Here is a 113,244-nt window from a genome sequence, read left to right as displayed (position 1 = left end):
TGCTACTTGCAGAGTAGGTGAGCAAGGAGAGGGCAACGAGGCCAGGTCCACACCCACCACTGATTCCCACCTCATCCTGGGTAGCCCTGGTCCCCCACCCGCCCCCACAACCAACCGGAAACTTTCCTCCTTTGTTGACTCAAATATGCAAAAATAAAACTCGTTTTGGCTTCTGAGAAGCTGTAGTGTACGCCATTAAGACCGCACACTCTGGGTTTTGCTTTTCTTTTTTTTCACGCAGAGAATTAAGTGCCTGGCCTGGGGTCAGCAAAAGGAGGTGGTGGCAGGGGTGGGGTTAGTATTCAGGGGCCCAGACCCAGCGTTTTTGAACACACACTCAGTGATCTCAGCTGTGTCATTTCTGAGGCAGCTTCCTCCACCTTAGAATGGAATTGAGAGACTCCTTCCTAGGAGTCTCTCAAAGATGCAGATTTAGTGACTTTAAGGCAGGCTCAAGCATCTCTTTTTCCCAGTCCTCTGCAATGCGAGGCGCTGTTCCAAGTACTTTACGTTAATAAACCACAACAATCACCCTGAATGGATACTATTCTCCCCATTTTACAAATGAGGAAGTTGAGGGACGGAAAGTTTAAATGATTTGCTTGAGTCACACTCCCAGAAAGAGGCAGAGGCAGGATTTGGACCTAGGCAGTCTGGCTCTATTCAGCTACATGCCTCCAGACTTCAGTGTGGAGGACCCAACCCATAGCATCTCCCTTTTACCCCTCCATGACCTTGCGTGTGTGTGTGTGTGTGTGTGTGTGTGTGTGTGTGTGTGTGTGTTTATACATGCAAAATGGGAAGGCAGATCGAGGTTACAAATTCTAGAGCAAACATTCCCAAACAGGATTTTGGTGGCTGTGCTCACCCTTCCCTCCTTCCACTTCTTGTCCTGGGTGGCTCTTCATCAAAGGAAAGTTGGAAGTAGCCTGGGTGGCTCAGTCGGTTGAGCATCTGACTTCAGATCAGATCATGATCTCATGGTTGGTGAGTTCGAGCCCCGCATTGGGCTCTGTGCTGATAGCTCGGAGCCTGGAGCCTGCTTCAGATTCTGTGTCTCCCTCTCTCTGCTCCTCCCCCACTCACACTCTGTATCTTTCTCTCAAAAATGAATAAACATTAAAAAAAGTTGGAAGTAATCTATATTAATCTAAGCATGGTTGTCTAGGAGGTTAGATTCTGGGCTCTTTGGTTTCCTTATCTGGGACATCTACTTCGGCTGTTGTGAGAATTGAATACGAGAATGTGAGTGAACCTCTTAGCAGACACCGCCATCATAGCAGATGTGTTTTAACTACCAGCTCCCTTTTGATTTAACTACCAGCTCCCCATTGATACAGGTTTATTCATCACTTATCCTCAGTATTTAGCATAATAGATGGTATATGGTAGGTGCTCAGTTAATGTTAGCTTATCAAGTGGATATATAAAAACTGTATAATTAAAAACAAAACAAATACACAAAATATCAATGTGTTAACAGATATATACAACTATTTATAAAAGTGAAACTGTTATATCTGCTTCAGAGTTTGTAGAGCAGAAGCGTAAAATCATGGGTGCCATCGAGATCATACTGCCTGAGGATAACTCCTGGCTGTGCTGTGTGGCCTTGGGTGATTTACTTAACTTCTCTGGGTCTCAGGCTCCTCCTCTATAAATGGAAAACACCTCCTCAAAAAGCCTCATCCTGGGTAACCCTGTAGAGCATCCCATGACACATAGTACTTGCTCAAAATTAAGGCTCCCCGATACATTTGAGCAATTCATATGAAGTAATTTGAATGAGACACTAGGCCATGGGAGACACTTCTCACCAGGATCACCTCAGAAGGCCTGGCCAGATAGCATCCTCCCATCACTTCCTCAGGCTGGTGCCTCGTGGCCCCTCGTGGGCTGTGTGTGCCTGCTCAAGGTCTGCCTGTGTGTGATCTGGAGTGAGCAGAGCTTCACGCTGGAGCGTGTCCTCCTCTGGACGTTCTCTCTGTAAACTAAACCCCACGTATCTCCCAATCTGGAGGGTCTGCCATCTAGAGATGAGGACATGCAACTTTTTAATAGCTGGGAAAGTTTACAAAGTGCCTTCCTGTACTTTGGTTTCCACTCCTGTTTCTAGGTAAGGAGTCTGGAGAGCAGAAAAGTTGAGTTCTGCTACCTTTCAGTAGTAGTGGAGTTACAGGGTTGCTTCATTTGTGAAAAGGGGAAACTGGGGGCTCACAATCCCAAACACCCAGATAAAAATCAGCTGTCGGTCACTTGGATGTCTCCTCAGCCACAGGAGTGTGTCTGAATAATTGGGAACCCGCAAGTGCTTATGGTGGAGATAGCCTGTGACCGTTTCCTGAAAAGTGCCTCCGACCTGGGAGAATCTATGATGCTACAGGATGTGATGACAGGGATTCTGGGCTCCTTGTGTCCAGAGAAGAAGGTGTTTAAAAACAAAAGAGCTAGATTCACAAATAGCACTGTACCAGGATGGTAGGGCCGCCAGAAAGCAGGCCTCTTTTAAGAACTGAATGTCCTCGGTTTGACGATTTGCAGAGCTAAGTTTAGAACACAGGGTGCTTCAGGTAGAAGCCTGTTATACTAAGCCTGAATCTTGTGACATCAGGATTGTTACGCTTTTCCAAAGCCTGTGTGTCACTCTGGGCTGTTTACTTGCCATTTGCTTTATGAGAACATAAATGGAACCAAGAAGATGAATACTGTCTTTTCCTCTTCAGGTGGATAAAATGTAAAATTCCCCTCTCCTCTCTTTGATACATGGTTTTTAAAATGTGCTGATAATTGGGGGGTTTCCTATTGGGCTTCTGGAGAAGAGTGCTCTACCACCTTTGACCAGGTGGGGGCTCTGCTCAGCCACATTACTGAGCCCAGCTTCGCAAATCCTCTGAGATAGGATTAATTTCAAGGGCTTCAGCCATGCTATGGGCATTATGCTGAAAGATCTGAATAAAGCCGACGCATAGTCATCTCTAGTGAGGATTCATTTGTGTTCTTTGAAAAATGTCAGGATTTATATTCAGTCCCCAGCCCTCACTGAAGTCTCAGGCCTAAGGAACACTTTTCCCTGAACTTAATGTTGTTTACTACTGAGGCCCTATAGGGTTCAGTCTTCAATAGAGTTGTTCCTAGGGAGAGCTGGACCAAGGTCTTTGGATAGGTACTTCCAGGCTGTTTATTTGCCAGAGTCCCTTTTATCTTAGTTGCTTGCCTAGCAGACTAGTAGAAAGCAGAAGCAAAAAACATTAGTCCTAAAAAATAATAATAGCCAAAACATTCATTGAGCACATCCTGTGCCGGGTACTACTGTTTTAAATACTTTATCAGGGGCACCTGGGTGGCTCAGTCGGTTAAGCATCTGACTTTGGTTCAGGTCATGATCTCATGGTTCGTGGGTTCGAGCCCTGCATTGGGCTCCACACTGACGGTGCAGAGCCTGCTTGGGATTCTCTTCCTCTTCCTCTCTCTCAAAATAAACAAACTTAAAAAACATAAATACTTAATAAAATGAACTCATTTGATTCTTACAAAGCCTTATGAGATAGTGCTATTATTCCTATTTTACATATAGGAAAACCTACCTCCTAAGAGAGTAGAGATCTGCTGGCACACCACCACCAAAGAACACAACTTGGATCTGAACTCAGGAGGTCAGAGACCAGCGTCCACACCCTGAACTCCCATGCTGTACTGCCTCACTGAGCCCATGTGTGCTGTATGTGTGTGTGTGTGTGTGTGTGTGTGTGTGTGTCACAGGACCCAAACATTAGACATCATTTTAAAAACAGGTAACTACTTAAATTTCTAAAAGGTGGTACTTACAATTTCTGCACACATTGAACAGTAGCTGAGCTGTTGAGATTTCTTGAAAACTGGTCTCAGAGCTCGTTGTTTGAAACATTTGTCACAGGAGCCAAATACGTTAACTAGAAAGGTCTGATCACACATTTTTTTTTTTTTTGCCCAAAATGAAGCTGAAAAAGAGAGAGAGAGAGAGAGAGAGAGAGAAAGGGACATATGTGCATGAGAAAAGCCAACAGAAACAGCTTTTAAAACCTCATCTTCCTTTTATCATGATGGTTGCTCAGACTTCTACATGTGGGATGAAGTATATGCAGTTAATGTATAACCTTTGATTTATTACAACATGCTGGGTCAACACCAACTCGTTTATTTAATCAGGAAGAAAGCATTAGACAATAGGTTTTCTGGGGTTACCATTTAACTGGCTCTTTTGGCAGCTTCAGACATGGATGCAATTAATCTTTGCAGCACAATATTAATCCTGTGGGGCTTTGCAGTGGAAAGCATTGTTGTAATGGATACTATAATTTAAAACTTAAAAAAATTCTGCCTTTAAGGTACACTTTTGGAATAAAGAGTCAGAAAATGGTAGAGCCTGATCTCAACCAATACTGTAAGGCTGAGTAAACGCAGTATTGGTTCTCTGCAAGGGACACATCCCACTTATTAAATATTTGACAGCCATAGACCCAGGGTCCCTGTCTGTCCATCAAGAGGTCAACAGACAGGCCCAGGCCACTGGAGGGAGAGCAAACTTACGGAAGCAAAACCATCTGGTGGCTAAGGGTGCTGGCTCTGGCTGACCAGATCCTGGCCCCACTACTTAGGCAAGTTACTTTGAGCTCTCTGGATCTTTGCTAATCAATCACATGGGGATCTTAACATGTATTGTCACAGGGTCATCAGGGGAATTAGAAGAGACAGTTCATGAAGCTTAGCTCAAGGCTGGAATACCGTGAATGCTCCATAGATGTTAAGTTGCCCTGTGAGTGCCTACAGTAGCAGCAAAAGCAGCATAGCAGTGGGAAGGGGGCGGGGGGGGGGGGGGCAGGGAGGCTAGAGATGTGGAAGAAGCAGAGGTGAGCTTAAGGCCACATTTCAGGCAGAACACAATGAAGGCCTTACTTGAAACAATGGTGTGAGATGTATGTGGACCACACTTAGGAAGAAGGAGCCAGACTTGGCGACATGTGGGGACAAGGAGGGGGAGATGTCTACAATGCCTCTTAGGTTTCTGTTGGGGAAGCTAGGTGTTGCAGTGCCACTGCTGGAGATGAGGACAAGAGGGTAAGAGGGGGAGGGAGCAGCCATCACGGTAGAGCCGATTTAATAGGTGTTCCAAAGAGTGGGACAGATCAGAAGGGAACCAGCTACTGACCACCATGGAGTGCTTGGCCCTGACTGCTCACAGCCACCCCAGGAAGGAAGCAGACATCTGTGTTACAGCTGAGGAAGTGCCGGGGGATTAAACATGTTCAAGGTCAGTGGTGGAGCCTGAATCTGTGTGCAGTGGGACTCCGCAACACTTACCATGGAACCGGCACAATCAGTCTGCTCTGCCTTTTCATAAAACACTCAAGGGCCTGCCCACTGGAGCCTGGCCTTTGGCGAGGACCCGGTAATGTTGCCCCCCACTGCCCACACCTGCCAGTCACTAGGTCATGCTGAGGACTCCAAGTAATAGCATTAGGAAGGTGAGCCATGGGTTTTTCAGCAAGGCAGCCACGTCATTCAAGTGGATTATTCCAGCATTTGTGCTTCCAGAAGTAGGTCAGAGAGAGAATGTACAACAGGGGAATCAACTAGGTTAGGAAACTGTTATCATGTTCTGGGAAAGAGGAAACAAGCTCTGGATGGAGTAGCAACTGTGGAAATGGAAGGAGAGAAGAAACCTGAGGGACCGAGTGGAGAAGGAATACAAGCATGGCTAGGCATTATGGGAAGGCAAGAGAAAGGGAAGGAGAAAAGAAATGCCAATATTCCAAATCTGGAAGGAGACACTGAATTTTAAACTTTATCAAATGATAAGAGCTGTACATGTTTATTAGAAATAATTGGAAACAGAAGGACATGAAGAGGGACAATCACCTGCATGCCCTATACTAACGAAGTAACTGCTGTTAACACTTTGTGTTTTCTTCTAGTGTCTTCATAAGCATATATTTATACTCTAAAAAAATTGGAACTGTATGCCAGTAATGTATAACTTTGAACTTTAGTTTTTTTGCTTCGTAGTGCTATTGCATATTCTTGGAAAACACCATTTTCTAATGGAGACCACCAGTTTTGAGACATACCAACCTTAAATCGCTTCACACAGCTAGCATTTTAGATCTGGTTATTAAGCAGGCAAGCAACAAACTAAATTAGAAATATTACAGTATTTAAAACTATAAATATTATACATGGGCATTGTAGTGTCAGGAAAAATCAAAAAGGTATAAGGAGGAAAATAATCATCTACAATCCCACTGCCCAGAGAGACTCCTGTCCACATTTTGGCATATACAAGAGTAGATTTTATAGTTTTAATATTTTTATACACTGGTGTTTTTCACTCAGCATCTATATCATGACTAAATTTATTCTCAGCACATTCTACCATACTTATGGTCAATAATCCTTTTTATGGTGAGGGAACTTTTCCCAGCTAGGACAAGTGTCTCAGTGAACATTTTGACAAGAAAAATATAAAAATGTCCCATTTTAACAAGCCTTGGGCACCTGGGTGGCTCAGTCGGTTGAATGTCCGACTTCGGCTCAGGTCATGATCTCGTAGTTCACGAGTTCAAGCCTCGCATTGGGCTCTGTGCTGACAGCTCAGAGCCTGGAGCCTGCTTCAGATTCTGTGTTTCCATCTCTATCTGCCCCTCCCCTGCTCATGCTCTGTCTCTTTCTCTCTCAAAAATAAATAAATAAATAAGTAAAAACATTAAAAAAATAAAGAAACAAAAAAACAAGAAAACAAGCCTTGACATGAAGTTGTTCTGCGGTTGTCCATAGAACTCAAACCTTCCCCTAATCCCACGCCAAGCACAAAAGGTCCTTCTAATCTTTCACCTAAATATATAATTTGAAAATTACTGAACAACCCATCACCCTATATTTATTTTTAAGAGTACAGGCCAAAGATAGAAAGAAGTGAAAGTCCCTATAACATGCTCTGCGTTTTTTCCCCCTTATTTAGATTTGGTGCATATTCTTCCAGACTCTTCTGACACCATAGGTAAAGCTTTGTGAGTTACACAAATAAGGCTGTTAGCTATTTGCCTTCTTCACCTCATTTATTGTCAGTACTTACAGATCTGTTTTGTGATAACAGCTTTGGTATTACTCTATACTATGTCCTGTCATAATTTATTAAACCAACCTCCTATTATTGCATATGTAGGGTATCTCCAGTTTTTACTTATAAAATAAAAGTAAAATGGGCAAAACAACTCCCCCTCCACCCCACCCCGCTTTGCTGGTGGAATGTAAACTGGTGCAGCTGCTGTGGAAAACAGTTTGGCAGTTCCTCTGAAAGCTGAACAGAGTTGTCACCATATGACCCAGCAAATCCACTCCCAGGTATATGCCCCTGAAAACTGAAAACACATGTTCACATAAAAGCTCATACATGAATGTTTGTAGTAGCATTTAAGCCCAAAGTGTCAACAACTCAAACCCATCAACAAATGGGTTTATTTGTTGATCAACAAACAAACAATATATGGTATACCCATATAGTAGAATGTTATTTGGCAATAAAAAAGAATGAAATCAGGGGCGCGTGGGTGGCTCAGTTGGTTGTGTGACCGACTTCAGCTCAGGTCATGATCTTACAGTTTGTGAGTTTGGGCCCCACATCGGGCTCTGTGCTGACTGCTCAGAGCCTGGAGGCTGCTTCAGATTCTGTGTCTCCCTCTCTCTCTGCTCTTGACTCTGCTCAGGCTCTGTCTCTGTCTCTCTCTTTCAAAAATAAACATTAAAAAATTAAATAAAAAGAATGAAATTCTGTTACAGGCTGCAACATGGATGAACCTTGAAAACATGCTAAGTAAAATAAGCCAGACACAAAAGGCCACTTACTGTGACTCCAATTATATGAAATGTCCAGGATAGGCAAATCCATACAGACGGGGAAGGTAGATTAAAGGTTACCAGTAAGTGGGAGGAGGGGAGAATTGGGAGTGACTGCTTAATGTGTAAGGGGTTTCTTGTCTGGGGTGATGGAAAGCCTCTGGAATTAGATAATGCACATCCTTTCATATATACTGAGAACCACTGAAATGGATGCTTCACAATGCTTTTTTGTGTGCGTTATCTCATTAAAAATTATTAAAAATTTTTTTAACGTTTATTCATTTTTGAGAGACAGAGGGAACAGAACCTGAGTGGGGGAAGGGCAGACAGAGAGGGAGACAGAATCCGAAGCAGGCTCCAGGCTCTGAACTGTCAGCACAGAGCCCGACGCAGGGCTCAAACTCACTGACCACAAGAACATGACCTGAACCAAAGTTGGACACTCAACAGACTGAGCCACCCAGGGGGCCCCAAGATTATTATTTTTAATACAAGACTTTGAATGGACCCTTCACAAATGCAGACATTCATATGGTCCATAAACATATAAGAGGCGCTCAATATCATTAGTCATCAAAGAAATGCAAATGAAAACCACACTGCTATACCAGTACTTACCCACTGGAATACCTAAAATTTAAAAGACTGACAATTCAAAGTGTGGCCAAGGGTGTGGAGAACTGGACCCTTTTCCTTGTTGGTGGGAGTATAAACTGGTACAACCTCTTTGGAAAACTGGTTGATAGGACCTACTAAAGCTATACATAATCTGTGAGCTGGCAATTCTACTCCTGGATATACACTCATCAGAAACAAATACTTATATCCTCAAAAAAATGAATAAGGATGTCATAGCAGCTTTATCCAGAATAGCCCCATGGAAAAACCCAAATGTTCATCGACAGACCGGATAAACTGTGATATGCAATAAAGAAGAAGAAAGCTCTGATGCACATGACAGTGTGGATATAGCTCACAGATGTGACTATATAACATTTGTATTAAAACCTTCCTATTCCATAAGCTGCGTTCTGAGGCTTATGTTCACATGCAAAGTGTTACTTGGATCCATTTTTAAAACAGATTATATGACTTTACAGATGCCTAACTTTTTCCCCCTGGATGCCAGCACGAAATATATTTTTAAAACAAAACACCTTCCTAGTATTTCAAAAGAAACACATGCAGGTTGTAGAACAATTAGAACAGGCAGATTAACCCCCCACCTTCCCTTACCTGTGCTCCTACCTCCCAGAAATCCCACCTAACACCTTGGTGTGTGCACATAGGAACACTTTCAGAGCGTGCGGGAGAGCCTGCATATATGTGAGTACATACATACCTTCCAGAGAGTCAACACTTGGAGCGACCAGCTGAGGAGTCAGTCAGACCTGCAGCTCCAAGGGGAAGGTGCCGAAGCAGAAGCCTCACCTCTAATCTCCTTATCTGGGTGTTGAGGCTCAGCAGCTTTGTCCCTTCCCACGGGCACGCACTGCCGATGGCATCCTTCTGCTCATCCGCACCAGATGCCCTCAGAACCTCCGCTGACCTGTGTCTCGGGCTCAGTTCTCTGCCCTCCGCAGGAGGCAGACGTGGCAGCTTTGCCCCTCACGAATCCATTCCCGCTCCACTGAGCAACCCTAACATTCCCCTGTGACTGTTACCAGCGCCTCCTGCCTTCTTAGTCCTCAGCCCACCAGCATGTCTTCATTTTGGCTATCCTTCCCACCTTCGGCTTTGTGGGACTGAGCAGGATGTGGGATGAGTGCCCCTCTCCCATCTCCATGCATAAAGTTTTCAGCCTCTGAAGGTCTACTTGTCTTGTTCCCAAACAAGATCTACTCCTGCTCAAGGCTGACCAGCCTCTCCCCTCTAATCCTGCTGCCTCTAATAGGACCTTGCTCCTGCAGCCCTGTCCCATCTCACCAGCATCAAGATGAGCAGTGGAATGAGTAAGGTGTGGACAAGCTCTCCAGGAGCTCACAGGGTAGCACAGGAGATGGGCAATGTTACTGGCTTCTATAGCCCAGGGCAAGTGCTGTAAAGCAGGCAAGAACCCTGACTTGTGGGAACCGAAAAGGAAGGGTGATGGGCTCCTGTGGCCTAGGGATGATGGGGAGAGGAAAAGGGGCATGGAGAAGGTCACAAGTGCACATCAGAAACCCACTCACGTCTCTGCCAAGTAGCCCCTCCTTCTCTCACTGTCTGGGAGCCCATGGAGGCACAGCCTGAGGCAGGACTTATGGCATATTTACTTCCCTCTAAAAACATTTTATATACTTTTTAAAAAAGTTATTTTGAGAGAGAGACAGAGAGAGAGAGAAACCCAAGCAGGCTCCACCTTGTCACCAAGTCCTACATGGGGCTCCAACCCACAAACTGTGAGATCATGACCTGAGCCTAAACCAAGAGTCGGACACTTAACTGACTGAGCCACCCGGGTATCCCAACTGTTTATACACATTTTATGAGAAATTATGAATCTATAAAGATCCCAGCATCTTTAAGTATACAACCCTTGAAGAAAAGCATAAACTTTGTGCACGTAAGACAAATGTAGTCTCCCAGCAATTAAAAAAAACCTGACCCAACTCATTTGGTAATTTATTTTATTGATTAAAATATGTAAAAGTTCTACTTTTTCATTTCTTCATATACAATGTATCTAAAAGAACTAAATCATTTATAATATGAAAAGGCATTGTTACATATTAATAGGGTGATGTTGCTTCATAATCATGTATTATCACTCCTAAGACATAGATCTGTGGGACAGAACCACAGCTCATGCCTGTGAGTCTGTCAGAGACAGGAGGGCTGGTTGGATTCTTAGAATGGGTCACACGCCACAGGCTAGCAGTGCAACATCACGTGCTCTGAAGGAAGGAATGAGAACGTCTGGGGGGACAAGGGATGGTCGGTTTTCATGAAACTTGGGAAATACTGGTTTCTCAACAGGAAGAACTGACATAATTCTTCAGTTTTTTTAATGGGAAAATTTAAAAACATTTGAATGCTGAAAAGAGAGAGAAAACCAATTAGGTTGCCTTTTAAACTTAGTTTTTAGAGAAGCTGTTGCACGAACGATATTGAACAATGAAAAACATATGGCCAATATGTTGGCAGATAAAACATAAAGAAATGTTCTTTCAGAAGAGGTGGTAAATGCCCTGGCAATTAATTTTAATAATATATTCGTTTTAGGTAGATATATACATAAAACACTTCACGTGATTCATTTCAGACTGAATACTTGCCTAAAAACTAGAGGGCTCTTAAATAATAAATATTTTTTCATGCAGGAGCATTTTTAGTGAAAGTCAGTGAACCCCACCCCACCCACCCTGGGCAGGAGGCATGGGGTGAGAGGAATTTCGACAGGGCATTGTGGCCAAATGGGATTATTTCCTGGAAGACTCAGCCCTGGAACCCACTCGCGGCTTCATAAATGTACCTGGGCTTCACATGAACATTAGTAAACTTAAGGGGCACTGTGTCCCCAGATCATACTCCCTTTGAGGGGAGCCCTGTCACAAAACAGATCTAGACAAGAGGCACCTGGAAGAAAACATGGGCCTTCGAGGAATTCCAGTAAAAGTTGGCTGTGATTCAGAAGGTAGGCATGGCCTTTCCAACCGCAGCTGGTGTGTGTTAACTCTTACAAAATCACAGTGGCAGCACCATCACGGGGAACAATAGAAGATGTGGCCCATCTTGGAGAATTCTTCTTTGCTTCTTTACATCACATTCCAAAGCATTTCCAGTTCCAATTAACAACCACATCCCTCATATTTGACCTTCATTTGGCTTCTGAGGGAAACATACATTTCCTCTCCTTTCTCCTGCTATAATCTATTGAGAAAACCTAGCTTAAAACTGCTGGGGATCTGGATCATTTCCAGAGCATGTGGAGAGGGGGTAAAAGGAAAGGTAACTTGAAAGAGATATTTTGTATCCAACATCAGCTGTGATGAATCCTCCCGGCTATTTAGGAGAGCCTGAAATAAGAACCAGAAGAAAAATGAATAAGGAAACCAGTGCATTCTGCTTTATGACTATTTAGAAGTCTAGAGTAAGGAAAACACAACTCCAGCTTCACTGAAAAGCTCCTTTCAAAATCATGTGAGAGAATACACAAGAGTATTTTAACAACACAATACCATGGTGACATGGTCTATGCAGGATTTCCAGTTGCTCTCATGAATATTTACTTAAGTGCTCTGTTTGACCTCAGAAGTTAATTTCCCACAGGATGGAATGACTGTAAATGGATCTGTTTTCTATTCTTATCCACTCTTGTGGTATAATTCTAAGCCCAAACATGAGTAGATCTCACAGATTAAGTCTTATAGCAGTTATCCTTCTTTTTAGTTCAGTAGTTTGTGAACTTTTTGTCTAAAGACCCCTTTATATTCTTTTTATTTTTAAGTTTACTTTTGGGGCATCTGGGTGGCTCAGTTGGTTAAGCGGCCAACTTTGGCTCAGGTCATGATCTCGCAGTTCATGGGTTTGAGCCCTGCATCGGGCTCTGTGCTGACAGCTCAGAGCCTGGAGCCTGCTTCGGATTCTGTATCTCCCTCTCTTTCTGCCCCTCCCCGCCCTGCTCTCACTCTCTCAAAATTAAATAAACATTAAACATTTTTAAAAAAAATAAAGTGTACTTTTATTATTATTATTAAGTAGCCTACATGGCCAGCATGGAGCCCAATATGGGGCTTGAACTCATGACCCTGAGATCAAGACATGAACTGAGATCAAGAGTCGAACACTTAACTGACTGTGCCACCCAGGTGCCCCAAGACCCCTTATACCCTTTAAAGATTATTGAGGGCCCTAAAGAGCTTTGTGTATGTAGGTATAGCTATTGATATTTACCATATTAGTAATTAAAATACTTCAACATATTAAATCATTAAAATAACAAGAACAAACCCAATGCATGTAAACATGTATTGAAAAATAACTATTTTTGAAAACAAAAAAATTTAGTAGGAAGCAGTATTGTTTTATATTTTTGTAAATCTTTTTAATGCCTGACATAATATGACAGGTGGAAACTTGTATCCACTTCTACCTTAAATCCATAGTGACATGTTGTTTTGGTTGAAGTCTATAAGGAAAAGTGTGCCTCACACATACATATTTAGAAAAAAGAAGACTTTGCAGACTCACTGAAAGGGTCTCCAGAATGCCCAGGATCCTTGAACTAAACTCTGAGAACTGATGTGCTAGTTGATTGGGGAAGAAACTTTAAGGATTTAAATAAGAAAAAAATGGGTATACAAGACTCTGTTTCCATTCAGGCTCTGCTCTCTTGCACAGACTGATAAGAAGACTGATAATAAACAAGACATCCTGAAGGAACATAGCAGCTGAGTGGTGATTTTGGTGTCTTCATTCCCTTCCCACTGAGGCTAAAATGGGTTCTGAAAATGGGGGTATTTGACAGAGAAAATTCCTGCTGCTTTTGCTAAGTGCCTTTCATTTGCATGTTTGGTAAATGTGCTTTAATCTTAGATTTCTATAACCGTAATTCAATATCAATTTCTTTTTTTTTTTTAATTTTAGAGAAAGAAAGAGTGCAAGTGGGGGAGAGGGGCGTAGGGAGAGAGAGAGGGATAATCTTAAGCAGACCCCACTCAGCGCAGAGTCCAAAGCGGGGCTCCATCCCATGACCAGAGCCGAAATCAAGAGTCAGATGCCCAACCGACTGAGCCACCCAGGCACTCCTCAATATCAATTTCTTATACTGAAAATTAAAAGGCACATCCCTTGGAGAAACGGGAACCCTCTTACACTGTTGGTGGGAATGCAAACTGGTTGCAGCCACTCTGGAAGACAGTGTGGAGGTTCCTCAAAAAATTAAAAATAGATCTACCCTATGACCCAGCAATAGCACTGCTAGGAATTTACCCAAGGGATACAGGAGTGCTGATGCATAGGGGCACTTGTACCCCAATGTTCATAGCAGCACTTTCAACAATAGCCAAATTATGGAAAGGGCCTAAATGTCCATCAACTGATGAATGGATAAAGAAATTGTGAAAAGAGCGGTTAGAGTGGGAGAGAGCCAAAGCATAAGAGACTGTTAAAAACTGAGAACAAACTGAGGGCTGATGGGGGGTGGGAGGGAGGGGAGGGTGGTGATGGGTATTGAGGGCTCATCTTTTGGGATGAGCACTGGGTGTTGTATGGAAACCAATTTGACAATAAATTTTATATATTAAAAAAAAAGAAAAAAAAACCAAAAAAAAAAAAAAAAGAAATTGTGGTTTATATACACAATGGAATACTACGTGGCAATGAGAAAGAATGAAATACGGCCTTTTGCAGCAATGTGGATGGAACTGGAGAGTGTTATGCTGAGTGAAATAAGTCATACAGAGAAAGACAGATACCATATGTTTTCACTCTTATGTGGATCCTGAGAAACTTAACAGAAGACCATGGGGGAGGGGAAGGAAAGAAAAAGTTAGGGAGGGAGCCAAACCATAAGAGACTCTTAAAAACTGAGAATAAACTGAGGGTTGATGCGGGGTGGGAGGGATAGAAGGGTGGGTGATGGGTATTGAGGAGGGCACCTGTTGGGATGAGCACTGGGTGTTGTATGGAAACCAATTTGACAATAAATTTCATATTAAAAAAATAAAAAAATAAAAATATGAACCAAAAAAAAAAAAAAAGAAGATGTGGTCTATATATACAATGGGATACCACACGGCAATGAGAAAGAATGAAATCTGACCATTTGTAGCAACGTGGATGGAACTGGAGAGTATTGTGCTAAGTGAAATAAGTCAGGCAGAGAAAGACAGATACCATATGTTTTCACTCTTATGTGGATCCTGAGAAACTCAATAGAAGACCAGTGGGGAGGGGAAGGGGGAAAAAAAAGTTACAGAGAGGGAAGGAGGCAAACCATAAGAGACTTCTTAAATACTGAGAACAAACTGAGGGTTGATGGGGGGTGGGGAAAGTGGGTGATGGGCATTAAGGAGGGCACCTGTTGGGGCGAGCACTGGGTGTTGTAGGGAAACCAATTTGACAATCAATTATAGTTAATATAAAAAATAAAGAAATAAAAAATAAAAGGCACATGCTTAAGGATCATACCTGTACTTTGCGAACGAAGGATGGAGTTACTCTTTTCTCGAAGTCATCTATAGGTGTGTATGAATTAAGGATCTTTATGATCTGCGAACAGCACATAAGATGGTGTTAGACCATGAAAAAGGACAAGTCTGTCCATGAAATAATGATTCAATGGTTTGGGAACTGTTGGGAACCACACATAGTTCTTTAACATTGTAATTTGGCTTTAGGAACCATGTGCTCCAGCCTCCTTCCTTACTGCCCCCCGCTCTCCATACATACACATCTGTGTTTTGTGGGCAGGGAATGCACTTTTGTGTTTTAAAGTTCTAAGTTAATATTAAATAAATGCTTTTTAGATAAGATGGTGGTCCATGGAAGATACATCTCCTCAAAGAGCACACAGAGCCTCAGATACACCCTATCACTGGCTAAGCCAGAAAGGGGGACACCAGTGACATGATTTGGTAGTGAAGATCAGGGACACACTCTGTAAATGTGGTCACCTGCACAGCAGACAGTGAGGTACAGCGTTCATAGATCTCCTTGGCATCGCTGTCTGTGGTCTTCTTGACCTGAAGCAACCAGGCTGCCTGAGAGAGAGGCTCCAAAGTTTCCTTAGCCAAGCTGTTCTGCAAATTCTTATCTTTAAGCCATTCTTCTAAGTAACTGATGTTGCACCTGGAGTAAAAGCCAGAGAAACAGACAAGAGTGGGTGATCCATTGAGAACACTTCAGAGTAGGGTGCTGAATCCCCCAGTGTGTACTGAGAGGGTCCCCAAGTTCACTGACAGCCTTAGGACCACAGTCCAGCAGTTTCTTCATTTGTAACATGAGGGGGTTGGACCAGATGATCAGCTCTCATGACCCATGGTTCTAAGGATCTTGATGATCTGGGGTGAGGGGCCATACCAGTTATAAACTTTGGGGAAAATCTGAGCAAAAAGCAGCAACTGTAATAATTTATAAAGTAATCTATTAAAATACCCTTAATAATGGATTTGAAAATCTACTAAAGGAAAAAACCATAGTGATATTTGAAGACTTACATTGGTATAAAAAACTCATTTCTTTTCCTAAGTTGGCAGAAAATTTTCAATTGGTAGAAGGCTTTAATTCAGTTCACTGGGGTTTTTATTCTTGTTTCAATGAGTAATTATCATAAGTTTATGAATTAAGAGGCATGGGTTTTAGTCCCACCAATCTACTGTGTGAACTTGGAAAGTTACTCAACCTCTCTGGGTAAATGAGAATGTTGAGAACCCTCATATACTGTTGGTAGGAATGTAAAATGGCATAGCTGCTAAGAAAAATAGTTTGGCAGTTCCTCAAAATGTTAAACATAGAACTGCCATATGACCCAGCAACTCTACTTCTAATACTCAAGAGAACTGAAAGCATGTCCATATAAAACACTGTGCACAAATGTTCACTGCAGCATTATTTATAATAGCCAAAAAATGAAAACAACCCAAATGTCCACCAACTGATGGATACACAAATTGTGGTACGTCCATACAATGGAATAGTATTCAGCAATAAAAAGGAATGAGGTAGTGATACATGTGGTCACATGGATGAGTGGTGAAAACTTTATGCTAAGTGCAAGAAGCCAGTTACAAAAGACATCACATTTGGGGCACATGGGTGGCTCACTTGGTTAAGCATCTGACTCTTGGTTTCGGCTAAGGTCATGATTTCACAGTCTGTGAGTTCAAGCCCCATGTCAGGCTCTGTGTTGACAGTGAAAAGCCTGCTTGATATTCTCTATCTCCCCCCGCCCCTCTCTCTCTCTGCTCATCCCTCACTTGCACTGTCTCTGTATCTCTCAAAATAAATAAATACCCTTAAAAATATCTAAAAGAAAAGATATCACATTTTATGATTCCATTTACAAAAGTGTCCAGGACAGGCAAACCTATAGGGAAAGAAAATATATTTGTGGCTGCCTAGGCTGAGGGAGGGGGGACTGGGGAGGTGGGATGTGGTAGGGGATAAGAGTGGCTGCTAATAGGTATAAGGTTTCTTTATAGAGTGATGGAAATATTTTAAAATCACATTATGGTGATGTTTGCACAACTCTGTAAATATACCAAAAACCATTGAACTATATGGGTATGGTTTACAGAACAGATGAACTTCACAGCGTGTAAATTATCTGTCAATGAAGCTGTTTTAAAAAATTGACTGGGGACACCTGGCTGGCTCAGTTGGAGGAATATGTGACTCTTGATCTCAAGACCATGGGTTCATGCCCCACATTTGGTGGGGAGATTACTTAAATAAATAAACTTTAAAAAATTGAGTTTTGAACTAGGTGATCTCTAAGGTCATTTCTAGCTCTGACCTTTTAAATTAGCAACTCCCTATGTGGGTCTTTGATTATAACACTGGGACAACAATGCTGAATTGAAGTATTCCATAGGGATGTACTGAGTATGAGATACCATCTCTTACAATGGTTTCCCTCTTTTTTGCACTGTCAATTTTGTCCCACTAGTTTGAGTCCTTATTACAATACATTCCTATTGGGCCTCTCATCTTGTCCCTTCTAATCCATTCTATTTGGTCCTGCTACAGTACTTCCTTAATCTGGATGTTGAGCATGTTAATTCTCTCACTTAAAAATCAGTGGTGGAGGGGCACCTGGGTGGTTCAGAGGGTTAAGTGTCCGACTTTGGCTCAGGTCATGATCTCACTGTTTGTGAGTTCAAGCCCTGTGTTGGGCTCTGGGCTGACAGCTCAGAGCTGAAACCTGCTTCGGATTCTGTGTCTCCCTTTCTCCCTGCCACTCCTCTTCTCCCTCTCTCTTTCTCTCAAAAATAAATAAACATTAAAAAATTAAAAAAAAAACAGTGGTGGAATATGATACAGTAATTCCACTACTGGGTATTTACCCAAAGAAAATAAAAACACTAATTCAAAAAGATATATGCACCCCTATGTTTATTATAGCATTATTTAAAATAGTCAAGATATGGAAGCAACCCAGGTGTATATCTGGTCCATAGATGAATGGATAAAGAAGGTGTGGTATATATGTACAATCAAATATTATTCGGTCATAAAAAATAATGAGATCTTGCCATTTGCAACAACATGGATGAACCTAGAGCTTATAATGCTAAGTGAAATAAGTCAAAGAAATACAAATACCATATGATTTCACTCACATGTGGAGTTTAAGAAACAAAACAAAGGAAAAAAGAAGCAAAGAAAAAAAACCTCAGATTCTTAAATACAGAGAAGAAACTGGTGGTTATCAGAGGGGAGGTGGGTGGGAGGATGGGCGAAACAGATGAAAGAAATTAATAGACTTATCCTGATGAGTACTGAGTAATGTATAGAGTTGTTGAATCATTATATTGTATACCTGAAACTAATATAACACTCTATGTTAATTATACCTCAATTAAAAAAAAAAGTGGGAGTGGGGGAGGGAATCAGTGGTGGAGTTCTGGTTCTTGGTAAGAGCACACTCCATTTTGCCCCTCCCAATGAATGCAACTATAAAAGCTTGATGGAATGTCTTGAAGCAGCTATTTGATGACTCTGAAAGGTAAATAGTACCAGATGGATCGGGGAAGAAGACCAGTATTTGAGGTATTGCCAAATGGATAATCAGTTTACCAGTTTATTCCATCTGCTATTCATTAGCTTGACCTCAAAGAAGCCTGAAGCTCAGCAGTGGGTACTGATGACAACAAAGAGCTCCAGAAGGAGCCCTCTAGGTCTGGCTTGAGGGGCTGAAAAGAGGTGTGTTAAAGCTCCTGAGAGGGTGGAAATCCTCTCCTTTTACCTTCTTCTTTCACGTTTAAGCCCCAATTTCATTGTGGTAGCAATGGTGGCAATGGAGTCCAGGAAGAAGCTAAAATTCTCAGGGAGAAAAATCTTCTCCAAATGGAGCAACTGTGGTTCATGAGAAGGGGGTGAACCTCCATTGTTCTATTCTGCCACCACTGAGCCTCAGATGAAGACGTTTGCAGGAAGTACACCACACAGTGAGGTAAGTAAAACCCCAGTTTTCTGTCTGGAGGACCAAAGAGGGATTTCCAGCAATCTGGAAAGTATCAGGGGTGATTTGGAGGAGGAGGAACTTGGGAAAGCAATCCCTTGAAATTGTTTATGAACTCCTTGGTACACTCCTCTGGGCTCATGCATGGATCTGATCCTCAACAGCACACATAGTTTGAAGACTAACCATGAGACAGAGCACCATGCAAGTTTCAGACTGACCACTGTGTGTCACACATGAGACAGAACCAAACAGCATTACAAAGGCTTTGAAAACTGACGTGGGAAACACGAGCCACCAAGGATGGTCAGAACTTGCAAGTGAACTCAAATGGTGTGATTATCTGATAAAAATACCAACATTCTCCATAACAATGAAAGATTCAAAATCTCATAGTGTAATATTAAAAGTGTCCAGAATACAATTCAAAATTACTTGACATATGAAAAACCAGGAAAACCTCAATTTGCATCAAATAAGACAATCAGCAGGTGTCAACTCTGAGATGATGCACACTTGGAATTATCTCACAAAGACTTTAAAGAAGCTATCGCAAAAATGCTCCAAAAAGTGAAGATGAACTATCTGGAAATAACTGGAAAGACAGAAAGTCTCAGAAAAGAAATAGAATGATATAAAAAAAAAAACCAAATGAAAATTTTAAAAGTGAAAAATCCAGTAACAAAAATAATTCTCTTAATAGGCTCAATAGCAAAATAGACATGGCAGAGGAAAGAATCTGTGAACTTGAAGGGGTCAATAGAGATTAGTTAATCTAAAGAATATAAAGGGAAAAAAACTGAAAAAATAAACAGAACCTTATGGACTCATGGGATAATAATGAAAGGTTTAACATTTGTGTTATTGAAGTTCCAGAGGAAAGGAGAAATTAAGATGCAGACAAAATATTTGAAGAAATGGCTTAAAATGTCTCACATTTAGTGAGATATACAAGCCTACAGATTCAAAAAGCTCAGGGAATCTCAAAGAGATTCTTGGGAACCCCAAGAAATCCACACCTAGACACATCCTAAGTCTTTAAGTCCTAAGACACATACTTTAGGAAAGAAGGTGAAATGAAGGCATTTTCACGTGAAAGAAAACTAAGTATTGCCAGTGAACCTGCTGTACAAGGACCTACTGACAGAATTTCTTCAGACAGAAAGGAAATGATATTAACATGACATTTGGGGGAAAAAATAAGACTTGAAACATTAGGAATGAAGGAGTAACAGAAATGGTAAATATGTGAGTAAATATAATAGGCAATTCTTCTATTGAGTTCCTTAAAATATTTTAGATGGTTTAAAATAAAAATTATAACATTATCCAGAACAGTTTTTGATTATGTATATATAATACATAAAACAACTATAGCATAAAGTGGAAAGGGGAAAGGAGACTATGTGATGGTTAGCTTCCTACATTCCACTTGACATGGTTAAGATAATGATTCTCAATAGACTGAAGAAGTTAAGTATACATACTGTAATCCCTAGAACACCCACTAAAAAACACAAAAAACATAAAAACACACACAAAAAAAACACTAAAAAACACAGTAGATAAATTTAAAATGGGTATTAAGGGGCGCCTGGGTGGCTCAGTCAATTAAGCGTCCAACTTCGGCTCAGGTCATGATCTCACAGCTTGTGAGTTCAAGCCCCGCTTTGGGCTCTGTGCTAACAGCTCGGAGCCTAGAGCCTGCTTCAATTCTGTGTCTCCCTCTCCCTCTGCCCCTACCCTGCTTGTGCTCTCCGCCTCTCATAAATGAATAAATGTTAAAAATATTTAAAAAAATAAAAGGAGTATCAAAAATATTCAAAGAACCCAAGAGAAGGCAGAGAAAGGAAGTCAGAGAAATAAAAACCAAAGGAACAAATAGAAAATAATAAAATGGTAGACTTAAATCTAAAAATATTAATAATTACATTAAATTGAAATGGTCTAAACACTCCAATTAAGAAGCACAGATTGTCAGACTTGCTTTAAAAAATCCAAAACTAAACCAAACAAGATCCAAATGTACACTGCCTATAAGAAAGTCACTTTAGGGGCACCTGGGTGGCTCAGTTGGTTGAGCGTCTGACTCTTGATTTCAGCTCAGGTCATGATCTCAGGGTCATGGGATCAGGCCCTGGGTCGGGCTCTGTGCTGAACGTGGAGCCTGCTTAGGATTCTCTCTCTCTCTCTCTCTCTCTCTCTCTCTCTCTCTCTCTCTCTGTCTCTCTCTCTGTCTCTCTTTCTCTCCCTCCCTCTGCCCCATTCCCCACTTTCATGTGTGCGCACACACACACACACACACACACTCTCTCTCTCTCTCTCTCTCTCAAATGAAAAAAGAAGTAAGTCATTTCAAATATGACACAGGTAGGCTAAAAGTAAAAGGATGAAAAAAGATACACTATGAGAACACTAATCAAAAGAAAAAGTAGGCTTTCAGACAAAGTAGATTTCAGAGCAGAGAAGATTACCATTAGAGGGCTAAAGAAGGACCCTACATAATGTTAGGATGGTCAACTCACTAAGAAGACATTAAATACATGAAGCAAAAACTGACAAACTGAAGGAACATACAGATTCATAATTACAGATGGAGACTTCAACACTCCTCTCAGTAATCAACAGAAATAATACACAGAAAATCGGCAAGGATATAGAACTGAAAAACACCATCAACAAACTGGGTCTAATTGACATTTGTAGGACGTTCCACCCAAACACAGTAGAATATACATTCTTTTCAACTGTATGTGGAACATTACAAAAACAGATCATTTTCTAGGCATAAAAGCAAATCTTCACAAATTTAAAAAGAATTGAAATCATACAAAGTTTTTTTAATGTAAAAATATTTAAAAGTTTTTATTTAACAAATAAACCTGAGCAATTCTCAAAGTGGGATGGTTAGTGACTCTGGTGTCTTAATCTATGATATATTTCAATCTGTGTGCACCTTGAGATTATTTTTTTATTATGATAAAAGACATATAATTTACCACCTTAACTTTAAAATTTTTTTAATGTTTATTTATTTTTGAGAGAGAGAGAGAGAGAGAGAGAGAGAGAGAGAGAGAGAGATAACAAGCAGAGGAGAGGCAGTGAGAGAGAAGGAGACAGAATCCCAAGCAAGCGCCACGGTGTCAGCACAGAGCCCAATGTGGGACTCGAACTCATGAACCATGAGATCATGATCTGAGCTGAAACCAAGAGGCAGATGCTTAACCAACTGAGCCACCCAGGCACCCCACCATCTTAACCATTTTTAAAAACCAAAAAAATTTTGTTAATGTTTATTTATTTTTGAGACAGATACAGAGCATGAATGGGAGAGGGTCAGAGAGAGGGAGACATAGAATCTGAAGCAGGCTCCAGGCTTTGGGCTGTCAGCACAGAGCCTGTGCTGAAAGCAGGGCTCAAACTCAGGGACTGTGAGATCATGACCTGAGCCGAAGTCGGATGCCTAACCAACTGAGCCACCCAGGCGCCCAGCATCTTAACCATTTTTAAGTGTAGAGTATAGTAGTGTCAATGGTGTGCAACAACAGATCCCTAGAACTCTTTCATCTTTCAGACCTGAAACTCTTTATCCACTGAACAACACCTCCCCTTTTCCTGCTCTCCTCAGCCTCTGGCAGCCACCATTCTCCCTTCTGTTTACAAGAGTGTGCCTGACAGAATATGTTCTTTAATCATATGGAATCAAACTAAGTGTTAGGAATAGACAAGTAGCAAGAAAGTCTCTGAACAGTTGAAAAAGAAGCAACATACTTCTAAATAATCCACAGGGCAAAGAGTAAGACTCCAGGGAAATCAGAAACTATTTTTCAACTCAGCAAAGGTGGAAATACAACATTTCCAAATTTGTGGGATAAAGTTGGCACTTGGAGAGAAATTCATAGCATTAAATGCTTATGTTAGAAAAGAGAGGTCTCAAAGTCAATAACCAGTGCTTCTCCCCTAAGAAACTAGAAAAAAAAAAAGAGCAAAATAAATCCAAAGTAAGAATGAAATAATAAAGACAGTAATAGAAATCAATTAATTTTTTTAAAATAGAGAAAAATCAATAGAAGTAAAAACTGGTTACTTGAAAAGATCAGTAAAATTGATAAACCTCTAGCAAAACGGATCACGAGAAAAAGATAAGACACAGATCACCAATATAGGAATCGAAGGGGGCAGATACCACTACAAATTCTACAGAAACTAAAATAATAAGAAAATACTGTCAATAGTCTATGCACATAAACTCAACAACTTTGAGTGGACCAATTCCTTTAAAAAACTCACCAAAGACGAAATATATAATCTGAATATTCCAATAACTATTAACAGAATTGAATTCATAGTTTATCTAAAAAAGGTTTTTATTGTTTTTATTTATGTTTGAAGGAGAGAGAAACAGAGCATGAGCGGGGGGAGGGGGGCGCAGAGAGAGAGGGAGGCACAGAATCTGAAGCAGGTTCCAGGCTCTGAGCTGTCAGCACAAAGCCTGACATGGGGCTCGAATCCATGAGCCATGAGATCATGATCTGAGCCAAAGCCGGACGCTTAACTGACTGAGCCACCCAGGCGCCCCATGAATTCATAGTTTAAAGCCTTCTGGAAAAAAAAAAAAACACACAAAAAAACAACTTATGGTGGCTGCCACTGCTGAGGGACTAAAGCATGCACTGCTCACCCCGGAAAATGGCATTCTACTTATCTCTGTAACCAATCCAACACTCCATTCAAAGGGAGCTATTAATACCTACCATCAGTTATCCTTTACTGAGGCCTGTGTTCATTCTTCTAAGTCTTGGTCTGCTGAAATTCTGCCTGTCCTTTCAGGCCCCAATCAATGCTTTTCATGTTCTTTGCAAATTCCCTCAGTACAGCAAGAAATGTATGTGCTTGGGCCACGTTATTCTGGTTCCTAACAGAACTGTCTCCACATGCTGTATGTTGGCTTTTATCAAAGATCACTGGGCAAAGCAGCCACGATGAAATTTGCTGTAAAAATGCTATTGTGGAGATTGTGAGATAAAGTTCCACATGAAATAGTATTTTTATATTTCATGACTAGGAACAAAAAAATAGGTACTAGGAAAATCTTTAAATCTTCCCTGAGCACATCAGCCTCACCATGCTCAACGAGACCAAAGAGCCGATGACAACATTTGCTTTTTGTCCTGCCAGCCAGAAAGCCCCCATGGGCTAGAAACAGTGTTCTAGCTACTCTGTCCACAGTTTACTATTTTTTTTCCTTTGGGTCTTGATTTTTTACCTGAATTCATGTATTCTTATTGTGTTGCTTGTGTTTTCATTGTAAAGCCACCTCACATCCTTATGGGCCTTGCTATGGCAGTGGCTTAATAAATACCTGAATGAATGAATCCCTGTCAAATGCATGTGCTATTCAGAGCAACCTGCTCTAAAGGAATTATTTCCTGGATGTCCACTTTTGATTGGTGAAAGGAAAAAGCACTGAGCACCCATGGGGACAGAAGTTGCCTCTCCTCTGAACAGTTGTTACAGGACCTAGAGTCACATGTCTTGCTTATGACCATCTTCACTCATGGAGAACCCACAGAAGGAATGACAACTGCTTAGTCAAGACTCTAATGAAACATTCAGGTTTATGTGTTCATAAGTATTCATACTCTAAATAGGGTTGAATCCTACCTCAGAGACCTACAGGGCTTCTTCTTGGAGCTTGTGAAATAAACAGAACCCTTTCCTTTCTCAATGAAAAGAAAAAGATCCACAAAGGCTAGTCTTTGGTAATATTCCTTCTTTTTTTTTTTTTAATGTTTATTTATTTACTTTGAGGGAGAGGGGGAAGGAGGGGCAGAGAGAGAGGGAGAGAGAATCCCAGGTAGGTTCTGTGCCATCAGTGTTGAGCCTGACATGGGGCTCAGTCTTACAACCATGAGATTATGACCTCAACTGAAATCAAGAGTCAGATGTTCAACCGACTGAGCCACCCAGGTATCCCAGGAACACTCATTCTTATCTGAAAATCTCAACCTGGTATCATGGGAATTTGTCAGCTTGGTTTGAGGGGATGTCCAATTCCAAGTTTCATTAATGCTGAAAAGGTTTAATGGATGTCTCGTTTACTTCTTGGCTTAAGATACTATCAACACGACCTCAGGCTTTCATGTCACACACAGGTATCAAATCCCTGTACACATTATAAAAAATCCTAAATATCTACACTATTTTATGTGTTTTCTAATCATGTGACAGCATTAATTCAAACAGTAGCTCAGGGTTTGTGTTTCCTAAACTAAGAGATAAGTAAAGGTGGACACACCTCAAAAGTGATTACCATGTCCTCAGCCTGCTGGTCCTGCTGCTCCCAAAACAAACCTCTGCTAATCTAGACAGCGCTACCTACCAAAGCCTGGGGACCGGTCCTCCTCAGTTCCAGCACTATGCCTTTGCCTGCCTCATTTCTCCTGCCTGGAATGTTCTTCTCCCTTTTTAAATCACTCAATGCACAGCTCTCAGGCTTAACTTTTCTGTCCTCAGTAATCTCTCTTCTCTGCAGCACTCGTTTGTGACTTAATCAGACTTGCCTTGAATTATTATCTGGCTATTTTGAGTTTCTAGAGGGCAGGGATCAAACTGCTCTTTCCTTTGTTTCCTGTGTCCTCCACCAGGCAGTGCTATTCACAGAGGTGATGGTCAGTAAACACTGGCTGAGTGTATGATAAGTACCCAGGGCCAAAAATCTACAATTACTAGTTGCTAGTCTTTAGCCACTAAAGGCCCTGGGCCTGAGTGTCAAGCTAGCCTGGTGCAGAGTGGTGGGTGGAGGGGCCACCACCTGACCACAGACGTCCCCAAAGTTCCAAGAGTCCTCTTGCACAACACCCCCCCTCCCCACCCCACCAGGCAGTGCAGCTCATGGGAAGGGGGCAGCAATATGTGACCCTAGACATTAAAAGCATCCTTTCCAGCTGCCTCTCGGTGTAACTGGTGAATCATGGGTTTTACCTGATCTGCATCCCTTTTCTGCAGGAGCACATGTCCTTGCGCAGGAAGAGGCTGTTCAGGGTGACCGCCCCGATCAAGAAGAAGACCTGCTTCACAGCCTGCCTCACCAGCTCAGGGTCCAGGCCGTTCTGGCACATGGTACTGTAGAAGTAGCTCAGCTGCTGCAGGACAGAGGTCATGGTGTAGGCGTCCGTGTCATCTATGCTAGATGACCGCTTCCGGAAGCCCGTGGGCTTCAGGCCGGAGATGCCTTGCAGGCTCTCATACTCCAGCATGCCCGGCACTGCAGAGGAAAACACAGGTATTTCTTGCACATGCGGTGGGGACAACCAGAGAACATTTCCCACTGCTCTCTAGGGTCTTTTCCAGGACCCGGGACATTTTCTGCAAGAGTTAGCCGTGGATGCAGCTGTGATGGGGAAAGCAAGAGAATCAAGGAGTGGGGAGCACGGGGTGTAGAAGGGGGCGGAGCACATGGCTGTGTACAACAGGGCGGCAGCTCCTCTTGCAGGCTTGGACTCCCTCTTCTTTCAGCTTCACAGGAAAGGGAGCGGGTTGACACAACTCGTGGTCTGTACCATTTCAAGCCTGAAGTATTTAAATTTCAGAAAGTTGAAGAAAGTATACAAGAATCTGAGTGGGACTTTAAGATTTCAAAAGTGGTAATGACCTAGGAGTAGCTACACATGGAGTAGCAGGTCTTCCTGGTCTTTCCCTTTGGGGTGAATCACCCTTCCAGGCAGGAAATTACAAACCATGTACTTTTTAGAGAAGTAATCATTTCAAGCAATAGAAAAGAATTAAAAATGAGACATTTACATGGTTACATTTTTCTGGTTTTAAAATTATGTTCTTTGAAATCACTAGATCTCACCAACCATGAGATCATGACCTGAGCCAAGATCAAGGGTGGGATGCTTAACTAATTGAGCCATCTAGGCACGACCTACAGGATTTGTTTTTTTAAGGTTTCGGTGTTACCATAAATATTTTTTGGTCATCAATTCTTTTCTTACCTATTATTGGTTGAATGTTATTTTCCATTACAACAATGAACCGATGATATATTCGTATTGCCACATCGCTAAGAATCTGTCTGTATTCTGAAAGGTCAAAATTGTTCAAGCAGTTCTTATTCTGATGTGGACTATTAAGCTTCATGAATTCCTGAAAGTAATTTGAGCATATAAATACATATAAATATTAGAATGCTATAGGCATGCACGAAATTAAAATACTCTCTAATGGCATTATAATCAGCTCCTATACTTCAAAACTTAATGTCTTATTTGTATCAAATGAGCTCTACAGGTGTGTGGTAGCCCTTATTTTCTATAACTGTCACTGTACTCACCCTACAAATATGTGCCTCCAGCACCAACAGAACACAGTGGAAAATAACCTCCATGGAAGCTCATAAAAAAACAAAACAAAACTGCAAAGCACCCAAGGAAACAAAGAGGTTTAAGAGGTCAGTAATACAATACATGAGATTCATGACTTAATGATTATAGAGCATAGATCAATCTGAAATATTTTAAGATGTGTGCAATGGACTAAATATTTGTGATGTTCCCAGATTCCTGTGTTGGAGCCTTCACTTCTAGTATGCTTGTATTTGGAGATGGGGCCTGTAAAAAAGTAATTCAGACCAAATGAGGTCATAAGTGTGAGGCCCTCGTCTGATGAGATTAGTGTGCCTTTAATAAAAGACACTAGAAAGTTCAATCTTTCTCTTTCTGCGCCCACACACCAAGGGAAGTCTGTGTGAGGGTATAACGAGAATACAGCCATCCACAAGCCAGAAAGAGAGCACTCACCAGGTACCAGCCATGCTGGCACCCTGGTCTCAGACTTCAGGTTTCTAGAACTGTGAGAAAATAAATTTCTGCGGTTTAAAAGCCTTCTAGTCTGTGGTATTTTGTCATAACAGCCCACCAGCCTAATACAGTATGTTCAATATGTTCAAAGAAATAAAGGAAAAAGAAAGCATTAAGACAAGAAGAGGATATAATGGTAACAGGCATAGGTGAAAACCATAGAAATAGAAATGAATATATAGCAACTGAAAGAAAACACGTAGAATAGATAGAGCAAAGAACATTGTATATGTGGCTGATGGAGGCAAAGAAAAGGTAAAAAAATAAATGGTGTTGAATAATATCCTCTTCCATTAATGTCTCACACATGCTTGTTTGTCTTAGATGGGCTGGTCTGTGCCCCCTGCTCCTGTTGGTATTCCTTTTAGTCAGAGGTTAAGTTTTCTCTACTTGTTTCTCCTTTTGTTCTGTAATACTAGTAGAATTACTTTTATATTTTACTCTTCCTTCATTGGGACAATTTGCTATCCACACGGAAAAAGATATGAGGTCATTATCTCAACATCATGGGATAAATAATCACACCAATTCTGGATAGGTAAAACCATAATTGTGAGCTCCAATTTGAATTACAGAAATACAGAAGAAAGTAGGAGAATAAATTCACGATCTCAGGGCAGGGAAGAATTTCTTGACCGAGACACTAAAACACATCATAAAAGGATAGGATTGATACACCAAAATTCAGAAATTATGTATGATAGACTCCATAAAGAAAAATATAAGACAAGCCATGGTTTATCCATGATAAAGACCTACAAATCAGTAAAAAAAAAAAAAAAAAAAAAAAAAAATCACCTCTAAACAAATTGGAGAACTGATGTCATAGGTAATTTGAAAAGAAACCTAAATGACCAGTGAGCACATGAAATGATTCTTGACCTCATTAGTGATCAAGTAATTGCAATTTAAGTTGACAAGGTATCATTTTATACCTATGAGGTTGGTAAATAATTAAAATGTCTGTCAATATCAAGTGTTGGGGAAGGTATGACACTGGAAACTTCATACACTGCATGGGTATGTGCAGGGACAAATGGTAGAAACATTGGGAGAGCAGTAAAACCCTAAAAGCCACTTTGTTATTTCAGGTCAATGAAATTTTGCTCTTTGAGTATTTGAAGGTGGAGAATTCCTTTATGATGTTAGCCCCTTGGGGGCAGAGTTGGAATGGCAAAAGATGTACAGATTATAGAGGAAGATGAGAATCCTGCAGATCCTCTCTGAAGAAACAGCCATGTTGATCTAAAGGTTGTATTTTAGAGTTAGAATACTAAAATCTTCAGAATTTCACAACCAGAATCAAACTTAAAAATCATCTAATCTACCTCATTGATTTAAAACTCAAGGAAAATGGAGGCTTATTATCATGCCCAAGGTCCAGGCCTTTTTCTAGAAGTCTCTGGCTGTGAATCCTGTCCAACCAGTAATGTGAAGCTGGCCTCCTGGCTGAGGAGGAAAGTAGGAAGCCATTTGGAGCAGAGGCTGCCCCAGGAAGTGGGGACATGTCCAATCCCTGTGGTGGGCTCTGCCTCATAAGGAAGTTCTAGACCAGCAGTCAGCACAGAACACAGAGCAGGCGAGTGCCCCTACCTCTTCACCACTGTACTGCTTTAGGCAGTTGAGGAAATGACACGTATTGGAAAGCCAAAAAGATAGCATCTCAAAGTCTTCTAAATGTTCCTAAAAAAAAAAACAAAAAGAAAGAAAGAAAGACAAAGTTGGATTTGGTCACTACTGGTACCTTTGAGCCAAGAACAGATGTATCTTACCTGTTTACTTAGCTGTTGGCTTTTGATCAAAATGAATTCTTCTTTTATTCACCCAAGATTTTATTAAATTTATATACTGTAATGATAGGCTTTTATGTTTATTTAGCAGGTTATGGTTTGCAAAGTATTTCTGTATACGTCACTTAGTATGAAGCTTGATACAGGCACTGCAGGAGTGCCTAATAAAGGTAAGTCTGGGGTCTTGCTTTCTGGAGTTCTCATTCTGACTGGGAAGAATGTTGCATACGACATAACATATGCAGGACACAATTATATAGGGGGCTGAGCACCTGCATGGTGGACATAGATGATGCCACAAAAGGTCAGAGGCTGGAAAGATGCTGATGAAAGAGGGCAGCTGAGAAAGCTCCTGAGAAGGGGAGAGAATGCTACCTTGAAGGAAAGGGGTGGAGGGACCAGAGCTCAGAAGTGAGGACTCTCTTGGGAAGAACAGCCCTGCTTGTGGGGCAGCAAGAAGAGGAAGAAAGAAGGTAGAGGTGTGGTGGTCAGAGAGGTAAGAGGAAAACTGGGACAGTCCTGGGATTTGAAGGACAAAGTAGGATGGTTTCAAAGAGGTGGTCTGAAAGCTTCAGTCCCTTAGAGGAGGATAAAAATTAAGGAGAAACCACTGGATTTAGCAAGAGGAATTACTGGTGATCTTTTTGTGCAGTGACAGAGATGAAGCCAGATTGCAGGAACTAACCTGCTAATGTAAGCACCTTGGTGAATGGAGAGGCACAGAGATGTGGGGGCGCAGGGCCAAGTGAGGGCTGCTTTAATGTGCTGTGTGCTGGAGCTGGGGAGGGGCGGTCCTGGACACCAGCAGAGTCAGAGGCAGGGAGCCACTGGGGAAGCTGACTGGGAAAATGTTGGTGAGGAAGGATTTCTATTCCTCATGCCATGCATCTTCTAGTTTCTAAATATTCAAAGATTCCAGAGTGGCAAGAGGAGGCAAGTACCGTGTACCCATGGCCTGGGACACAATGCACGTCTATCCTAAGGAAACCCATTTTATGAAATTATGGACAGGGAAAACATAAATTTATGGGGGTCTCTTCCCAGAACACCCTGGTGGCTCTTGTGAATATAGTGACTAGAAAGCACGCAAAGCACCAGACAAATGTTAATTTTCTATTCTAACTCCTGATGAATAATGAATCCTCATGGCCGGACATCTCATACCCTGAAGGGGTAGAAGTGATGGGGGTGTTGGCTACCCGGCTGTAGTCTTGAAGGTAAGGTTTTGGGTCTGTTGGCACATCTTTATCCTTGGGGATCCCTAACCTAACTTGTCTTTTCCAAACAGCTTGACTTCTTTCACAGAGTGGGCCTCTGACTAATTTAAGGAATCACGTGATTCACCGAAGACTAGAGGTAAAGAATGGGCCAAGGATGAACCCTTAAGGTGTTCTTAAAATAACTAAAATACCAAAGGCCAATGTCAAAGGCAGTTCCTACCTTAACCACCTGCTTGATGCCACTAATGGTGCTGTTCATGAGGGACTTGAGCATGTTGGCGTCGTTTAGAGAGTCTGCGTAGCGTACACACATGAACAAGATGTGAGCGGGCAGCCCTGGGATCATGTTCACCACCACACCACGAGGCTTCAAGTCTGGAACAGAAAGAGTCAATGAGGACTACAGCTGATCGATAGCCAGCTCTCCCCCTAAGGAGCCTCTGACTATGGGACAAGGGTTATTTGCTTTTCTGTACTTGATACAATGCCTGAATGCACAGGCCTATCTTTTCTCTTTGAGGAATTCAGTCTGGCTCTTTTCTGGCAAAAATATACAGGTACCGCCTGTTCCTCTTACTTCCCATTTGCAAAGGACTTTCTCTTTTTTTAAAAAAAAAGGCTGAATTTTAGATAGAATTTGTACTTCTTCCTGGCATGGAGACCCTGGATTTCAGCCCTCCAATGTAAGGGAAAAACCCCAAGTCCATGCACCCAACTCCAGCCTGTGTGATGAGGATGGGATACGATCTCAGTGATCACATACATCTTTCCTGAATCAGGAAAACAGACACACTATAGTCCTGCAGAGGCGGGCCTCACTGACCTTGAGAAGAAGAGAATGGCAGGAGGAGACACTGGGGATAAAGGGAAGAGAGAAACTTTATAGAATAAACTCAGGTAAGCAAACAAAGACCTCCCCATGGCTGCATTAAGATAGAGGAATGAAGAGGCCCCACGGCTGTGCACAAGTAAGGCTAGAAAGGAAAGGGTACAGGTGGCTCATGTGCTCTGGTGGGGGAATCACCTAGAAGAAGAGGAAGTTAGGCTACACATAAGCTTTCTGCTTTATCTTGAGACCAACTTATAGAAAGGCAGCTTTTCTCTCTCCCACTGGAAAACCGTATGATTTTCAGGTGAGGACAGTCTAGTAAGATTGGTTCTAAGACCACCAACACTTGAGCATGCACATTGGAACATTCCTGTAACTGAAATGTGTTTGGGAAGCTCCCATCACATTGCCTGCAAATAAAATTCTCAGCAGAAGTCGAATGGGACATGGAACCACAGTTACTTCTGCCATTGCTCCTGTGCTGAGACACAAAGATGAGAGGATGTGTCTTCTATCTGGATCCCATGATTAGACTTTGGAAGGGGTGAGGGCAGTACTTCTTAACTGAGGGCAATTCTGGCTCCCAAGGGACATTTGGCAATGTCTGGAGATGTTTCTTATTGTCATGACTAGGGGTTGTTACTGGTTTCTAGAGAGTAGAAGTCAAGGATGCTACTTAATATTCTACAATACACAGCCCTCACACAACAACCAATTATCTGGTCACCAGTGCCAAGGTTAGGAGACTCTGGGCTAGGAGAAGCAGCAGTGGAGGAAGAGAAATGACTACTCCCACCCATGATGGTAGCAATGACTGACAGAGCAAACATTCAGACTTCCAGGTCTCACTACCGAGAATGAGGTTTTGAATGAGCTTGTCCTCATCTTCTGTCTTGTATTCCAGCATTCCAAGATACTCCTTGGGTCTTGAGGACAAGTGCACATCATTGCCTATAGTCAGAGGCAAACAATCAGCTAAATTCACAGAAACAACTCCCACAGGCTTTATAACGAGACTGCTCTGTCTCTTTCCACTCCATTCTGGCTGGCTTACACACAAATGCCTGCGGCTTTCAGATAAATGGAAACTTGATTAATCCCGAAGAATTCCTCTGGTAGTGATTCTTATCTGCAACTATATCAATGAGTATAGCTGTCACTGAAAAGGCGGAATGATCCTTGAAGGGCTCCTCATGAGTGCCCGGTATGAATCCAACACAGTGCGGATAAGAAAGCAAGCCAAGATGTTGCTTCTGTCTTCTAGATGATGACATCACAGTCAAGGAAACAAGATTCATGAAACAGTAGGTGAGCAAAGTACCAAACTGCATGATCCTAAGGGGGCTGTATTAGCTTCCTATGTGCTGTAACAAGTTACCACAAACTTAGTGGTTTGACATACCACAAATTTTCCTATCTTACGGTGCTGGAGGTCAGAAGACTGAAATGGATCTTACATGTTGGACTACAATCAAAGTATCAGCAGAGCTAAGTTCTGGAAGCTCTAGTGGAGAATCCGCTTCTTGCCTTTTACAGCTTCTAGAGGCTACCCACATCCCCTGGATTGTAGCCTCTGCTTCCTCTGACCTCTGCTTCCATCACCATGTCTGTCTGTCTGTCTCTTTGCTTCTGTTGTCACATCACCTTGTTTCACTCTGGCATTCCTGCCCCTCTCTTATGAGGTCTCTTGTGATTATACTGGGCCCACCTAGATTAATCCAAGGTAATCTCCCCATCTCAAGATCCTCAATTTAATCACATTGGCAAAAATCCCTTTTGTTGTGTAAATAACACACCCACAGTTCTGAGGACTGTGATGTGGACATCTTTGGGTGAGCCAGAGTCTGCCTTCTGGTCACCAAAGATTCATGTCCATTCTGAGAGGAGATGTAATGCAGAAGCAGAGGTCAGAAAGATTTTTTTTAATGTAATTTATTGTCAAACTGGCTAACATAGAGTATGTACAGTGTGCTCTTGGTTTTGGGGGTAGATTCCCGTGGTTCATCACTTACATATAACACCCAGTCTCATCCCAACAAGTACCCTCCTCAATGCCCATCACCCCTTTTTCCCTCCCCTCCACCCCCCATCAACCCTCAGTTTGTTCTCTGTATTTAAGGGTCTCTTATGGTTTGCCTCCCTGTTTGTAACTTATTTTTCCTTCTCTTTCCCCATGGTCTTCTGTTAAGTTTCTCAAGTTCCACATATGAGTGAAAACATATGATATCTGTCTTTCTCTGACTGACTTACTTCACTTAGCATCATTCCTTCCATTTCCATCTATGTTGCTGCAAATGGCATGATTTCATTCTTTCTCATTGCCAAGTAGCATTCCATTGTATATATAAACCACATCTTCTTTATCCATTCATCAGTTGATGGATATTTAGGCTCTTTTCATAATTTGGCTATTGTTGAAAGCACTGCTATAAACACTGGGATACATGTGCCCCTATGAATCAGCGAGAGAAAGATTTGAAGATGCTATGCTGCTGAATTTGAAGATGGAGGAAGGGACCCATAAGCCAAGAAATGTGGGTGGCCTCTAGAAGCTGGAGAGGCAAGGGACAGGATTCTCCACTAAAGCCTCCAGAAGGAACTCAGCTCTGCTAACATGTTGATTTTAACTCTGTGAAAAACATTTTGGACTTCTTACCTCCAGGACCGTAAGATAATAAATTTGTGTTCCACTAAGTCACTAATTTTATGCTGATTTGTTACAGCAGCTACAGGAAATTCACACAGTGGCCATGAGAATGTACACAGAAGTGGGTTGGAACTGTTAAAAAATGAAGGACGTAGCACACCCGTTGGGCCAAGAAAGGTGAGTAGGGTCTGGTGGGTGAAAAAGAAGGTGATGCAAGTACTGTTAACAAAACTTTCTTACTACTGCACGAGACTTTCTCCTGTTAATTTAATAAATTAGCTCTGTTCCCTTGGAAACTAATAAAGGTAGAACGCCAACTGTTTTAGTAAGCAATGCTGTTTATGATAAGAATGATACTGCAGCCTGTTAAGCTTTCTGATGACCGTGTCCCTGCTGATGACTTGAAGGCAGCTCAGGGCCAGAACCACAAAGCTAAATTGCTCCTTCATTCTTGACTCTCGAAACGGTGTGTTGCTAAGTGTTTGTTGTTTTAAGTTGCTAAATTTGGGGATAGTTTGTTATATGACAATGGATAACTAACATGAAGGGAAGCTGATGTATTCCACTTAGACACACTGAGTTGGAGGAGGTAATAGGAAGGCAAAGGAGATAGTCTTGGAGACAAAAAAGGACCAGGACTCAAGAAAAAAACTGAGGAGTGGGAGGTGGAGTTTGGAAGTCCTTATGTTGAGATGGCAGTTCATTCACTCATTCCAAAAACAGGGACACAATGGGAGCTTTGAGAGGGCAGACATGATTTATCATTATTGAGGGAGAAATCCTCATGTTGCTGTTGGGCATTTTGAGTTTGAGGTGAGAGTTGAATAAAGAATAATAAAGGAGCTCTTCAAAAGTGTGAATACAGTAAAAGGAACAGAGAGTTCAAGGTACAGACTTAGTGATCCAGTTTGGGAGGAAAAGGAAGTGATACGAAACATGAGTCAAGAACATTAGAAGAGAGAAGTCAGAAAAGTTCAGACTCAGAAGCAGGTGAAGGAAAGAAAAGCCTAGGGGCCTTTTCACAGGAGTTCATGAGGACATTCAAAATGTGAAGTTCATATTCAGGACTACTGTCTGGCTTCTTAGCTCTCTACTTTCTTCTAATAGAAATGGAGATATTAATCCTCTGTAACTGGGAGAGGAAGAGAATTTCAAAGCAGTTACGTTTGAAACTTGACTACAGTTTCATTTTTAAAAGGGGAGAGTTAATAGCAGAAGAGGTTAAAAGTATTCATTACAGGGTGTCCCTTGCAATTACATGAGTGCATCTGGAATTATCTGAGGGCTGGTGAGCTAGCCTCGGCCCAAAGGATCTTTCCATTAGTCTATCACTGAGCCCCCAACCTCACCCGTTGACAATCACTCCTTTGAGTTTTAAAGACTCTGGACCACATCAGGAATCAAACGGTGCCTGTGGACCTTAGCTGACAGTTCCAAAAAGTAGGAAAGGGAATGTTATTTTTCCTACCCTTTTCAATCGTCTTGCTTAGAGTTTTAACTTGATCTTGGAGCTTTTTAATCACTCTGTCCTTCATGTCTAACTCCTCTTCAAGATCCTACAGAAATCAAAAGAAACAAGGACATGAGCTTAGAAGCATCTTAATCTATTTTTTGGTAACGGTTTTAGTGAACAATTCACATACCATCTAATTCATTCAAAAAGTGTACACGAAATGGTTTTCTAAAGTCAGCTGTACAAACATCACCATTATCGATTTCTAGAACATTTTTATCACACCAAAAAGAAACCTGTAACTTTCAGCAGTCATCCTCTTGTTCCCCTATTCCCTTCTAGTCCTTGGTAATCACTAATCTGCTTTATGATTCTATATTATTTGCTTCTTCTGGACACTTAATATAAATGGAATCATATAATATGTGGCCTTTTGTGTCTGGCTTCTTTCACTTAGCATGTTTTTGAGGCTCATCCATGTTGTACTATGTGTATTTCATTCCTTTTTGTGGCTGAAAAACACCCTATTGTATGGATATGCCATATTTATCTTGATCAATTTTTTCTTACTAAAGTAGTGCCCCTTGTAGATAATTTAGAAATATGAATATGTGAAAATAGGTTCTCTGGATATCAGAGTCTGGAGGCAGAGAAACTTCAGAGGTTTGGGTCCTGGCTTTGTGTTTCCTTCCTAATAATGGAGTGGCCTTGCTCATGCTGAATTTGGCTCAAAAACCAGCAGGGTCCCGGATGCCTACAAATATGTCTTAGAAAGGGCAAAATGTTTGGGCTCTTCCTAAATCCCAAAGGTTTTGGCCCAGAAAAGATTCAGGCTTCTCAGATCCAGCAGTACCCACCATACAATCACTATAGCCATGTGCCCTCTGGGGACTCTCAGGGCCAATGGAAACTGTGCTGTTTCTACTCTGTGGCTACCTCTCCCTTCCAACAGTTCTCCCGGCGAACAAGGATTTTGTTCAGAGTGTTCATCATAGTGTTATTACTTGTAGCCAAAAAATCCAATGTCCAACAATAGTGGGTAGAATAAATTGTTGTATATCCTATGACTTAGGTATTAAAATGACAGCTTGCATATATTATCAATGACAATGGGAAAGTATTTCAATATAGTGTGAGAAAAAATATAGAATTTAAAACTTTATATGCAGTATGACCCCAATTTTATAAAATGTGTATCACCATGGTAGAAAAAAGAAGAAAGGAATAAAATAAATCAAAATGTGAACAGTGGTTTCCTCCAGGCTCTCATTGACTGGTGACTTTTTTTATTATTAGATGAATTTTAGGATGGGCTGAGATAGGAGGGAAGGAACTGTACCCACACCCCTACTTGTAAGAACAGATAAAGTTCTTAATGTGTTTCTCCAGAGACACAGAACTGAGACCCCAGGGACACACAGAGGCACTGCTGTGGAAGTCAGGACAGCCACCCACACGTGCTCAGTAGGAAGCTGCTTCTCTACTGTCTGAATACAGGCTATTCACTGAGAAAGTTCTATCTCCCTCAAAAAAAGTTGGACATCATCTAGGTGCCCCTGACTGGAACTTGTTACTTTCTATTAAATGTTAAACTCTTTGGATCTCTTTAGATATAATTCTTCATCAAAGTTAAATCCTGATATTGCAAAATAAGATTTTACCCCCTCATGGTTTTCTGTGAGATAATGGGGGGTCCTTATGGTACTGGCACAAAATAGGCACATAGATCAATATAACAGAATGGGAAACTCAGAAATGAACCCACAATTAACCCGCAATTAATCTTTGACAAAGCAGGAAAGAATAACCAGAGGACAGTCACTTTAAGAAATGGTGTTGGAAAAGCTGGACAGTAACATGCAAAAGAATGACATAGAACTACTTTCTTATAACATACACAAAAATAAGCTCCAAATGGATGAATACCTAAATATGAGACAGGAAACCATCAAAATACTAGGAGAACAAAGGCAGTAGCCCCTTTGACATCGGCCATAGCAACTTCTTTATAGTTAGGTCTCCTGAGGCCAGGGAAAAAAGCAAAAACAAACTATTGGGACGTCATCAAGATAAAAAGCTTCTGCAAAGTGAAGGAAACAATCAACAAAACTAAAAGGCAATCTACAGAAAGGGAGATGATATTTGCAAATGACATATCTGAGAAAGGGTTAGTATCCAAAATCTATAAAGAACTTATAGAACTCAACACCCAAAAATCAAATAATCCAGTTAAAAAATGGGCAGAAGACATGAACAGACATTTTTCCAAAGAAGACATCCAGATGGCTAACAGACACCTGAAAACATGCTTAACATCACTCATCACCTGGGAAATAAAAATCACAACTACAATAAGCTATTACTTTGTTCCTGTCAGAATGGCTAAAACCAACAACACAGGAAACCGCAGGTGTTGGTGAAGATGTGAATATAGGGGAACCCCCTTACATTGGGGGTCAGTGTAATAAGTCAGTCAGAAAAAGACAAATACCATATGATTTCATTCATATGCAAACTGGTGCAGCCACTCTGAAAAACAGTACGGAGTTTCCCTAAAAAGTTAGAACTAGAACTACCCTACAATTCAGCAATTGCACTATTAAGTATTCACCCAAAGGATACAAAAATACTGATTCAGAGTATTTAATGCTGTTGTAATATTTGATAATACTGCTATAAACATTGCACCCCAATGTTTATAGCAGCATTATCAACAATAGCCAAATTGTGGAAATAGCCAAAGTGTCCATTGACTGATGAATGGATAAACAAGATGTCTACACACACAGACACACACACACACACACACACACACACAGACACACACACACATGCGTGTGTGCACACAATGGAATACTACTCAGCGATGAAAAAGAATGAAATCTTGCCATTTGCAATGATGTGGCTGGAACTAGAGAGTATTATGCTAAGCGAAATAAGTCAGTCAGAGAAAGATGAATACAATATGATTTCATTCCTGTGTGGAATTTAAGAAACAAAACAGATGAACATAGGGGGTAAAAAAGAGGCAAACCAGAAAACAGACTTTTAACTATGGACAACAAACTGAGGGTTGCTGGAGGTGAGGTGGGTAGGGGGATGGGTTAAATGGGTTATGGGTATTAAGGAGGGCATTTGTTGTGATGAGGACTGGATGTTGTATGTCAATGATGAATCATTAGATTCTACACTTGAAACCAATGTTATTCTGTATGTTAACTAACTGGAATTTAAATAAAAACTTTGGGGGAAAAAAAAGAAATGGCGGGTCCTGACAATAGGATGCAGAGCCTGGGATGCAGCCTGTCCAGGGTGCTGACCACTGCCCAGGGACCCCTCCGCTGGTCATAGACTTGGGAGGCTCAAAGGCCAGGAAGCGGCCTGAGCAGTCTGACTCCCAGGAAAGTGGCCCATGGGCCATGATGGTGCTTCTCAGGCTTGTGGGTTTCACACACCAATAAAATTTCAAAAGAATTGCTGGGGACTGACTTAGAGTAGCTGAATTTCTTTCTGACAAGGGCATTTAAAATGTGATGAAGATTTTAACAGTTTAAGGTGTCTGTCATCTACCATCATGATCATTTCACAGAAGAACATTTTGACTTGAAAAACTGTAGGAAGGGCACACCTGCAAAGCAAGGAGGGCCCCTCACTATGGAAAGTCTTGCTTAGGGAAGTTCCCACATCAGCCTGTCATTCTCGGTGTGTTCTGGACCAGAACGGGTGAGACAGGTGCCATCTGTAGGACAGTGCTCATGTCTCCTCTCATCCTCCCTTTACTTTATCGGACACTTTGCTTGTGTGGCCCGTGCTAAGCCCCCAAGGCTCAGCAGCAGGCTGTAACCTCAGAGACCACCTGTCTCCCGAGAGCAGGAAATACACTGCTCTCACGGTGGCTGTTCATTGCATGCGTTAGGTGACATGTTCCCCCCACCCCCCTTCAGTGACATCTGCACACAGTCATTTATCAAGTTGGGAAACTTCTTACCCTATTTTCCATAGTGAGCCGAGATGCTTCCTGTCGGAAACTACTCTTCACTTCACTTTCACTTTCAAATTGCTTCTTCAAGAGCTCGCTGGCCTGCTGCATTTCTTGAATCTTACTGATCAGCTTCTCTTTCTCTTTGGTGTGTATTTCATTTTGGGCCTCTAAGGTCCTGACAAAGGGATAAAGGAAATTGTGTAACAGTTTGACTGTCATGGAGAAGTCACTCATTGTCATAGCAAAAACTGATTATTTCCAAAGACAGAAAAATACTTTGGCCAATGTATGTATAAGGTGAATAGTACTTGAGTAGAAATGTCCTCGAAGTGGGGGTGGGGGCAAAGATCAGGGCTGGCTGTGTATATAATTGTCTATGACTGCCCTGGTCTCCTTAACCTGATGGAGATTCTTGCCTCCACTCCACTAGGGGCTGCTGAGGGCTCCCACGAGGCATCCACACCCACTCACGCCCTTAAGACAGAAAGCCCGATGATTATCTCCTTCGTGAAAGGCCTGGGGACCAGACTCTCAAAAAGCCAGGGATCAGAAAGAAGCAGCAGCCCATCAAGAGTTCCAAGACAGTATCTCCCCACTTTCCTACTCTTTGGGGCCCTCATTTCATCCCTCTCCTACCAACGAAGTCACATGACTAAAAATGTTCTCTAGGACATATTGTGTCCATGTATTGCTCTGAAAATCAAGTATATCAGTGAGCTGGCAGCAAAAATTTTCCTCACGAGGCTCCACCAGAGCGCCAGGCCCTCTGCTGGTCAGAATGCAAATTTGGGGGGATTAACAGTGAAGATTCTCTGTCAGCACAGATTTCAAGTCTTACTCTAAACGGTTTGCTATAAGAAAATCTCTTCTCTCACACACAATCTTATTTCATCAGTTTTTTAAACAGATTATCTGTGTGTGTGGCATGACATTCTAACAGTATAAAAGAGTATGTGGTGAGAAGTAAGTCCCCTTCCCTCCCCTGTGTGCCAGCCATCCAGTTACCCTCCCTGGAAGCAGGCGATGTTTTGGTTCTTGTATGTTTTCCCAGGGTGTGTGTGTGTGTGTGTGTGTGTGTACATATGTGTTTCTTTCCTTCACATTTAAATGGTAATGCATCATATTACCTTAATCAGCACCTTGCTGTTTTGGCTTAATAACATATGTTGGTATCTCCCACAATTTCGGAAAAGAAAAGCATTTACGTGAGCATGAACATCACAAACATACACATTAACACTTACTTTCTTTGTGTTCCCTCCTCTTCTTGATTGCGGTTCAACTGGTTAGACAATTCTTCCAGTTTTCCTGTAGTGAAAAGACCTGCCATGATTTTGGGGGCTATATGGCACCCTGATTCGGATTTGGTCGTGCTTTCAGTTATCAGGGGTCCTAAGCTGTTTCCTGGTAGAGGTTTTGTTTGGTCTGAACAATGTTTAAAAATTTTTAGGTGTGCCTGGGTGGCTCAGTCAGTTAAACATCCGACTTTGACTCAGGTCATGATCTCTCAGTTCATAAGTTTGAGCCCCACGTCGGGCTCTGTGCTGACAGCTCAGATCCTGGAGTCTGCTTCAGATTCTGTATTTCCCTCTCTCTCTGTCCCTTCCCCACTCATGCCCTGTCTCTTTCTCCAAAATAAAAAGACAAAAAATTAAACAATTTTAAAGCCATTATTCTAAAGTTGTCATATTTCACATAAAAATATGGATTTCTGGCTTTTCTTTAAAAATAGGATCGAGGGCACCTGGGTGGCTCAGTCGGTTAAGCGTCCAACTCCTGGTTCGGGTTCAGATCATGATCTCACGGTTCCTGAGTTTGAGCCCCACATTGGGTACTGCGCTGACAGTGCAGAGCCTGCTTAGAATTCTCTCTCTCCCTCTCTCTCTCTGCCCCTCCCACATGCTTTCTCTCTCTCTCTCTCTCTCAATAAATTAATTAAAAATTTTTGAGTTAAAAAAATAAGACTATCAAACAACACTGGGGCCAATTTGCCTACTTGGCAACAATCAATGGAGCTCGGAGGCTGGGACACTTTACTGCCTCCTCCACTCAGCCCCCTTCTCACATTTGTCACTTGGCTGGGCTCCTGGAGAATCAGAGTCTGAGATCCCTGGGTATAATGACTTTTCTGTCATTTCCAGGACACAGGAAACCATCTTCTAAAAGTACTTCCATGACAGTTGCAGGTACCTTTCATGCTTTCAGTTTGTTCATTCAGGCGGATTTCCAGATCTTGCTTCTGCTTCTCCAGCTCTGAAATTTGCTGTTTGAAGTCTGGGATCATCTTTAGAGAAGAATCAGAAATATTTGAATATAAAACGCTTTCATCTCTGAACTTTAAAATCTCAGAGCTACTCAGAAGCAAACTGAACCCTCTAGGAGTCTAACCCCAAGGAGCGTACATCTAGCATAGTTATGTGTGAGGGCCAGCTGAGGTGTTAGACTGGTTTGGCATTATGGTCTTATACCTCAGGATCTGTACAGTCGCAAGCAATACCAGCATGTTCAGAGGGACTGGTTCTCACATGCTACAACCTTCTCTCCAGGGGGAGAAGGAAGTACACAGTCTGGAGGGCATCATGGGGGAGAGGGGCTCTGCTGAGATGAGGGCAATGTGAGCAAACAGAGAGCAGCCTCTTTGGCCAAGGCCCAGAGATGCCATCTCCTCATCCAGGAACAGGAAAATCATCTCAAAGAGGTCCCCCCGCGCCCTGTGAATTCCAGGCAGTGCATTGCTCTGTTAGTGGAGGTCTGGAATGGGCCAGTATGTCTCACAGTCCTCTGTCCTTGTCTTCTGTATTTCTTTAAATGTCATTCACCTCCACCCTCCGTTATGTAAATGGCTTTTCTGTCGTCCAAGTTTGTAAGAACAACTGTGCTTCTGAAGCAAATGAAGAAAACTTGTTTGTGCATGAAGATGTATGTTCCACATTATTCCTCACTAACATTTCATCCAAAGAATAAACAAAGACACGAAGGGCCTTAATCACCGTTCCACATGTTTGCTGTGCCCACGGTCACGTCTCCTCACCTGGGACGCAGCCTTGCAATTTCCTAACACTCTCAGGTTAGGCAGAGGAGAAGGAAATGGTAAGAAAGGTGACAAGGTGCAGCCTCTAGAGAGGTGGCTTGAGAAACCCCAGGAAAGTGTGGTATCATGGAAGGCAGCAGAACAAAAGCAGGCATGAAGAGGGAGTGATGATGTCACCAGATGTTGCTGAGAGACAAGAAGAGGGTGAAAAAGAAGGTGGCTGTGGGGTAAATGGGGGATGAGTTGATAAATCAGTGAGGTGGCCACTGAGAAGTCTGGCCAGCTCCCCACAAAAAATGGGGTGGTGACTGCAGGTGATGTGGGGTTAAGAAAGGGATGTTCTTTGAGAGATTCCTATAGCATTTCTCGGTGGCTAGAGGCTTGAGTTGGAAGAAAAGATGAGACAAACTCAGAAGGAAGGAATCTTGGAAGAGAGAAGCCCTTGAAAAAATGAGATAAGAGGCACATCATCTCTGCTCACAGCACAAATAGAAGGATGGACCTGAACACATGTCCCACTCAAGAGTTACCCTTCTTACCTTAGGGTTTTTTTGTCACTTGCCAAGGGGTTAGGGCTAGACTTAAAATACATAGGTTTACACACACACACACACACACACACACACACACACACACACACACAACCAGAATTTGGACCCATTCTATGGTAAACAAACCCCTTCTCACATCAAAGTGCTTTCCAGCCTAGGGTAATTTTATAGATTTATCTTCTTTGTAAAAAATAATTAATTAATTTTAAAAACAAAGTTCTTTTTTTTTTAAGTTTATTTATTTTGAGGGAGAGAGCGAGGATGAGCCAGGGAGGGCCAGAGTGAAAGGGAGAGAGAATCCCAAGCAGGCTCTTCACTGTCAGTACAGAGCCTGACATGGGGCTCAAACTCAGGAACTGTGAGATCATGACCTGAGCCAAAATCAAGAGTTGGGCCCTTAACTGAATGAATCACACCCCCAGGTACCCCTATAGTTTTATCCTCTGACCCAGTTATTTCACTCTTAGAAAACATAATTCTGATCCATCATTTACTTCCAAGAAACTGAATTTTATTCCACTAACAAATGACATCTCTAGAATAATGGCCACACCTGGGGCCCACAGATAAGACCATACCATGTTTTCTGATGTCAGCCTGGTAACTTCATGACGGATACTTTCATTGATGTCAGTCTCTTCTCTAAATAATTTCTGCAGGTGGTTGATTTCTTGACTTAGATGCACCACTTTGAAGTTCAAAGCTTCAATCTCCTTTTCATAGCAATCCTTCTGGGACTGGAAATGGCTTTCCAAAACACTGTCAGAGGATGGATCAACAAATTAACCACTGGTTTTTATTCTGCCATGTTGTTGACTATGAGTGTGTACATGTGCAGCAGTTATGAAAATTCACAATTAGAGCCATGTTAAGTACATATGGAACTGTGTACACAGGATTACAAAATCCTTCTAGTTAGTTAGGAAGCATTATGTGCATTAACATGCAGTTAATAATAAGAAATTATAGACACCATTAAAATTGCATGTTAATAGTTTAAGAATATGTTCTGTATGATGCAACAATAATAAATATACATTCATTATGCATTTGTCCAGCCTCATAGAATGTACAACACCGACAGTGAACCCTGAAGTAAACTACTGATTTTTGGTGATAATGACAGATCAGTTTAACAGACATACCACTCTGGTGGGGGATTCTAATGCTGATTACATGGAGGCAGGGGAAGGGAAATCCCAGGGAAATCTCTGTACTTTCTGCTAAATTTTGCTGTGGACCTAAAGTTGTCCTAAAAATAAAGGTTGTATGTAAAAAATTACAGCAAACTTCTTAAATTTAAACACAGTTATAGCTCTATGACAACCCTGGCTAACTTATTTGTTATAATCTGTTTTTACTGTACAGGTTATGGGTTTTATTACTTGAAAGTTTATCCTTTAAAAAGATTGTTTTCCATTATTCAACTCATTATTTAATTCTCAAAATATTTCGAGTGATTACTAGATCATCCTACTGTAAGGAATTTCCTTGTGTGTCAAATCTGTGGAATATAAACTTTTGACTTTCCTATAGCTATCATCTCTGAAAATAAAAAAAGAACTCTGAGGGGGAATTTCTCACTGTGTTGCTTTCTTCAGTCCTTCATAAGCAAACCAAAGTTCTCCATCCTCATTTAAATGTTCCAAATCTTCCGAAGAGAGCCTGGAAAATAAGGAAGGGTAAGAAAATCTATCATCTCTCTCATGTGTGACATGTTCCTAAATATTTGGTAATGCAAAAATGATTACCTGCTTCTTACATCTTCAATGTCATAGCTTTCAAGAAGTTGTTTGGTGATCTCAGACATCTTTTCTGAGAGGAAGAGGCAGAGCTGATATAAATTACAATTTTGAATGTGGTTCCAATTCTCTAGATGTCACACAGAGTCTCCAGCTAACCATACCATCAACTAACTTACTGGCCATTCAACCAAACAACTAACCAACCATTCAACTACGAAGGCAACCAACTATTCAACATACCACATACCCAACCAATCAGCAAACCAACCAGACTTGTGGGCTCAGTGACTCATATTTTTCTTACCTCTCATTTCCCGTTTTTGTGATTGCACGTGTTTCTCCACATCTATCTTCTGTGTCTGAAGTAGCTCTATCTCCTTTTCAAATTCAGAGATTGTCTGTATCACAGCAGTGACCGTACCAGATGAAAAAAAAAACAGCTATTATGGTTTATATCAGACAAAGAGAATACTCTTACTGTGTTGTGTATCTACCCAAGACATCCTTACCCAGTTAAAATCTTGTTAAATCATCACTACCTACACAGTATGGTCTTGAAGCATGTTTAACTGCTCAAAATATTGTTACCTATTCCCAGATGTAGTTGGTTGTGGCAACAGAATTAGTTTCTTTACCACATAAAGGGAAGAAATAGCTCCTTACTACAGGGGTGGGCTGCTGTGGGGAGGAAGAGGACCCAAGAGAAGTAAAACCTAAGAGGCTAAATTCCTTTTCACTGGATGGTGAACTCTAGGATGCAGGGATGTGGACAAGCCACTACCCTCATAATTGTGGGTTTGGGCTCCTGCCAGGTTTTAATGTGACACATGGCAGAGCCAGGGGTACCCAAGAGGTTAGGAGTTGGCTGTGGGGGTATGATGAGGGTCCACTGAGAGGCAGCACACGTTGTGGGGAAGAGGCTGTATTTTGCCTTTATTACCTTGTGAGGTCAGCCTGAGAAAGAATCACACGTGTGTGTTTTGTAGCTAGGGGAGACATGCAGAGGGAAATAACCCCTCCTTGATATTTTCTCAGTCTAAGTGTTTAAGGGCTAGAGTTCCAGTTTCTTCAGAGGGTGAGAAGGCGGAGCCAACTGACATTTACTGATCACTTTACATACACAACCTAATCCTTACAACAGGCCCATGTGGTGATACAGTAACAGTTTGTAGACAGAAAGCTGAGGCTCCATAAGGTGAAATGGCACACTCAGGGTCACATGGCAAGCTGATGGGGCCCCAGGACCATCCAATCCCAAAGACCTTCTTTTGGTAACACTTCAATAAATGTTACAAGTCATATATGATCATAATGTTATTCATTTTCTGTGAAAATCAGAATGGTCTCCTTAATATATCACATTGAGAGTTTGGAACACAGTTTTAGCTACCAAAGTGGAAGTGGAAGTGACAAATAGTGATGCCTCACTCCAAGAGCAGCCATAGGACTTCCCAAGATGCAGACTAACCAGATGACACGACTTCCACAGATTGACATGTCTTATGTGAGCTCCATTCTTACGGAGCAGTCAGAGCGATACGTGATCCTCTCTGATCCCACAGTCCAAACTCCTCCTTTTAAACAATAGGAAACTGGGGTCCAGAGAAAACAGACAGTTTCTGCCAGGAAGTCAAGAGAAGACCCAGATGTGATTCCTAAAGCTCTTCAAAACCATGCATGGCTATTCCGTGACAGTTACAGAGAATATTTGCATAATCTTAACAATATTCTACTAACATGCATTTCACTTATTTCATGGAAGCTTAAAAGCTTTCTAAACTTACACTGAAATGTTTTGCATTGAAGAACACAGAGACATGCAGTTTTGTGTTTTCTGGTAGGGAAGGAATTCAGTTACGCCTTGACTGTGCAAACATGGATCATTGCTTTTGTGGATTTTCTGATAACAATTTAAAATATATGATGCTGATAATAAGGTAGTTTAATTTTAATACAGGTATTTATAGAAATACAACAATGGGATGGGTTGTATAATAAGGGTTCACATCAACTTTTAATGTAATTTGAACATATTCTCTAGGTCAACATATTTGAATAGCTTCATATAATTACAAAATAGTTAGAAAGCTGAGTTTTAAAATCGGAAAACCAATTATTGGTAAGCTAAAGGCAGCTTGGGGGTTCATCCTTGGAAGAACTGAAGGGATCAGGGCCCTTTTGACTTTGGTCTTTATACAGATGCTCTTGGATGTCTGATCCTGTGGGAGTCTGAAACTGCTCCCTCTGTGCAGGTGAGATAACTTAGCCCAAGAGCTCATCTGGCAGCGAGAAGCCCCTTCTACCTTTGCCTGCTTGCTCAGTTGGGCCACCTCCCCCTTTAAGGCATCGGAGGTGACACGTTCTTCCTCCAGTTGGTGCTGCAGGTGCATTTTCTCATCCTTGAGAGCTTGAATGTCTTTTTTCAAAGAGCAGATCTGCTTCTCATAGTCTTGTGTTTTCCGTTCGAAACTTTTTTCAAGAAGTCTAGGTGCAAAAGAAAAAAATAATTAACTCAGAATTTCTCTAAATTTCTTTAATCTGAATTAGAACAAGACATCATTTTGAAAATAGTAAGAGGAGACTTGGAAAGGAGACAAGTTAATTAGGATCTACTGTGACAGTTCCAATAGACAATGGCCTTATTTTTACCTGTTTCCTGTCCCCTTAGGTTAGGGAAGTTTCTTATACCTTCTGATCTGATAAATGTGGCTCTACTATGGTCACACGCAAGAAACACAGGGTAGGGAGGCTGAACTCAAAGACTCAGTGGTGGCTGGGATACTGTATTTCTGAATCCATCCTAGTTCTGTGTGGTTCCCTGTGGTCTCTTGGAGGGGTCTCTTCCCTTAGCAGAGACCTTGGCACATTCTGCCAAGTACTAGCCCCTGCCAAGTTCCAAGGATCCTAGAACGGTTTGGCTAGTTCCTAAATAAGTTAATGCAGCCATTTAACATGTCAAAGGGGACCAGCCACTCAAACATTCTAAAATAAACTACAGCAAATCCAGGTACACCAAAGTCCCTGGAAACTCAATTCCTTGTGAGATGGTTGCTCAATTAAATATGGGACAATTGACCAAGACAATAAATAACCAAAGAGAGATGTGACCTAGCCCAGCCTGACACAGCCTGGGGCTGGGGAGGGGGTGCAGTCAGAATTGAAGCAGTCCTAGGGCTCCAGGAGTTTATTAAATCACCATTCTACTTGCTAGGCTGTCATCTCAGTCCATTTTATGACTTGCTTTCATAGCCCAAAGGGAAAATCCCAAGGAAGAGAGTCACATTCCCAATAGGGTTTTGTTTCATTCACTTTTAGAGATACTAACAAACTTCTTAACCTTGTTTTTACATTTTTCAAAAATCCACAGAGCTCCTAAGAGGCCAGTAAAGTACCTTGAAAAGAAGAAAACTGCAACCAAGAATCTATGTTGAAAGAATCTCAGACTTGTACCTAAGCTGGTTGGGAGTCCCCCCACCCCCCCCCCCCCGACTGCTGGCATCTGTACGCTCCTTGAGGATTGTGACAGGGGCCAAAATGTCCCCTGTCAGCTGATCAGGGGCCAGATCAAGCTACAGGTGAGTGCTTATGATGACTACAATAAGTTTAAAGTCACCTGGACCTGGCCTGCCTCTCCAAACCCCTTCTTGAAATGATTGCTCCCAAGCAACCCCGGTGCACCATGAGATGCCAAGAACCAAGCTCCTCTTTTAAAGTTAAGAGTTCATTGGAAAATAAAAATTTCAAGGTGAAGAGCCAAATATCCCTATTTTAAAACTCATATAGGATCATGAAACACTTTGTCTATCTGTTAACTCTTGGAGCTCCTTGGTGACATTCCCTCCCCTAACGTTGTGGCATCCATCCTTCTCCTTACGCAGACCCAGGCTCTTCTGCCAACTAAATGCACAGGAAGTTATATATATATCCTATCACCCCAGGCAGCCTGAGCCTTGTAGCCCTGAAGAGAAAGATGCCAGGAATATTTTGTTTCTCCCCAGCACCCTGCCACGCATCCCTACTTTGAACTCTAAAACCTTTGAGTTGACTCTAAGAGAAGGGAGCACAGACTGTTAGAAATGAACAAAGGGTTTGGTATTGAGATAGGGAAGGTGAGACTGGTACCGTACAAGGTCATGGGGACCTGCCTTAACTGTTGTGAGGTGGGTTCCATCCCTTATCGTCTGGGACAAGAGTCAAGTTAACAGACACAACAGACAGGGGAGGGAGGAAGATTGGTTTCCTGGGCAATAATTTTACTTCTTGGACTTGATGGAAGTTGAAAGGGGTGGCAGTCTCTGAACTCCTGTCTTAGCAATGATGGGAAAGCGAGAACTTCACGGTGGTCCACTGCCCACAGCTGCAGACCCTGTGCAGTGTCTGAAAGGCGAACACTGTGGGATGTGGCTCTCACACGTCTGACTCTCTCACTTCCTAAAAGATTCACCGCCCCCATCCTGTATCTGTGACCTGCTAGCTGCAAGCCAAGAAGCAAAGTATAAAACAGTAGAGAGAGAGAGAAGGAGGCAGTAACTTTAAGGCAAACTAGGTTTCATACATTCTTTGTCGCTCTTCTTTTTGCACATCATCAAAGAGCTGCTTGGTGAGGTTGTCCATTTTTTCTGTGAAAAGAGAATGCTCTTTGAAATATATCTGCAAACCAACGCTTCCATTGTTTCATGTCATGTTTAAGAAAGTGAGAATGTGAGAACAGTCATGGGATATTTATGACTAGTAGGACTTGAGATGAGAGGGTAACTGTCACTTTTATAATTTATAAATCAGAAATACAGACAAGGGTGGGGGATAATCATTCTGACAAACTGGTCCTGTTGGAATGTGTGAATAGTTTCATTTATAGCACTTTTTTTGGTCTGAGGATCATTTGTTTGATTTGAAAAGGCATATTGGCTTTGAGACAATATACATTATGAGAACTACATGGAAACCCTTTTGGGTTTCTTCCTTTGGGAAGAAAATGGTCAATTTAGAAGCCAGCGGCACCTCTGCTCCAGTTGTGACAACCAAAACTGTCAGACAGGGCCATATGTCCCCTGATGGGGAGAGGGGAACCATAGTGGTTCTCTTGGCTCAGAACCACTCATTCATGACAACCAAGAGAATAATGAAGCGTCTGTCTTTATCTGGGGAAGAGGAAATATAACAAATCTCCTGTTGCATTCAGTACAAGAGTCTCTAACAACAAAGCATAGGTTGAGGGGACACTGGAAAGCCAGGCTATCATCACTGGGGTTCTGGATATTCTGAAGCTGTGACAGGCCTGTATTCCCAGCATATCCACACCAAACAGGTGCCCTTTAAAATGGGAGGAGTCCATTAAGCCTGATACCTCTATTTGTATATAGCTGACACCTCATCCTTGACTTCCACCCCATTTCTGAATTCTACCCCAGAGGGGAGCCCAGGGATGAGGTGATGATAACTACCCTGAATTACTGGTTTAAAAAAAAAAAGCCAATAGTTTAATAGTTTGTTAAATGAGGTATCAAATGTCCCTGAATCAAAATAACTGCTACAGAATGTCACGAGTCAGCCAGAAAATACTAGAAAAATGCTTAAGCTTTAATTTAGAAGCCAGCATATTTGATATAATTTTAATTTTCAGCTCACTCACAGAATTGGTTTCAGTTCTGGTGCTTACATCTTAGGCCATTTGCAAGGGGGTGAAAGAGCTGCCCAAATGTGATTTTGTCCCCGGGAGCAAGGGGCTGATGTCCACACTGGAATCTCAAAAAGGGGAAACATTCGATAACAACCCTTAGTAATAAATAGGTCACAGGGTAATCGAAGGCTGGTGCTTTTCACAAAACATTGTTTGCCATGTTTAGGGACACTCAGAGTGTAAGCGGTTTATAAACACTGGGACTGAAAGTTTTCAAACGCTTTTAGAAGGATATATAAAATTATGGACCCAAACAGGCCAATGCTATCAACTATGTAACTTTCAGGATGCATTTGTGGGAATTTAAATTTTCTTGGGGGAAAATCCACCTAACGTTAGAAGAAAGAGCAAATATACCCAGGAGCAGTGTACTGTGATAAAGGAGGTGGAGGTGGACAAGCTCTTCCCTAATTCAGGTCGAGGTTTCCTCAGAGAACTCTGACCTCGTGTGTCCATCAACGCCCACATCATCAGTCCTCAGAGGCAGGGTGGAGGATGTGCAGTACCTGTAGCAGGAGGTCACTCCCATCCTGGGCGTCATCTGAACAGCCCTTTCTGCTCTGCTGGCCAGGACTCAGGATGTTTACTTCCTCCTCCTGACATCTGTCTCTCCCAGGCCTGAACCCCCAGGGCACCTGTGCTCCTCCGGCCTGGTGTATCCACGGCCTGCTGGGCCTGAGGTGTGTGCTGGACCCCCAGGCCTGAACTCCCACTCCCCTGCTGCCCTGTCAGAGCTCACAGAAACAATCCTCTTAAATGGGTATGGTCATTTAAACCATCTGGTCAGGAGCCCCCAGGCTCCTGTTCCTATCGGGATTTAGCAAGGGCTTGCAGTCAGATTTTGAGTTAGAAAGCTATGGATGGAGAGAGCTAAGCTGCTCCACATCCCTGAATGAAAGTGATACCGCTGGTATCTGACAGCCTGGGGGTGATATGGCTCAAGTGCTTATTAGCAGGGCCCTTCACTCAGAGCCGGGGCAGTAAGCAGAGGAGGGGGTGCCACTGAGACCAAGTCATTTGGACAGATTTGAAATTTGACTACAGATCCTCGGCCAGCAACAACACTGCTCCGGCATCACCTCGACTGTGCATCTGGATCACCACAAAGGTTTTTAAAAATATAGATAGATGCCTGAACTACCCTGGCCACCACCACTCACAGACACACCCATGCACACACACAGACACCGCCCCCCCCCCGCCCCCCCATCTTCTGATGGAAAAGCTCCAGGCTTATGGCCCAGCCATCTGTATTTTGCAAATGGCCCAGACGGTTCTGAGACAGGGATTATCGTGCTGTCTGACAAAAGATGGAAATAAAACAGATGCCTCTGTAGGGTAAAGTTACCACAACTTAAATATAGTTACTCCCTGTGAGGCAAAAAATACCCTCATTTCCCTGGGTACACATTGCAGATTCCTGGTTCTGCCTAAAACTCCGTTCATACCCAGTAGTTATTTCCCTAATGACTAGACAGGTGAGCACATGAATGTTCGCATCGAGCTGCCTTGGGCTTTACCTTTCAACTCTTCAGTCTTCTCTCGAAGCTGCAGCTCTGTTTGCTCTTTTTGTATTTCCAGTTCTGAATTATGCTTCTGAAGCTTTGCTAATTTCTAGCGAAGAGAAGAAAAAAGCTTTTTTGAAAACCTCACTTCCAGTTTTGTCACCACAGCCTTTCTTGGTGAAAAGCTGTATTTTTATTTATTTATCCATCCATCTATCCAGCTCAGCTCCTATCCATAAAGAACAGCCAGCACCAGCCCAATGCAAGATGCTGTCTGTACTCCACTCACGTGCAAGAGCTCCATGTGACTTCAGGCACTGGCTCTCAACCTGACACAGCAATGGCTGAAATCAAGGAAAAGGACCCAAATCCAAGGTTTCCTCAAAGTCAAGAAAGCACCTCCATCCTTTTCTTGAATCTTCTCGATAGCCAAGGTATTTATGTATTTAATATGATAGAAATAATTTATATATAAAGTGAATCCACACTTTGAGAGTGTTATTACGCAGTAAGAATGTGTGATCATGACAGGAACTCTATTATTTTAGCTTCTCCTGGTAAAATATCTGCTGGGCTGACAGCTGGGGCCACTGGGTACTGAAGGTTGGTGACCGGCAGCGTGGGCAATGGCATCAGCTGGGCGCCGGACCACGGGGAAGGTGCCCTGGGGCTCCAGGCTGCCACAAACCTGGATGCTGTAGAACTTGAGAAAGTATGAGAATGGAGGGTAATAAATACTACCTCTTTAGAAAACAGTAGCTCACACTTGCGCAGGGCTCTATGGTAGGCACTTGGCTAAATTATTTCATCTGGAAATTGTATCATTTCAACAACTCTGGCAGTCCCTTGTTATTCCCATTTTACATATGAGGGAACTAAAGTTCAGAGAGGGTGTAAGGGACTTGCCCAAGGATGCTCGGCCAGACGGCAGCGAAGACAAGATTTGAACCTGGGACGTCCAACTTCTAGCTACTGCTCGTTTTATTACACTACAGACGTGAAAACCTGCTCCAAGCTTTTCATTGCTATTTTGGGGAAGGCACATGCCAGGGCACATACCAGATGGGAAAGCAACAGGGACCGACATCATCCTGGAAGAGAGGGAAGCATCTAGCCAGGGCTCCTTCTCTTTAAAGGGGCTTTCATCACTTCATAATAGTTGGAAAAAAGAGGAAACTTTATGTTTTGCTTCTTGAAGTAGGAGCCTCCTCCTCTCCCCCCAGACTCTAGGACTCTGATCTCCCTTCTCCTAAAAGCTAGGCATCCTTTGGTAGTGGAAGCCAACAGCAAATCTGATCTGTTCTGCAGAAATCTGCTTTGTTGGAAAATGCTGCGCTGTGACCTTTTGCACGGAAGACTCGCATATATTTCCATAATTGCATCCGGCACAGACCTCTTCCATGGCAGCCTTGTACTTCCTCCCCTTCTCCTCATAATTGTGCCTGTGGGTAGCTGCCCTGTCCAGTTCTGATTCCAGTTTCTGAATCTTCTCCATGTCACCGGCTCGAAGAGCAGCCAGGCTGGTCACTTTCTCCACCAGCCCATGGTTCTCTTTGTTCTAGAGGAAAAAAACCAGGAGATGTTTAGGGATTTATCCAAAATGAAGAAGCTGTTCCATTCGTTTCTCACAATCTCTGATGTGGCATCTAAATCCATGACATGTATCACCATGATGGCATGTGTGACCATCTTCATCCCAGTGAAAACAGCAAGGCCGATCTTCTCAGGTAAACTTCCTGAGCTGATGGTGCATTTAGTGTGGGACCAGCCCATTCCTGGAGCTCCAAGACAACCCTAATGCTGTAGGATGAATCGTGTCCCCTGCTGCCCGCTCGCCCCACAACTGTTCACACATTGCAGCCTGATACTCAGCACTTCAGAACGTGACTACATTTAGAGATAGGGTCTTTAAAGACAAAATTAAGGTAAAATGAGGTCATATGGGTGGGCCTGACTCTAGCATGACTGGTGTCCTTTTAGGAAGAGATTAGGACACAGACACACAGAGGGAAGCCGGTGTGAAGACAAAGGGAGAAGGCTGCTACCTGCAAGCCAAGGAGAGACAACTCAGCAGAAACCAACTATACCAACACCCTGACCTTGGACTTCTAACCTCTGTGATGGCAGTCCTAGCAAACGAATACACCTAGAACAGAGTCCGGGCAGCATGGAGACTTGCAGGGGCCCTGCTCCTAGCTGTCACAGCAGCGTTTTGCTGTTCTGTACGACCCATGTAACATGCAGGCCTGTCACCCCACAGCACAACGATGAAAGCTGCATCAAAACCTCAAGCTGTTTACACATTCACCCCTTCATAAGGACCCCTACAGCATCTTTCATGGCTAAGTTTCAAGTTTACCTTAGGAGAATCTCGGGATTATTTGAGACGGGCAGACCAAGGGGTGAGTTTTATAGATCTGGACACTGCATATTCCACAGTCCTTCTCCACTGGCTAAGAACATGAGGATTTTATTTCCTACCAGTGAGAATGGTATGAGGAATCTCCCCAAAAGAGGCAGGGCTGCAGTTAGACCATATAGACCTTTGAGCAGATTAGAAAGTGCCAGCTCCCGTGAGCCAACACAGCCCTGAGGGAGCATGGCTTGGCATGCAGACAGCATCTTTGTGCAGATTAAAAAAAGGCACCCTTGCCTCGAGGCAGCACAGCTTTGTACCAGGACACATGGGTTGGCAAAATCAAAGTAAGGCTGGATTTCAGCTGCACTTGCACTGTTGGGCAGCGGCCCTTGTGCAGTGTACAACCTATACAACCACATGTAGCAGCCCTTTACAGTGTACTTCTGTTTTCTAGAGCAGGTGGTCCACATAAACTATTTGAACCTCCTAACACAGGCATAAATCTTAACAGCATTAGCTGAGGAATTGGCCCAGGATAAAATAAATTTGTTAGAAAAAGTACGTATGGAAGATACATTTACAAACACCTACCTGATCCTCTAACTTTTTCTGCAAACGTTGGACCCTGTAAGTAAGCTGAATGTTGAGCACAAATCGTCGGATACTCTGGAATCTGCGCCTGGCCAGCCACGCCCGTGCATATTTCTGAAGGATCACAGCCTTGTGCTCCTCCAGCATCTTTGAAACAAGATATTAGGAAACATAAATTGGCTCTCCAGTGTTTCTCTCACAACTCCTCCAATGTTGAGTGATGCAACTACCAAAATATTTTCACAATGCAAAAGACAAATTTCCTGTAATCAACCCACAGAATCCTATTATACCTAGACCACTGAAACAATAACCAAACCCCACCTATAGCAGACATGTGTGAACAGACACTCATATACCAGAACTCCCTGCTCTCTATGAAGGTCTTCACGCAGAAAAAGAGATCTCACTATGATTGGTGAAAAATAACCTGAGCCCTGGGAAATTCATGCCCTAAGAAAGCACGGGGTCTCAGCTGCACCTTCCGATACTTCCTCCTTGCCAAGAGTCCTCGGGTGTAGGCCTGGATGGTGATGGTGGCCATGCGAATCAGCTGGTAGAGACTGCGGACAAGATATCCACGACAGTACTTCTGAATGATTATGGCTGCCCATGCTTCTTTTAAGGCTGTTGCGGTAACAGCTTTCCTTGGTTAAAAAGAATGCAGAGTATATCTGTTATCCACAGAGCACTGACTTCTACTGTAGAGCAACATGCTTGCATAGCATTTAAAAAAATATCTATTTTGAGAGAGAGCGAGGGAGTAAGCAGGGGGAGGGGCAGAGAGAGAGGGAGAGACAGAATCCTAAGCAGGCTCTGCACTATGCACACAGCCCGATGTGGGGATTGAACTCACGAACCACGAGCTCATGATCTGAGCCGAAATGAACAGTCAAACACTTAATCCACTGAGCTACCCATGTGCTCCAGCAGTTTGGTTTTTGTTTTTTTTTTACTGAAGAATATTCAAATGTCTTGCAAACCTACCCATTAAACTCTACAACTCATTTACTCTAACACCCACTGGAAATCAGTCTCATCATGTCTCCTTTTCACCCTGATCTGAGTGTGGACCTGCTCTAGGCCAGAGGAACGACGTGGCAACTGTCACATTCTTCACATGCAGGTGGATCCATCCATCATCACTCACATATGTGGAAACAAAACCAGGCTTTTGCACTGCTTATCCATCCTTGTGGGAAATCACGCTAGAGGCTCTAGATCAGGGCAAATTATAGCCTGGGGACCAACTCTGCAGCCTTCCACCTGCTGCTATTGCCAAGTGTTATGGCAATGCAACCACACCTATTATTTGTATATCATTCATGGCTAATAATGGCAGACTTGAATAGTTGAGAGAAACTGCAAGGCCCCTAAAGCCTGAAGTAGTTGTGGCTTTAACAGAAAAAGTTTGCCAACTCCTGTCTAAAGGACTAGAAGTGAAGAACAAAGTCCTTACCTTCATAGTTTACAACCTCATGTAGCAGACAGACTTACAAATGGCCAAGTGGGACAAGAGGAAACATAAAATAACTACTAAAATATCTGTAAAAGAGAGTGTACAGAACTATCATTCTGCTTGTGAGTCTGCCCTTGATGGAGAGGTGGGATTTCTGTAGACAGTGAAGGTTGGAAAAGGCATTTCAGGCTAAGGATCAGTGAACACACGGAGGCCTAGCCATGCCTGAAATATTCAGAAAAAGAGAATCTCTCTGAAATTGCTAGAAAATAAGATACATGAAGAAAATTAGCCAGTGAGGTTAGAAAAATAGAAACCATTTGTTATTTAAGCTTATTTATTTATTTTGAGAGAGAGAATGAGCAGGAGAGGGGCAGAGAGTGAGAGAGAGACAGAGAACCCCAAGCAGGCTCCTCGCTGTCAGGACAGAGCCTGACATGGGGCTTGAACCCAAAACTGTGAGATCATGACCTGACCGAAATCAAGAGTGGGACGCTTAACCAACTGAGCCACTGAGGCATCCCGTTATTTAAAAGTATATTTACTGAATACCTACTCTGAGGTGCGAAAGTATGACCCTGGTTCTCCCAGAGCTTCCATTCTTATGAATGTATCTAGGCCATGGGGGGCCTTGAACACTCATGTCAGAGACTGAGTGTAGGAAATAGGGGTCACAGGAGGCATTAAAGGCAAGAGGAGGACAGTGGCTCCATCAGGCCCTGCTTCAGGAAGACACGCAGCAGGTAGAGGCTGTGTTGTAGGACCATAAAGCAAGTGGTGGTGAAGGTCAAATCTAGGGCCAGGGTGTGGGAATGGAATGATAGGGCAGACACAAGAAGTAAGCAGGGGTAGAGCTGTCAGGCTTTGGTGATTCCTAAACAGAAAGGGAGCATGAGTTGGGGAAGAAGAGAATCCTGGGCTTTCCTGCACTGGAGACTGCTTCTATTGACTGACCCAGGGCAGGGGAGGGAAAGCCTGGCTGTGTATGTAAGATGGTCACCTGAGGTGGGATGGTGAGTCTAGTTTGGAGTGTGCCGAGGCCGTGGTGCTGAGGCCATGGTGTGCCAATCACGTAAACAGGCCCAGATGCTGCTGGAGGTCAGGCCTCAAGCTCAGGAAGAGGTGAAGTTCAGTGACACGGTCTGACTCTTAAATACTTGCCTTCTCAACTATCCTCACAGCGTGCCAAGGAAGGAGGCAGCACAGACACAGGCAAGCACACACTGTTGTCTGGGAAGAATGCCATCTCACAGGCCAGCCCGGCACAGCTTCGTGGGAGCACTCAGTGAGGGCTGGGATTGGTGGACCTGCCCTCCACTCAGCCATCCCTTGGGAGAGGGCTCTGTGTTTGCTGGCAGAGCCTTGCCATGGATCCCCTAAGGCACGGCCTGCCCCCTCCCCATCTGCAGGGAGGCTGGTCAGTGGTTACTCATGGCATTTACTTAGGGACTTCCCTAGGGCCCTGTCTTAGGCATTTTCAATTCCCACAGAAAAAGGGCCCAGTCCCTCTTCCTGGTCTCAGTGGGGATTCTGATTTGCTTCAGCAAGACCCTGATTGAAGCTTCCTCTCTTCAGGGTCCTAGTTGTCACCGCTGCCATGGGAACAGTAGGCGTAGTCAGGACTACCTGCCCTAAGGTAGGTAGACTCACGGCTGGCCCCAGGAGGACACCAACACACATCTGCACCCCCCAGGAGAAAGGCCATTTGTCCTTGACAGGTCCCTCCCCCAGCGATGAGCAGTTAGGAGAGTGGGCCACACAATTCCACACCTCTTCCTCGGCTCTGGCCATACCTCAGTTTGCTGACCCGGCCATACCTCACAGTTTGCTGACCCCGGAAGTACTGCTGGATTGTCAGGACAGCTTGTCTTTCTCGGAGAAACTTTTTTCTCTGGAGCCAGCCACGGATGTGCTTTTGTATCACAACACAACTCTGCCTGAGCTTATCCAATCGGAGTTTCTCTAAATAAGCCACTTGTCCTGCTCTGAAGAAAATTTTGGTTTTACCAAACTGGTACTGATTAGAATCCTGGAAGAGAAAAATGATAGAATCACAAATAAATCCTTCAGAGTTTATAGTATTTGGAAAAGATGTTTAAGAGATTCGAAGGTGCCAAAATATTGTTATTTTTGACACACCTGTTCCTTGACATAAAGCAGAAAGATTCTTTTTGTTAAAAAAATTTTTAACGTATATTTATTTTTGAGAGAGAGAGAGAAAGAGAGAGAGAGAGAGTGAGGTGGGGGGAGGGGCAGAGAGAGGAGACACAGAATCCGAAGCAGGTTCCAGGCTCTGAGCTGTCAGCACAGAGCCCAACATGGGGCTCGAACTTGTGAACTGTGAGATCATGACCTGAGCCAAAGTTGGATGCTCAACTGACTTAGCCACCCAGGTGCCCCAAGGCAGAAAACTTCTGATTATGGCCTAGAAATTTATACTGTGACTTGTTTAAAGCCACTGGGGGAAGAAATGGACTTGAGGTTCAGGGGTCCGGGTCTGTCTGTGGGGTAGGAGGGCTGTGTGCATGCTTGGTGATTCTTAGGCCATTGGGGAGCTTTGGCTTCTCATATGTGGTTTCTACAATAGAGCAGAGCCTGGAAAGGTCTGGTTTCTGTCTTTACTTTGGTTTGTCTTCACCACCTCCTTTCCTGGCCATGGTAACTCTGTCCCCACTTCTTTTCTATCAAACTCACTGCCAGAGCAATGACCTAAATACACATGGAGTGCCATGTTTGGGAACCTCCTGGTGTAGTGGCAGGTTCAGTTGACTGTGTAATATAAGCCAGGCCCATCGAAGTTCCTTAAATTGTGGGAGGTCAGAGTATGATAGGAGGACTCTGGGGGAGGTCAGGGTTCAAGCCTGGGTCTGTAATGGTGACTCCTACTCTCAGGAGATGATGCCCCTGTGAGTGTGTCTGCTCTGATCTCCTTAGCACTCAAATGCTTGGGCATATTTTCTTTCATCTTTGGCATTCATGACAACACAGTCATGGGACAGGTGGGTAGGGAAACACATTTGGGAGATGGGCATCTGGGTAAGAGCCCATGATTCCAGGAGCTGAGCAAGACTGACCTGGATGAGCCTGTGTAAAACCACCTTGCACACCTCCTTTTTATCACTGAACGAAAGCTCCTGCTTGGTCATGAGCACACCATAGCGACTGTAGAACTCAATGTATGTCCACCTGCAAAGTCAAAGAGGATCTGAGGAGGTGTGGCTGTGAGGAAACATGGCATGTCTGTGGATCCCACTGCTGCTGGGGTGGCAGTGGGGGTAGATGGGAGTCTGTTCTGAACTTTGACCTTTGACCTCACCCTTGAACACAGCGGACCAGGAGTGGTTTTTTTTTTTTTTGCCAATACTCTACTCTGATGATTATGCTCTCCTCCCCCTCCATCTCCTCCTCTCAGGAGCAGTGGGGAGGCAGGAGGTGATGTTCACTAGCAGTGAAAACAGGTGATGGGATGATGGTGGCCCCTGACCGGCACATGGCCGCCAGGGGCCCCCTCTGGCCTTCCCAGGGAAGAGTGGGAATATCTTGGGGCATCTTATGCAAGTACCTGACAAAAAACATGGCAGCCTCTCCCTCGGTTCTCAGCAGACCTGAAGGTCAGCATTTTCCCCCCAAAACAAGGAGAGACAACCCACCTGGAAGGGTAGCTCTGCGCACTAATGCGAATTGTTTCTAAAACGCCGCAGGCTCGCAGCTGCTGAACAATCCTTTTAGAGTCGAATCTTAAAAAAGAAGATTTAAATATGTGTTAAGCTGTCATGATGGACAAATATGCCCATGAGCAGTGCAGCAAACCTGCCTGGACTGTGAGCCCTGAGGAGCGGGGTCTGCCTCTGTGATCCCCACGCAGGGCACCCAGCAGGTACTTAATGGACACCTGCCAGAGGACAAATGAAAACAGCAACTCTGTGAGAGTTCAGGAAGCTGTGCTGAGGTCACAGAGAAAGAAGTGATGGATTATGATGGTGGAAATGGAAAAGGTCTTGTGGGGGAAGTGGCCTTTGGTTCAGCTTCGAATGACAACCAGCGTGGAAGAAATATTTCCACTCACCGCATTCAAATGCCCATTTGCTGTTTGAATTCCCTTTACAGGGTACCCTCTGGCTGAGGTCGGACCCTTTGGTGGCCCACGGACACATACACCACCTCCATGGACAGTGCATGACCCTCAGACACATCTTAGGTCTAGTCAGTTAAAAGAGACCCTACAAAGTCCACTCCTAGGTCTGGGGTTTTCCTGGGGGGCCCCAGAGAACAAGTCTAATATCTCATGCCATATTTGAGGAAGAAACCTCTGTTCCTCTACAGAATTTCTTTCAAAAAACAAATTCTTTTCTTTCTTATTGAGGTATAACTGACATGCAGCATTCTAGTAGTGTCAGGTGCACAGCATAATGACTCGGCATTTGTAATATATTGCGAAACAATCAAAAGAAGTCTAGATCACATTCATCATGGCACATAGTTACGGCAGTTTTTTTTTTCTTGTGACAAGGACTCTTAAGATCTATTCTCTTAGCAACTTTCAAACATGCAGCACAATATTATTAACTGTAGTCACCATGCCATATATAAATTCTTCTTATAATCAAGGAGACGTTCTGGCTTTCTCTGCTGCATCAACTTCAGTTGTAGACTATTCTTTCAAATCTATCCCCTTTGCTTCACCCTGGAGACAAGGTGGTTTAGCCATAAGAGAGAGCTTGTGCTAGTTAACAGTATATGTAAAGCATGGGACTGCTCTGAATCATTAAAAAAACAGCAACAGGCTCTCTGCTCCTCCTCATTCAAAAGACAGCAGCATCTTCTGCTGAACTTCCAGCTGTGTCCCTGAGACACGATGGTGAAGGTTGGAGTAAATGGATTTGGCAGTAATGGACACCTGGTCACCAGGGCTGCTTTTAACCCTGGCAAAGTGGATATGGTTGTCATCAATGACCTCTTCACTGACCTCAACTACATGGTGTACATGTTCCAGTATGATTCCACCCAAAGCAAATTTCACGGCACAGTCAAGGCTGAGAATGGGAAAGTTGTCATCAATGGAAAGCCCATCTCCATCTTGTAGCAGCAAGATTCCACCAAAATCAAATGGGGCAATGCTGGTGCTGAGTATGTTGTGGAGTCCATTGGGGTCTTCATTACCATGGAGAGGACTGGGGCTCACGTGAAGGGTGGGGCCAAGAGGGTCATCATCTCTGCCCCTCCTGCTGATGCCCATGTTTGTGATGGGCATGAAACACGAAAAGTATGACAACTCCCTCAAGATTGTCAGCAATGCCTCCTGCACCACCAACTGCTTGGCCCCTCTGGCCAAGGTTATCCATGACAACTTTGGCGTCATGGAGGGACTCATGACCACAGTCCATGACACCCAGAAGATGGTGGATGTCCCCTTTGGGAAGCTGTGGCATGATCGCCAAGGGGCTGCCCAGAATATCATTTCTGCTTTTACTGGTGCTGCCAAAGCTGTGGGCAAGGTCATCCCTGAGCTGAGTGGGCAGCTCACTGGCACAGCCTTCCATGCTCCAACTCCATTGTGTCCATTGTGGATATGACCTGCCGCCTGGAGAAAGGTGCCAAATATGCTGACACCAAAAAGTGGTGAAACAGGCATCAGAGGGCCCCCTCAAGGGCATCCTGGACTTCATTGACGACCAGGTTGTCTCTGCAACTTTAACAGTTACACCCATTCGTTCACCTTTGATGCTGGGGTTGACATTGTTCTCAATGACCACTTTGTCAAGCTCATTTTCTGATATGACAATGAATTTGGCTATAGCAATTGGGTGGAAGACGTTATGGTGCACATCACTTCCAAGGAGTAAGAGCCCTCTGGATCACCAGCCCCAGAAAATGCAGGAAGAAGAGAAAGACTTCAGCTGGTGGGGAGTCCTTGCCTCAACTCATCCCCAAACACACTGAGAATCTCCCAACCTACACAGTTTCCATTCCAGAGCCCCCAGAGGAAGGGAGGGGCTTGGGAAGCCCTACCTTATCATGTCCCATCACTAAAGTATACTGTACTTAGCCAAAAAACAAAACAAAACAAAAAACCAGAAACAGTAAAGTTCAAGAGAATTATAAGCAAATTCTCCAACATTGTGGCAGAAATGGCCTCAGTGTTTTCCCTCTCCTGCATAAAAGCACTTACTCGAAGGGTAATTTTTCATCATTTGGCTTGATGCATCGGACATAGTGGGGTGTGGTTGCATTGAGGGTTTCCATGAGCAAGTACAGAGAGCTGCGGAACTAGGAAACAAGGTCAGAGAACAAATATGCTGAAATTTGATACTCATATCAAGGAAAACAAAAGGGCCAACCTTAGTAAATTAAGAAGAAGAGTTAGCTTCATGCATTAACATCTATTATGAAAGGTTTTAATCTGTGACTGTGAGTATTAGCATGTCCTATGTTCTGGACAGAATTCTGCTCTAACCAATTCTCCCAAATAGCAAGAACTTAGTAAATCACGTTATTGGGCACGTGGTTTTCTCAGGCCTGTGCGGCCTTGGAGGCTGAGGGATGATGCCAATGAGCTGTGACTTTTCTTTGCATTTACGTGTATACTAGATGTGAACCAGGTCAGTGCCCATGTCCAGGCCTGGAATGTGGGCCCCACCACTGCCTGGCTCCCTGTGGGGCCTGGCCCCATCCTCAGGTACTTTCTGTGTACCTTGCTCCCCACTGTGGTCCGGAACTGCTTGTTGTTTGGCTTGATGACTGGCTTTGCAGATTTGACTGTGATCGCTGAACCGAAAGGGGAAGGAGGAACTGGATTTTCTTGAAAAAAGCTGGCACAGAGATGAAACTGGAAGGAACAGAGGGGATTTCAATGTCCAAAGGTGTTCACTCATAGTCAGCAGGTGATACAAACCTCATAAATGGTCATAAGAACCCCATGTAAAATGAGGTTAGCGGTCTCCACCAATCTCTACCGCCTAATCTGAATCCCACAAGAGGACACTCCTCCCCCTGGATGATGCATAACTTCTTTCCAGGAATCTAAGCAGACAGGCAATCCGTGCAAATGTCTATATGTCATATTTATATTCCATATATATATTAGATATATATTAAATGTCTGTATGGACATTTACACAGTGGAGACATTTACTAGCCCTACCTCTGTGCCTTGGCTCATGCTGTTTCAACACCTGGACTCTCCTCCCTCCTACCTCATGTTCTCATCCCTGTAAATCCAAACTCTACCCATTACTCAAGGTTCTATTAAAATATTTTCTAGCTCTACCCCATTCACTCGCTTCGATTAAGCTTAAAACAAAGGTAAAAAGAAAATTGTGCCCTGACTCAAATTAATTTCAATTTCTTCTACATAAAAAAAATCTTTCACTTATGAGTGTCTTCTAAGATATTCATTACTTTCTATCATGCATCAATGACTTCTTTAAATGTCTTATCTTCTTAGAGCAAAACTCATGTTTTTTTCTTTTAAATCTAACACTGACAATCTCCTTTGGGGGAGAATCACTGCCTAATATATCCTTGTATGCTCCAGCTGCAAAACCCGTGGATCTGTACTTCCCACGCCTCTGAGAGGTTTCGTGCTCAGCAGAGAGACCCATCTGTGCTTTGATGTGATCTGCATTCACCTTCCAGACCGGACACCAGGGTATGCTTGGGGATGAGTAAGCAATTGGTGAATTAAATGAACTAATTTTGTACACAAGATGCAGGCCATTTCCATATTGAATTCTCTATCATAAATCGGTTTTAATAACTGAAGTTGTCATGCCTGCGACTTCTATATGATTGTTAGTAGAAGTGCTCATGCTTATGTGGGAAACTGTCAAAATACTTGAATATGAACAAAGGCTTAGGGATCTTTCAAAATAAGAAAAATAAATACGATCTAAACTGTTCACAAAATGAAGGCTTGTGTATGGAATATTCTTATTGTCAACTATTAATAAGGAAATGTTCAAAGGGGAAAAGGAAAACCCAGAAGTCATTCCTTTGGTGACCCTACTCCTCACATAGAACTGTGGATTCGAGGAGCCTGCACATCTGAGCCAGCACTCCCTTCCCAGGTCACCCTCTCTCTGTCTTGCCCTGGTTTCTTTCATGTGCTTAGCACTACGTGCCATTGCTACTTATGTGGTTAGGGTATGTCATTCCCTCTAGAATAGTGAGCTTCATGAGGGCATGCATCCTGGCTGCCTTGCTCACTGCTATAACCAGAATCTAGGGCCAGTGCTTGGCACATGGTAGGTGCTATATACATATTTGTGAAAGAATGAATAAAATGTAAACTGTGGTCTTTTAACTGGTTATAGTAGCTATCCTTCCTCTCTGGCATCTGCATATTTGATTTCTGATATTGCACCTAGTGGAGATTTGTCTGCAAGCTGTCAGAAGCTTGGTACATGTTTTAGTCCCAATTCCAAAATAGTTATTTTTTCTAAGCATGAGCTACAGTTTGCCACTGCAAGACAGTACACATAACCACACACTTCTTACTCTTTCCTGATACACATATAGATCCATTTCAAGTTATATAATGAATAACATTAATTACAATTGTAGGACCTTACAAACCTTGCTTGCTCTCAAGATTTCAACCAGCATATCATATACGGTATCTCTGTTCTTCTCAAGAAAACCTTCACATTTATATTCTACCTGTGCAGAGAAAGGATTTAATTATTGCCAAAGAAGCAAAAGCAGACAGCATCTAAGACCAAGGAGTTTTTCTCTTTTTCTAAGAATGAATAATGAAGGCACTAAAAAAGCAATCTTCTAAAAACAGATTCTGTTTCTGTTTATCACAGGAACTCTATCATATAAAACTTCGGAAGCTGGGAATATGTCACTTGCTGGAAAGAGCCAGGCTCTCCCACTGCCTTGATTTCTAACTTGTCACTGATCACTCTGTATTCTCCTGCCAGTTCCCTCTAGCCACAGGTGACCAGTCATTCCCTGCAATGTCTGAAGTTAATACACACACAGGTCTAAGAAGACCAGGCTTAAGGTTCACTCTGCCTTAGGAGGAAAAAAAAGCCATCAGGAGGAAAAAAGCTCAGTGTTGTCCTTTGGGTTCAAACCAAAATACTATCCTAAATCAGCATTAATATGGTAGAAAGTAAGATTTGTCTGACCACTAAACTTTCAAAGGCCACCAAAGCCCTTGGGGTCAGGTTAGAGTGAGTAAATGTTCACATTGCCTGAATTTGGCTTACAAAAAGTCTCCACATGGCCCTTCCTTATCCATAAGGCTTCCTGAATCTCTCAAACAATAACATATCCAGGGTGGGTGCTTAAAAATTCAAACTCCAATAGTTTATGCCTCTAGTTTACATAGTTTATAATGTAATATCTACTTGTCATAAATTTTCATAAATTAGAAAATATGTTTAAAAATCAATATATGGAAATCTGTGGGATTTCTATACACCAAAATGAAGCAGCAGAAACAGAAATCAAGGAATTGATCCCATTTACAATTGCACCAAAACCCATAAAATACCTAGGAATAAACCTAACCAAGAGGTAAAACATCTATATGCTGAAAACTATAGAAAGCTCATGAAAGAAACTGAAGAAGACAAAAAAAAATGGAAAAACATTCCATGCTCATGGATTGGAATAACAAGTATCGTTAAAATGTCAATACTACCCAAAGCAGTCTACATATTCAATGCAATCCCTATCAAAATAACACCAGCATTCTTCACAGAACAAACAATCCTAAAATTTGTATGGAACCAGAAAAGACATTGAATAGCCAAAGCTGGAGGCATCATAATTCTTGACTTCAAGCTGTATTACAAAGCTGTAATCATCAAGACAGTATGGTACTGGCACAAAAACAGGCACATAGATCAGTGGAACAGAGTAGAGAACCCAGAAATGGACCCACAAATATACGGCCAACTAATCTTTGACAAAGCAGGAAGGAATATCCAATGGAAAAAAGACAGTCTCTTCAGCAAATGGTGCTGGGAAAACTGGACAGCGACATGTAGAAGAATGAACATGGACCACTTTCTTACACCACACACAAAAATAATCTCAAAATGGATGAAAGACCTAAATATAAGACAGGAAACCATCAAAATCCTCAAGGAGAAAGCAGGCAACAACCTCTTTGACCTCAGACACAGCAACTTCTTACTAGACATGTCTCCCAAGGCAAGGGGAACAAAAGCAAAAATGAATTACTGGGACCTCATCAAGATAAAAAGCTTCTGCACAGCGAAGGAAGCAATCAACAAAACTAAAAGGCAACCAGTGGAATGGGAGAAGACATTTCCAAATGACATATCGGATAAAGGGTTAGTATTCAAAATCTATTAAAGAACTTATCAAACTCAACATCCAAAGAACAAATAATCTAGTGAAGAAACGGGCAAAAGACATGAATAGACACTTTTCCAAAGAAGACATCCAGATGGCTAGCAGACATATGAAAAGACGTTCAACATCACTCATCATCAGGGAAATACAAATCAAAACCACAATGAGATACCCCCTTACACCTGTCAGAGTGACTAAAATTAACAATTCAGGAAACAATAGATATAGAGAAAGGGGAACCCTTTTGCACTGCTGGTGGGAATGCAAACTGGTACAGCTAGTCTTGAAAACAGTATGGAGGTTCCTCAAAAAATTAAAAACAGAAGTACCTTACAACCCAGCAACTGCACTACTAGGTATTTATCCAAAGGATATAAAAATGCTGATTGAAAGGGGGCACATGCACCCCAATGTTTATAGCAGTGTTAATGACAATAGTGAAAGTATGGAAAGAGCCTAAATGACCATCGGTAGATGAATGTCTAAAGATGTGGTATGTATGTATGTGTGTATATATATATATATAAAAACACTATAATATTACTCAGTGATCAAAAAGAATGAAATCTTAACCATTTGCAACAACATGGATGGAACTAGAGTGTATTATGCTAAGTGAAATATGGCAGCGAAAGATAAATATCATGTGACTTCACTCATATGTGGAATTTAAGAAATATGCTGTAAGTGGGATGTTGAAATCCCCTACTATTATGGTATTATTATCAATGAGTTTCTTTATGTTTGTGATCAACTGGTTTATATATTTAGGTTCATCATGTTGGGGGCATAAATGTTTATAATTGTTACATCTTCTTGGTGGATAGACCCCTTAATTATGACCCCTCAGAGAATCCCCCTTAAAATTTCTTGCAGGCCAGGTTTAGTGGTCACAGACTCCTTTAGTTTTAGTTTGTCTGGGAAACTCTTTATCTCTCCTTCTATTTTGAATGACAGCCTTGCTGGATATATAATTCTTGGCTGCATATTTTTCTGATTCAGCACACTGAATATATCCTGCCACTTCTTTCTGGCCTGCCAAGTTTTTGTGGATAGGTCTGCTGTGAACCTCATCTGTCTTCCCTTATAGGTTAAGGACTTTTTTCCCTTGCTGCTTTCATAATTCTTTCCTTGTCTGTGTATTTTGTGAATTTGACTATATTATGCCTTGTTAATGGTTGTTTTTTGTTGAATTTAGTGGGAGCTCTTTGTGATTCCTGGATTTTGATGTCTGTGTCTTTCTCCAGGTTAGGAAAGTTTTCCGCTATGATTTGCTCACATAAACCTTCTACCCCTTTTTTCTCTCTCTTCATCTTCTGGGACTCCTATGATTCAGATGTTTTTCTTTTTTAATGAGTCACTGAGTTCTCTAATTTTTTTTAAATCTTTTTATTTTTGAGAGAGACAGAGTGTGAGCTGGGGAGGGGCAGAGAGAGAGGGAAACACAGAATCTGAAGTGGACTCCAGGTTCTGAGCTGTCAGCACAGAGCCCAACGCGAGGCTTGAACTCGTGAACTGCAAGATCATGACCTGAGCTGAAGTCAGACGCTTAACTGAGCCACTCAGGCAACCCCCTAGCTGTAATTTCTTCCTGCTCTTTCTTTTGGGGTGAATGGCTTCGTTTTGTCACTTTGGCAGATGAAAAAGAGTTAATAAAATAAAAAATTAAAATTAAAAAAATTAAAAACAACACAAAAAATCAAATAAAGGAATCTAGATCCTAGGTGTATTTGGGTCTGGTTGTTGAAAGAAGTTGGATAGAATAGAGAGAAAAGGGAAAGAAAAAGAAGAGAAAAAAAGGATGAAAGTAATAAAATGTTTAAAAAATTTTTAAAAGTCCCAATAAAACAGAATAAAATGAAATGAAGAAAATAAAATAGAATTTAAAATTTTACAAAAAAATAAAAAATATAGTAAAAAAGTTTTTAAATATTTTTTTAAAAAACAGAAAATAAATTTTTTCTCTTTCTGTATCCAAGAATAAGAAAAGAAAGAAAAAAACTCAAATAGATGGACCAGCAAACATAATGAAATTACATCCAGTTTCCTCTAGAAGTCAAACTCTGAAGCATTTTATAGTGTGTACACTAAACAGGCAGAGAGACTTGTGGTCATCCTCTAGGGCTTGGTTGGTGCAGTTGGATGGAGCTTGATGTAACAGCTCCGTTCTCTACTAGGTGGCACTGCTTAGTTTACCGGGGTGGATGAGTGTGGCACAGAGCACTTGTATGCAGATGCATGAGAGAGGTGAAAATGGCATCACCCAGCTTCCCAGTCTCTGGCACCAGAACTCTGAGCTCTCACTGACCAGCAATCAAGCACCCCTCCTTTGTCTCTGGCTTCTGTCCACTCCCCACTTCTACACTGTCTGTGTCCAAGCTGTCAGCCTGCCAGATGGCACTTCCCTCCTGAATTATATCTCAATGGGGCTGTGTTACCAAACCCCTCACTTCTAAGAGCCCTGTGGCTTCGACTTGCTCCAACCCTTGGGGAAGGGTCTTGCTGGGCAATGACCAGGTGCTGGCTTGCCCCCCAGGAATGTTCATGCGGTCATGCTGTTGCACAGTTTCAGAGATTGTGGCCAGGTGTCTGCCTGCCCCAGAAAAAGTTCATGGGATAGCACAGCAGCTGAGGTTCAGAGATTATGGCAAAACACAACACACAACCAATGCCAGGTTTCACCTCACTCTGGTGTCTTTGTTCCAATACCAGCAAACATGGCTGTTCTCTGGGGTCTGCTGGGACCTTTGCCTGTGGGGACACTACAGCCTCTACCAAATGCCCTCCTAGCAGGGGAACAGCTTCTCCCTATGTGGTCCACGGAGCCCTTGGACCTCCCTGTCTGCTTCTGGGGATTCGCCCTTCCCATCAGAGCACCACCACATATTGACTCTGCTCTACCTTGTTTCCAGAGTACTAACGGTATTGAAACGCTCTCCTTTCCCTTTCTCCCTTTCTGGTTCAGTCACTTGTGGGTGTTTCCACTCTTTTTCTTTCTCTCCAGCTACTTTCGGGGGAGTGCTTTTCCTGGACTCTCCCCCATTTTCTCAGTCCTCTCTCTGCAAAAACGGCTCTCTACCCTCCATGGCTTCTCTCTTCCCATCTGAACTCTCCGTGCTGTGTACCTGCCAAGTTCTGTGGCTCAAGTTATATACAGATTGTTGGGTTAATCCTCACATCAATTTTCTAGGTGTACAGAATGGTTTGGTGCTGATCTAGCAGCATTTCAGTGACGAGAGAAGCCAAGAGCTTCCATGCTGCTCTGCCATCTTGGCCCCTCTCCCACTATATCAATTTTGTCTTTTTATTAAGGTAACATTTGTTTCATAAAAAATAGATCTATAAAGAAGAAAATAAAGACCACCCAGAAAACACATCTTCAGCCAACCTATGTTACCACTGTAATAAATATAACTGAATAACAAAGGAAAACCTCAAAAAAATATATAGCTTTCATTATAGAAAACAATTACGCTGCCTTGATTTTGACAACTTCATAGAGGAAATAAACTGATAAGAGACTAATGAATTCACAGTAAATCCAAAATCAGAAATGAGGTCCACTAGCACCACATTCATGTTTAAGGCAGTACCGTTGAAACTCATATTTTGCGATAAAAACAAAGATCGTTAAACACACACGCATGTATTCTTCATCACAGCTATATGCCGTGTGACTTGAATCTGATCAGAAAAGTTTCTGGCCTGCCTGCTGCCACCAGGGAACAGCTCCAGCACAGACAGCATTGCTCCAGACTTTCATTGTACCTTATCAGCAAAGTGCTGGATGATAAAGGATGTATTTGACATTCTGGGCTTTTCAAACAAAGCGTTCTTGTTGACAAAATTATTGTATAGCTTTTGAAGCCAGTTTTCATCAGTTCCATGTGGTAACTGCAAGACAAAAGCAAACCAAATAGTAAGTAAGACAACTGGAGACGAAAGGTTAAGAAGCACAAAAAAGCACTAATTCTGACAAATCAAGTGAGCTGGAACCCCAGAGTGAGATGCTTAGATCTGCAGCTGATCTTTATTATTTTTATTATTTTTAATGTTTATTTATTTATTTTGGGGAGAGAGACAGACAGACTGTGTGTGTGTGTGTGTGTGTGTGTGTGTGTGTGTGTGTGTGTGTGTGGATGGGCAAAGAGAGAGAGGAAGATACAGAATCCAAAGCTGGTTCCAGGCTCCGAGCTGTCAGCACAGAGCCCGATGCGGGGCTCAAACTCACCAACTGTGAGACCATGACCTGAGTCAAAATCAGATACTTAACCGACTGAGCCACCCAGGTGCCCCTCCTTTTAATTTTTTTATTTTTTAAAATTATTTTATTGATTATTTATTTATTTTTTATTTTATTTTATTTATTTTTTAAATGCTTATTTATTTACTTTGAGTGAGAGAGAAAGAGAGGGAAGGAGAACATGAGTGGGGGAGGGGAAGAGAGAGGAGAGAGAGAATCCCAAGCAGGCCCCACACTGTCAGCAGAGCCAGATGTAGGGCACGATGCCATGAACCATGAGAGGAACATGAGCCGAAATCAAAAGTCAGACGCCTAACTGACTGAATCACCCCAGGTGCCCCTATGGTTCCTTTTTATAAAGCAACTCTAGGCATACATCTGTCCTTGATCTTAATAATCTTTAGGGTGCCATTTAAACAGATATATCCATGCCCCTTTAGACAAACAAAATATTATAAACTAGAAGGAAATGGACATATGATGACTCAAGAATGAAGAAATTTATTTTTGCAAATTTGACAGTATTCCTATTACTTCTTAGAGAAGTCTAAAGGTTCAGGGGACAAATAGCATGGGTTCCATTACATGAATGTGACTTTTATTATCCATTGAATGGGGAAAGACTGGCACCTAAATATAGTCCTCCCCACTTTGCCCAATCTCAGAAAAATAGATTGTCTTTTGTTTGACTGCTTAACTAATAACTACGTACTGAAACAAAGCTTAGTTGCAAAACTTGTTCTTGATGCTGGTGATTTGCAAGTGATCAATTATATTCAATCCAAACTTAGTGAAGCTAATATCCCATTGTGCCCAAATGACTCCTGCATGCTTCTTTGACTCCTGCATGCTTCTTCGTGACATTGGTCACCTAGGGAATATCTGTGTAGAGTAGGTACAAGTATTTCCTGGAGGCTACCTTGGCCTATGCACCCTACCCTCATTAGATCATTCCGGAATGCTTTGACCTGATGCCAGCCCTTTAATCTTCTGTCACTGTGGTACCAGATACGATAATTCATGAGTAAAACCATGGAATCAACAATTCTGGGGAGAAAATGCCAGTAAGTCTTCAACAGTATGATTTTTTTTTTTGGTAGAAATAAATCTCTGGAGAGGAAACTAAATCTATGTTTAAGCATCATAATACAATCTTTAAACCAAAAACAAAATACTGCCCTGGGGATTATTTGTCCCTGAGGTCCCATGAGGAACATTGCTAGGCTGCCCCACTGTTAAGTTGCTCCTCCCAGAAGGATATAACAACAGTAGAACGCTTCTTTCAAATTATATGATGTTGAGTTTTCAGCTACACCTCCAAATGGATGACTCACAAGAATGAGGAAACAAAAGAAAACTCAATTCTTGTTAGTCATTAACAAGTGGCATGAAGTCACCTGCCATTTTCCGGTCCATTCTACATACCCCTAGGTGCTCAAAGGGCTCCCCCTTGCTGGACATGGCCTGAGAGGTTGTGCGTGTTACCCAATGGTGGGGTACACATGATGAGGGCGAGGCTCACCTGGCCCTCTGCTGTTCCTGCTACGGACTCCTGTCCCAGCATTAATACTCAACCAAATGGGTAACACATCTGAAATTTAAATGTACATTTAAAAAATCCATTTTGTAATATTCTCATTTGTTACCACTTGGAAGTTGAAAAAAAAATTTAAGTTACCAAGCATTCTTCATCCAGTAGCTCCAAAATGCCCATTTTTGCTTCAATCAAGTCAATAACTGGTTGGTTGTCATAAAAATCTATCAGAGTCCAAGGGATATCTTCCTTCATATATTCATCTTGTTCAAGTTTAAAGACATGCTGGAAATCCAGAAGTTAATAGAGAAAATAAAACAAAACATTAAAGTGTGCTTCCAAAGTCTAGGACATAAGCATCTGGAAAATACAGACACCCGAATGGTTTGCAGTATTTATGGAAGACCCTGAGGTACAGGCAGCCCTCCTTATCCATGATCAATGTTGTCAAGTTCCTAACCTGAGTCTAGCTGTCATCCTCCCACCTGGTCTGAGTGGAACCCCACATGCTGTTTACCCAACACCCTGCATACTCAGGGTGGTCCTGCAACCCCTCTCTGCTCATAGCACTGCTGGTATCCAAGAAAGAGGCCGCCTCTCTGGCCGGTGGGAGCCAGCCTGCTCGAGAATGCTGGCTGTGGGGCCAGTGTGAGAAGCCAACAACATGGAGAGCTTTGTTCACTCCTTGTTCAGGCCCTAAAGGTATCAGGGAGGCTTCCCAGAGGACAGGCTCAGGCTCATCCTGGCTACAGGTGAGGGGAGGGGAGGGGCAGTGAGGAGAAGAAGCCCAATAGGAAGCTGAGAAACAAATGACTCTCAAACAGACCAGAGAGAGCACAGTACTGAGGGGACTAAGGGGAATGCAAAGAACGGTGGGGTGACTTCAAGTGAGCTACGTAGCATATCTACCTGGAATAAACCTTACTTGTAGTTATTAAATGTTAAACTTCCAGGGAATCCTTGAGAAAATACAAATTTGCAAGGGGATGAAATTCAACGGTATACATGGATTAATTCCAAAGAGAGGAAAAGGAAAGAAAAGAAACATTTAATGAGTATGAGTCAGTGTTAGGTCTTCTCCTTACAACATTACGCAGGCAGAGACTACTGACCCAGTTTTAAAAAAGAGGAAACTGAGGCTCTGAGCCCAAGGTCCCAAAGGAAGAACGTGGGAGAGCTGAGATTCAAACCATCTCAGCTCTCAGGACAGGAGCAGGTGGGTTACAGCACCGAGAGGGGCAGGTACAAGGATAAAGAGGCTTGCGGGGCCGTGGAAACTAACTAAATTATTCAGTCTAGCTGCACAGAGGGTCTGTGAGCAAGCACGGGAGGCGATGAACTGAAGCTGAGCAGCTGGCCAGGGACCTAGAAAAACAGGAAAAGGGATGGGCAAGTATGATTTCAAGATATGGCCACAAGGTGGTGCAGTGACCCAGCGTGTGGCTGCTTCACTACTCTGGAGATGTGAGGAGAGAGAGAGACTCTGTCTGGCTCGCATGCAGGGTTGAGAACTAGGCAGAAAAGAAAGAAGGCAGAAAAGTCACCTACCAGGTTAAACTGCTGTTGCAGCTTCTCATTAGCGTAATTGATGCAAAACTGTTCAAAGCTGTTCACATCAAAGGTTTCAAAACTGAAATATGGTTTAAACAAGTTAAAACATTTCTTGAAGGGCACACACATTTGTTTATAGCTCAGTATTTTTTGACGAACTTCACAGTTTAGAAGTTTGCTATGTTTTCTGCAAATTTTAAATATGCCTCACAGCTTTTGGTTTTAATATCCTGGCAGGTTACAAATCATCTCTTTCCAAGCTGCCAATCCAAGGAATCTGGTGTGTACAAGGCACCAACCCTGAAGCAGGCCTTCCAGAAAGCTGGTCACAAGAGGATGCATCATTTGATTCACACAACAGCACTGACACCCAATTATCTTCTCTTTGTCGATGAGGAAATGGGACTCTGAGAGATTAAGAAAGGTGCCTGAGGTCACGCAGCGACTATGAGCCTGCCTGACTACAAGGCCCATGCTTTCAGGTCAAGGCAATGCTGTTTCCTGTTCACTCACTCTTTGTTTCACAGCTGCCTCCTCAGAGCCTGGCTTCATCGTTCTCGGAGGACAAGGGCGAGGTCATTCGATGGCCCACAGCCCAGCAGACCCCATCGGGTCTACTTTTAGACTTTAAATACTGATCTCTGGAGTTGCAAGCTCAAGACTGGAGAGGAGGCAGGCGGTGACAGAAACAGGGAGCGGGCTGGAGACAGCACTACAGTGAGCTGTACCGCAGGCTACCACAAGCAGGCTGTCCTGCGGGGGCAGCTGCAACTCCGTTCCATCTGCCGTGACCATGATTAACGCAGGTCTGAATGCCAGACGGCTCGACTCACAAGAGAAGCTGAAAATCTGGACTCACATGTGAATTCTCTCACCCTGTAAGCGGTGATGTGGGCTGGACAAAACACAGCACCGACTTTTGCCTCCCAGCCAGGTGAACGCTTCTGCCAGGAGCGCTCCTGCACCGCAGGTATTAGGGTCAGGGCCTATGACCTCACTTAACCCTAACACTGCCCTATGTGCAGGACCAGCAAGACCCACCGTTACACCTGAGGGCCAGAGGCCAAAGCAGCGAGTAGTGCCAGACATGCAATTTGACCCCAGCTCTTAGTACCTCCAAAGCCTTGGTTCCTAATTGCTTTAATTCTGAGTGGTTCCTGCCAACTCCAACCACAGGTTCCCTGGGAACCTCACTTGACTGAGCCAGCTTGGCTCAGGTCAGAATTCCAGGGTAGGTTGAGGGCCTGGATTGCACTCTGGACAGCTTCAGCATGATCAGAGCAGGAGCAGAACCCACATAGCTCTTGATGATCCCATTCCACATGTACCCTCAGGAGCCCAGGGCCGGTCTGGACACGGTGGACAGACCAGCGCTAGGCCAGGGGGAGAGTCCAAAGGGCCTTGTTATGCTCCTCAGCCCATAGCCAGGGCCAAAAGCAAGGCTTTCTACAGCAGGGATGGAATATCAAATATTAATTATTATTTTCCTGCCCTTTTGCCTACTCCCTCTCCCCAAAATGGGCCCTCAGATCTAAAGTTCAAAAGCCATGGGAAGACCTAAATCTATGACTTAAAATGCCAGAAGCACATCAGCTACAACATTTCACATTTCAATGATGCTTATGGTTCTTAAGGCGACTTCACAATTTCTTCCATTTGATGTTCAGAATAACCCTATGAGAGAGGCCCCATCTTACAGATGCAGAAACTGAGGTTTAGAGAGGTCTTGGACTCTCTCAGGGCCACACAACTGGTTTGCTGCCATGCTTGCTCCCAGGGTTCTGTCTCCTAGCCCCAGGCCCTTCCCACTCTGGATCCAGAGCACATAGACCAACCCCAGCACATAGCTCCAGACCCCGGCCCAACTGGCTGGGGAACCACAAGTCTTCATGTTGTTCTGAGCAGACACCTCCAGACTCACAGCTTTTCAGCGCTGCTAACTTTTACTTTGGGGCTGCTGTATTTCCAGGTGGAATTGAGCCCCGTTCCCTCAAAGGCTGCATGGCGAGCATGAGCAAGGGCTGATCCACATGAGCTTACCAGATGGAGAAAGTAGTGAAAGGATCCGCCCCAGGCGGCAGCACTGTTACTTAGAGAAGAGCTTGTTCCTTTCTTTTTTTCTTTTTCTTTTTTTTTTTTTTTTTAGAAGGCACCGTTAATTCATGGATGGCAGCAAGTACGCTACTTTTAGACTTTCTGAAGAGGAACTTAATTTTTAAATTTTAAAGTATACTCTAACAAGTTCTTATAAATTTATAGTTACTCCTGTCTCTGATTTGCTCACTGAACCAAAACTTCAAATTCCTTATGATAGTGGTCTTCGTGGATCTGACTGCTGCCTGCCAGCCATTCTCCTCCACACTGAGGTTCGTACTCAGCTGCCCTCCTCCCCCCACCCCCCAACCTCCAGCACATCCATCTGCTCATTTGCTTATTCCCATCACAAGAACCCTCTCAATCTCTAATTACCTGCCTGCCTCCTCCACTAAGATTAAATCCCAAGAGGGCAGGGGCCATGACCCTATTCCATTCACCAATCACACACGTGATTGTGTTGGATAAATGGAATAATATATCCTAAAGGACTATTTATTTTTAACACATTAAAAAACACAGAAGAGAGATTATTATAACAATCATGGATTTTCACCACAATGAAAGAGACCATTGTTAAATAAGACTATTATATTTTAAAAGCCTACTTAGGTTGAGCACCTGGGTAGCTTAGATGGTGAAGCATTTGACTCTTGATTTTGGCTCAGGTCATGATCTTTCAGTTTGTGAGACTGAGCCTTAAGTTGGTCTCTGCCCTGACAGCACAGAGCCTGCTTGGGATTCTCTCCCTCCCTCTCTCTGCCCCTCCCCTACACCTCTCCCTATCTCAAATAAAAAACATTAAAAAAAAAACTTTAAAAGTCTACTTAGATTTTTACTGGCTGCTCAAATCCTCTTTTTAGAACAAGACAAGGTAAATCATTTATTAGACCATCCCAGTGATGTATCAGTATTTTAGAACTGTTGACATATGCTATTAATTGGGAGTCACATGCATTAACTCAGAATCTAAATTAAACAAACTAACTCCCTTGAGGCATTGTCTCACATTAAACTACGGGAAAGCGGTTTCTCTGTACCTGGGTAAAAGTTCAACAGCATCATGGCCCATCTGCTTCCTCCCTCCTCCAGCAGGCTGGGGTAGGGGTGCCTAGAGCCGGGCTCTCCTCTTTGTATGGGAAAGAGAGGTTGAATTGCTTCTCACAGGGTGTGGGGGAACACTCCCCAAGCCAGGTGGGATACTCTGTGATGCCTCAAATGGAATAATCTGCCCCTTCCCACACGGAGAAACCAGGATTGGTCCTGGGAGGGGTGAGGCATTGGGTATTTAAGGCCAGGTGTTGACAAACAGAAGCCTGAGTTCCAACAACCCTCAGAGCCTGCTCCCACGCTGGCCTGTCCTCACTTACTCACACTCTGGGGATTCTGTGGGCATCTTGAGCACGTGTTTGGCCTGGGATTTAGAAAAGGAAGACTAGGCAAAGAGGAGGAAAAGTGCCTCCAGTGTGGTGGGAACTTGGTCCCCAACAGTATTAGAAGAGCTGGAGAAGGGCTGGGGTCCGACAACAGAAGAGGATTCTGGTGTGAGAAGCTGGCTGGTCAAAAGCCTGGGTTTGGGTCGACCTAGGACCCTGTGAACATGAGCAAGGTCCAGAACGTCTGGGAATGTCATTTTGCCCCTTTGAAATGGGAAAGGTGTGTCAGGGCTCCACACCTCAGACATGAGCAGGAATTTCACACAGCAATGGGCTCTCCCACCAACAGAGCAACCGCGAACACATTTCTGAGTCTAAGCCTTGGTTGTTTCCTTTCTGTTTGAAGAGTGAGAAAGCACATGAAAACCATCCAGCACAGTAGCTAGCATATGGTGAGCTCTTGATGTCAGCCATTATTAATTCAGCACTGATTTAATACACTCTACATAAAACACACTGGGGCCCAGGGCACCATACTTATCATTCATACATGCAAACAGAGAGAACACCACCTTTCTGATCATGTGAAACACAAAAAAGGAACGAGAACAAAATGATCTAAAAATAATGAGCATTTGACATTTAAGTGACAAAAGACAGGCTCACAGAAGAGAATCTTACCCATAAATGTCCAAAACACCAATAAAAGTGTGCTGCTTGCCTGAAAACTGCAACGCTTGGTTAATTCTGTCCACAATGAAGTTGAACAGGTGAGCGTAGATCTTTTTGGCCAGTGCATCCCTGGCGTTGACAGCTTGGGGCCTGGTCATGGGTTTTACCACCGTCTCAGAGGTTGTAATGATTTTCCGATTGCATAGCCACTGAGCAAATTTGCCACTCTCCAGGCCCAGGAGCTCACAGAACACCTCCAGGTGAGTGTCATCCTCCTTCAAAAACAAGCACAAACCCCATCAGGGCCATCTGGCCATCCAACCCAGCTCCAGCCCACCCAGCAGGGGCCCCTCGGCCTCCGTCTGGGCCTATGTGAGAGACGAGGATGAACTGGCGTGAGAATGACCAGGCCTCATGAGACAGAGGCAGGCCTGGGAGGAAGGCAGGAGGGGCCACAGCAGCATGGGGCCTGCACATGGCCTTGGTAGTCCTGGGCTGCATCCCACCTGGATTTTCATTCTGGCCGAAGAATGTCAGGGGTGAGTAAGGCCACGAAGGCAATCCTCCTCTTTCTGTGCACGTGGACACAGCCTCAAGGTCCCTCTCTTTCCTTTGCAAGATGCCAGGGCCACCTGCCGTTGCACGTTCACTCACTCTGTCCCTCCCTGTGTGCTCGGGTTTTGCGTGGGAGGTCCTAGTCCTAAGGTACCTAGATGTCATCGTCAGAGCACCCGGTGGGGTCCCTTCACAGAGCTGGCTTCTCAGCTGACAGGGTGAATGTGTCAAAGACTTTTCCTGGACACACAAAGTAAATCTTGCTTCTCTCCCAGCTGGGGCATGAGAGCTGCCCCATTGGTCAGCAGACAAGGAAAGGTCTGTTTCTGTTTGTCCTCAACCAGCATGGACAAGGAGTCTTGTCACTTGGCAAGGAGGTGTGAACCCTGTGACTGAGCAGTATCATTCCTCTCTGGCAAGGGAACTTCTGAGGCAGGCTAATCTGTAGAATCATCACAGGCAATCAGAAAACCATGTGGTTGTACTTAAAAAGCATCAGATTACAGTGGAGCATAGAACCTAAAAAGTCCCAGTACCTCCTTACTGTCCACCCACACCCCTTCTGACCAACATTCCAGGAACACAAAGCTTTTACTTGGGCACCTGACCTCTTCAGTGTGTAGCAGACTGCCAGAGTCATGGGTCTTCTTCCTTCCAAGAAGGAACTAAACCATCTGAGTCAAAAACATTCAGCTACAGGTCCTGCCACAGGGGGAAGGAAAGGGGCAACAATTCTTAAAAAGGTGACTTCATCTAGATTGTATTTGCCTGATATTTCAAGTTTCTGATGCAAACAAATGGTATGTATGTTCCGAAGATAGGACCAGTAATTATAGAACTCTAATTTGCTATGAAGATTCTACATCTTGGGGCACCTGGGTGGCTCAGTCAGTTAAGCATCCAACTCTTGGTTTCAGCTCAGGTCATGATCTCACAGTTTCGTGAGTTTGAGCCCCACATCAGGCTCTGCACTGGCAGTGTGAAGCCTGCTTGGGATTCTCTCTCTCTTCCTCTCTCTCTGCCCCTCCCCTACTCATGCTGTTTCTGTCTCTCTCAAAATAAGTAAAATTTCAATAAAGGAGATTATACATCTTTTTCGAGGACTTTGTCTCCTTAGATTGATAAACAAAGGATTTTTAGTCTAGTGGTTTTAACTCTTCCTCCAAAATACTACCTTCATAACAAACTTCATGGGACAGAGTTCAATGCAAGGGCAATTGTTGGGTGGAAATCACACCTTTAGTCTAAGGAGTTTGAAAAGAATGCGTGCAGAAGCCCATTCCACGGAGGTACATGGGAAGGTACAGAGGGAGAACACCCACCACATGCACAAGAGGCTCCTACCCAGGCCTACTATCCCCTCTCCCAGAAGCTCCCAGTCTCATGTGAACTGACTAACCCAATGAGGGCTGGACACTGGTGGGATGGGAGGGGCACTTAGTGTGAGAGCTTGAGGAGAGGGAGGAAAATTACTTCCTGGTCAAAGGACAACAGAACGGAGGCACTGAGCCAAAAACTACATGCTCCATCCACTCTGTTTGGTTCTCTTCTGCCCTAAACTTCAGGTACCAGAGAGCCGAGAAATTACCAGTGTACTGTTACCATGAGTCTTTTGGAGAACATGAAAATGGACATTGTTAGATCATGAACTGAATGCGTCCTCCAAAAATTCATATGTTGAAGCCCTAACCTCCAGTGTGACAGTATTTGGAGTAGGGCCCGTGGGAGGGGACTGTGTTTAGATGAGGTCATAAGGGTGGGACCCCATGATGGAATCAGTACCCTTCTAAGAAGAGGAAGAGACCAGAGCTCTCGCTCTCTCTCCCTCTTTCTGCTGTGAGGACACCGCAAGCAGGAGGCTATCTGCAAGCTAGGAAGAGAGCCATCATCAGGAGCTCAACCATGCTGGCATCCCGATCTCAGACTTTCAGGACTATGAGAAAACCACTTCCTGTTGTTGAAGCCATCTAGCCTATGCTGTTTTGTTATGGTGATGGCAGCTGACAAGATAGACGTGTATATATATGCCAAGCTTTAAAGGTCAAGAGACTGCACATTTTCATAGAAACATTTTTCACTATATGTTATTTTCTTCTTGATGTGGATATTAACTAGCATAACCAAATACATGCCGCTACCAAGGATCACTTCTCATAATTTTGTCGAAGAGATACACATATAAACTAACTTTGTGTTTGGTAAGTAGAGAAACCTGTCACAAAACTTCTATGGAATATATTTCCAGAGAGAAAGCCAGCACCATTGGTGCTTAATGCAGGCAAGTGTTGGGAGGCAGGAGGCATCCTTTCTGCTTAACATATCCAGCTCCCTCAGGGCCCTATGTGACTTGTACCCTCTCTTCCCACACACACATTTTCTGGCCTCATGTACCACCCCTTGTTTTACTCATTCCTCTGGATATATTGACTTGATCTTTTTTTTTTTTTTTTTTTTACTATTTTTCAAACACCTCCTGCCTGAGGGCCTCTGCACCTGCTGTTCCCTCTACTTTTGAATGTTCTTCCCCCAATACAGGCACAACTCACCTTCTCAGCTTCAGGCCTCTGCCCACCGCCACCATATCAGCAAGGCTTTCTCTGAATGCTCTACACAAAGACGTACAGCCCCTCTGTACCCCCTACTCTGCTTCAGTTTCCTTTTTAATAGCCACCACCAGCTGCCAGAGCCCATAATTACTTATTGTGTCTCCTCCCCTCCACTTCCTTCCCCTAGAGCATAAGCCCCATGAAGGGCTTCCTGTCTTGCTTTGTTTGCTGCTGTTTCTCCAGAACCTACAGCAGGGCTTGGCACATAGAAAGAACTTGGTAAAAATTTACTGAATAAAGGAAAACACATAGAGAATGCCTTTCCCCCTCCTCTACTGTTGCAAGGGGAAGAAGTTTTACTCTTTAAAAGCCAGCCCTGGAAATCCTTGCTTTCTTCTCCTGAAACCAGGTCTCCCCGGTGGGCCCAATGTGCCCGGTGCTAAGATGCAGAAGCAGGGTAACCACAAGACTCTCTACTCATGACTGTTTGAACACAGGAAGGTGAAACAAAGCAGCGGCTTACACTAACTGAGGATCTCTCGTTGCCCACCGCTGTGATCTGCACGTTGCCCAGATGGAGGATGGCTGCTAGGATCTTAAAAACATCCATCTGAAAATCTTCCTTGAAACCTGAAAAAAAATTTCCAAATTAGGGTTACTGCATTTCTTCTCTTACTTCACACTAGTAAGATAAGCACCTGAATTCTTTCAAGACATTCTAGTGCCATCAGTGCCAAGATCTGAACTTGAAATGACACAGACATGAATTCTGCAGCCCTCTAGGTTTCCCCTTTTGGCATTGCTGCTAGAAGTTCAACACAAAAAGTAACATGCAAGTAACCACTTCATGTCAGTTTCCAGAGAGAATCAGCTCTCGTTTATTCGAGGTGATATGCTTCCTTTATTTTCATTGTGTTTCTTTTTTTTTTTTTTTTTTTGGTTCACAAGCTCCTTGAATTCTTCTTGTGGTGGGTGCTGGATGATTCCATTTGCCTCTGCAGCCCCAGGGGGCTGAACCATCTGGCTGAAGGCAATGGGGTCTCATGCCCTCTGGCCTCTGGTTGGGTGTGACCAGCGAGGACTGTTGGCAGGAGATCAGAGATCAGGAGGAGAGAGGTACTAGACAGGTCATCCCTGTTTCTCTCCCTGCAAAGTTGCCTCAGGCTCTCAGTGTTGCCAACTGACAGGTCATCACTCCTGGTCTGGTGATGACTTCCCCCAACCCTACTTTCTGGCTCCAGTGACACCACTGTGCCCAAATGGGAAAAAGCAGTGAACAGCTCTGCTCCTGACCCTGGCTACTTGCTGCCCCTTATAGCTCCCACAGATGTGTCCACATCTTTGTAGTTGGTCCCTTCATAGATAAACCCTCCTTCTTTTATCTAAATTTATGTGGGCCCTGTATTTCCCACTGGGACCCTGACTGCTGTAGGTAGCATATAAATTATGAATATATAATATACTCAGTCACCATAGGTCATTAGCACATTTCCTGGAGCCAAAAATAAACCTAGCCAGCTACTAGGGAGGATTTTGTGTCCAATGTCTGCAAATCACCATGGAGAACCTGCCAGTTGTGAGCAGGGCTTTGCTAGGTCAGGACTCCAGGGCAGGAGTAGGGTGGGGGGTGGGGGTAGGCACCAGGTGGTGCATCAAGGAGCTTGGAGATACTCTAGGAGTGGGGGGGGGGGCAGGCTCATTCATGTCGATATCCATGCTCCCTGGTCTGCGTGGGAATGGCAGGTGTTGTGATCACCTGTGACTCCCCCCACTCCCTCCAAGCAAAAAACAGCAGGTCCTAAATGCTGAGTAAGAGTGGCCACAGCCACCCTCTGCTTCTCCCTTGAGGACACCTGCGCTATTTCAATAGCAGCTAGGTCATGTTCTTAAATAATTTCAGAACCTAGACAGTCTTCTCTACTTCAAAGATTAAACAAAACCAAAGGTGCAAAAGATTTCAAACCAAAAATATGTGGAAGGTTCCAGCTCAGCCTGAGTCTAGGCATTGTTGCTGCCTTCTGTTTAGACTTAATGCTTCCACTAGAAAGACAGATGCGTCTAACAGAAATAACCCCCCACCCCCCGTCCCGCCCCAGGCCGCTACCAGGATAAGCATCAGGTCAGTGAGGAGGAAAAGCAACTAAAAACACGCCATCTGGGGATCTTCGTTTTGGCATTCCCCACTCACTGTGTGACTGATCCATAACTAAATCATTTCACTATTCCACATCTTCCAGAATCCACGAAAGTGAACTAACTCCAAAGCGAGGATGTGAAGGAGAGGACTTAAGACCTCAGTGAAGGAATTCTCTTTAGTGAGGCAAGGTCATGTGAAAGTGTGGCTGGCCTGAGTGAGACTTCAGTGAGAAGCACAACAGGCAAGGATCTTGAGCCTGAGGTCCAGGCCAAGTCTGACTCTTTCCAGGGTATTCATTCTGTCAGAGAGTAAATGGTCAGGCAAGGATAAAAGGGTTAATTGAGATCAGAAGAACAAAGGAAAGGAGCTTTTGGTCAAAGTACATCCCCTTCTGCTTCATCGGGACATAAATCCATGACCAGCTAAGGTGTCTCAGGCGCAGAACTGGAAAGAACTCTGTGCCAGACCCTGTCTCCAGTACTTTCCATGTATCATCTCATCTAATGCTTACAACAACTATATGAAGTGAGCACCATCATGGTTCCCATTTTATAGAGGGGGAAACTAAGACAAAGAAGGGTTAGGACACGCTGGGCATCCAAGCAGTTTAAGGCCAGCGACCACTGCAATATGTGAAAAGACCCGTGGAGTTCATGAAGCCATCCTAGCTACCTCCCTTTGTGGACCCTAAACACAGAGGACCCTGACAACCCCATGCCAAGCAAAGAAGTTTGAGCAGACTTCAGAGAACCATGTATGGGATGTGTTGTGAAATGTATGCGCATATTGAACTTAGATGACCTCACTGCTAATTTCTCCATACTAGCTTCATAACTAACCACAGCAATGGACAAATCAACAAAGTACTTATTTAGCAATTACATTTTTAAAAAGGGTGGTCTGACCAAAGGTGCTATAAACCTACATACGATTCAAGTTAGGCAGTCTGCCCTTGAGGAGATCTCCATCTAAAAAAGAGAACACTGAGACCCAAACAAGAGAACACAGCAGTGAGACAAGCAGTATCAACAAGGCACACACATCATTAGGAGAAGTACTGCTGTTTAGAACTTTCCGAGGTGATGGAAATGTTCTGTATTTGTGCTGTCCAATAGGGTAGCTATTAGTCACATGTGCTTAGGAGCACTTGAAACATGCCTAATACAACTGAGAAACTGAATTTTTAAGGTTATTTCATTTCATATTTTTTTAATATTTATTTTCAAGAGAGAGAGAGAGAGACAGAGTGTGAGCAGGAGAAGGGCAGAGAGAGGGAAACACAGTATCTGAAGCTGGCTCCAGGCTTTGAATTGTTGGCACAGACAAGTCCAGACATGAGACTCAAACTCATGAACTATGAGATGATGACCTGAGCTGAAGCTGAATACTTAACAGACTGAGCCACCCAGATGCCCCGAAGGTTATTTCGTTTTAATTTAAATGAAATGAAAACAGTCACTTGTGGCTGATGGCTACTGTGTTGGATGGCAAAGGTTTAGAGACCCTGAAATCAACATGCAGAATGAGGTATTTGGTTGTGCCGGGGTGGGGGTGGGGGGGGCGGGGGCGGGTCACAGGACGATGGCAAGCTCAAAGTTACAGTGAGGTCATCTGGTTCCACTCCACAACAGTGAATGCACCTCTGCCGTCTGCTCAAATTTCTTTGCCTGGCACGCAGTCATCAGGGAACTTCCTTGGTGAGACACACAGGGGCGAAGCTAAGATAGCTTCATGAAGTCCATCCATGAATCTTCATATACTGTAAGAAAACTCTAAGGAATCCATCAACTATGCTCACTCTACCATCTAGGACAAAGGGCAGCAAATGTTTTCTTGTTAGGCTTTGCAGGCTGTACAGTCTATCACAATTCTGCCACCACAGCATGGAAACAGCCATAGACCATATTTAAACAAATGAGTGTGTCTTTGTTCCAATAAAACTTTATTTACAAAAACAGACAGCAATCTGCTGACCTCTGGTCTAGGACATTTTTTAGTGATTCATGCAGTGAAGTCATGCTTTCATTAAATATATACTGATCTTGCATACTGATACAGCATGCCATAGTTCATAAACCACTTTAGACATTATCTCTTAATCCTCACAGCATCCCTAACAGCTACTGGGACGGGTGGGGGTGGGTGGGCGGTGGCTACTCTCCATAGATGGCCCCCAGTGCATCATCTTCCCAGTGTTCACGTACGATACAGTTCTCTCACCATGAGTTATGAGTCTGAGCTGGCCCTGTGACTCACTTTTAACCATTAGCACATGGCATTAGTGATGCTGCTTTACTTCTGAGGCTGGTTAATAAAGTCTTACAGATTTCACCAAGCCTACTGTAACCAGCTCTGGGAGAAGCTAGCCACAACGTGCACAGTTCATTTACCCTGGGACCAGCGTGCTGTGAGGAAGTTCCTGTGGAGAGAGAGAGATGCCCGCCCAGGCCCCAGTACTTCTAACCATTCCAGCTCATAGGAGAAAGAAGGCTTCAGAAGATCAGGCCCCTACCACCGGCACAGAATAGTCCCCAAATGAGAAGTATCCAGCTGAGCCCAGTCACCCCAGAATCACAAAACATAATAATAATGGGTCATATTAGGCCACTAAGATTTGGGGAAACAGCAATCGGTAATTGGAACAATGGGGAAACTGATGCCCAGAAAAAAGTAAGTGATCTATGAAAGGCCACAGACCCATCTTATGACACGTGAAAAAAATCGGAGCAAATACATGATGATAGATAATTTACTACTAAATTATGAGGTCTAACGGCCAAGGCACAGCTGATCAAAGGAGACATTCACTGGGCTAGCATCTTTAAGTCACAGGCTTGGTAGAGAGTAAACAGGTGCAGAGTCCATCACATTCCTGGCATTCTGCCCACCACACCAGTCACAGGCTGAGAGGGCTCCCTGGAAGGTCAGGGGAAGACGGCCCCAACCTCCTTCCACCCCACCCACTTCTGACACCGGGCAGCCTACACCATTAACAGCCATGAGAGACAGTAGATTGTTTTACTCTATCTCCCCACAAGACTTTGGGGGCTTTTTCAAGACACCCACGCCAGGTGTGTAAGGCTGGGTGGGACAAGGTGAGGCAAGCTGGGTGCCAGGGGCTGACCCGACATTTGTGTCACCCTGAGAATGAGTACCTGAGTGCCTTCTTCAAGTCTGTGCTCTAGTCGCCTCTCCTGCCTCACCCTAGTCCTGGACCCGATAGTGTGGATATTTGTGAAAACCATCTGATTTGTGTGAGGCAGTGAAAAAAAAAAATTGCTGCTGCTGGTCTCCAATGATCAGGGAAGGTTTCATGGAGAAGGGGGTATTTTGCTCAAAGGATGGCTAGGGCTTGGACAATAGCAAACAGAGATTGAGGGCAGGCTGTGATATTTAGCAAGCACTGGCTACATGCTCAGCCTGGTGTCAGAGACTTCCACGTACATTTCCTTACCAGTTATCACGAGAGCCCTGTGGGTAAGGAATATGGCCATTCTACAGATCAGGAAACTGAATCTCAGAAAGGGCAACCCCTTTAGAGTCCTGCCAACTAGATTTCAAGTCATGTTTATTTGACCCCAAAGCCTACTCTATTTCTCTTGTATCATTTTGCTGTGAGGTGAAACATTATAGAGCTGGGAAGGAGTGTCGGAAGGGTAGAGGTGGGAAGGAGGACAGGGCATGTGGACCAAGGTCCCACAGGGGCCGTGCCAGAGTGAGGCCACCTGATCCCTCCTCATACACGATGTTCTCTCTCAATGGAGCACATTATAAAAAGATGAAATTATGACTATAATTATCTTAAGAAAATGTTTATCAGTACCCAAAGTGTTTATCTTATTATACAATACTTAAACTGCCCTTCTCCTTAATGCATTTGGAAGAGGCAAAATCATATCGTTAATTGTGCTTAGGAAACCAACCAGTTTTCATTCACCATTATCCAAATCTTGCCTATTTTTCTGATACATTTAACCTGGAACTCTTTGCCTTTTACATTTAAATATAGTCAACCAAGCCACAATAATGAAAACAAACTGGTAAAACAAATACTCTCTGTGAGATGTAAAAATGGCCTGTCGTCTCAAACCACAGATCGGAAGCTTTGACTGGCAGGTAGGTGTTAAAGTCTACACTGATACACTATGGGAAAGTGAATGATAATTTTTATTATCAATGTCATTTGATAGACACTTTCCAAATGTGAGCTCCATGTGGGAAAGGCAAAGTGGAGAAAGACCAAGCAATCCAAGATCTTGTTTTCTATATAAAAATGTCATTAAGACTTCTCCATTCCCCTGTGGTAAAAGGGGGGAAATGCCCCGTCCACCTCATAAAGTGCTTGTAAACTAAACAAGCTAATACAGGTAACAAAGTGTTTAGGATGGTGCGTGGCACTCGGTAAGTTCCATGTAAGCCAGTCTTCTCCGAAGTCAGCCCAGAGGAGCTTTGGGGCAGCCACTGGAGCACAGCCCATGTTTCTCACCTGCAAACCAGCGAGCCTGAGGGCTAACGAGTTGATTTCTAGATCTTTTAAGGTTAAAGCATAGGCTTGAATGCTTGGCCTCCAAATATATTCTGACTGGCTCATCCTAAGATTAGAATTTATTAGGACTCTTTAAACACATGCACCCTGGGCATCCCTGTCTTTCCTTTTTTTTAAAAGAGAAAATGGCCACACCTTGTTCAGGACACTTCAACTTACCCAGCAGTGTGAAGGTCTTCTGAGTCTCTACCATGTCTGCTCTGTCATTCACACCCTCAATGACAGTACTGCCTCCCATTCTTGTGTAATTAAATTCCTCTGCACTCCCTGAAATCAAAAGATTGTTAATGTCTGTGACACATACATGTGTACATATGTGTTTATCAGAAGCAAGGCAGGAAGCTCACACGTAATGCGCTGTGGTAAGCACCTAACACACAGGAATGCATTTATTCCTTAGAATTCTACGTTACAGACACAGAAGCCAAGGCTCCGAAAAGTGAGGCAGGGCAAGAATTTAAACACGGGCATGACTAAAAAGCTCATGGTGTTTGTTCCCGTATCCAACCATTTTATACAGCTTTACTGGGGTTTATTGAACACAGAATAAACTCTACATGTTTAAGATGCATAATTTGATGAATTTTGATATATGTATACCTTGACATAATCATCACCACAATCAAGAGGATAACCATATGCACACCTAATATTTGAATAGTAGGTGACTGTGACCCTTCAGAAGGCTCTTTCACATTCGCTACTCACATTCTGTGACAGGCATAGGTATTATCTTTATGTGAGATCTGAAGAAATTTACTGGACAATTCTATCTACCAATATAGCACAGACAACCAAGAGAGGAGAGCTGTGACAGCACAGGAGTCCACTGTTTGTGCTAAAGGACAAAGAGTTCTGCTGTCCCTGCAGCATAATTAGTCAGAACTACAAATAATAATGACCTTGAGTCATCAAGGAAGCTCAAATTATGACAGAGGTACTCCGTCTCAGAAGACAAGGAAATATGTCTTACATGTTGGAAAAACGGCTACCCAAGAAAGTTCAGGTAAAGAAAAGCATAGGGGTTTACAGCACCAAGTCCCAGTGGTCAGGAGGCCTTATTCAGGTAGTTCTGGCTGCATGATCATGAACACCCATGAGCTTTGAAAAAATCCCTGGAGTTGAAGGTCTCCCCCACCCTGCCCCTCCATCTATCTCCTTAGTTAGAGGCATCAGCTCCACCCCTAAACCCAAGGATTTATGTCTTGGAACAGAATATTTCTTTAAGTGATACTACTCTAAGAAGAAATCAACCTAGAATTTAATCCCCTACATAAAAGGGACAGATACTTCCATACATCACCACCACGTACCCAATTTAAGATGTTTAAATTCCGACTGCTGCGCAGATGCACAGAGCTGGTAAAAAATGTGGTAATTTCGTTCATTTTCTGACTGTAAAATAAAGAAAAATCCTGAAGTTATGGCAACCCTTTACAGTAAAAACATGAGGTTTTCAGGGAATGGGTCTTAGACGGCTAACGTGGACTGACAATTCTGCTCTCACAGACACCAACACTTACATGGGTTTCTTCTCTGGTTGATAAGTCTGTGAGCAACTTGCTGCCCTCTGCTGGCTCACTGGCAGAGGGAGAGCTGCTGGCTCATGATTGCCTTCCAGACAAGGACCCCAGAGAAAATGCTAGTAAATGAAAACACTCTGCGAAGTGAGAATAATGTAATTTGTACTAGGTGAAATTTTTGTTTTGAGAGAGAGAGAGAGTGAGAGAAAGAGCTAGCAGCGGGCAGAGGCAGAGAGAGAGAGGGAGAGAGAGACAATCCCAAGCAGGCTCCATGCTCAGCCTGATGCAGGGCTTGATCTCATGACCCTGGGATTATGACCTGAGCTGAAATCAAGACTCAGATGCCCAACAGACTGAGCCACCCAGGTGCCCCTGAACTAGTTGAAATTTTTAAGAAACATCCTGCAACATAAGGCTTACTGTTACTCTCCTGGGCCAAAACTAGGAGAATTTTCGCCACTTTACTGACGGAAGGGTCTTTCTCCTAACTCCCCACCCCCCACCCCACTAGCTGTAAGCCCATTCCCTTCCTGACAGAAAAGCCAGTCTAACATCTTTGTCTGTTTCAAGCAGTTTCTGTGTTCTAGAAAGAGAAACTTGATTGCTAAACACTAAGGATCTTTTAAATGCCCCAAAATTAAAAATCATAATTCTTCCCTTTGGTGGAGTCATATCATTCCACTGATATCGCATCTATCCATCAATTTTTTGTTTTTAAGAAACAGAAAAAAAAAATAAGCCAAAATGCAAATGAAAGACAGGAAACTCTATTCTTCAAGTCACAAAGCAATGTAGGTTGTCTAATGAGTATGTAAGTGTAAACAGTACTTTAAGAGTTGGGAAAAAGTAAACTTAACTAATATTTTTATACTTACTTGAAAGACAACTCTGGATTTCTCCAGCAGGTAAGTTCTCATGTTGGCTCCTATAATCTGATTTCTCTCATCAAAACTGATTTCTGTGTATTTCCCAAACCGACTACTGTTGTCATTGCGGGTGGTCTTGGCATTTCCAACAGCCTACAAAACAGAGAACCCTCAATAATGTTAAAAAGATCTTTGCTTAATAAAATCCAATCCTGTATGCTGGGATAAGGTCTGTTTAGCAGAGGAAGGTTGGGGGGTGAGGGAAGCAGCCCAAAGCTCAGAGGGGACATGACACATCCTCTACCTGCCATTCAAGGCTCTCCTCCATCTTGCTAGGAGACACTGAGCAGGATTAGAACAAGCACAGGTTCTGATGTTTCATGGTTCCTAGGCTCCTGTTTGTGTAATGCTAGAAAAGTGATTTCATCTTTCCAAGTCTGGATTTCTTATCTATAACACGGGAATAATACGCAGCTTGCGGAGTTGGGAGGATCACCACATCCATGCCCCAAATATTATAGATGCTCAATTAAAAGAACACATCATTCAAACTTTCTTTCCCTATCTCTTACCACTTCTCTACCCAGACCTTCCACTCAACCAAAAAACTGCCCTCTCCCATTCTTTCCATATTCTAGGCATGACTTTTGCTTTTTACTTCTACTCTTGAATTCTGTCTCTTCTCTGCCCATCCCCTCCCCCTTCCTGAGCATTTTTCATCTGAAGTACCCTTCTCATGCACACATACTGTACTTCCTGCCCAGGTCATCATGCTTTCTGACAACACATATTTACTGAGCACCTGCTATGCACCACGTCCTTGGGTGACAAAGGTGAACCAAGAAGACATGGTCCTGCCTTCGTGGAGCTTATAATCTAGGGGGTGAGACCAACCTTAAACAAATAATCACACAAATTTACCCACTGGGCAGTACCTCTGGACAACTTTTCTACTGCTATCTTAGATTGTGGTTTATGTTTCCATTTATTTTTTTTAAGTTTATTTATTTTAAGAGAGACAGAGACAGCTTGAGTAGGGGAGGGGCAGAAAGAGGGAGAGAGAGAATCTGAAGCAGGCTCCATACTGTCAGTGCAGATCCCAACATAGGGCTCAAACTCATAAACCGTAAGATCATGACCTGAGCTGAAGCTGAACGTTTAAACGAGTGAGCCACCCAGGCGTCCCTCCATTTAACTTTAAACGTGTTTATGTTAGAGGAGTCTTAAAACTTGGGGACTGGGGCTTATTCTTTTCCATTACTTCCTATATTATCTGGTACAGGGGCTTCAACAAAATAGGCCTGATAAACATTGATGATTTTGATTTGAGAAAACAGAGAGAAGAGATCTAGGAATCTAATGGTCTTAATTTTTTGCAATGCTTCCAAATAAATTTAAATCAGTCCTTTTCCCACTTTGCAAAGCAGAGCTGGCCTTTGATCATCTCCTGAGCCTTTGCGATGACCCTTCTTCCTTAAGGGCTGTCTCCTTGCTCCTGGGTGCCATGAGGACTGGTCTTGTTCACACTGCTCTCCCAGTCAGAGTTGGGCTGGTGGATCAGCTCTCAGAGAGGGAAGCAGAAGAGCCTTGATATGTGGCATTTGCCAATTTATAAAGTGTAAATATTCCCACCGTGACTGATGTTGAACTATCAAAATTTTAATAGTCAGCTTACCAAAAAATTTCTGAATATTTAACAATCAGCTCATAAAACTTGGGGTCATTGGCTGAAGAACACCAGTAGTCTCAGTGCACCAGTGGTGTCTGTGGTCAAGGAAATTTCCTTTGGTATATAAATATAGACACAGGACTCCTGAAATCTGATTTCTAGCCCAGCAGGTTGAGGAGAGAGCCTTAGCAGGGTAGTCTCTTCTTCAAGCTCCTTCGAATCCTATCAGAGAACAGACTTTCTGGCCCTCACTTCTATGGTCTTTAAAGCTGAGGGATTCAGGTTAGCCAGGGAAACATATACACAAACCAATCCACTTCTCCATTATTGCACATTGCTGCCTGTGACCCCACTCCCCACCTCCCGCAGGGTACACACCTCAGTTATGGGGTTCGATGCCAGAACCTTGTCCTCCACATGGGCGTTACTGCTGGACTTGCTGACGGTGGCGAAGTATCTCATGGCGTAGCGAGCAGACACTGTCTTTCCAGCACCTGACTCCCCACTTACAATTATTGACTGATTTTTATTGTTTCTAAAGCAAGTAAATTAAAGGATTTTTTAGATACTGTTTTTTTTCCTATTAAAAAGGTAATATAGACTCAGTAAGAAAAACACAGACAAGGGGAGAGAAGGTAAACTTTGTTTCATTACTCTAAGGTAACTACTTTTTAACATTCCAGTGAATTCCCTTCTAGTCTTTTTTTCTATGTGATCAAGCTAAACTTTGTTTCTTGCCCCGTCCCCCATGTTGAGGGTCCCCCAAGACCCTCTCAGGTCAGTGACCCACCAGGAGGACTCCTGTACAGGACTCAGCACATAGTCATGTTCATGGCTAAGATTCATCACACCAAAAGGCTAACTCTGCAAAGAAGAAAGGCACATGGGGCCAAGTCCAGAGGAAGCTGAGTGTGAATCCTTAATTACTACAGCAATGAATTATGACAAGACATGGGAAGTGCTGTCTACCACGAAGCTCTTCAGAGATTCAGTGGCCAGGGTTTGTATTGGGGGCTGGTCACATAGCCAGAGCATGTACCAAAATTCCAGATGCCCTGAAGTAAGGCAGGTGCTCAGCATGAACCACATCATCTACACAGTCAAGGTACAATGAACCTCTCTCCTCAATTGGATAATGGTGGGGAACTTCCTAAAATCCAAGTTCCCAGAGGCTAGCCCTACACCAACCTTGCAAGCAGGCCTCTAAAGAAAGCCATCTTGGGCCCAGGTCAACTCCTCTGTATCCCCACATAAACATAAAACATTTTAAAGGCATTATTTGGAGAGCAATTATTCAAAACATGCTTGGGAACACAGGTGTTCAGTAAGCCCACATGCTGGAGATCTTTAAAAATGTATTCAACTTGGGGGTGCCTGCGTGGCTCAGTCAGTTAAGTGTCCGATCTCAGTTCAAGTCATGATCTCATGGCTTGAGAGTTTGAGCCCTGTGTTGGTTTCTGTGCTGACAGTTCAGAGCCTGAAGCCTGCTTCAGATTCTGTGTCTCCCTCTCTCTCTGCTCCTCCCACATTCATGCTCTGTCTCTCTCTCAAAAATAAATAAACATTAAAAAAAATTTTAAAAATGTATTCAACTTCTCGCATCATAAGGTGATAGCAGGACTGTACTATAAAGCCGTTCTATGTATCCAGCACTGCTTATAGATACAAGGCACTCCATGAATACTTTATAAGGATCCTCATTTAAGCCTCACAAAAATCCTATGCCACATGTATCTATTTTTATGGAATGATACAACAATGACTCAAAAAGGTAAGGTGACTTGACCCAGGGCAGAGCACCTCCCTGTGAATGCTGGGAGCACCTCAGAGATGGAGTTCCTGCCCAAAAGAGCAAGACTCTGAGGAGATCAGTGACGGACACCTACAGTGTCCCCCGCCAGATAGAAATGGAGCTGGGCTTAGTAAAGCTGGGCTATTCTGACTCCCAGGTTAGTATCAGCAAGTCCAATATAAACCTACCTTACGTTCAGTTCTATCACATTTAGACAGACAGGCCTCCAGAGAAAATGGAATTTTCAAGTTGAAACTGGCTCAGCCCAATAGCTCCAGTGAGTTCATACTGTCGACGTACAGGAGCAGCCCTGGCCCATCAGGCTATGAGCCATGGACCTTAATTGCAGAGTGCCTGGAAGACTTATAGGGAGCCGGGGCAAATCCTAGAACCACGGGTGTTTTTCAGTTTGGAGGAAATTTGCTGTAGCAGAGACCAAGGTAACTGGTTATTAACTGGTGAATCTCTATCCAACATTCCTCCTCCCCTCCTTCTTAGAGACTATGCCCCAATTTTCAGTGGGAACACTGCTGTGCATATGAAAGACTACCTATTCCAACCTTACTTGCCGCCAGGCATGGCCCTGTGAATAGGTCCTAGACCAGCTGTGAGCAGAAGTCTTTGTGGGGCTTCTGGGAAGTCTCTTTAACCAGGAGGGGCACATACTTCCCCTCTGACACTCTGGTGCCAACAATATGGAGGAGATGGCTAAGTATTAACTTGCCTTCAGGATGAGGGTCTCACTCCACGGACAGAAGATCTAAAAGGCATCCAGTCCCTGATGACTGGGAGAGGTGCCATGAGAGTTCTAAAATGCCCACCAGCCTTCTTGGTAGGAGAGAACCACACACACCACCATTATTTTTTCCTGATTATAAGCAGTGGAACGTAGAATGGGTGCTCTCTGAGTGTCTGGCTCACAGATGGAAGACACTAAAGCTGAGGAAACTCAGATGGTTGCCTAGATTATGTAGGGTCCAGATTCTGTGCCTCAGGTTTCCATTTATGAAATGAGGGCAATGATGTGGCTCAACTGACTTCACAGGAGTGTTGCAAGACTTAAAGGAGACCACTGTCCGGAGAGTTCTTTTCAAACTGTAAAAGGATCAGCAAAGATAAGATGGTGTTTCTATTCTTCATTCATACCTTAAAATTTTTTTTTCCATGTTTATTTATTTTTTGAGAGGGAGAGAAAGCAAGTGGGGTAGGGCCAGAGAGAGAGGGAGACACAGAAACGGAAGCAGGACCCAGGCTCCAAGCTGTCCACACAGAGCCCAATGTGGGGCACGAACTCACGGACCACGAGATTATGACCTAAGCCGAAGCTGGACCCTCAGCCAACTGAGCCACCCAGGTGCCTCTCTATTCTTCATACTTTACAGATGAGGACATTGAAGCTGAAAGAGGATAAAACTCCAAAGCTCTTACATCTAAAACCTGTGCTCATCCATCGTAACTTTTTGCTGGGCTAGATGGGAAATAAAGCTTAAACATCTCACAGTGGAGAATAAATCAATATTCCTCCAACCAAACACAGTGCAAGAGAAGCATCTGCTATTCCCAGATTGGTAGGTTTGACCTTTGACTACTTAGAAGGAAGAAAAACCAGGAAACTCGGTCTAGACAGGTTCCACATACAATCATTTGCTACTCATTAGTCTGCTCTACCAAGTGCCCTCACTCTCTGGTTGCATGGGCACCTTTAATGAGACCACACCAGATGTCTCCCCTCCACTGTGAGGGCCCAGCAAATGCAGGAGTGTTGGGAGAGTAAGAGAAAGTCCCACCCAGTAGGCGGCTACCTGGCCATCTGCTTGTACGCCTCTTCAGCCACAGCAAATATATGTGGGTCCATATCGCCCATGTTCTGCCCGCTGTAGGCATGGATGATGGCATCTCCGTAGATTGGCAACTGCTTGTAAGGATTCATAGCCACCAAAATGATTCCTGGGGAAAGATGCCAGATGCAGCGCTGAGGTTCTGACCGTCACCCATTTCTCCAGGGTCTCTGGAGTAAGCCCAGCTCCGCCAGTTATTAAACCTGCCATGTGACTTTGGGCAGATCACTTAATGCTCCGAATCTCAGGTGCCTACAGATGCCACCCACATTTCTGGGCTACTATCAGAGTTGGATGAGATGACGGATGGGAATGCCCTAAAACTGAAAGGTTTTGTAATTCTCAGTGTAAATATATGATAACATCGTTGCCCCAAGTAAGTAATAAATGTATCAAATCCAATGAGAAACTCAAACACAAGCTTTACCCAGATATATTTTTCTGGGAAGTCTGATATCAATTCTTGATGAAGATTCTCCCCACCTGTAGACACTTCTGTTTACAACAGACTCTTGAAGATCAAACCTCTGTGCTTGTTAGATAGAAATCTGGGCAAAGGTGTAGCTGTGAGTACACATTTTGGCAGAAGTCAACATTTCTAACATAAACACGATATAAAATGTCCTCAGGACACCCTAGACAGCAAGCACCGTGTTTCCGGGTCATTCCTGCTCTCCTAGAATCGCTCTCCTTACCACTGTAGGTGTAAATGAGTTTGGATTCTGCAAAGCGGATTCTGAGATTGTGAAGCACCGCAGGTTCGTGGAGATAGCTGAGGGCTGTGAGGTCATTCTCACCCACGAGGATGTCAGGATTCCGGAGTGGAGGCAGAGATTCTGGATCAATGGAATAATCCAGCTCCTGTGGACAAAGATGAAATTAAAGTTCAAGAAGTAAAAGATCCTTGGTGTTTCTATTGAACTCTAGTCCTCTGTCCTACCTACCATGTGTTTGGAGTGGTCCCTGACACTCTGAAAAACAAACCTATGTGTAGCAATGAGAAAATAATCTCCACGGCTGACTCTTGGAAAGCGGGAGCCAGGGGACAAGGGTATTGGACATGGGCCCTGGGGTAAGTCACTCGCTCTTTCTGGGCCCCTCTTCTCCCATCTGTGAAAAGACTGGCTGGACCAGACCAGGGGTCCTCAGAGCTATAGGACCTCACTGAAGCTTCCATGAGAGGTACAGGAAAGCCGTGTGGGCAGGGACCTGGGCACACCATCCTCATTGCTATCACAGGGCTCCACTTGTATGCAGTTTAGATGTTGAGAGCCACCCAAGTTTTTGTCTGAAAACAGGGTTCTGCTGGGTGGTGAGAAGTGTCTGAAGGAGCCCATGTGAGTGGTGGTGACTCTTTGAGAAGATCCATGTTCTTGTAACTCCTGTCTGAGGGCTCATGCCCCCCTTATAAGGCTGCCTGTTCCCATTACCCTCAGCCCTGGGCTGGGTAACTTGCTGGGGATGGTCTCTTGTCTGGTAGACTTCACCTAGCATTCCCAAAATAGGTGCCTGAGTAGAAGGGAGAGGTTAGCAAGCCTAGTGGTGCTGACACCACAGACGACTGGGCTCCAAATGGCAGAGAACCATGGGACCTTATGACCACCTGTTCTAACTTCCTTTACGTTCATTTCACAGCTTGGGGAAGTGACTTGATCAAGGTTATCCAGCAAGCTTGTTTTCCTTCCACTTTCCCAGGCCGCCTTCTTTCTGATACCTGGTCTTGAACCAGCTCCACAAAGTGACCTGGCTGTCCCCTCGCAAGTGCCCACTATGCACACCCTATGCCATGTAGTCAGCACTCCTCAAACCTGCCTTCCAAGGAGGGCATGAGTACCCTAATTAACAGCTAAGGAGACAGCTTCAAAGAGGTTAAGCTCCTCGTCCAAGGTCACACAGTATGGATATGTTTGGCTCTGAAGCATGTGTCCTAATGCCTCCTATCAATGCTGAGAGGATTTGGTTTGTTGTTGATTGGTCTGTTTGGAGAGCAGCTCAGGGCAATCTAGGCCAACTATATTGGATCATGACAGCTGCCTGCTCCATTTTCAGTGCAAATATATTCATGGACCTGCCCCCAGCAGAATATTGTTTTTCCCTGTTTTATTGAGAAATAATTGACATATATCACTGTAAAATTTTAAGGTATAAACCATAATGGTTTGTTTTACATATACTATGAAATGATTACCACAGTAGGTTCAGCTCACATCCATCATTTCATAAAGATGTAATAATAAAGGGAGAAAAGAAAAAATCTTCTCATTGTGATGAGAACTCTCAAGATTTAGTTTAATTTTCCTAGCAGTGTAGCCACAGTCATCATGTTGCACATTACACTCCTGGAACTTATCTTGTAACTGGATGTTTGTATCCTTTTTTTTTTTTTTTTTTTTTTTTTTTATTCTGAGGTGGGGAGGGGGGAGAGTGAGAGAGAGAGAGAGAAGAGAAGAGGAGTGGGGAGAGAGGGGGAGGGGGAGGGAGAGGGAGGGAGAGGGAGGGAGAGGGAGGGAGAGAGGGAGAGAGGGAGAGAGGGAGAGAGAGAATCCCAAGCAGGCTCCACGCTGTCAGTGCAGAGCCCAATGCAGGGCTTGAACTCACAAACTGTGAGACCATGATTTGAGCTGAAACCAAGAGTCAGATGCTTAACTGACTGAGCCACTCAGGTGCTGCATATATACAATTTATTTATCCATTCATCTGTTGATGAACAATTAGGTTGTTTCCACATCTTGGTTATTGTGAATAATGCTCTATAAACATGGGGGTGCAGCTATCTTTTTGAGTTAGTGTTTCTGTTTCCTTTAGATATATTCCCAGAAGTGGAACGGCTGGATCATATGGTAGCTCTGTTTAAAAATTTTTGAGGGTGACTGGGTAGTTCAGCGGGTTGAGCATCTGACTTGATTTCAGTTCAGGTCATGATCTCATTGTTCATGGGATCGAGTCCCATCTTGAGCTCGGAGACTTCTCGGGATTCTCTCTCTCTCCCCCTCCTCGACTCATGCTCTCTCTGTGTCTCAAAATAAATAAACTTAAAAAAAATTTTTTTGAGGGTTCTCCATACTGGTTTTCATAGTGACTGTTCAATTTACAATTCCACTAGCAGTACACAGGTCTCCCTTTTCTCCACATCCACACCAGCATTTGTTATTTTGTCCTTCTCTTAAATGTTTATTTGAGAGAGAGAGAGAGAATGGGGGAGGGGCAGAGAGAGGGATAAAGAGAGAATCCCAAGCAGGCTCCATGCTGTCAGTGCAGAGCCTGATGCAGGGTTCGATCCCATGAATCGTGAAATCATTACCTGAGCTGAAATCAAGAGTCGGATGCTTAACCGACTGAGCCACCCAGGCGTCCTGGGACTTTCTGTCCTTTTGATGATGGCCATTCTAATAGGAGTGAGGTGATATTCATGGTGGTTTTGAATTGCATTTCCCTAAGAACTAGGGATGTCAAAAATCCTTCCAAGTGTCTGCTGGCCATCTGTAAAAATCTTTTTCAGAAAATTGTCTGTTCGGGTCCTTTGCCCTTCTTTTATGAGTTTTGTTTTCATTTTTGATGTTGTTGTTTTTGTTTTTGCTTTTGAGTTGCAAGAATTATTTATATATTCTGGATATTACTCCCTTATCAGATATATGGCTTGCAAATACTTTTTCCCCTTCTGTAGGTTGTCTTTTCACTTTGTGGACAATTTCTTTTGATGTGCAGAAGCCTTTTACTTTGATGTAGTCACATCTACTTATTTTTTATTTTGTTGCTTGTGCTCTGGGTGTCAAATCCAAAAAAAATCACAAAGTCCTATGGCAAGAAGCTTTATTCCTATGTTTTCTTTTAGGAGTGTTGTGGTTTTGGGGTCTTACATTTAAGTCGTTAATCCATGTTGAATTAATTTTTGTGACTGGTATAAGACAGGAGTTCAGTTAAGCAGAATATTCTTAATCTATAGACTTTTATTTTGAGAGTAAAATAAATTGTTGCTCATATATAACTTCTTTCCTTGAGTTCTTCTGTTATCTGTTTTAAATTAACAACCTCCTTTTCTAGTTCAGCCCGTGTGTGTGCGCACGTGCACGCACACGTGTGTGTGTGTGTGTTATGTATGAGAGAGACAGAGAGAGAAAATCAAGAGTCATTGGGGGGAGGGGAGAAAACATAAAGAACATTAGATTAACAGTTGAAGGCAGAGGTGACATTTTCCTACACAAAGCAGGCTTTGTAAAGCTAAGGAGCTATCTGGCCATCTGCCCACTTACCTGCCTCTCGTTGGCTGGGGTTCAGAGCCAGGAATGTCGCTACCTGAAGCCCTGCTGACTTCACTAAAGCTGCAAACTGCCACTGCAGCTGGAGTCTGAGATTTTTCTCCACGGAGACACCTGATCCCTAATGAGAACCTAGAGTGCATGCAGGAAGTGCTCCACAAGGCTGCAAAGAGCTACTGGTGGGGAAGGGTTGGCTAAATGGAAGTAGCAGTGTCCTCTCTCTGTGTCTCTCTCCAGTGGTCTCCACACATGGATCATCTCGTTTGATCTTTAGCAACCCTGTGAGGTCCTGCTATTATTAACTCCAATTTGCATATGAGGAAAGCTAGAGGCTAAGGGTCATAAACTTAGCAAGTGGCCTTCACAAGCTTTGAATCCAGATAGTATGTTTCTTGAGGAAGTGTCTTTAGTTGCTCTGCTCATCTTCCTACCTGGGATCTCAGGAGACGACTCCCAAATCCAGGACGGTCTGATTGGAAATAGAGTGCCCTGTTTGTTTGTTTGTTTTATGTTTATTTATTTTTGAGAGAAAGAGAGAACAAGCGAGGGAGGGGAAGAAAGAGGGGGACAGAGGATCTGAAGCAGGCTCTGCGTGGACAGCAGTGAGCCTCATGCAGGGCTCAAACTCATGAACCAAGAGATCATGACCTGAGCCGAAGTTGGATGCTCAACTGACTGAGCCACCCAGATGCCCCAAGAGTGTCCTGTTTCTACAGAGACCATGTGCATGACTCAAAAATTCCAGCATTTTAATATTCATATGATATTCCCCGGACCAACTCTGACATCGAAATGGAACATGAATACTTTGTCTAGCTCTGCATCCAGGGAGTTGACTCATGCTAGCTATGGATCCAGTGGGATGTCATTATGGCTATGGGGGCAAAGGACAGCTCATGATACTTAAAGGAGTGGTAAAATCTGCAGAAGCTGTTAATCAAAAGACACATCCAGCCTTCGAGAGGGCCTGATCACAGGTACACTGCAGCACAGGAACCACCACTGACATGATCCTTTGCCACACCAGCACTGACAGGCTCTTCACACATCACACATCACACAAAGCTGGGCATTCCTATCCTCTTGTCCCTTCTCCCGTCTGTTCCCTAACCACCTTGCCACACGCCGTCCTGGAGCTCCCAATTCTTACTGTTTCTATCCAACCACCTACAGATGGACTTTCCCTCCTTCTATTCTCCTCTCACTCCTCCCTCTCCCTTCCTGATTTCTCTCTCCTTCCTCTACTTCTCTTCCTCTTCCCATCTTGAGGTTTTTCTCTACTGGTTGATGCCTTAGGCTCCAACCACTTTTCTTCAAGTTTCTCATCTTTGCCCAGTGTCTATGCTGACACCCATGAAACCAAAATGGTGAATTACTGGGGTGCATGGGTGGCCCAGTTGATTGAGCGTCCGACTTCAGCTCAGGTCATGATCTCACGGCTCATGAGTTTCAGCCCCAATGGGGCTCTCTGCTGTCAGTGCAGAGCTCACTTCAGATCCTCTGTCCTCCTCTCTCTGCCCCTACCCTGCTTGTGCACATGCTCTTTCTCTCCCTCTCAAAAATAAAATAAACATTTAAACAAAACGGCAAATCACTTTCCAGTGTTCTCCCAGCCATGCTGGATGCCCAGGTATGCAGCACAGGGCACTTGATGCCTTCATTAGGGCAGTGTGTGGGGTGGGGGGGTGCGGTACAAATAGTGGACCCACAGCACCAGCCAGCCACTCTGGATGACCCCCCATGTGCCCTCTCCCAGGCTCCTCCCACAGGGGCTGTGCCCCCTCCACATACATCCCAGTTACCCTTCATACATTGTGGCAGCCACAGCCAGCAAGGACCCTCACCGTTCCATCCTCCAGCAAAAGTCGCAGGACTTTGTCACCAACTTTGTAGTCCTTTGCTATTTCAGCAGACTTCCAAACTTCTTCAGGATCAGGAATCCATACCCTGTTGTACTGACCAACAGAATAAAACAGGCTTAATTTCAGAACTTGGAAAACAAAAGCACAGATCATTAGATAATTAGACTCAGGGATATTTCTGTCTACTCAGTTCCTTCATTAGGAGTATTTTACCTAATTTTTGTTTATGAAGTAATCTTTAGTATGTCTACAGTGCACCAGGCCTAGCTGCTTCCTTTCATAGGCAACGGAATTCCCAAAGCCTCCTAAATACTCCTGGGAAACTAAAAGCCTGGGAATGGAAGGGAAATCACGAGTCCCTTAACGGGAAGCTCTGGGCACTATCTGTAAGAGTTGGAGCAGAGGGATTTGGTTCACCACGGATCGGCTGAGGGGCTGTGGGCCAGACACTTAACTTCTTACACCGTGTGCTTCTCATCCACAAAATGGGTATAGTCCCTACTTCACAGGTTTGCTGCCAGGTTAAGTTAGACTGTGTCGTTGAAAGCACTCTGCCAGATGCTATGAAGTGTTGTTACAGCAGCGTTATTTCAGCACTGGTTGGTAGAAGCCAAGTATTCCTGCTGCGGCAAGTGTAGAAATCCAGATGTAGCTGTGGGGGCACCTGGCTCAGTGCTGGTGGATAAGTCTTTAGGCAGAACCACACTGCTATGTACTGGATCAAGTCCCCCCACCCCTGAGCTCACCACAAATTCTTATGTTGAAGCCCTAATCTCCAATGTGACTGAATTTGGAGACAGGGTCTGTAAGAGGGGGTGAAGGTTAAATGAGGTTATAAGGCGCTCATCTGATGATGGGATAAGTGTCCTTGTAAGAAGAGACACCAGAGAGCTCACATGCATGCTCTCTCTCCACCTGCATGCACCAAAAAAGGCCATGGGAGTACACGGTGAGAAGCAGCTGTCTGCACCCTTGGACTTCTCAGCCTCCAGAACTGTGAGAAAATGGGCATCTGTTGTTTAAGCGCCAAGTCCACGGCATACTGTTAGGCAGCCCTATCAACTAACCCACGTGTCTAATACTCACACTGGCACACTGATGAGGGGCCGTGTCTCTCTCCAGAACTCACCAAGACACCTGAATGCTGCTCAAGATGAAGATGAGGTGGCCGCCATGTTTGTAGACTGCAGCTGTCATAGGTCCATGATTAATTCCTTTCTCTCCCCTCTGCAGTAATCACCCAGACCCCACATCTCACACTCTCCTGCAGTGGGCCGTTCCTCTGTTTGCTCATCCATTCATTCACTCGTTCATTTACTAAACACTTGCTAAGCATCTATTATGTATATGTGCTGAGTTACCCGGAGGGAAAGGCATTCCCTCTTAGTCAGCATGGTCTCCCTACTAACCCAGCCGATCTCTAACCTGGAGCTGCATGTGTGCATATGTGTATATTTGCATCTCTTTGCTCATCAGGCCCGTGGTCTACTGGTGCCTGGTGACCATGAGTAAATATTCCTTTCTGTTGAGAGATTGTACCTTCAGGAGTTTTCGGTCACAAAAAGATTCTGAGCAATAAAATTATGACATTTTAATTTTCCTTATTATAGTTCTATGTATTTTCTACAAGTTGCATGTAATACTCTTAGAATAAACAATCTTTAAAAGAAAATGTCAACATATATGTCCACAAAAAAAAACTTGAACATAAATGTTCATAGTAGTTTTATTCATAATAACCCAAAACTGGAAACAGACTAGATGTCCATTAATAGGAGAATGAGTTAAAAGACAAACAAAACTGTGGTATATTCATACAATGGAATACTACTTACCAACGAAAAGAATCAACTACTGATATAAGCAAGAACATGAATGAATTTCCAAAACATTAGGTTGAATCACAGAAACATTACACAAATGAGTATGCTATGTATGAATCCCCCCTCTTTTTTTTTCAGAGAGAGTGAGCTTGAGCACATTAGCACAAGTGGTGGAGGGGCAGAGGGAGAGAGAAAATCTTAAACAGACTCTACGCCCAGCCTGGAGCCTGATGTGGGGCTCAGTCTTACAACTGTGAGTGAGATCATGACCTGAGACGAAATCAAGAGTCAGATGCTTAACCCACTGAGTCACCCAGGCACCTCCATGTATGAATCCCTTTAAATCAAGTGCTAGAACAGGTAAAACTAATGTAAGGTGGGGAAAACATAGGAACAGCAGTTGACTCTGGGGGTAAGTAGGGCTGGGGAGTGAGTGGGAAGGTTCTCATGGGAATGTTCTGGGGGTGATGGCAACATTCTATACCTTGAAAGGGTTTGGGTTACATGGGTGGTCAGCACTTTTCAAACATCACTGAACACAGACGTGAGACTGGTGTTTCACTATCTGAAAATTTTACACAAAGAGCCAAACAAATATGAAACTCTTAACAATAGACATACTAAAATATTTAGGAGGACACGTAGCGATGTAAGCAGTTTACTCTAAGATGCTTTAAAAAATAAGACGGCCCAAGGACTGGAGAGAAGAATAGACATGTAATACAACAAATATGGTAAAATGTTCATGGTAGAATCTAGGTGGTAGGACAGATGTCCGCTATAAAGTCCCTTTGACTTCAGTGTATACTTAAAATTTTCATATGCTGTTGGAGGAAATAAAGAAAAGTATAAAACAAGTTTCAGAGTGCCAGTACTAGACTAGGACCGAGTTGATTAAGGAGCACAGGTGTTTATCTATTAGTTAATATGAAATGACTTACTTAAGCAAAGAAAAATATATATTTCATTGGCTGGGTATCAATCATGAGTCCCTAAGTCATTTGGGTTGTTTTAATTCTTGATAGGTAGCTGAGAGAGAGGTAAGATTTCAGACACAGAGACAGAGAAAATGGAAGAACGACCTAGAGGGCAATGATACACAGTTAGGTATACATGTCCATGCAGGTAGGTGGATAGAAGCCTCATAAACACACTCACACCCACTCACACATACTTGTTGCCATGGGCTACCATGTTCTACTTCAGTCTGCTATCAAAAACATTTATTGCTCAAAAAGAATGAAATCTTGCCATTTGCAACTACATGGATGGAACTAGAGGTTATTAGGCTAAGCGAAATTAGTCAGAGGAAGACAAATATCATATGACTTCACTCATATGAGGATTTTAAGATACAAAACAGATGAACATAAGGGAAGGGAAGAAAAATTATAGAAAAACAAGGAGAAGGACAAAACATAAGAGACTCAAATATGGAGAACAAACAAAGGGTTACTGGTGGGGTTGTGGGAGGGGGGATGGTCTAAATGGGTAAGGGGCATTAAGGAATCTACTCCTGAAATCACTGTTGCATTATATGCTAACTAACTTGGACGTAAATTTAAAAAATAAATTAAGTAAAAATTAAAAAAAACATTTATTGCTAATCTCATAAAGCTGAAATCATTAATGGAATATCCCAATATATTATGAAGTGGCATGACAGAATTTTAGGTCCTAGATTTAGGGTCCTGGGAGATCGTCTGCTCCAGGTTGTCTGTCATAGTTCTTTTTAAAGCCAAAGAAAGCTGACTTCAAATGAAATGGTGGCGGCCTGCTCTGTGAAACAGGTGAAAGTAGGAGGAGGATCCCAGTTGGGGGCTACAGCTGAGATCCCTGAGATCCTCCCACAGAAGCCAGGAGTTCTGAGAAGTAATGTTAAGGTCACCAAAGCCAATCCAAGCCTTTTGTTTTACTGACCCCAAAGATGTCAGCAGCTCATCAAACACCACACAAAGTCTCAAAAGCCAGGATTCCATGGAGCCAGGGCCTGCAAATCCTACTTTGAACTGCTTGTTAATTAAATAAGTCTGGCTTTGAAAATAATCTTGAACTCTCAACACGCAACTATCTACTTGAGAGCACACAGGCTGGTTTGTTTCAGCCCAAAGCAGAATTCAATGGTAGGCAGTATTAGGATATGTATGGAACTGAAAGCTGGCTTCTTTTGAGGGGTGGTGCATACAAACGGCCTCCTCAGCCCCGACTCTCCAGGCCACCCACACCTTCCAGGCCTGGTGCCTCTGCCAGCAATGCTGCCAGTCACCTAGGGCCCTGCAGCTGCAACCCAGCCTGGTAAGTAAACATGACAAAGTTTATCCAGTTGCATGTCAGTTACACCCATTGGGTCCCTCCCTCCTTCCTCACATTCCTCGACCCACAAGGCAGTGCTTCAACCGGGAGGAAGAGTTCGCTTTGCAGAATTTAGACAAACAAACGCAGTCTGTGCAAACAGTGTGACTAGCTCTCATGTGATTTCCCCGGTGTGACTTGTTCCTGTGGAGCAGGAGCCTCCGGACTCAGACTGCCTGCCAAGCCCTCAAGGGACGGGCCTGCAGTGGGGGGGCCACGGAGCAGAGGTGCCTGCCTCCCACACCCTTCCTGCAAATACCCTCCCACAAAGGGAAATCGTGCTGTACCTTTATTTCCAAGCCAAGGGAGGCTCAACAATGAGGCAAAGACTTAGGAGCGTGACCCTTAGGAAGTGATTTGTCTTCAGGAACATCTGAATACCCCACCCTACATGCTCAGATGAGAGGAGAGGGCATCTTCTCATGTTGCCTGCCTATTTGAAGGCATCAACTGATGTCAGCCACAGAAAGGGCTTGAGGACTTTACAGGAAATAGGGAATACCACACATTTCCTTCCTAGCAGCTCTCTGGACTGGGAGAGAGTCTCCACTTTCCCAGTCAGCCAGGCCAGGGCAGTGATACTATGCTCCCTTCGCTGCCCCTCCCTCACCCCTCCAGGCCCTTCCCAGGCTCCCTAGCCTCCCCTCTGTCTCCCAGTGTCCTTCCTAGCCCCTCTTCCTGACAGGCTTTCTCTAGAGAGTGTCCTCCATTCCCATGATTTCAGGGACTGCCCTGGCACCTGTGCACGTGAGACCTCCAGCCCAGATCTCTCCACAGGTCTAGACCACATGTCCAGTGGTCTCCCAGACATCAGCCCCTAAATGTCCTTGGACACTCATGAATTCTAAGCTCTAATGACCATTATGTCTATCCCAAACCCACTCCTCCTCAGTTCTCTTGTCCCTCAAATCAAAAACTTGGGACAGTGCTGGGTTCCCTTCCCTCCCTCCACCCTCAACAACCAAATGGTTATCAGGTGCTGGAAAGCCTACATCTTAAGTCTCACCTATCTGTCCCATTCATCCCACTGCCATGGCCATCAATCAGCTCCCCCTCCCCCAACCCCACCCCCACCAATCTTCTCTTGACAGATGTTACAGTCTGCTGAGTGCTTCCTCAAGCAGGTAAAGCACCAGGTTTCTGTGGTCATACAGATTCCCTCACCTGCACCTGAATCAGAATTTCCATGGGTGGGCCCCGGCAAGATGAAAGCTTTAAAATTCCCACCCCCAGTCCCTTATAGATTTTGATGAGCAGCCAGACCTTGGAAGCCACTGTCCTAGCCAGTTTTCCTCCTCAGGCTTCCTTGCCTCTTCAGTCCACCCTCTGCCAGCTGCCACCCAATCCACTAGCAGTTTCTAGAACATGCCAAGCTCTTCCTTGGTTCTGTTCCTTCCACCCCCGGTGCCACTCCTCCTCTCCTGGCCAGTGAGCAAACTAAGATTCAGCTCACAACTCCTCTCCTTGGTGGCACTTTCCCTATTGCTCTCCACCCCAGGCAGGATTGAACACTTCCTCTTTAGAGTTCTCCCTGTCCCTTCCCAGAGGGACACAGAGGTTTTGAGGTAACTTTCCACCCCCCTCACTGGCATTTGAGCTTTAAGAGCCTTGTCTTTGTATCCTGGAACCCAACACAATAACTTCCCCATAGCCAGCATTCCATAAACATCTATTGAACAAAATATTCAAATTCCCAGTTTAGTTGCACCAATTAAAGACAAAACTTGGTATTTTAGTCTTTATATACTTTTTTTTTACTCCTTTGAAGTACCCATATATAATACAATGGATACCTCTAATTTTCTAGAGTTATTAATGATACATAGAAGTCTAAAAGCTTCTTACACTGGCCAAATGGAAAGCCATTAAAGTGAACTTTGACTTTATTTTAGACAGAGATCTTGAACTGCTAGTCAAGACACTTCTCACCTTGCCCATCTGAGTTCTAGCAAAACTTCCTTGCAGATGTCTTGTGAGTTCCTTATTCACAAGCAAGAGTAGTAAGTGACTGAAGGGTAATATAATTTGTGAATCTGTGGCTAAAACCAGTTATAACCTGAGTCCCAATTAATGAGCCAGAACAATTTAAGAAATATCTCTAGAGGCATGCCATAGAGTTCTCTGCCTCATTGCCCACTTACCACTTTGCCCAATATCTTAGATGAAAGAACCATACTCACGTATAGCAAATATACAACTATAAAGTGGATGGACTTCCCATGAGTCCTCTGTGTGAATGGGAAGAAGGTCAGCTCCCTTGAAGAGAAGGAAGACGGTAAAGGTGGTTGAACCATAGTTGTGGTAGTGGGAGGGATTAGGAACAGAAGCTTTTGGGATGCCTGGGTGGCTCCGTCAGTTAAGCGTTCAACTTTGGCTCAGGTCATGATCTTGCAGTCTGTGGGTTCGAGGCCCATGTCAGGCTCTGTGCTGACAGTTCGGAGCCTAGAGCCTGCTTTGGATTCTGTGTCTTCCCCTCTCTCTCTGCCCCTCCCCTGCTCATGCACGCTCTCTCTCAAAAATAAATAAACATTAAAAAAAAAAAAAAAGAACAGGCTTTTAATCCTGCCTCCTCCTCCACTTCTATGTAATCTTAGGCAATTTACCTAACCTGAACCATTTGTAAAATTGGTATAACAACATCTACACATATCACTGCTTATTAAAATTAAACCATGAAAGATGGTATATAAAGTTCTGAGGATGGCATCTGGCACAGAAGAAGTGCTCCATGATAGCAAGATACAAGTAACCATCATTATCTTCTTCAGGTCCACAGCTCTCTCTGAAAGCAGAAAAACTCATTCATGCATGTGCGCACACATTAAATGTTGCTTAAGCCCCCACTGTTCCCTGTTCTCTGGAAACTCTTGGTCAATGGGGGAGACAGTTAATGAGTGCTGACAAATCAACATGCAAGGTGTCCAGAGGAGCTGGCTGTAAATATTTCTCAGAAAAGACACTGCTCAAATTGAATTTGGAAGGTGAGGCACTACTGAACAAAACAGTTATTTTAAGCACAGGGAGTCTTGCAAGCCAAGGCATAGAGTGCTGACCAGCAGCAGGAATGCACCAAGGGATGGCCGGAAATTTGCAGAGTGAGCTGAGGTAGGAGTGGGCAGGCAGTGGGGAGATGCAGAGGTGGAACCTTGTAGCTGGTCAGTGAGTCTGAAAGTGACAGGGGCCTCCAGAGAGGTTCCAACAGTGAATGGCCAAACCGGTTTTTCTCAGCGAGATTTTAAATCATGGAACTTCTGGGTCAAATGCTCTCAACATTTCCAGGGCATGTTGCCAATAGCTTTTGAAAGAGATGGGTCATTTTACACTTCATCCCGGCAGCTACTGCTACTCTCACCACACTTCCTCCCAGGAGTCCCCTCTTTCTCAGAACCTCTCTTCCTATGCTCCCCTACCAGCTCTCCCATCTCCTCCCTGTGATGGCTCCATCTTGGGCCCCTCTGAATAGTTGTATTCCCCAGTGTCCTGTCTTGGCTCTCGTCTCACCCTTGGCAAGGCTCTCACTCCCTGGGCTTCTGCTCTCTGGGCAGAAGACTCTTGGCCCAACCTCTCCACCAACCTCCCACCTCCCAGAGCACTGGCCCCTAGAAACTCCTTCACCACCTCAATTGTTGCAGGGACAAATTCTGCCTCCTGACTTTCCTAAGATCTCCTCCTCCTGCTGTGCCTGTGTCAACGGCACCCCCTGCTCTCATCATCCAGACTCTGACCTCCACAGTCATCTTTGACCTCTCCCTCTCCCCAGTCCAGTCTTATCATCACCTACCTCCACAGGCTCCCTGGATTGTGTCTCCTTTTGCCCTGTCCAATACTGCAGCCTGAATTCTTTCCTGGACACTTAAGACGACTTGAGAATTCAGCTATCTGAGTGTCATGGGCATTGCCAGTGTACCCAAATTCCTAAAACACAGCCCCTGATCCTATCTTCTCCCACTCAAAATCCTCACCAGATTATAAAGCCCCGATCTAATTCTTGGGCACGACCCTCCCCTTCTCAGCTCTATCACCCAGTAGGCTCCTCCATGCCTTTAGGGCTTCAGAGGATTGAATTATTTGACCTTTCTCATTTCTCACTAATTCGAAAACTCCTTGAGAGGAAAGACTATCCTTTAAAAAAAGTCTTTCTAACCTCCCCCAAGCACAATGTTTCATGTACAGAAAGTGCTAAATAAATGTTTTAGGGGAGATAATATGCCTGTCTTCAAGGCATAGCAGGAAGGGAGATTAGACAGGGGATAGGCAGGTAACAGCAGTGTATACAGTGACTGAATGAGGTAGCCTGGAGATCATGGATGGGTGTGGCTGTCACACAGGGGTTCCAGAATGGACAGTCCACACATCACCCTGCTGCAGTCACTATTTGCTCCTGGGTGCAGAAATGGATTTTAAGTTGTTTTAAAATGTTGTGTGGCTAAGATTATGCAGAGAAGCAGCACTTCTGGAGCTTAAAGGTGGCCAAGGGTCCCAGTCACAAACTTTGGCTTAAGCCAATCCTGTATGCTAGCATTCTAGGACAAATGGCTAAATCTGTGGACTTGGGAGGGTTGCAGGAAGCGGTAGGGAAGCAAGGGAGAGGGCTTAGATTTTATTTCAGTTTAAGAAAGAACTCCTTAACATGGGACACCTGGGTGGCTCAGTCAGTTAAATGTCCAACCCTTGATTTCAGCTCAGGTCAAGATCTCACGGTTCAGTAGCTTTGAACCCTGTGTGGGACTCTGTGCTGACAGAATGGAGCCTGCTTGGGATTCTCCGTCTCTTTCTCTTCCGCATGCCGCCCCCCACCCCCCCCACCAAAATAAATAAATAAACTTAAAAAAAAATGAAAGAACTTCTTAGCACAGCAAGCTCTTTAAAACCTAAATAGGCAACTACACAAACAGGGAGCTTCCCACCTCTGGAGCTGACAATATGGGGACTGACTGACCTGGAACAGAAGAGATAGCCTCAGAACAAAGGTGTCTACTTGGACACCAAATGGGTAGGGTGGGCCATCAAGACTCCCTCTGGCTCTGGGATTCTCAGATTCTCTGTCCTTCCAAGCTCTTCTCTAGAAAACTCTTCCGTATCAGTTTTCCTACATTATGCCTGCTACCTAGTTCCTATTTAAAAACACTTGTAGTGTAAGGTCTTGATGATAGGGAAGCTCACACCTGTGTATTTTTGCTTCTGGAATAAAAATGTTACCTAAAAGAGGTTAATCATCAACAATTTTCTGTTCTCCAAAGTATCTTCCAAGAATTGCCTCGTGCCAAGATTTTCTTTCACCTCCAGTAAGTTGAAGACCTCAGAAGCACTGTCAGATATCTGATGGTTGACATTCTCACTGATAAACTATTCTAGGAGAGTCATGGTTCAAACATTGCCCATTTAGAAGTCTAGTTAGTGGAAAGGTGTTGGAGGGCACAATGGCATTTGGTTGGTTTGTACTTGTATTACTAATTCAGTAAAGTAGAAGAAAAAAGTTTGCTTAAACAGCTGTGAAACAATTATTTACAACTATTGTTTATATCTACAGGCAAGTGTCTTTTTAAATATAAAGCAAGGGCATGTTCAGGGGAAATGGACAGATTCTAGTGTCATCCATTTGAATACTGGGAAACATAGATTTTACTCCACTGGGGTGTGAGAGGATCTGCCTTTATAGCCTTTCAAATTTTTTTTTTTTTCCCAAAAGGGCCAACACTTTCAAATTATTTTTCATCCAGACAATTAGCCAAGCTCATCTCAGAAGGTTTTGGGTGTCAGAACGCTGTGGAATCCTTGGCCCTGGGGAAGAGGTAGTTTCAGAGGAATGCTCTAGAGTGACTCCCAGAATCAGGGTGTATGTGAAGTGCTTTATAAATTGTGAAGCGACGTATAAATGTTAGGTGAAGAGCCTGTGACCCCTGGATTCACAGAAGCTCTCAATTTCTAGCACCGGTGAAGCTTGCCCCACACGCGCAGGCAGCCGCACCTTTGGACATCAGATGAACTTAAATGCACGCGCAGGCATTTCTGAAGACCCAGTAATTCTAGAAAGCATCCTGAATACCGCGGTACTAAGCTTCTTGTTCAAGGGCTCTCTGAGGAGGACCAGGAGAATTATGGATACTATTATGTGCCCGTGACTGAGCAACTATGTCCCTGTGAGCAACTCTGATTTCACTTGTGGCTCGGGAAGAGGGGACCGAGGGGGACGGACGCGCGACCCCGGGGCATCGAGAAGCTCGGGCCCGGGAAGGCAGCCCCTCGCACTCGGTCTTCCCATTCCGAGGGGATCCAGGCTCCCGGGGCGGGGCGGAGGCGCTTTCCCCCGCGGACAGGAGCCGGAGCCCTCCGGTGCCCCCGAGCCCCAGGCCCTCCGCGACCTGTCCCTGCGGCGGGTGCGCCAGGTTCACAGGTGTGGGCTGGGCGCCAGGTACAGTCAGCATTAGCGCCGTGCCATCTTCCCTCCCGCGCACCCGCCCTTCGGTACCTGCGTGTAGAGCGCGGCCACCGCCATGGGCGAGACGGGCCAGAGCAGCTGGAGGGCCGCGAAGGTGCGAGGCTCCGGGACTAGGCGCGCGGCTTCGAGACCCGGGGGCAGGTAACTGCGGGGCCGCCGCGTAAATCTGCGCGGGGCCACCTTGCCGGGTAAGTTTTCCTGCGACGACTACCTTCCCCGGGGCTAGCGGCCTCTGGAGGAGAGAAGTCGCGGATTGGTTCTTGGGCCCAGGCTGGCGGGTCGGCGCGGCGATTGGCTGGGGCGGGGGCTGCGGGCAGGGCTTGGGACGCCTCGCGGCCAGGGCTCGGCGGTCAAGTGGGTCCACCTGGCGGGGGTGCGGAGCGGTCCGCCCAGGATTCGCTGGCTCTTGGAGGCAGGAAACAGGTGTGTTCTGAGACGCTCCCGTCCAAGTTTTAGTTTCCTTAGTCCGCAGCGTGTTTACTGGAAGGAGCATCAGATATGACCATTGCCATAGAAAAGTCCAAGGGAACTTGTAAGACAGTTCAGCCGGGTG

At 43.7% G+C, this 113,244-nt stretch overlaps 1 protein-coding gene and 1 pseudogene across 1 annotated transcript; one reads left to right on the top strand and one right to left on the bottom strand.

The window, feature by feature from the left end:
* Positions 1–10,498: 10,498 nt before the first annotated feature.
* MYO5C (myosin VC) lies at positions 10,499–112,908 on the bottom strand. The gene is made up of 41 exons (XM_042988833.1): positions 112,722–112,908; positions 102,060–102,170; positions 96,655–96,820; positions 95,924–96,068; positions 92,708–92,864; positions 90,670–90,813; positions 89,585–89,666; positions 88,431–88,538; positions 82,112–82,218; positions 78,497–78,762; positions 74,343–74,424; positions 72,939–73,079; positions 70,786–70,911; positions 65,260–65,343; positions 63,377–63,511; positions 62,855–62,952; positions 60,336–60,422; positions 59,760–59,871; positions 58,503–58,714; positions 55,708–55,873; positions 55,227–55,373; positions 53,670–53,834; positions 52,292–52,385; positions 49,647–49,710; positions 47,395–47,575; positions 45,396–45,489; positions 45,098–45,161; positions 44,931–45,011; positions 43,925–44,105; positions 41,955–42,048; positions 41,009–41,072; positions 39,771–39,939; positions 35,798–35,885; positions 32,535–32,633; positions 31,074–31,228; positions 29,437–29,526; positions 26,980–27,130; positions 25,964–26,246; positions 15,471–15,645; positions 14,986–15,066; positions 10,499–11,870 (listed from the first exon to the last, which is right to left on the bottom strand). The coding sequence occupies exons 1-41, from the start codon at positions 112,746–112,748 to the stop codon at positions 11,718–11,720; spliced, it is 5,229 nt and encodes a 1,742-aa protein (XP_042844767.1). The 5' UTR covers positions 112,749–112,908; the 3' UTR covers positions 10,499–11,717.
* On the top strand, positions 61,314–62,528 carry LOC102965685 (annotated as a pseudogene).
* Positions 112,909–113,244: the final 336 nt, after the last annotated feature.

The sequence above is a fragment of the Panthera tigris genome, chromosome B3 (genome assembly GCF_018350195.1).
Source record: "Panthera tigris isolate Pti1 chromosome B3, P.tigris_Pti1_mat1.1, whole genome shotgun sequence".
Taxonomy (NCBI): domain Eukaryota; kingdom Metazoa; phylum Chordata; class Mammalia; order Carnivora; family Felidae; genus Panthera; species Panthera tigris.
This window is presented reverse-complemented; position numbering and strand designations above follow the sequence as displayed.

Bases quoted from the DNA above. Each gene is read 5' to 3' on its own strand.
- MYO5C (XM_042988833.1), bottom strand. From the start codon at position 112,748: ATGGCGGTGGCCGCGCTCTACACGCAG. The intron at 73,080-74,342 runs GTAGGTGACTTT...CTGGATTTCCAG, and splicing joins TGCAACAGCAGTTTAACCTG to CATGTCTTTAAACTTGAACA. The intron at 15,646-25,963 runs GTAAAACCCATG...CTTTTACTCCAG, and splicing joins AGAAAAGGGATGCAGATCAG to GTGCAACATCAGTTACTTAG.